The 144,179-nt window shown below is 36.7% G+C and overlaps 1 protein-coding gene across 1 annotated transcript; it reads right to left on the reverse strand.

Moving 5' to 3' along the window:
- Nucleotides 1-5,367: 5,367 nt before the first annotated feature.
- LOC118847366 (roundabout homolog 2-like) lies at nt 5,368-81,640 on the reverse strand. Its single transcript, XM_036755819.1, has 2 exons — nt 80,943-81,640; nt 5,368-5,702 (listed from the first exon to the last, which is right to left on the reverse strand). Exons 1-2 carry the CDS (start codon nt 81,001-81,003, stop codon nt 5,368-5,370), a joined length of 396 nt encoding a protein of 131 aa, XP_036611714.1. The 5' UTR covers nt 81,004-81,640.
- Nucleotides 81,641-144,179: the final 62,539 nt, after the last annotated feature.

Raw genomic sequence — 144,179 nt, forward strand, 5'->3', positions numbered from 1 at the left:
ACAGGACTTTATAATAGATGCCAAGATAACAGAAAAGCAATGTTCTGAATAGTGCAAACATATTCCTGCACAATTAAAATACAAGTTCTGATTGGAATTAATTTTACTTTGAACAAGATCCTTATATGGCAATTAGTATAATTAAAAATTATAGACAAGGAAATTGAGCTATTAGGTCATGTAGCAAATCAGTAGCAAAGGGAATCGATAAGAAGCATTTATTGAATGTAGTATTAGGCCTAAACCCTAATTTAGTCTCATGGATCATCATATCTTTTCCCAAATAACTTTTACAAAATAAAATATGATAAGCATGTAACAACAATAACAAAGCATATAAAAGAGGTATAGAAAAAAATAAATGCTTGAATTCTGAAAAGTGGGGAAAGCTATTACCCCCACTGAAGGATCAAGGAAATCTTTATGTGAGCTGGACTTTAAATGATACAGAAGGTTTAAACATGTAGAACATTCCAGCTGTGGAAATTAGTGTGAACAGAGGTAAGACAGCACTAGGATTTCTATAAAATAAGTGAAGAAGAGTGAGTGGGAGGTACAATTGGAAACAACAGGGTGAGAGTTTGAGGAGAATCTCTGTGGCAAATTTACCTGGTAAATAATGAGGATACACTGAAGGGTTTTAAGCAGATTTATAACTAGTTTCCATCTATAATTTTTAATTATACTAACTGACCTATGAGGATTTTCTTCAAAGAAAAATTAGTTCCAATCAGAACTTACATTTTAATTGCACAGGAAAAAAGCTATTTTTAATTTAAATAATTCTGAAATACTATTTAATCTCCAAAGGAATTAACACCAATGGTTAAATTTCACAAATATAAAACAATCTCATGTCAGGTGCTTGACTGACTATCAAAAACTTGTTTTTTAGTTCTATAACAAAGAAAGGGAAAGGAACAAGCCTATGATTTCACTGGTAGAGGGAACTCACCAAAGAGGAAACTTCTTCTACAAATGCAAGTACTACAAGTTCTGAGATACTTCCTTGAAATATTTAGTATAGTGTCATGTTAGCTAACATTTCCTTAAAGGAATAAAAACATTCCAGTATTATTATTTCAATAATATAATATATTTGATCGAAGATCTAGTACTGGCATCAGTGTAACATAAAGGTAAATCAGAAGCCAGTGAATAATGCTACAAAAGCTCTCTATGGAAAACAGAATAATATGTGCATTTCAGTGTAATAAAACTATGCTTTTATTTGTTAATAAAATGAGAAAAACTGCGAAAGTGGAGGTGGGCAGAACCAAGATGGCGGCTGGAAAGCAGAGACTTGCTTAAGCTGCCCCCCAAATCCCTCCAAACACCTGTAAAAATGGCTCTCAACAAATTCTAGAGCTGCAGAACCCACAAAATAGCAGAGGGAAACAGGTCTCCAGCCCAGGAGAGCCTGGATGGTCACCGGGAAGGGTCTATTGCATGGTGCTGAGAGCAGAGGGCCACCCCGTGTGGGTCGCGCCGGGACAGACCAGACCCTGAGTCAGTCAGTCGAAACAGGCCTTGGGACCATGAAACAGTGAGCTGTGGCAGTTACCAGACTTGTCAACCCACAGACACCAAAGAGCAGGTTAGGGGGAAATTGCAGGATCGAGTTCAGAGCAGTCTGGCCACCAACTCTGGGGGTGGAGGAAGTGGTGCAGCAGTGGCCACAGCAGCAGCAGGAAGCTCCTAAGGCTGCTTCCAGAGTCTCAGCTGCTTCCTGAGTCCCTGGCTCACACAGCGGGAGGAATCTACCAGTGGATCAGAGTGTGAGTACAAGGAGCTCTTGGTGAGCACAAAAGCAGATTCTCTTGGATCAGTATTGCGGTCCTGGTTGGCGGTTCTTGGGGGAGGAGGAGTGCTGCTGTGGCAGAAGGTGCAGTGAAGTAGCTCTGAAAACAGCAGTGCTTGGACCCTAAAGATTGGGACAAAGTACTCTCTACAAGCAGTCATATCCTGACAAAAAAGCTCAAGGGTCAAGTAGTTGGCTGGGAACATGGCCAGACAGTGAAAATGAACTCAGACTCAAACTCAAACTCTAGATTCCTTTTTCGGTGACAAAGAAGACCAAAACATACAGCCAGAAGAAGTCAACACAGTCAAAGAGCCTACATCAAAAACTTCCAAGAAAAATATGAATTGGTCTCAGACCATGGAAGAGCTCAAAAAGGATTTGGAAAAGCAAGTTAGAGAAGTAGAGGAAAAATTGGGATGAGAAATGAGAGTGATGCAAGAAAACCATGAAAAACAAGTCACTGACTTCCTAAAAGAGACCCAAAAAATATTGAAGAAAATAACACCTTAAAAAATAGACTAACCCAAATAGCAAAAGAGCTCCAAAAAGCCAATGAGGAGAAGAATGCTTGAAAGGCAGAATTAGCCAAATGGAAAAGGAGGTCCAAAAGACCACTGAAGAAAATACTACCTTAAAAATTAGACAAGTGGAAGCTAGTGATTTTATGAGAAATCAAGATATTATAAAATAGAACCAAAGAAATGAAAAAATGGAAGACAATGTGAAACATCTCATTAGAAAAACCACTGACCTGGAAAATAGATCCAGGAGAGATAATTTAAAAATTATGGACTACCTGAAAACCATGATCAAAAAAAGAGCCTAGACATCATCTTTCAAGAAATTATCAAGGAAAACTGTCCTGATATTCTAGAACCAGAGGGTAAAATAGAAATTGAAAGAATCCACCTATCGCCTCCTCAAAATGATCCCAAAAAGAAAACTCCTAGGAATACTGTTGCCAAATTCCAGAGTTTCCAGGTCAAGGAGAAAATACTGCAAGCATCCAGAAAGAAAAATTTGAATATTGTGGAAGCACAATCAGGACAACATAAGATCTAGCAGCTTCTTTCTACATTAAGGTATGAAAGGGCTGGGAATATGATATTCTGGAGGTCAATGGAGCTAGGATTAAAACCAAGAATCACCTACCCAGCAAAACTGAGTATCATGCTCCAAGGCAAAATACGGATTTTCAATAAAATAGAGGACTTTCAAACTTTCTCAATGAAAAGACCATAGCTGAATAGAAAATCTGACTTTCAAATACAAGAATCAAGAGAAGCATGAAAAGGTAAACAAGAAAGAGAATTCATAAGGGACTTATTAAAGTTAAACTGTTATGTTTACATTCCTACATGGAAAGATGGTGTGTGTAATTCATGAGACCTTTCTCAGTTTTAGAGAAGCTGAAGGGAATATAAACAGAGGGCACAGGATGAGTTAAATATGAAGGGTTGATATCTAAAAACATGGAATAAATTTAAGAGGCAAGAGAGGGATATACTGAGAGAGGGAGAAAGGGAGAGATAGAATGGGGTAAATTATCTCACATAAAAGTGGAAAGAAAAAGCAGTTCTGATGGAAGGGAAGAGGGGGCAGGTGAGGGGGAATGAGTGAATCTTACTCTCATTAGATTTGACTTGAGGAGGGAATAACATACACGCTCAATTGGGTATCTGACTCCACAGGAAAGTAAGGGGAAGGGGAAAAAAAGGGGATGATAGAAGGGAGGGCAGATAGGGGGAGGAGGTAATCAAAAGCAAACACCTTTGAAAAGGGACAGGGTCAAGGGAGAAAACTGAATAAGGGGGAACAGGATAGGATGGAAGGAAATATAGTTAGCCTTTCACAACATGAGCACTGTGGAAGTGTTTTACATAATGATACATGTGTGATCTAGTTGAATTGCTTGCCTTCCCAGGGAGGGTGGGTGGAAAGGGAAGAGGGGAGAGAATTTGGAACTCAAAGTTTTAAAAGCAGATACTTAAAAACAAATAAAAGAAAAAGTTGTTGGGTTTTTTTGCATGCAGCTGGGAAACAAGATATATAGGGAATGGGGCATAGAAATCTATCGTGCCCTACAAGAAAGTAAGGGGAAAGGGGATGGGGTTGGGAGTGCAGTGTAAGAGGGGAGGGCTGACTGGGGAATGAGGCAATCGGGATATATGCCATCTTGGAATGGGGAAGAGGGTGGAAATCTTGTGGAAATCAATGTTGAAAACTAAAATACCAAATATTAAATAAAAAAGAAAAATAAATAAAAAGAAAAAAAAGAAAAACTGCAAAAGTGGAATGTAGTTACTCTGTAAGATAAGTTAATCAAGTTTGCTTAACTCTTTTCCAAAAAAACTATATATTGTAAAGGTGTTTGTCTTGGTGTATGCTGGACAGTGTCTTTGTATCTAAAGAGCAGCAACATCTTTTTAAACTTTAAATAACTAAAAACAGAATATTAAGAGAAAAACTGGGATAATAATACAAATCCTCAAAATACTTTTATTGATTTCAAAAAGTTCACTGCTGCCAAAACTATCTTCTTAATATTAATATTCTCCCTAAAATACAGTATGACTACAAATCATAGAACATCATGAACTCAGAAGAATAAAAATTACAGGTGGCCCATGAGCAATGAAAAGGTACATTCACAGTGGGTATATATATATATATATATATATATATATATATATATATATATATATATATATATATATATATATATATATATATATATAGGCTATTACCAACATCATTTGAATATAAGAAATAAAGCATGAAAGACATCATTAAGGTGTTTTATTACCAGAAAATTATTTATGCAGGTCAAATAGTAAAGTAAGCAATAACAGCTAGACAGCCTGTTCACTATACAGATATCCCTCAAATAATAAAAGAACCAGAGGTAAGCCTCAGTGTCATTACATAAATTATTTATGGAGTACTTTTAAAAAGGAATAGAATAAAAACCCAAAGAATAAGAATGCAGGTAGAGGCTGCAATCTACCTGAGATGGAATATAGTCCAAATTAAAAGATTTATCTAAAGTATATATTCAAGCCTAATTTAGGAGACTCTCATGCAAGAGCAGTTTTAGTTTTTGGTAATACTCAAGGGTTCATTTTTATTTCCAACCTGGTTGAAAAGGAGACTCTAGCCCAGAGAGTAAAGTCTATATTAAGATCTTTATTCAGATGAGTACGAGAGAAAAAAAAAATGCCAGCTCACCACTTCGGTATGCACAGTTAAAAGAACAGTATTTTGAACAGTGTGAAAAGCTTTGCATTTTCACACACCCAACTTCATATCCTTAACCATATTTTCTCATAAGAATAACTTATATTTTGAATATTACTGTTATTACTACAACTTGTTCATTGTTTTAACATAGGTAACTGCTTTTATAGCACTAGTGATTTTTCATTATACTGAAAAGATTTCTGTGAAAAAGGCAAGGACAATTAAAAATTTAAGTCACACAACTACTGATTTTTTTAAATGGCTGAATAAAAGTTTACAGAAAAAAAATAAATGCATATGTGTTTCAAACACTGTAATTGTTCTTACTTACATGCCACTTCCAGAGATGCATTGCGGCTCATTGCCTCACCAAGATAGTTCCTGGCCACACAGACATAGTTTCCTTCATCAGGCTTGCTTCTACGTCCATGCACAATACGCAAGAAAAATAAAGATCCACTAGGCAGCAGCATGCGGTGGGATCGGGGATCATCTTTGTCAGTTTCCACCCTCTCACCATCTTTATACCACTCTATAGTAGGAGTTGGCCGGCCCTCTGCTTTGCAGTTCAGAGTTGTTGGCTCTCCTTTAGAGACAATGACATCTGAAGGATGTTCCACAATCCTGGGAGGAAAATCTTCCTGGCGAAGACGTGATCCTAAAAACACAAAATAGAAAAATTCTTACCTTTTTACATTTTTTATTTTGTCCTTATTCTGTTTCTCTTCTTCTATAAATATAATGTACTGAGTTAAATCATTCATTCATTTATTCATCCTTTCAACGAAACACAATGAATCTGGATATAAAATCTGTCTTATCATAGAAAATTAAATACATGAAAAGACAAACAACTGATCTAATCCAAACTTATTCGTTTTGCTTCTTCAATAAAAGACATTATTCTTGATACAAATAACTATTAAGCTACCCCTCGACATATAAATGTTCCAGACACATATCTTAGTTTCACGTCTTTGATATTCCCCACTGGTAACTACTGCAAAGGACTTCCAGCTAGGGTGACCTAACCTGTCTGCATAACAGGCATAAAGCCCGTTCTATCTATTTTCATAGTAAAGGCCCACGTGAATATTGTGAGATCCATAGGGACTAAGTTTTCTTATACATATTTTTTCCTACTGTACTAATTCACAATTCATACCAAGCCACATCAATCTTCTTCAGGTAGAGAAAGATTCATGTTTTCCAGATAACTGCTTAAAACTCTTCCGTGTATCCTCAGTATTTACCAAATAAACCTGCCACAGAAGATCCTCCACAAACTGTCTCACTCTGTTATTTCCAACTCTATCTCCCATTCACTCCTCTTCATTTACTTTATATAAATCCTAATACTACCTCTGTTCACCCCAGTTTCCACAGCTGGAATGTTCTGCATGTTTAAATCTCCTGTATCATTTAAAGTCCAGCTTAAATGCATAAGTCACATAAAGATTTCCTTGATCCTCCAGTGGGGGTAATAGCTTTCCCCACTTTTAAGAATTCAAACACCTATTTCTTCTGTACCTCTTTTATGTGTTTTCTGTTGTTGTTACATGCTCATCATGTTTTATTTTGTAAAAGTGTAATGGTAATCAGGGCAGGATTTTTTGCTGTCCTCTTTTGGGATGGCAAGGCTGTCAAGTGCCTTTGATAAGTCTGGTCTTCATTTGAATGGGGCAGGTGAAGTGGGATTTTTTTTTGTCTTGGAATGCTTCTCAGCACTGGGGAGAATCATTGATTTGTATATGATCTGGTGCTTTCCCACACCCTTAAATGCTAAGTTGGCCCCAGCCCTCAGGGCCCTGAACAGGCATATGTACCAGGAGGGTGGCATTTGACTTGTGGGGGTACACTCTTTGAAAGAGTGATGAAACTCTGGGCAAGCTGTTGAAACAGCCCCCCAGCTTTAATAGATAACCCAGATGTTGGTGCTTCTCTGGTAACTATGTATTGCTATGGATAGACTGGTTTGTGTTATTTGCTCTGTTTACAATGTATGCTTCTAATTTCTGTTTGTATTTGCCCTGGTGTTCAGGGTGCTGATCTTTTCCCCCTAAAGTAAGTGAATGATATATGTATGTTTAATTAAACTGAGATTGTTAACCCCTTAAATTTGCTTTCCTTAGAAAAGCAGATCAAACAACATGTGCTGGCATCCCTTCTGTGTGCTGTTGTTGGTCTTACACAGCCACAGTAGCTGCTAGCAACCTCGCTGTTACAAAAATTTATCTGAGCACAGGTATTATGATCCATGAGACTAAAGACTATGTCTTCTTTGATTTTTGCATCTCTCCCAGCTTCTAATATGCACATTATATTTACAGAATATTTGTTGAAATGAGATTTCTGAATATGGCCTGTATATTCAAAAGTGGAGACTACCTGTACTCAGGTGCAGCCCAGTTTAAATGAAGTAATCCTGTGGGACTCAATGGAACTCATATTGGTGATATCATGTGCATCATGGATAAATAATATAGTCTGGAGTAACTCCGTTTTATTCTCCCATTACCAATAGCAGATCTAACATGTCAGTACTCCTTGGTCCATGACTTTTTTCACCAAAGAAATGCTAAATTATCTATAACTTAGGAGATAAGTCTTAGGGAGATGCCCAAAATGACTTACCCATGATCACAAAGGCAATATGTATCCAAGGCAGAATTTTAACACACATCTTCCTGACTTTCAGCACTCTATCCAATGTACCACTAGGCCTGCTTCTCTCTCCTCTCCTCTTCCTCCTTCTTCTTCCTCTCTCTGTCTCTGTCTCTTTATGACCAACTCTCATTTGATTTCATATGCTCAGCATTTATGGCTCAGGTAGTAGACAGCTGGATATTTGAATAACATATATCAACTTGGATAGTTGAATATTTGGAAATAAAGCTGTTAGTCTAAGGGGGGGAATTATTTAATAAAAATCAAATATACGATTCGGCTGAATAAATATGGAAAGATGTTAAACTTTTTAGCTTCAAAAGTTAATATTATATTTAAAGTAACCTGAGTGATATAGCTCTTTTTTTTTCTAAATTTGAAAAGGTTCCAATAACTTCATTTGAAATATAAACAGACATCAATGTAAGCATTTTTACAGTCTATTTCTCATTGTAATGGTCTAGAAACATGTCCTCTAAGGATTTACTTCTAAAAATCATTACAGTTTTGAAGATGTTGCAGCAAAGGCAGAGACCTGCCTGAGCTCTCTGAAACTTCCCTCCAGACAACTTTAAAATAATGCCTAAAAAGAAATTCTGGAGAGGCAGAACAAACAAAAGAACAGGGTGAAACAATTTTCCAGCCCAAGATAACTTGGAAGGGGTGCAGGAAAGGCTGGTCTCACTGGGAGGAGAAGAGGGAAGTAGAGTTAAGTGGTTAAGCCCAGGTCACACCCAAGCAGGCCAGCAGCAGGCCTTGTGAGCACCTGGATCAGTGTCAGAGGCTTCTAAGCTCTCAGCCCACAGACAGTAAGGGGTCAGTCAGTGGTCACAAGGAGATTACATTGTTGGCACTGGGTGCAATACTCTCTTGCATTGCCCATACGTGATTCTGGCGACAGTCCCAGAGCAAGGAGCAGCGCTACAGCATTGGAGAGTATGGCCACAGGTGAGTAAAGATACTGGTCACAGTGACAAGAGTGGAAAAGAGTCCTTGTGGTCACTAACAGACGAGAGCCCAGGCCAGCAGAAGAGTGACCATAGCACTCCTTAGATCATACCACCGTGGAAGACCTGAAAACTTACAGACCCCCCTGAACTAGCTCTGAAAACAGCAGAATGAAAAACCTGAAGATTGGGATAGTACCCCCTCCACCCCAGGAGCAGAACACAACCTTAACAGAAAGTTTTTAAAACGTCAAGAAATATGCTAGAAAAATCACCAAACCACCAAAAAAGAGTCTGACCATAGGTAGTTACTATGGTGAAAGGGAAGATCAAGACACAAACTCACAAAAAAAAGTCCAAATGGCTCCAACCAAAGCCTCAAGAAAAAATATGAATTGCTCTCATCTCCCCCCAAAAAAGAGAATTCCTGGAAGAGGTCAAAAAGGATTTTAAAAATCAAATAAATGAGGTAGAGGAAAAATTGGGGAAAGAAATAAGAATGATGTAAGAAAATCATGAAAGAAGAGTCAACAGCTTGGTAAAAGAGGCACAAAAATCCACTGAAGAAAACTACATAAAAGTAGAATTGGCCAAATGGAAAAAGAGGTACAAAAAGTTCACTGAAGCAAATAAGTGCCTAAAATTAGAATTGGGCAAGTGGAAGCTAATGGTTCCATGCGACATTAAGAAACAATAAAACAAAACCAAAAGAATGAAAAAATAGAAGAAAATGTGAAATGTCTCAGTGGGAAAACAACTGGCCTAGAAAATAGATCGAAGGAGATAATTTAAGAATTACTGGACTACCTGAAAACCATAATCTAAAAAAAGGCACCTAGACATCACATTTCAAGAAATTATTCAGAAAAACTGCTCTGTTGTCTTAAATCCAGAGGGCAAAATAGAAACGGAAAGGCTCCACCAATCATCCCCTGAAAGAGATCCCAAAATGAAAATTCCCAGGAATATTCTAGCCAAATTCCAGAGCTCTCAGATCAAGGAGAAAATATTGTAGGCATGCAGAAAGAAATAATTCAAATACTATAAAACCACAGTCAGGATAACACGAAATTTAGCAGCTTCCACATTAAGGATTAGAGGCCTTGGAATGTGACATTCCAAAGGGTGATATCCAATAATATGGAAGACTTTCAAGCATTCTTGATGAAAAGACTGGAGCTGAAAAGAAAATTTGACTTGGAAATACAAGACAAGAGAAGGTAAACAGAAAAGAGAAATCATAGAGGATTCAATAAGTTTAAAGTGTTAACATTCCTATATAGGAAGATACTACTTGTAATTCCTAAGAACTTTATCATTATTAAGGCATTTAGAAGTATAGATAGACAGAAGGTATGGGTGTGAGTTGAATATCATGGGATGACGTCTAAAAAAATAAAATTAAGGGGTAAGAAAGAGGAATGCCCTGGGAGAAGGGGAAAGGGAGAGATAAAATGGGGTAAATTATCTCACATAAAAAAGGTCTGAAATAGCTTTTACAGTGGAAGGGAAGAGAATGTAGGTAGGGAGTAGCACTTGAACTTTACTCTCATCAAAATTGGCAAAGAGAGAATAAATAACATACACACATTTGGGTATAAAAATCTCTTACCCTATAGAAAAGCAAGAGGGGAAGAGGAGAGACTGATAGAAATGAGGGCAGATTGGAGGAGGTAGCAGTCAGAAGGAAAACATTTTTGAGGATGGACCCCATAAAAGGAGACAGAGAATAGGATAAAGAGGGGGGAACTAGGATGAAGGGAAATACATAGTAATCATAACTGTGAAAAAAATTTTCAGCAAGCTTCTCTGATAAAGGCCTCATTTCTCAAATATGGAGAGAACTGAGTCAAATCTATAAGAATACAAGTCATTCTCTAATTCATAAATGGTCAAAGGATATGAACAGGCAGTTTTCAGAAGAAGAAATCAAAGCTATCTAGAGTCATATGAAAAAATGCTCTAAATCACTATCGATCAGAGAAATGCAAATTAAAACAACTCTGAGGTACTACAGCACACCTATCAGATTTGCTAACTTGACAGAAAAGAAAAATGACAAATGTTGAAGGGGATGTGGGAAAATTGGGACACTAAAGCACTGTTGGTAGAGTTGTGAACTGATCTAGTCATTCTGGAGAGCAATTTGGGACTATGTCCACGGGCTATAAAACAATGGGCACTCTTTGACCCAGCAATTCCATGACTAGGTCTGTATCCCAAAGAGATTTTTTAAAAGGAAAAAGGACCTATATGTAGAATAATATTTATGTCAGCTCTTTTTGTGGGGGCAAAGAATTGGAAATCAGGGGAATGCCCATCAATTGGGGAATGGCTGAAGTAAGTGTGGTATGTAACTGTGATGGAATACCATTGTGCTGTAAGAAATGATGAGCAGCATACCTTGAGAACCTGGAAAGACTTAAATGAACTGATACAAAGTGAACTGAGAAGAACCAGGAGAACAGTGCACACAGTACAGCAATTAACGATCATCTGTGAATGACTTAGCTATTCTAAGTAATACAATGATCCAAGACAATTCCAAAGGACTATAATGAGGTTGTCTACTTCCAGAGAAAGAACTGATGGGGTCTGAATGCAGATTGAAGCATACCGTTTTTTTAACTTTCTCTCTTTTTCTTGGGTTTTTTGGAGGGGTCTGCATTTTCTTTTTATAACATGACTAACATGGATATATGTTTTGCATGATGGCACAAATAAAGCCTATGTAAAATTGCTTGCCTTATCAATGAGGGGGGAGGAAAGGAAAGGAGGGAGAGAATTTGGAAATCAATTTTTTTTAAAAACTGATGTTAAAAATTTTTTTACATATAATTGGGAAAAATATTACAAAATAAAAATTATATAGATTTGGAGTATTTTTCATCACAAGTATAAATTATTTCAGGGAACAAAGAAGTTGGTTATCAAGGCTGACTACAAAGGATGGCTGCCATTTAATTTGCTCAAATTTTCTCTTCTCTCCTTTTAAAAAAATAAAATTCTTCCTCGAGGAAAAGCTATTCTAACTTAAAACAACTTTATTCAGAACATTTAATATTATTTAATATATTTTTTTATTTCCCTCTTTGCTAGGTAATAGGAACAATAAAAACCAACATATACCAAGAAGTTAGAGGAAAAAATCCAACATTGGACATGAGAAAAAAAATAAAGAATGAAAAAGAATTTTTCAAAAACCTTCCAAAAAATGATTTTCTCCTAATACTTCAACATATATTTCCATGTACATGTCACAATAACTAGCATGACTTTTTTTTTAAATTCCTGATCAATCAATCAACCAACAAGCACTTATTAAGTCTTTACTTAATGTGCCAGACATTGTGCTAAATACTGGGGATGCATAGGCAAGAGTTAAACACTGTACTTAATGAACTTTCATCCTAAATGGGAAGATTCTAAGCCCTCAATATATTATATTTCGCAGTGGGTATACTGCGTATATGCAGGAATATGGAAAGATGAGGAAATACTTTTTTTAAAAAAATCTCCAAAAATTGAACATGGTTTAACAAGATTATGTATCAGAGGTATCAAACTTGCTGGTCCCTGGCAACCTGCAAAACTCAGTGGGGTCCTAAGCAGATTAAGATGTTTAACAAAATAAATAAAAGTACAATACAACATGGTTAATGTTAATTTGTGGTTTTCTAAGTCAATATACCCAAAGGGATCCATTTCTATTTGAGTTTGACGCTGCTAGATAAATAGAAAGAATAGGAATATTATATGATTCTATAACTGAGGTTATATAGCAACTCCTTCCAATCTTCTTCTATCCTGTATCTAAAAATAAAGAATAAAAAGTCCATACTGAGCGAATTTATTGACTGGTTTAGAAAAACTACCAATCATGGAACAATACTACTTTTTTCCCTTTCAAAAAAAAATGAGTAATGGTTGTATTTACAGAGATCTTTTAAACCAGAGCATAAATAATATACTCTAATAACCAATTATGGTTATTTACAAAAACATCAAGGTGTAGGACTAGCACAGAGTAAGTACTTAATAGTTACTAGTTAAAAAAGTAAATGGTGCAGATAGGTGGCACAGTGGATAGAGCACCAGCCCTGGAATCAGGAGGACCTGAGTTCAAATTTGACCTCAGAAATGTACTATCAGTGTGACCCTGGGCAAATCACTTAACCCTGATTGCCTCCCCAAAAAAGTGTGTGTGTATAAGTAATAGAGTAAATAAATCATATCAACTACCTTTATCAAGAAATATGTTCCTAATAGTTGCAAATATACTTATTTTAAAAATATTTTAACATTAATACTTAGATTTTGAAATATGGCATTAGGAAACAGAGTGTAAATATAATTTCAAATTCAATTCAATTCAGCAAGCATTTATTAAGTGTGTAAGACAATAACCAAGCAGTCCACGTCTGCTTATATTCTACTGGAACGGGAGGGGAAGCAATACGTTTGCTGCATCTCATCTGTAAGAGTGTCCACAACAATGTGTCAAAACAATTCTGTGACTTATTCTTATAGCATGGAACTGAATTATGTGTCAGAACTACTTGGGATCAGGAATTCAAACCATGGAGGAGGATATAGGTTAAAAGCGCCCTAGAAAAATTGCGCAACTAAAATTACCAGATTTTTTAGATAGCATTACAAACAAGCATATTTAATTCATACTTGCATTTTAAAGTGCCAAAGCTTTTAGTAGTTCAAACAAAAAAATCGCTTTTGCTGTAAGAACAATGTAATTATACTGATCATAATTAGGGATTTTTGTTGGAGAGTAGAAGGAATTCAAGATCATTCAGACAAATATGAAAGTTATCATCCCACCCTTGTCGGGACTTTATTGATCATCTAATCCAACCTCCTCAATTTTTCAGAGGCTGAGGATGAGAGAGGTTAAGTGATTTGCCCAGTTTGTAATGACTCAGGACATATGACTCCAAGTTCAGTGTTCTTTCCACTGTACCATATTTCTGTTGAGAATTAAAATTTTAATATACTAATGCCTAAAAGCAATTAAACCTTTTTCTTTAAAATTCTCTTCCACTATGTCAACTACAGATTTGGAATATTTTATCCCTAAAAAGGATCTTAGAAACAATGTGGCCTAACATAATGATTTCTATAGATAAGCCAACTGAATTAAGTTTCAGCAAATTTCCCAGTCACATAGCCATGACCAGAGCTAAGGTCTTCTGACAGCTATGCTGTTTTAACTATGGCTTACTAACTCTCCTATCATTAAATTATTTTAAAATATGAAGTGTCTACGTATAGATTTATACATTTCTTTCCTTTGTACTTGAATTCTTTAAAATGAAACCAATTAATCAACAAGCATGTACGAAGCACCTATAACAAAGGCTGAATTGACCTGTAGTGGTCATTCCAGGGAGCATGTGCCCAGAGCTCCCCTGAAAACTGCCAGAGACTCCCAAAACGTGGTGATTACTGAGTGCTTGGGCCTTTTGGAGGTAATAAATTTCTTTACTGTTTCTAGTTATATGGTGGCCCAGGACTGAAAGGATTTAGCACTTTGGTATGATGCCAAAAACCAGGAGCGCCGTCTTGGTTCTTTTTCACCCTTCAACAGTAGTGGGGCGGGGGAATGAAGGTCATTTTAAAGGACAGAAAGCTTCTGGCTAGCTGTATCTACCTTTGACATTCCAAGTGGCATCATCTAACTTCTATATTGCCCTGGGGTGAAAGGGATTAGGGATAGTCATTCCCCAACCCCACAATCATGCCAACCTTGCCCATGTGGCATTTGAAGCAGAGAGACTCAAATAGGCAATCTGGCATCTGGTTCCCTGGACACATTTTATGCTTTTGTGTTTGTTCCTTTCTGATATTAAGTAAACAAGAGTCTATCTTGAAATGGATGTTCCAGGCTTGGAGAAGATCCTGTATCTTTAAGAAGTCCAAAGGTCCTGAAGGTCCTGGTTCCTTTTGTTTCAGAGGGCAGAGGAGCAGTCCCCTGAAACTACCGTGCTTTAAAGTACTCTTAGGGAAAATAAACCCCCAAAGGATTGACCCATCTGGCCCTTTTTACCAGAAGAAATATACACAGATTTAATATACTCAGATATAAAAGGGCTCAGATACTATCTGCATAGCTAGGATAAAATGGAAGATAACCAGCAACATCCCAAAATGGGCTTTACGTTCAGCTAGTTTGAAGTAGTCATCTCCCAGCCCAATATAAGAGCGTCTAGCATTGCTGCTATCAAAGAATGTGTGACAATCTTTTTGTATTTTTTGTGGATAGGAAATTAGATCTCTCCTATAGTTAATTCATACTGAACAGTGAGCACTCCCTCCCTTTCTGGGGAACCATAGACAAGAGCCCAAAGTCAACCTGTAAGTAAAATGTCTTCAGACTAGCAGGGTAGAGTTTTAATGAGGTAAAGGTGTGAATCAAAGGAAGCCTAACCATGTTCTCATTTGAGACTGAACCTTGTTTAGATTGAGTAATTGAGTCCTGAGCAAAAGGGGGACTTGGTAGAGATGGGAGTAAGTGTAATACTCTAGCCACTGTGGTCCCTACTGTGATACCTACTGTTTCCTTGGCATTTTTCTACGTGCCAGGTATACAAAGACAAAACTTAAATGGTCCCTGCTTCCAAGAAGTTTGCAGTGTATCGAGGAAGGCAACAATACATATAAGAACATGCAAAATGAATACAATTTAATTTGGGGGCAGACAGGCAGTAGCAGCTGAGGGTTGGGGTTGGAGAGGAGATTAGGAAAGACTTCGTGTAGCAGGTAGTATCAAGCTGGGCTTTGAAGGAACCAGAAATTATAAAAGGCAGAGGAGGGAGTATGTCAGGCTTGGAAGACAGCCTGATTGACTAAATTAAAAGGCAATATCTGCTAAATACCAACCTGTCTTCACAAAGTTGTTTTTAATAAAATCTGCCTAATAATTTTCACTTTCACCACACTGGTTTTATATGGCTCTAGAAATAACCTTCAGGTTTGAGAATTCTAAATAGTCACTGACAAGATGGACTGCAGTGATTTCACATTAGCTGTCATAATCCAAGTGAACATTTGCAAAATAAAGGAGAACATTAATGTGCATTACAGATCACAGCAACACAACCAAAGATGTTTTTAGATAATGTGAAATATTACAAATAATTTACACAAAGCGGTTGCTATTTTACTTGGTCACGCTTTCAAAAATATTATAGGTCACTGACCGCAGGACAATGACTTAAATGACACCCTATGACCAAGGCAGGATAAAGTAACTTGGAGGCCAAATGATGTCTTCATTCATTTGCATGCCTTCAAAGGACAAAACTAGGCTGTGGGGGGGGGGGGGGAGCGAGTTGTGTTGGCCAGTGAATACTATGTCTCCTACACTTATGAAATAAACATGGTTTTCATTCCCAAAGTCCACAAAGTCAAGCCTTAAGTGATATGAAAGAAATATATTATGTAGTAGGATATAACGCTTTGTGAGAAATAGTAAGTTTTTAAAAAACTGCCGAAAGTTATTCTTTTATAATGTTGAAATAACACTATTTTTTTCTATTTCCCATGGTTCATTCTTACATTTGTCTTACTAAGATGCTAAGATTACTAAGATAAATTAAGTTTTGCCAGACTGACATGCATTTATATTACATTTCAAAGTCTCCAAAATATTTCTGCTTGCTATTTTGCCTCAAACTATTCTAAGCTGAAATGAATGTATTTCATTTAGTATGACCACAAGGACTGTGCCCACTTTGATCAACGGGCTATGCTTAATTTAGAATGAAGCAAAATGCAATCCTGTACATATATCTTTTCAACTCTTGAATTCTTGGTGATTACTGGGTTTCAAGGAAGAGGAAGAAGAGAGAGAAAAAGAAAATTGTCTCTAAAATGCCACTTGGAGTTTCTGGATGTGATGGGCCAACATTTGTAAGATAAAGTACTTGTTTCATCTCCTCAAGACAACTTTAGTTCAATGAGTACTACTAAAGCATTCCCAGGAAATATTCACTGCAATTTACAAACAGCCTAAAGGAACTTACAAGACGGTCATCCCACCTCAGTACACAACAGCATTGTCAGCTTCCTCCTTTCTAATGAAAATACATTTAAATCAGAAACAACACAGAAAAAAAAGTGCTAAAAGCACTACTTATGTGTTTGAGCAATTCCACATGGTAGTTTATTTTCCCTTCAAGTGAATTAAGATTAGTGCTCCATTGTCATAAAAACAAAAGATCTAGCACATGTTTCCAATTATTTGATAGAGAACCAAGGAGAAAGAAAATTATTTCTGTTTAAAGTAAACAGGAAGCCTTGCTTCAAAAAAAAATAAGTTTCTGGCTTTGTAACATGATCTTCAGCTTTTCAGGCCAATCCTGGAAATACACTATGGTTATGGCTGTAGCCAGGGTTGCTGCGATGCCCAAAGTAAATGCCCCATCCCATTATTTGGCCTAGTCCTGCCGAATTGAAACAGAACAAACTTGAAGTGGGGAATGGGCAGTGCAGAGGAAAGTGAACCTGGCTGGGCCTTCATGATTCTGGTGATACTTTAGGTTATTTCTTTGGAGATGGTAGTTGTTTTGTAAACAACATCACTCACTCAATGCCCTGCGAGATTAGACAGGGTAACTGCCTGTGCCATTCTGTAAGAAAAGACCATTGTAAACATGTTCTGTGTATAAGGCCTGCCACGGGGGGGGGGGGGGGGGGGGGGGGGGGGGGGGGGGAACAGTCAGAACCAAGCAATGACAGTGAAATAGCCCTCAGGCCCACCAAACATTCTGTCCCCAAAATAAAGCAGCAGAGTTCAGGTCCTGGCAGTGGAAGCTGTCTTACTCTATGTGGTGGGTAGCAGTTGACCTTGGAAGCTGTCTTACTCTATGTGGTGGGTAGCAGTTGACCTTGGCAGAGGGGGCAGCAAGCAGAAACACAGGGCTCAGCAGTGGGGTGTGTGTGTGTGTGTGTGTGTGTGTGTGTGTGTGTGTGTGTGAGAGAGAGAGAGAGAGAGAAAGAGAGAGAGGAAGAGATAAAGGGAGAGATGTGAGCACCAAGGGTAGTGGTGGATGTCAGCAGAAGTTCCCAGTGGCAACAAAATAGGCACTGGCATAGGAAGTGGCAAAAGTTAGGCCCAAAGTAGCCCAGTGCTTAATGTCATCCAGAACTAATTGGTCTCTCCTAATTGCTACTCACCTAATTGCTGCCAGTAAAGCATGCCGTGGTTATTGTACAACTCCTCCCCAGGGAGGGCTAGGAGGAATAAAGGGGTAGCATTGTTGGGAAACAGTTTGCTTTCTGGCAACAAGAGAAGATGAAAGTGTCTGCCTCGTCCCCACAGAAGAGGGGGCAGTCCCTCTAAGCCCTCTAATGGTGTGAATACTTTGTATTTCCAACTCTTATGGGGCTCCCCAGGAGGTAAGAGGAGGTTCTGGCTTGTGGACCTGAGAGCACTAATCAAGAGGTTGACACAGGGGAATTCTTCTTAACCCATGATAAGGACAGATGACTGTGCTGGAAGCATCATCATCTCTGCTATGACCCAGATGTTCCCTGGTACTGCTTCTCCTCGTGTACTCTTTCTATCAAAAGAATTGCAAAAATTTAGCATCATCTACCACATGGTGGGACTAGGTGATCATTTAGATTCAGGACTTGGTCCTTCAAAAGGTTTGAGCGAGAGGGTAGGATTGAACCTGGTCTCTATTCTCCCATATTCAGTCACTCTTGGTAGCATGAGGGGATTGGGGAGAGTTTCATTTTTCTATTTTGTTTCTATCATATTTCTGTTTTAGTTTCTCTTTTCTTCCCTTACTTCTCCCTATATCAGGTTCTTAAATCCTAGCCATCATATCTGACCAGGAAATAGCCCTAAGGTCCTTCTAAAGTCACTTAAATGAAATTTGTATGCCTTTATGTATGTATGTATGTACATATGTGGCAGGAGGGTATGTGGAAATCTAGGAACCAGAGGGGGAAACATAATGGAGAGTATTGGTGAAGGCATAAGAAGGGAAAAATAGAAGTAACTTCTGTCATTTGGAATATGGCATCTGACCAATAAAAGAAGAAATATATGAGGATTTGGGCAAACAAATCCCAAGCATTACACAGTGGCATCATATTGTAGTGATGGAGGATTTCAAGTATTCAGGCATCTGCTGAGGCATTCTCTCTCAGACAAAATCAGGACACACAGTAACTTTTTGACTTGCCTAAGTAGTTATTCAATCCTTCAAAAGGTAGATGAACCAACAAGGGGAAATTCTATTTTCAAGTCTGATTCTTATTAACAGGGAGGAAATAGTTGCTGGAGTAGAAAAGATGGGAACCTTGGGAGGAAATGACTACTCCATTCTAGAATTAATGATAAAAAAGAACAAAGCTAGGCATAATCTGATATGCACCCTAGACTTTGTAAAGCAGATTTTAATGGGTTCACAGGAAAGGCAGGTAGATTGCAATGGACAAAAATGTTTCAGGGGAAGTCAGGAGAGTTGAGGGATGCTCAGGAATGGAATTCTAAAGAAGCTAAGGGAAATAATCTCAATGGGGGGTGGGGTGGCGTGGAAATTGCATTGTCTAAAGAGATCAATTTGGATTTAAAGGAAACTCAACAACCTGTTTAGATTTAAAAAGAGAAATACAGAGAAAATGGAAGAAAAGTTGGAATAAAGAAGAAGATATGAAGATGGCATGGTCCAGTAAAAAATCTTCAGGATTTCTCAACTCAAAATGAGATGAGGGTGACAAAGGATGGCAGATAATAACGACCCTTTTGTTTATACTAGGATTTTTTTTTAAAGAGTATCAAAGAAAATATAGGAACTTTGCTGAGAGTGAAGAGGAATAATAACTGACAACAGAGAGAAGGTAGAGCTCAATTCTGAATTTGTTTCTCTACAAAGCAGAATGAGCTTTACACAGAAAATGATAGAATGAAAATGACTAACAAGTTGACACCCAATATAAGTAAAGAGGAAAGAGAACACTTCGCTGCCTTTGATGAATTGTCCCCTGGCCCAAATGAACCATATCCTCAGTGCCTGAAAGAAATGGAAGATGTTATTGATGACATACTGTCAATGATACCTGGAGACAAAAAAAGACCAACTCCACAAGCATAAGATGTAGGAGGCATGGATAAAAAAGCATTTGTTCTAAAAATGATCTGTGAGTATTAATGGACTGCAAGCTTAATAGAGGTCTACAATGAGATATGGAAGCCCAAAAACCAAAGCAATCTTGAGACGTAGCTTCCAAAAATAGATAGTAATCTGTCCTTGTCAGACCTCATTCAGAGCACTGTATCCAGTTTTAGGATTCATGGTTAAATGACATAGTGTCCAGAGAAGAGCAATCAACATGATAAAGAACTTAGAGTTTATGGCATGTTTACCCTAGAGACATGGATACTCCAAGGAGCTATGATAGCTTTGTTATGAATCTAAAAGGATTGTCATGCAGAGAAGTGATTAGAAAAAATCTGTTTGTTGCCAGAAGGCAGAACAAGGAGCAATGGGTAGAAGTTGCAAAAAGGACAATTTTTGCATGATGAAACAAAAAACTTTCTACCAATCATAGCTCTACAAAAGTTGCAGCTTTGCCTCCAAAAGGAGCTTGGATTCCTCTCCTTTGGAAGTCTTCAAGCAGAAGCCAGATAATCACTCATCACATATGCTATACTGAGGAGTTCTTCATGTAGACGAGATTCCCCCTGAAGACCCTTGCAACTTTCAAATCATGTGACTGTAAGACAGGAGACACAGGAGCTTTTGGGCCCTGGCCTCTAGCAGATTCACTTTTGATTCAGGCAGCCAGAAGGACAGCAGTGGAGACATGATAGGGGTTAACTGATTCATTCCTCTCAAGGGGGTTTCTGATAATGGGAGCACCAACTCCTACACCACCCCCTAAGTCTTGATGGGGGCCAGTTGAGTGTGTTGGTAAGCAAAATGGGCTCCTTAGCACTTAGTTCAACAAGTGCCCTTGAAGAGTTTGGCTTTTGTTTGCTTTGAGTAATTCAGTGTATTTCATTGAGTCTTACTCAGTGCTAAGCCCCAGGCCCAAACCCCTATTAGGGTGTAAAACCTATGTGGGTGTGGATTGGCAACTAAGGTGGGGCCCAAGGTGGGGCTAACTCCAGGAAGGGCCTAGTTTACATGTCTGGGACAGCAGAGGCTCTTAGACCACGTGGGTTTAAGTCACCTCTTTGTGATGATTCTAGGTCATGTGGGTGAGTCCCATGTGTGACTCACCCCTGACGCTGAAAAAGATATAAAACCAGGGGTTGGCCTCCTCTTCCTTGGAGCTCTTACCCACAGCCATGGTGGCACGCGTGACTCTGGGCCAGCCCTTGTTCTGAGCTCCCGGGCTGAACCTAGATGTTGGTAACTATGAATCTGTATTTGGTCTGTCTGTTGATATTTGTAATTTGTTTGCAATTTGCTCTGAAGTTCAATGTGCTGGTCTCTTCCCCTGAGCTAAGTGAATGATATTTGTATGCTGAATTAAAGTAAGCTTGTCAACCCCTTCCCCTTGCTTTCCTTAGTTAAGCAGATCAAAAGAACCTGTGCTGTTGGCAGCTTTCTGGGTGCTGGCTGTGGGTGGATCTTATACCCCCAGAGAAGCTGCTAGCCGGATTGTTGAAACATCTGAGACATGTACAGCATTCACACTCCCACTTGTGCATTCCCTACTTACTGACAAGTGCTCACTTGATTTATAGAGGAGCACACAGAAGGCAATTTGCCAGCAACAGCCTCAAAATTTACATTAACTTTAACAATATCATGGTGACTTAGCATAGAGCAAGCACAATATATGTTTACAACTTAAGCACAAATGTTTACATTATTTTTAAGATTATAATACCATGTGCAAGCGTGGTAAGATTGTTACAAGCTATGAGCCTGGGAACTAGTAGATTGTTTACAGCCATGGATCCTCTGAACTAGTATCTGAAAAAAATCCACCTTACATACACGGACTCTGTGATTTTGCCAAATTTTAACCATGTCCTTTACTTTTTACATTAATCATTTCACTATAAAAAGGCACTGTGGTTTATCAGCTGGCCTCTAGGACCAAGACTGTATTTCATCTGATATTAGCTGCCATTTAATGTTGTTTTCTTTACATTATTGTGTATAATGTTCTCCTAGCTTTTCTTTCATGAGTGTATATTACTTCATAGAAGCTTCTCATGTTCTTATTGGAATTTCTCATAGTTGGCGTTTCTTAATAAAACAACAATATTCAATTACATTCATAAGCCAAAATCTGTTTAGCCATTCCATAATCAAGGGGTCCATACTTAGAAACCAGTCTTTTGCTACCATAAAAATTGTTGCTTTGCACATTTTGGTTACATAGGATATTTTTATTCCTTTACCCTTGAGGGCATATGCCCAAGAACATGATCATGGGGTCAGAGTATGAACACTTTAATTATGTTTCTTCTATAATTCCAAATTATTTTAAAAATGACTAGGCCAATTAATAGCTCTATCAATGTCAACATGCCTGTCTTCCCACAGCCTCTCCAATATTGACTAAATATTTTTATCATTATTGCCAATTTTTCCTCAGAGTTGTTTCAATCTGGAATTCTCACATCAATAATCTTGAGAGTTTTTTATATGATTCTTCATTAGTTTCCATTCCCTGCCCACTTACGTATTGAGATTTAGCGTTGTCTCATTGTATAAATTCCTCATATATCATAGATATCATACTTTTGGATACTTAATTCAATGGTTTTAGACAAAACTGAAAATGAAAGACTAAATAACTACTTACAGAAATGGTGAACAAAAAATTTTTAAAGAGAATTAGCAAATTAATAAGCTATTAGCTACTTTTATGAGCCCCTAAAATGAATCCTATAAAGTCATAATAGATGAAACAAAGAAAATAAACAGAAATGTATATGTGTCTGTGTGTGTGCGTGTATACATAGACACATACACATAATTACATGCAAACAGAATTGAGAACTTAAAGGGAATGGATAATTACATGGAAAAATATAAATTCTTAAGTTAGTAAAACAAGAAGTATAGATACTAACCCAATCATAGAAAAACATTAAACAAACCACCAATCAACTATCAAAAGAGGTAAAAGGAAAGGATCTTGATCCAGGTAGGTTTGCAAGTAAATTCTACCAAATATTTACAGAGAATTAATTCATAAATATTTATGGTATGAAACTATTCCTATTAATTTAGAAAAGTGTAATTAATAATTATACTATGAAATTATGCCTCTTAATTTAGAAAAAGGGTATTCTATCAAAGCTACCTTTAAAAAGGATAAAAATAATTCTAGTTGTTATTGTTTGTCTTTCATTCTCTAAGGGAGGAATAAAACATAAAAACTATAATCCATTTTCATTACTGAATATTGATTTTAAATAAAAACTTAGCAAAGAAACTTGTGAAACTTTTTTTGTGAAACAACTTGACAGAACAAAAATAATCATACCTTTTGAACTCAATTTCATTCTTACAAATATAATTTTCATAACCATTGTAAATGTAATTACAAAAATCTGGAAGCAACCAAAAAGTCCACTAATGGGGAACAGCAGATAAATAAATGGCAGTACATTAATGTAGTGAAATACTATCATGCAATTAAGATGGGTAATAATAAGAATAGAAAGAGATCCAGAAAGGTTTTTATAAAACACTGTGGAACAAAAACCAGCAGAACTAGAAAAAAAGCCACACACATTAATGATAGATACACGAGCAAAAATAAATGAGAAGGAAAGATTTTGATATGGACAGAGGAATGAAATAACGTCATAGCAATTTATGTGTTAAGATAAATTAACATGTATAATAGCAAATATAGTTGTTTGGATTTAAGTTTAATGTTGTTTCACATAATATTTTAAGGTAGCCTAGAAATATACCAAAAAAATAGCATTACTACCAATAGAGATTCATATCAGAGACACAAAGAAGATTTAACATTAAGAAAGCAATTAGCCTAATGAATTATATGAATGACAAAACCATGTTACTGTATCAATAGACCGAGAAAAGGCCTTCAAGGACATAGCACACGTATAGACAATTTATATGCATATGTGTATACATGTACATAAACATATATTAAAAAGTGTGTCTATATCTGTGTGTATACATGTGTAATACACATCTCTAAAAAGCTTGCATAATTTGCAATGGAAAAACAGTGGAATCCTCATTAATTATGAAGGCAAAGCAAGGATGCCAACTTTCCCCACTATCACTGACGTACCACTAAAAAGACTAGCTATGGCAGTAAGATGAGAAAGAAGTACATTATAAACATCAGCAATTAAAAATATCACCATTTGAAGATGAGATAATGGTTTACTTAGAAAACCTCGGAGAATCAGGGCAAAACTTAGTCCAGTCGATTAATAGTTTCAGAAAGTAGCAGGATACAAAATAAATCTACAAAGGTAGTTAGCATATTATTGTTATGTTATTACTATTACTACTATCACTGTAGTAATAATATAGTACTAACAAAAGGCACAAGGAAAGACTAAAAGTGAACCAGTATTTATCAAGCACCTTCTACAGACCTGGCACATAGTGTGAAGTACTAATTGTACAAAGAAAAGAACTTTAAAAGAAATCTTGAGAGTGAGGAACAATTTTAGTCTTATAAAAAGTATTTTATAACAAAAAACCTAGGCCTTGATTTAAATTTCAAAATTTAAATGTTTTAATTTTTTATTAAAAATCCTGTAGTTTTTCTATAAAGTCTGATCTTACAATACTATCCTGTTTCTGGCCAATGCGTGTGGTTTTGAAGCTGTCTCAGGAGAACAGCATTACACTTTGCGGGGTATATAAGTTGTTAATACAGAAATAACATTTAAGATTTATGTTCCAATACCTAGATAACACATTTCAAAAAGCTTATAAGATTATATTCAATCTTGGTAACACTATATACTAGGACCAAAAAGGTCAGGGCTGAAAAGATGCCCATACTATATTGCACTGACATGTTTAAAAAAATACAGGGTAAGCTTTGCTAAATATTTAGTCTTTGATAAAACTCCCTCAAACCAAAAATGCATATTTATAAGGAGATATTTCACCCTAAACTGAATTAAAGAAGCAAAATATTTCCTTAAAATTCAAAGGTAAACTTCCTTAAGGAATGAATCCAATCACATACCCATATCTACAACTATCTAAGAGATTATAAAATATTGGTGTAATCTTAACTTTCTATAAAAAAATTTAACATATAAAAGAAATCTCTTGAAAAATATAAATCCAAGAAATTTTAAATATCTAATAAATGTTGAGTAAATTTATAGTCTTCAGTATCCTTTAAATGAATTGGATAAGGACTTAAAGTAGAGATTTAGCTAGGACATACTAGTCCTGGTCCAAGGTAATGGGACATTTTAGTTACGGCGTATGTCAACTCCAAAAGCATAAAGCCATGCCGTTTTATTAGATAGCATTTCTCTACAGATGATGAAGATTTAATTTATGTAATCACTGTTTGCCTTTTTAGAAAACCACATTACATAATTGAAGATTATGTTGATGTAAAATTTTCACTGAAATGAGGTAAACCTCACCCCATCTTCTGCTTAGAAATGTTTTTTCCTTTTCCTATTCAGAGTCAATAGCAAAGAAAGTTCTTCTCTTTAGTCAAACCTACCAGAGATGGATTGATTCATTTCTTTTGCACAAGTTGATTACAGGGGTTTAAAGAAATCTAATGTTTCCTTTTCTTTTGATGTCATAAACTAGATTGCATGACAACAACGTGAATGGGCAGATGAGTGTCAAAATTTACCACCATTAATTTTATTCAGTTTGTCGGAAAAAAAAAAAACATTGATTTGTATAGCAAATTATTTTCAAAGAATTATGTTTCAGAGTTTCATAAGGTCTCATCTCAATAGGTACACCCTGCATGTCTCCTTAAGGTGACCTCAAAACATGCAGTCAATGAATTCTTCTGATAAAATTCCCAAGCCAATGTTTAGAATAACTCTCTCAAAGACAGGCTTTTGAAAATTATGACTTAAATATTGAGAAAAAGATGTGGTCAGATGTCTCACTATAGAATGTTATTTTGGAATTCTACTTTAAGGCATGTATCTTGGGGAATCAAGATGTATGTAAAAAAAATAACTTTCATTTATCTCTTTTCCTTGGACTGTTAAGCCTAAGAGTAAATAAACTTTCCCAGCTGAACAAATAGAACAGAAAAGGCAACATCATGTTTCAGGATAGGCATTTGTAACCTACCTACATGAATTCACATTTTTCCACTTAAAAATAGTCATGCTGAAATGGATAATTTTGATTACATTAAATTAAAAGGTTTTTGCACAAACAAAGCCAATGCAACAAGATTAGAAGAAAAACAGAAAGCTGGGGAACAATTTTTACTACCAGTGTCTCTGATAGAGGCCTCATTTCTAAAATATTTAGAGAACTAAGTAAAATTTATAAGACTACAAGTCATCCCTGAATTGATAAATTGTCAAAGGATATGAACAGGCAGTTTTCAGAGGAAGAAATTCAAGCTATCAATAGTTAAATAAAAAAATGCTCTAAATCACCATCGATTAGAAAGATGCAAATCAAAACAACTCTGAAGTACCACATCACACCTATTAGATTGGCTCACATGACAAAACAGGAGACAAATGTTGGAGAAGATGTGGGAAAACTGGAACGCTAATTCATTGTTGGTAGTTGGTAGAGCTGTGAACTGATCCAACCATTCTGGACAGCAATTTGGAGCTATGCCCAAAGGGCTATAAAAATGCATATACTCTTTGACCCAGCAATTCCACTTCTAGGTTTGTATCCCAAAGAGATCATAAAAATGGGAGAAGGACCCATATGTACAAAAATATTTATAGCAGCTCTCTTTGTAGTGGCCAAGAACTGGAAATTGAGGGGATACCCATCAACTGGGGAATGGCTGAACAAGTTGTGGTATATGAATGCAATGGAATACTGCTGTGCTATAAGAAATGATGAACAAGTGGACTTCAGAAAAACCTGGAAAGACTAATATGAACTGATGCTGAGTGAAGTGAGCAGAAACAAGAGAACACTGTAGAGAGTAACAGCAACACTGTGCAATAACTAACTTTGATAGACTAGGATCTAAGACAATTCCAAAAGACTCATGAGGGAAAATGCTATCCACATCCAGTGAAATAACTATGGAGTCTGAATGCAATATTGAAGCATGCTATTTTCTCACCATATTTGTTTCTTCTTTCTCATGGTTTTTCCCTTTGGTTCTGATTCTTCTTTACAACATGACTAATGTGAAAAAATGTTTAATATGATTGCACATGTATAGTCTTTATCAGATTGCACGCCATCTTGGAGAGAGAGGAGCAGAGGGAGGGAGAGAAAATTTAGAACTCAAAATCTTATAGAAGTGAATGTTGAAAACTAAGAACAATTTTAAAAAAAAAAAGAGTAGTCATGCTGATTCAGAATTGGTAAAGGAGAAAGATATGATAATGATTGAAGACAGGGTAAAGTCTCCTCCCCAAACTTTTAGAGCTCTATAGGAAAATTTAATGGTACTATTACAGCTTAGGTTTTGTGAAGCACTTAGTGTAATCTTTCTAGGTAATATTAATTTTACTCGAACTAGAAATAAATATGCATAAGAGATACATTTTTAAATGGAAAAACAATGATAAACCATTGTCTGAGTTGTATGGTAAGGATATCCTCATGGAAAACTGTGTTAAAAGTAATTTACAAGGTAACTTTGTAATATATTAGAAAGGAATAGCAAGCTGTGCATAGTAAGTAGATTTACAGTTTCATGTATAGTCATATGTTTTGTTGTACTGTTACAGAAATTCTTGTTTTATTCCATAAATTTAAATGAAAATTTAAAAAGAAAAAAATAATAATAGTTTATTCTGGGTAGTGTGAGAGGATGGCAGAGTAGGTATGAAATTTCCAGGTTCTCCCGATTTTCTTCACAAACAGACAGTAAAGCCCTACAAAATGAACACAGAGTAGCAAAAATAAAGGGGTAAAACACTTGTCCTCTTAAGACAATTTGAAAGGACCTCAGAAAAGGCAAGACTTCTGGGGCTGAGGTTTGGCCTAAGTGAAGTATAGACACCTGTAGGCTGACTCCATTGAATCAACAAACAGCAAGCCCGAGGGCAGCTGGGAAGCTGACTAGGCCTCAAGAAATTGCACCTAAACTTTTACCTCACAGCTTCAGGAATGTTAACCTCACAAACTTTTATCTAAGGAACAGCAGATGGCAAAGTCTGGAAAGACTGAAGGACCCCTGATGCTTCCAGAAGCCAATCCTAGCAGTGCTAACCAGACGTAATCCCAGGCTGTGGCTGTGGGCAAAGAGGAGCTAGCATGCTCTCAACTAATGAGTGTGGTACCACAGGGAGCAAGAGCATTTTTGCGACAGCATGGCTGGGGGCCCTAACTATGCCAGAGGGGAGGAGAGGAATACTTGAAGTTGATCCCCCGGACAGAATTCAGAAAATAACAGTAAGAAAGATCTGAGGCTTAGGGCAACATTGCCTACTACTTGGCATTAAAATTGATTATAATAATAAGCTATTATGTAATATATGGTATAAATCTATAATAATAATTAAGCTACTAAAACTAAAACAAAACAAAAAACGAATAATCAAAGGAAAACTAACTCAACCATAGACAGCTAGATTGGTATAAAAGAAAGTCTAGGTTCAAATTCAGAGGAAGATGATGAGGTTAAAAAGAGAACAGCCACTCCTACCCCAAAGAATAACATCAAATGGTCACAAGCTTAAAAAGAGTTCTTGGAAGAACTTAAAAAGGAACTAAAAATCAAATAAGAGAGATTGAGGAAAAAAAAACAGGAAAATAAATGAAAGCAATACAAGAAAATTATGGGAAAAATTTAACCAATTAGAAAAAGATATCTCAAGAAAGAAAATAACTTCTTGAAAAATAGAACTGGACTAAAGGAATCAAATGACATTATAAGACACCAAGAAATAATAAAACTAAAGAAATAGAAGAGAATGTGAAACATCTCATTAGAAGGACAACTGAGAAAAAAATCCACATATCACCACCTGAAAGAGACCCTAAAAGGAAAACCTACAGGAATATCATAGTCAAATTCCAAAACCCCCAGCTAAAGGATAAAATATTACAAGCAACAAGAAAAAAAATTCAAATACAGCGGAGCCACAATTAGAATCACACAAGACCTAGCAGCGGCGACACTGAAAGACCACAGGTCCTGGAACACTATATAGCAAAGAGCAAAAGAACTGCGGTTGTGACCAAAAATATCATACCCAACAAAGTTAAGCATAATCCTGAATGAATAAAAAAGTACATTCAACCAATTGCCAGACTTTCAGGACTTTTTTGCAAAAAGAACCGAACTTAATAGAAAATTTGGCATACAAGATCCAAGAGAAATACAAAGTACATCAAAGACTAATTACAAGGGACTCAATAAGGACAGACTGTTTACTTTTTTTATGAAGAAATGTCAAACGTATGTCTCAGATTGTTGTTAGTAATTGGGAGTTTGAAAGAAAGACTGGGGTAGAGCTGAGTATGATGTGATTCTCAAAAGTAAAACCATTCAGGAAAAGGTATAAAGAGTAATTATCTTATACAAATGAGGTGTGAGAGGAAGAACTGACACAGAGGAATTAGATGGGGGAGGAGGGCCAGTAGTTCTGGAACCCTACTCTCATCAAAAATGGGTTAAAGAGGGAACAATACATATATATCTAGAAAGGTATAAGAGACTTCTAAATTTCAGGAAGAAATACAAGGCTAAGGGAATAAGGAGGGGGGAGAAGACAACGGAGGGATTTTTAGAGGGAACCCTATTCACATCAGATCAAGGTTAAAGAGAGAACAATATATACATTTAGAAGGGAATAAAAGTCTTCTAAATTTATAAAGAAATAAGATAGTAAGGGAATAGGATAGGGGGGGATATAGAAAGGTGTAAAGAGGGAATAACATATGTATGTGGAAGACTATAAAAGTCTTCTAAATTCAGACAGAACCAAGAGGGTAAGGGGAAAGGGGGGGCAGAGGATAAGAGAGGAATCTTTGGAGTGGGGGTAGATTAAGTTGTAGAAGGGCAAGGTAGGGGCTAGAAGTATAGCTGTCAGGAGGGATAGGAAATAAAGATACACATAACATAAAATAAAGATCAGGAGTAGAATTTATTAGGAAAAAATAAGCAGGGGTATTAACAAATTAAAAGTTAAAATACATTGAATCAAAAGAGAAAAACAGGGAAACTATACTACATGCCAGCTATATTAATCATTATTGCTTTAGACTATTTAAAATAACCAGACAGTATAAGGTTGGAATATTGCTGTGGCATAGGAAATGATGAGTTGGTAGACTTAGAAAGATATGGAAAGACTTAGACTTAGGAAGGAAGATGTTATCAATCCTCAGAGAAACCAAGGATAAACAAGTATAATGTGGTCTTACATACATGCATATAAATCCATATGTCTATATATGAATATGAGTACAGATATCTAAGCATGTGTACATGTATGCAAGTATATGTGTGTATATGTGTATATATGTGTGTGTGTGCATGTGCATATGTCTGTGCTTAAATGTAGCCTTCTTGGGGGAGGGGAGAGAAGAAGGGAAAAAAAAACAAAGTAAAATGTGCTCAGCAGAGAACAAAAGAAAACTTAGAAGGAAGCAAAGAAAAGATGGACAGCTCTGAACACAATGCATAGTATTTGTTATACAGGTTTTCTCAAAATGGAAAGTTGTTGCTGTATATTTTGAATCCTCTCTTACGTTCTGCTGTTCACATGACAATGTTTTTCTTTTCTTTCCTTATTTGTATTTAAGTTTATTTTTCTTTTCTTATTGTGTATTTAAGTTTAAAATAAGTTAATAAAAATGTTAAAAAAGAAAAGAAAAGAAAAACAACTGATCTGGAGAACATATCAAGAGACAATATAAAAATTGTTGGACAACCTAAAAATAAAGATTTAAAAAAAGAATGTGGATACAATATCACAAGAAATTATTAAGGAAAATTGCCCAAAAGTTCTAAAACAAGTGGGTAAAGTAGAAATAGAATTAAAAAATTTACCATTCACCACCTGAAAGAGGTTCCAGGAGGAAAACTTACAGAAATTTCATAGCCAAGTTTCAAAACTCCCAGGTTAAGGAGGAAGTATTGCAAGCAACAAGAAAAAAAGTAATTTAAATACTGCAGAAATATTGTCAGGATTTCACAAGACCTAGCAGCTTCTATTCTAAAAGATCTGAGCTCTTGAAACATCATATTTCAAAGAGCAAAAGAGCTGGGGTTGCACCGAAGAACAATTTCCCCAGAAAAATTGAGTATAATCCTGAATGAAAAAAATAAGACATCTGACAAACTGAAAGATTTCCATGTATTTGTAACAAAATGACAAGAACTGATGGAAATTTTGATATAAAAGATCCAGGACAAATATAAGAAAAATATTAAATTATAAGGCACTCATTAAGATCAAAATGCTAATTTATTATACACATGAAAACGTTATTGGTATTCATAAAACTGTCATCATTACTAAGGTAGTTTGAAAGAAAGATTGGGGTTGAATTGTATAAGATAGGGTGATTCTAAAAAACAAAACTGGGTAGGAAAGGGTAAAAGGGAGCAATCATATTATAAAAACAGGGCAAGAAAGGAAAAACCAGAGGAAGCAGGTAGGGGTAGAGGACTGGCAATGTTAGAACCTTACTCTCGTCTCTATTGAAGAGAAAACAAGTGTACATCTGGAAGTGTGTACAAGTCTTCTGAACATGTAGAGAGGTGAGAAAAATGGAGGACAGCGTAGGGGAGGGACTTTGAGAGACATGTGCAGATTGGGATTTGGGAGGGTGAGGAAGAGGATGGGGGAGGGACTTTTGGAGGGGTAGGTGGGATGGGGAGGAGAAGATAAGGTAACAAGGATAGGGTAAAAAGAAAGGCTGAGAAAGAAAACACTGAATAAAAATAAGATGGAGGGAAATTCACAAATAGAAAGTATAACTTTGAATGTGAATGGGATGTTTATAGCAACTCTCTTTGTGGTCGCAAAGAACTGGGAATTGCAGGGATCCCCATCAATTGGGGAATGGCTGAACAAGCTGTGCTGTATGGTTGCGATGGAATACTACTCTGCTATAAGAGATGATGAGCTCAGTGACCTTATAAGGGCATAGAAAGACTTGCATGAAATGGTGAAGACCCAAGTGAGCAGAATCAAGGGAATATTATATACAGCAACAGCAATACTGTTTTAAGAACGACTGAGCAACTAAGTCATTTTAACTATTATAAATATACAAATGAAAAATAAAGGCTATGTGAAAAAGAGGCTATTTGCATCCAGAGAAAGAACTGATAAATAGAATATTTACATATATACCTATTTGTATCTAATGGTAACCATCTCCAGGTTGGGGTAGGGGAAGAAAACAAGGAAAAAAAGAAATTTATATGATTATTATATATTTTAAAAGAATAGCAACTTGTACACAATAGATTTCAGTTTCATGTGCTATCATCTTTTTTGTTATACTATGTTATGCAAATACTTGTTTTATTCCTCAAAAATAATTTCTTAAAATATCCTATTTTGTTCTCATGGGTTATGAGTTTATCAGCTTATTAATACCACAGATATTGCTTCCATTTAGCTTTGGTCTAGTCAGCTATGTACACTGGCAATGAAACTACCCTCATGACATCATGGTATGCAGAAATTTTAAATTTGCTCTTAAAAGGTGACTTCTTTTTCTGAACCAAGTGATAACTGATACATTCACTGCAATAAAAATATTGAGTGTTTTGTCTAGTTAAAAGTTTCAAAGTAAATAGTTATTTCTCTGCTGAATTGGGAACTACAAAGTGGAGAAGTGCTAAGTATTTCAAATGATGAAAAGAGCCATAATTATCCATCCCTTTTGTCTTTCAAAAAGATGTGTGAAATTTAGCAAATTTAGTGATTTAAGAATTCACAATTTTTACTGTAAAGCCTTGAGAATCAAATGAAAACAATAATCATTAGATTTTCCTGGATTAATATCATGTTGACATAGAATTAATCTCCACATATCTATGTGAAATGAAATAACAAGCTTCCTGTCATACAGCAAAACGTATTTATTGTATTATGTTGGTTTAGATTAAGTTGGGAAAAAAAGAATTGACAGAAACCAGAATTAAAAAATTTAATGCTATACACATATATTCATAATATAAGCTTTTTATTATCTTTAGAATTTTGAGTTTATCCTTATTAAGTATCAAATAGATAATACACAAGAAAGTTTAGTAATTAATTCATGTGGTATTGGACTTGAATAAATTTTTAAAGAAAAGGAAACTATAAGAATTAAAATCATGTAAAATGAACTAAAATTCCATGTAGCCTTACAATTTACAAATGAACAAATAACAGCCATTTAGAAAATTATTTTAGACATTGTAAATTATTCGGTATGGTTTGTTAACATTTCTCCCAGGGAGAATGTAAAGACAAAAAGATTCAGAACACAGCAGTGTCATGTCATAGAAAAAGCAGTAATAGATGCAAATTCCCATTAATTTTCTGAAGAAAAGGCAAGGAAGATGGATTTGAAACTGTATTCTTTTAATTGCTTCATTAGTCTACACACTACTACACTCAGAACTGGTATACTATCTATTAGGTATTATAGAGGCATAACTGACCATGCTATCCACAAACATCTTGAGCTTTCCATTTCCTGCCGGGCACGGCATGCCCCCTGGGAAAAGGCTGCTAGGGGTCAAGCCTGGTGTTTTCCATCTATGCAGTCTACCACTTCCTGCTGCGACCTCAAAGCCAGCCTCCTCAGGTGAGAAGACATCAAACCTGGCATACCCTAGAGCCTTGAGGCTTCCATCTCCTGCTGGGTACAGTGTGTCCCCTGAGAAAAGGCTCCTAGGAGATAGGCCAGGCATCTTCCATCTGCCTTAAAGCAAACACTTCCATCTGTAGCAGCACAATGCAATGTCCACCTCCTGCCGCCAGCTCAATCTTCCATTTCTGATGTAGAGAACCTCCCATGCAAAGAAGAGGGGCCCTCCCTTTGACATCTGGCCTCCCATCTCCCGTTATGCTTGTCCTTCGAGAGAAGAGGAGTGGTACCATCTACTTATCAATGAACATTCTCACACTTGGTCATACTCTTCACATTACTGTGACTTTGCACTCCTACAGATCATCATTCAAACCCCATTCCAAATGCACTACTGTTCAATTCCTCATGTCCATCACTGAAACCCCCCCCCCACTCCAGAGTTTTAACCTAACTCATCCCAGCCCTTTCACTGTGCCTTCTGGAATACCCGTTCCATAGGCAAAAAAATTCCCTACATCTTAAATCTTTTCCTCTCCCATACCTTCCACCTACTAGCTCTTACTGAAGTAAGGCTTCTTTCTGATGACACAACCTCCCTGGACACCTTTTCCAATACTGTCTACACCTTCATTCAGCAAGTAAAGGGATTTTCCAATTACCAAAGTACAGGTCTGATTATATCAACTCCCACCCCACTCAATAAACTCACTGGGCTTCCTATTGCCTCAAGGAGCAAAATGGTCTGTTTGGCATTCAATGGCCTTCATAACCTAGTCCCTCCTACCTTTCCAGTACTCTTTTCCTTACTCCTAAATACATACTCTTCCATTCAACTATCTTCCCTTCCCCCCACTTCGCCCACCCCCACCCCCACTATTCCAAGAACAAGACACTTTATGTCTTGGCTTCAGGCATTTTGCCCCGTCTATTCTCCATACCTGGAATGCTCTCACTCATCTACTCTAACTGCTGACCTCCCTGGCTTCCTTTAAGTCACAACTAAAATCCCAACTTCCACAGGAAGTCTTCCCCAACCCCAGTGTGTCGCCTCTGTTAATTATTTCCTATTTATCCTTGTTAGACAGATAATACACAGGAGGCACTGGAAGCTTGGACTCCAGCCTCTAACAGGTTCACTCCTGATCTGGTCAGACAGGAAAGACAGCTTCAAAGGGGTTAATAATAAGCTTTATTCTAGTCTAGTTTTCTCTAACACAGTATTGCTGATAACAGAAGCACCACAAACTCCTACAGCATTTCCAAATCACCCTTCTCACAGAGGCCGGAAAGAAGGGGGTGCAACTACCCCTACTTCTCGATGGGGCCAGTCGAGACGGGCACAACTTGTGCATTCAACCCTAAAGGGTTCCCCTAAATCCCCTCAAGCCTCAATGGGGGCCAGCTGAGGCAAAAACAGATTCCCCCCTCCCAAGCCTTGATGAGGGCCGATCATGGTGCATAGCATCCCAGCTTATGCATTCAACCATAAAGGTTCCCCAAGTCACTGACCACTGCCCACCTGTTTTATAGGGCATCAGACAAATTTACATAACCTCATCCCTATATCTCACTGTGCAGTGGCAGTGGATATTTACAGGTTCAGCACACATGTTTATATTATTTATCCTTATATAATGCTGCACAAGCATGGTGGAGATGTTTTGAACCATGAGCCTGGGAACTCATATCTAATACCTGGGAAACAGAGATTGTTATGGCCATGGATCCTGGAAAACTGAGGTTGTTATGGCCCTAGATCCTGGGAAACTGAACTCTAAGAAATAATAACAAAAATCCACTTTGCACACACTAAAATCTACCTTACCTACACTAAAATTCATCTTACTTACAATCCGGTACATAGCTTGTTCTGTATATAATTGTTTATATATTATCTCCCCCCATTAGATCATAAGCTCCCTGAGGGCAGGGACTGTCTTTGCTTCTTTTTGTATCCCTAGCAATTAGCACAGTTCCTGGAACTTAATAAATGGATGCTTAATAAATGCTTATTTGTTGATAGGTTTGGATTCGAGGACCACAATAAAGCACCACATGAGAACAAAGAGAAAACTTTCTGGCCAACAAAAAAAAAACTGGTTTCTGAAATAGAATTATATGAACCTTGGAAGAAATTAACTATTTCCTTACGAGTCCATATCTTTATCACAGACATATGCCAAGCTTCAGCAATACAGATATTCCCCAACACCCCCTCCCCCAAAAAGAAAAGATTTATAGAAAACAAATATAATTCTATAAATAAGCTCTAAAGAGAAACAAAACTAATGAAGGCTCAAAAAATGATATTTTGAAAATACAATTACAAATAATACTGTTAAAGAAGCACAGGCTCCCCATCTTAAGAAACCAAAGTGTCAGCACAAGGAAAACTGCTGAACTCAGTGAATGATTTTAAAAAACTGGAAAACACAGGAAAAAATATGGCTGAGAAAAATTAAGAGCAAAGCAAATGAGAAGATAGTAAGTTACGTAGTGCAGTGGAAATGGCATGGGATCGGAAAGACATGATTTCAAATCTGGCCTGAAACACTTACTAGCCGTGTAACCCTGGACAAGTCACTTAATCTTTCTGCCTCAGTTTCTTCAACCATAAAATGAGGGCAATAATACCATCTATCTCACAGAGTTGTTGCAAGAATTAATGAGATAATCTTTATAATGTGCTTATCACAGTACTTAGCACACACCAGGTACTCAGTAAAATTGCATGTTCCCTTCCCCTCTCCTTCTTCCCTTTCTTTCACTGAGTAGAGGTCGTTAGAACTAGGTAAATCAATCTTGGGGTATAAAAAGAGCTTACAGATGGATAAAGAATGTTCCATTGATCATCTTTAAGGAATAACAAAGTACATAAAAGGATGCACAAGCCTAGATATGAACAAATATTATTCTGGTTGTTTAAAAGGGTTTAGGTTTAAATTTTGGAAACTGCAGGAAGTACATCTGACAACTGTCCTAATAAAATTCTTTAAAAAAAAAGCAAAAACTAAGTAATCACTATGAGCTAAAATGGGTTCACTAAAGTTAAGTCATGACAAACTAACCACACTTCTATTTTAATGGAGCTACTAGATTTATATCAGCAAAGCATCATAGACTCATTTCAGCAAGGTTAAGACAAGACCTTTTGCTATATCCTTGGGGAACCACAGCTAAATCTATTCTCTCATAAAATGTAGTGACAACAATATCAAAAACATTATAGCTATCAGTGGTAGCAACTTTTAAGTCAACCATTCCAAGTATTTTGTATACAAGTATGTATACCTATCAACTTCCTGGTGCATGAGACCGCTGGACCCAGATGGCTCTGGAGGAGAAAGTGAGGCTGGTGACACTGCACAGCCCTCCCTCATTCAAATCAAAGTCTACTGCCAGTCATGATGTGATTTCCCTGATGCCATGGTCCTCTTCAAGAAGGAAGGACAAACACAACGATCCTTCTAAAAGAATACTTTGTCAACAAGGAGAAGCCAAAGTTCCTTTCCAGTGAACCATGTGGACTGTGTTGAAGACCTCGGGCTCACAGAAGCTATTTTGTGGTGACTTGGAAGTCTCCTGTAGCAATAGAGTCACTCCAATTCCCAACCCCATGCCTTTTCACTGGCTGTGCCCCATCCTTGGAATGCTCTCCCTTCTACACATTCTAGCTTCTTTGTCTTCCTTTAAGACTCAGCAATAGTCCAACCTTCTGTAAGAGGACTTTTCTAATCTTCCCCCACAACATACACACACACACACACACACACACACACACACACACACACACAAACACACACACACACTCTGTGCTGCCCCACTGAAATTATTTCCCATTTACACTGTATATATTATGTATGTACATAGTTATTTGCATGTCGTCTGTTCCAAAAGAATATGGGCTCCTTAAGGGCAGGGGCCATGTTTTTGCATTTCTTTGTCTCCTCAGTTTTTGGCAAGTAGTAAGAACCTGTTAACTGATGATTGAATGGTTGAGTTTCAGCAGTCCGCAGAGGTTGAATAACCAATTTCAGAGAGTTTTTCTTGTTAACTTTTAAGGAGGTCTCTATTGGTATTCCAAAGGGCTCATACTTACCTCTATCTTTTGAGTATTTTTATAATGATTAAGTGGAGACACAAAACATATGCTAATCAAATTTATAAGTTATTCAGAACTTGGTGAGAGGGTTACCATGTTTGAAAAGTAAATTAGTATTTAAAAAGATATCAATAGGTTAGAAAAAATACCAAAACTAATTTTTAAAATTTAATATGAATAAATGTAACATCTTAAATCTGGGAGCCAACTTAATAGTGTCAAGAAAACCTAGGCATTTAACTGACAGTTTTACCTTTTCAAAGTTTGACTTTGAATGAAAAGTACGACATGACTACCTAGAAAAGCTAGTGCAATGTTTAGCGGCATCATGGAAGTACAGTGCCATAACAACGTAGACAACTATTAGATTTCTTTACACTACGAGGTAGACAGAACACACCTGGAAAATCTTATTTAGCTGATATTTTTAAGAGAATTTTGACAAACTTAATCATGTCCAGACGAAACAATGAGGATAGTGAAGGAACTGGAAAACATGTTTTTTAAGGGTGGTTGAAGGAACCAGGCAAATTTAGGCTGAAGAAGAGAAAGCTCAAGTGATCACCTCTTGCACAGCTGTCTTTATATATCTGATAGGCTGTCATCTGGAAAAGAAATTGGACCTATTCTTTATAGGTCTAAAGGGCTTAATTAGAAGCAATGGGTGGAAATTAATGGGAAAAAGATATTATATAAAAGTTAAGAATTTCTTGTAAACTGTTCAAAATGGAAATGGCTGTCTTATACTCAGTTCTCCACCACTGGAAATATTTAAACAGAGGCAAGAGGACCATCTGTTAAGAAACTAGGTGGCCCAGGAGGAAGAGTGTGGGACTTACGAGTCAGAAAGGCCTGCCTTGGAATCCTGCCTCAAGGAACAACCTGGGAAAGGAACAACTGCTCTTAGCCTCGGTTTCCTCGCCTGCAGCGTGAGGATTACAGTAATACTCATGTCGCAGGATAGGTGTGAGGAACTAATGAGATAATACATGTCAAATACTCCGCAAACTTTAAGCACCATAAAAACGTTCATTCTTGTTATGGTATTTTGCAGGGAGTTTCTACATTGTGTGGGAAGGATGCACTAGATAGATAATCTACAATGGCTCTATGGTTATATTATGGTTAAGACAACTTAGATCAATGAAGAAGAGGTGTGTGAGCCATTCCAAGTTTCCCTTTCTAATCATCTGGGCCAGCCCTCTCTCCCCCATGGCTAGTCATGCAGACAAGGCCGGTTCTTTTCCTGAAAGGCAAAGGAGTTGTCCCCAACACTTGATTGTCCCCGGGTGCTAAGGTACAGACGACATCTGCAATGGCAGCTTCTTGAGGGCCTCAGGCCTTGGGACGCAGCTTCGTGGTTATGTAGTAGTATTAAGGCCTTCCAATGGGGAGTCAAGGCTGTTGAGATTTGTCATCTACCCCATCTAACTGCTTTATCCTCATTGAGTACCTTCTCTATGTCATGATTAAGCAAAGCTCCTTTTGTTAACTATCGAGAGTCTCATTTCATTCCAATATCAGATCTAAACTACCAAAGGACTGTCCAAAGTAAATACCCTCCAATAAGCTGTGAAAAGAAAAATCAAATACACCATTGCTTTCACTCTATTCATATATACATACAGAGATCACTCACCATGGAAATACATGCGGTTAGTAGGACAGTGATCAGATATATGGTTTTTTTTTAATTGCCTTACAGCAGAGAAATCTTCAACATTTCATTAGGAATCCTCAATCTTACTACTTACTCTGTAGAAATCCACTTAATTGGTCAGTTTAATTACAAATTGGAATTTTCTAAATTAAGCTTATGTAGCCAGAATTAAGCAGCTTTTTCCCCTGAGCCCAGAGATGAATCACCACCCTCTATGAACTGCCATGAAAAGTCTTGGCACGTTTAGCCAGTATTTACTGTTGCTGCCAGGGCATTTTTGAAGAAAAGCTTCTAGTGTGCAGAGTGGGATGTTACTTTACAATACTGCAGCCTGAATGCAATGTTTCTGTATTTCCTAAACCTAAAGTTTCTATAAAAATGCCAACTATAAATGAGGTATAATACAAAATGAGGTACAACAGGGGTTCCTATCTTTGGAGAAAATTTTGGTTTTACAATTTTAAGAAATCAGGGAAAAACCTGTCCCTGATAACATCTCCAGGCATTATATACATGTCTATGCACAATATATGCCAAAATTAAAGTCCATCAACTGGCCGATACTCTTCAATAATACGTAAATTAACAGTCTAGGCATATTCACAAATCAAGTATTAATTTCTTTGACTATTCTCACATTAAAGGTATTTAAAACACAATGATTATTCTTTTATTAGTTTCACATATTCATATTTTGGTCTAATACTAGGTCCAATTCCTCAAATGGAAGACAGTGAAGTTAAAGGAATGCATGTATTTTGGCAGCTCAGGGTGAATTAAAACGGGTGACAGAAGAGGTGGAAGAGGCAAGGCTAGGGATTCCTTTAGTGATTATGGAATTTTTGATTCTGTGATTTTCTAATTATTCCCATCAGATCTGGTACAGGGAGAGAGGTCAAGCAGAGCAAGATGGAGGTTGGAAGGAGAGAGTGCCTCTGAGGCTACGGCTCCCAATGAGGAAGGAGCAGGTCAAACCTTAAGAGTTTTGGGAACTCTTGAAGCAGAAGTCGTAGTCGTGGTCACCAAGGGCTGATCCAGAATTCATTTGGAAGGGAGAAGCAGAAACATTATGGTGGGGGAGTGATAATGATTACCACATGTACTACTGATTCTTAAGACAGGTGGTGGTTTTTTTCTTTAATTTGGAAAGAATATATGAAGTTTCCCTTAGAATAGTGGTCCTAGAGTAGATAGTTTATTATAGTCTTTATAATTCAAAATTCCTCAGGACAATTCCCCTTCACACACTCAGATCTAAAGTACCAATATGCCATAAGTCAATGGGAACAAACATACTTTAAAAAAAAAAGGAACCTCAGCCTGGGAGATTAAAACAATAGACCAAGTTGGCTTTTTTTTTTTTTAGCTCTGACAAAATGGAAGGAAGAAGGATAAAGAAGATGGCCCTCGGCCTCTAAGCTTCTTCATAGCTAAGGGAGAGGAAGTAGAAAATGGATACATCCACCAGGTCCCAGCTGCACCCCCAAAGTAGCCTCATTCAGTCAAAGAGCAACTCCTACCCAAGCAAGTCACTCCTTAAGTGGATCGGCACCACTGCTCATGATTATGTGAAGAACCAGGTCCCAGGACCCTTCATTTGCAAACTCACTATGCTTCTTCCCCCCCAGTACAGCTCCAGAATTCCTAACTTTGCTGATCGATCCTTCAGCCTCTCCTTCCAGTTAGGAAAACTATCCTTTTCAGAAATTCCCACTGCTGATAAGGGACAACATCTAAATCGAGTGATTTTAATTCGGAGAGAACTTATATAACTTTCCTCAGCATAAAAAACAAAACACTTCCTTCACATATCATGAAAAGTAATATGCTTGTATGTTGTCATGAAGTCCTTGTTTGCCAAGTGCTCAACAATCTTTAATAGTTGGATTTAGCATGTGTGACTTGCATTTGCTCACCTAATCTTAAGCAGTTACATTTGTCTGAATTACTATTAATGTGTCATGGTTTCTCTATAGCACTGTCCTTTTAGACCTGGATGTAGGGCTACCTTATGTGTGAGATGATTTTTTAATGGGTCCTTTTGGTCCTAAAACAGCTTTATTCCTTTGAACTGTACCTAAGATAGACCAAACTTAATTGTACAGAATTGTGTTTTTGTCATGAATACTGTGCATTTTTGCTTCTTTTTTTGTTTTTGTAGTAAGCAATTCTCAAAATGTGTCAACAGACATAGGTTGAGGTATTTTAATTTCTATACAACTCTCCTAATAATACAAATGGTCAAATGCAATAGCCAAAAATTGCCAGCTGCTTGTAGTTTTTCCTGTTATCTAAGGTATACAAAACAGCAGCATTCACGTAATTAATCCTTATTTTCTCTTCAAGGAAGACTCTGCTACTCATCATTAACACCATAGTTTCATCTTGATCATAAAGTAAATTGCTCAACTATATCCATTCCTATTCTTCACAAACCAAAAATCCATTTCCTGGCATCCACTCTTCTATATATGTTGACTCTTCTATTAGAATGTACACTCCTGGAGGGGAGGGACCGTCTACTGCCAGCATTCACCACAGTGCTTGGCCTATAGTAACTATTTAATAAATACCTTTCATTCATCAATCATATAGATAATACAACAAAATTACACACACAAATGGAATGGTTCTTCCTAAAGATCAAGAAAAAGACTTTAAATAGCCTTGCAACTAGATTTAGAGTTTATTTCAAAGGATGGGGGAAAAATACTTTACTAGTGTCAAAAGTAATAGCCTGCTTGAGGAAAATGAGAGAGATCTACCCTAAGAGTCAACTGTAGCTAGTTCTGCTAAAGAGGGATTTTCATTTCTTGGCAGAATAACAATTTCTCAAGCAGAGAGGGTTTAGGGGTGAGATTTTTTCTTCTGTAAGTAACTTAATGAATGAAGTACTAATTAACATTATGGCATTGATAAATGGAGAGAGAGATTAGGGATGTACTCGATATTCAGACCTTCCCAGATGGACCGTCAAAGCCACATTAATTCCTATCTCATTGGAGCATCTGCTTCTCCCATAATCCACTGCCCCTTGGTACAAACAACACAAACTGTTGTGACTCAATTCGATTTATATCAATCTAATTTCTTTTAATCCAATTTGTATTCCAATCTACTACCTTCTAATCACTTAAATCTTCAGCCTCCATCTGGTAAATTTTCTCTCAAAATTAACGGAGCAGATGCCTCTGCAATTGTCTTCCACAGTCAAGCTAATCATGCCCTAGCTGTGGCCTATAGAATACACTGAATAGGGATGTGACTTACAGTGTTGCCCTTCTAGTTACAAACATGGTGAAGCAGGAAGGCCATTTTATCTGTCATTAATTGGTTAATTTGCATAACACTGCTAGGGAAGTAGCATAAGAAACCAAAACTAAGAGAGGAAATCTACAAGAAGACAACAAAATATGCTCTAAATATACTCTAAATGAGTGGTTGTTTAGGGCAACAAATGAGACTAGAATATAAATAATATAGGAAGATCTAAAAAACTAATCTTGCATTCCATTGAATTGGAGGGATTTTCATCCATACTGAGAAACACTGAGATACAGCTTTGATTTCCAGTTGCAATTTTTTAGAACAAATTTATAAACATACCTGAATAGTGATTTATACCATAAGTAATACAAATAAAATAGCTCCTAGCTAGCATTTACTTTTACTACTGTGCAGGTTCTGTTACGGGCCATAATTAATGTCACAAATTAAAATATTTACTGATGAGCAAAATGGACACCACCACCTGTGGAATAAGTATCATTCCAGAATCTCAGCAATTATCAGGGGGAAAAAACAAACTAAGAGTGTAAGTCATAGGAGGAACAGCACTAACTGTCCAATACTGTGTGACTATTTAGTAGAAAAATTAGTTTTCATATGACTCGAATAAGCAGTCTCATTATTTCATATTCATATACACAATACATATTTATGCATAAATTAGTACCATATTTACAAGGTGTGACTGAACTTTTAAAAACTATAAATAGACATATTTTGCTCAAGTAGCATCGTGTGGTAAACATAAGGTATAAAAATAACAAATAACATACATTTTTGAGCACTTTAAGATTTACTAAATACTTTCCTCACATTAGGCCTGAAAATCCAGTCATTTATTATTAACTCATTTTATAGATGAGAGAAAATGAGGTTCAGAGAAACTTAGTTCACTCCCTACCTAGTGGGCATAAAAGCCAGGATTCAACCTCAGGACTCCTTATTTTAAATCCACATATCACAGTAACAATTACACGAGTTACTTTAAGTAAAATGGACTTAAACAATCTCATTAACACCTCAAAAGTGGAAAATATCCATCATAAAATGATCGTTGAGTTGTTTTCAGTCACGTCCAGCTCTTCATGACCCATTTGGGGTTTTCTTGGCAAAAATAATCGAATGTTGGCCATTTCCTTCTCCATCTGACTTCACAGATGAAGAAACTGAGGCAAACAGAGTTAAGTGACTTGCCCAGGGTCACACAGCTAATAAGTGTCAGAGATCAGATTTGAACTCAGGAAGATGCATCCTCCGCACTCCAGGCCTGGCACTCTATTCACTGGGCCAATATGTTTGCAAATGCAAAATGGGAAAAAGGGAAAGGAATGAACCTTTATTAAGTGCCTACTATGTGCCAGGCATTGTGCTAAGCACTGTACAAATTTTAATCTCATTTGATCTCATTCAATCTCCACAACAACCCTCATGAAGTAACATTTTATCCCCATTTTACATCTGAGGAAACTGAGGCAGGCAGAGGTTAAGGTGATATATATTTACATATATAACTATAAACATATGTACATACAGGTATCTATATACTCATATGTATTACATATGCACAGATGTAACATTATCTCTAAAAATGTCTAAGCAAATAATGATTTTAACACAATATTAAATATTAACATAGAAAATTAAACACCTTTTCCTGAGGAAATGGCATTAATTTCTATATAATGCTGATCATGAATGCCAAAAAACATCTGTGTGTGTGTGTATGTATTCTAATTAGGAAGCTAAACAGAGAAGAAGACCCAGCTCTGATAATCTAAAATGTTGTGAACACCAAAGTTTTACTGAAAAGAAATGATTAAGAGACCTTCCTTATCAGCTAATGCTTAGCTTGTATAGAAATTTAAATACTACTTTGTGTTTGAACCTTTTAATAATGATGCTAGTTCTTCCCACTTAAAAAGTCCTATGTCATAGATGAGTTTTTGTTCCTATATTCAATTCCTTTTTCCAGTCACCTCTAAAAAAGTCTGCCTATATGGGGGGGGGGAACACAAATAAGGTTGGCAAGAAAGGTTATTACTCCTACTAAAGGGACCAGATCAAACTAATTATAATCAGGTAAGCTGGTGGCATGCTGACTAGCAACAACGTGGTCTTATTTTTAGATTTATGGCTTATATTCTATAAAATAGGTATAGTGTGTTAAACTTTTATGTGTACAAATACCAACATTATTATTAAAATCTTAAAATAGTTTTAAAGCATTAAGGGAAAAGGCAATAAAGCAGGAAAAAAAGTGACTAGCAGTCCTAGATCTCATACAATACAACAAAGCAATATTCGATACCTTTTAAAAAATTGAGAAGTTGGTTGATAGAACAGATTACATACACAAAGCCCAGAAGCAATTTATCATAACAACAGTGTTTGCTAAAACTAAGGACACCAGCTATTGGACTGTTGAAAAATGTGTAAAGCATTCTGGCAGAAATTAGGTTTTGAATAATATCATACCATATACTATAATTAGCTGCAAATGACATAAAATATAAATATGAAAGGCTTTTTTAATACAAGGAAAGGAAAGGAGATACATTCCACAACTATGGAGAGCAAAAGAATTTTCTTGAAATAATAAGGGATAATCACAGGAATTAGAATGGACAATTCTAATTGCATAAAATTCAGAAGTCTTTGCACAAACAAAATCAGTTCAGTTAGAATTAGAAAGGAAACAGTGGATTTGAATAGCTTTGCAACAAAATTTAATACCTTTAGGTATCAGTGATATATAAAGAATTGATACATGTATCTAAGAACAAAAGTTATTCACCAATAGGCAAATGGTTAAAGGATTTCATTAGACAGTATTCAAATGTAAGCTATCAACAATCATATAACAAAATGCTCCATATTTCTAGAAATGCAAATTAAACCTACTTTCATTAATATATTTCACATTCTACCTCATGCCTATCAGAATGCCAAAGATGATGAAAAAAGAAAATGGAAATTGTCGTAGAAACTGTGGGATGACAGGCATACTAATGAATTGTTCATGAAGGTGTCAGTTGGTCCAACTATTCTAGAAGATAATTTGAAACTATGCCCTCAAATCATTAAACTGTAATTACCCTGGACCCAAAGATATCATTATTAGGCAAATATCGTTAAACAGGTCAACAGCAAATGGAAAGGGCACATTAATGCTAACACTTTTTTGCAGTATAAAAACATACTGGGTTCCCATCAGCTCAGGAAAGGCTGAACAAATTAAGGTAGAGGACGCTAATAGAATATTATTGTAGTAAGAAACGAGGAAAGGGAAGGATCCAGAGAAATCTGAGAAGCTTTGTGATGAAAAGTGAAATGAGCAGAACCAGGAAAAACAACATATATATATATATATATATATATATATATATATAAACTGCCACATTCTAAAGAAAAAGAACTGGAAAGATTTAAGAATTTGTTAAGTGAAATGAACAAGATTGACTTCAAACAACTAATGAAGAGAAGCACGCTTCCCACATTTTGTCAGCACGGTAATGGACAATAGATGCAGAATACATGTTCAAAAGCGGCCAAAGTGTACATGTGTCTTCCTGACTACCCTTATTTATTACAAGGGAGAGCTTCTATCTGCAGAGTGATTGGGAGTGAATCGGTAAGTAGTGATAATAATGCAGAAAAATGGAAGAAAAGAGTCAATGAAATGCTTAACACAGAAGAGAGCAGGAGAAGGGTACACAGACCAGCAGGGAAGTTTGCTACTATTGTCCTAAGCTTACTACATACCTTTAAAATTGTACTCCTAGAGATTCAGTTTCTAAACAATTCTCTTGTTCTGCTCTTCTTTGTATACTGAAATGCTGGTTTTTGTTAATGTTTAAATTTATAACAGGAAAGAAAATTTAAATTTGCTAAAGCAAACAAACCAAAAAACAGGAGGATGGGACAGGCAATCCAATAGAGTAAAACTTGTAATAACTGTCTCAAGAAGGGAGGAAACAGAAAATAGTGAATAACAATACTGTGTTTCATTTAAAAAATGAAAAATATAAGATTTCCAAAGTAAAAGTTACTATATTTCTACCATGTCATTCTAGCCTTTAATGGTTATTGTATATTGACAAAATACAGAATTTCTTCTCTACATTTTGAATAAGTATTCATTATTTGCATACATCATTCAAGTTGGTAATGTGCATTATACTTCAGAAGGAAAAATTAAGCACTGAGACACTATTCCTGGTAAGTAGGTATTGGCTCCCAAGACAAAATATTTTATTTTAGTCTGCTGCCATCTGTCTTGTTTACAGAATCAAGGAAACATAGATGTCAGCTGACCAGCAGAATAAAGATCCTAATATACATAAATTGGTATAAAAACATAAAAAAGCACATTTTACAAATGAGGAAACTGAGGCAAACAGGGCTAAGTGACCCTTGGGTCACACAGCTAATAAGTGTCTGAGGCCAGATTTGAACACATGAAGATGAGTCTTCCTGACTCTAGGGGTGGGGAATGTGTAGTTTGTTCTGTAAAATTTGGATTCAGTCAAAGGGAGGACCCAGAGGGCCACATGTGGCCTCAAGGAAGCAGGTTCCCAACCCCTGCATCTAGCTAGACCCAGCACTCTATCCACTGCACCACCTAGCTGCCCAATTACATAGTACAGATAATGAATAAAGGTTATACTGTTTCCTAAGCCAAATCTTACGGAAAAGGCAGAGCACTGGATATACATTTGAGATATACCGCAACCTTTGTGAGGTTTCCAAAGTTCTGGAGAGCACAAAGTTCATTACACAGCTCAAAAGGTAGTTATGCCATATATTTCAATATCTCTACAATAGCTAAATTTAAAGAGAGAAAATCTTTCTATATTTCATAGTTTCAAATATGGCATTCATTTCAAATGTATAACTACTTAATTTTAATACATGTTGCACTTTGTGCTAGGTACAGAGCTATGTTTCTGCTGTAGAAAAAATATTCTGTGCTCTGCAATTAGGCACAAGGCTTCCAGAGACAAATATTCATTAATTTATATTAAACTAATTCTTAGCATTTTGTTTAGAAAGAAAATTGAGGACCAAAGGGGACCAAAGATGGTAAGAATCATCCCATCTCTAATGCCATCCATTTGGGGTTACAATTTAAAGTACTCCTGAATAAAGAAAAGTTCACAATATGACAGAATCTAGCTACAGAACATGTGTGAAAGTTCAGTTAACCAAAATCATTCACCCAGCATCCACTGCCACCACTCTGGTACAAGCCCTCATGACCTCACATCTGGACTATGGCAAAGGCTCTCTGGTGGGTCTGCCTGCCTCAAGTGTCTTCCCACTTCAATCCATTCTCCCCATTCAGCCACCAAATTGATTTTCCTAAAGCACAGGTACAACCATGTCACCACACTACTCAATAAACTCCAGCGGCTCCTCACCACCAGCAGGATCAAATACAAATCCTTTATTTGGCATTCAAAGCCCTTCATAACCTACTAGTTTTCTCACCCCTTAATCACATACTCTTCCATCCAGTGACAGTGGCCTCCTGACAATTCCACAAATAAGACAGTGCATCTCTAGGCTCTGGGCATTTTTTCTGACTGTCCCCCATACCTACAAAGCTCTCCTTCCTTATCTCTATCTACTGCCTTCCTGATTTAAGTCCCAACTAAAATTCCATTTCCTACAAGAAGTTTTTCCCAACCCCTCTAATGCTAGTTTGTATTCATTTTAGTGTCTCCCCTTCCTTAATTTTTTCTTACTTATCTTGCAAATATAGCTTTTTTTGTTTACTTGTTATCTCCCCAATTAGGTTATGAGTTCTTTGGGACAGAGACTGTCTTTTGTTTCTTTCTGCATCCCCAGGGTTTAGCAAAGTGTCTGACAAACAGCAGGTGTTTAGTTTATTTTTTTTAAAGGTTTATTGACTGACAACGACTGACTTTTGGCAATCTGGTGAAAACTATAGGAAGCTCAGAATAATATTTTTAAATGCATAAAATAAAATAGGATTACAAAGGAAACCAAATATAATGAAATGTAGTTATTAAAAAAACACAAATTTTTAAGGTCAGAAACTCCAGGATTAGAACCTATATTCAGTCTGATTGTTAACCTAATTGTTACCCTAATCTGATAGGGAAGGAGAGTACAGCAACTAAGCACATAAATCATGGGCCCTTTGCCTTTTATCCAGAAACCACCTCAATTCTACCAAAATGAATAAAATTTCTATTAGAATTTTTTCCCCCAAGTTTCCTCAATGAAAGTGGTTAGACCTTTGGTGAGAGTGAAAAAAAGATTTCATTCAGGGCACAATTACACGACTGATAATTAAAGAAAAACTGAAAAGGTTTCTCTTTTAGATTAGTCCAAATGCTTTAATATAAGCATTAGGATACTGAGAAAAATGACTTCGTGGTATTTCTAAAAGGAGAGGCGGGAGAAGTGGTGGTGTAAACATACTGTGTGCTCCCATACCATGTATAATGTTCACTAATGTTAAGGAAGGAAAACTCCTATCATAGTATATAAGCTCATCCAATCACTGCCTAGCACCACCACCAAAAATGAAGGCTGTGCTATATATTCCAAAGAAAGTAGAATTAAATAAGAGAAGTTGATAGTATCCTAAAGAAAATGTCACTTAAAATTCATGATTGAAAATGTTAAATATATTAGTCATATATGGTTGTGATTTCTTTGAGTTTCTGCATTCCAGTTTAGGGTGACTGTGATTGCTTTAAAATATAGCAGTAGTTTGTCAAAAATATTAAAGCTTATTTTGGCATTAAATGATGAATAAAATACCTTCCTTACTTTTACTTAATATGTCACATGGCTCCTTTGATCTTCATTTATTCTGTAACATGCTTGATTTTCATAACTTCTTATATTTTCCCTAACGTAAATTTTGTTCAAATACATTTCAATTGGGGGGAGCAGAGATGAAAGGGGAAGAGGGTAGATGTATATGTATATATATATACATATATATAATTACCATAAAAGTATATTATCTAACCTAAATCACTGACTTAAGCTCATGTCAGCATGCCTTCTACTCATTTTAAGAAGTTTCAATCATACGTGCTCATTCTTTGTGACAAAAAAGGTATGACAAGAAAATAACGAATCATATTTATCTGATATTCGGAAGACAGTTAAAAGCATGTGGCCCATTTAGACTATCTTTAATGATAGTGATTAAATATAATTACAATCCATTTCCCATAGGCAATTTATTAACCCTCTTTGGATTATAAACCTCTTTGTGGTAATTTTTAGCAACACTTGTTTTCCCATCTATTAAACATTTTCAACTTATATTTTCTGCAGTACTTACCCAGCAGAAGTTGTAAAAACGACAAAACATGTTGTCTTAAATTATTAATTTTCTACTTGTGTTTCATAATTTACTTCTATTTCGATGTACTGAATACCATGAAAAATCATGAGTGCCTAACAGTTTGTGAAGAGGGGCTTCATTATATAAAAATGAACAAGTCAAGAAATATACTTAAAACAGTCCTTAACTAGAATAAAATATTAAATAAGAATTCACATAATGTGGTGCTACTTCCAACAGCTTAACTCCAGAATCACGTGAGGCATCTGCCAAAAAAAAAATAAAATCCATTGTACAATAGAGCATTTCTTTTCAGCGCTCTCTTGTGTTTTCTCTTCTAGACAAGCTTACAAGTCTGACATCTTCCTGCACTAGTACATTAAAAATTACATAGACACCATACTGAAGACACCAATTGTCACATTCCAACTACCGCCCTTGTCACAAACCTTAAATGGGTTACCTACAAGGAACTAGCTGTATGACTTTGGATAAGTCCTTAATGTAACTTGGCCTCAATTTTCAATTTAATTCAATAAACATTTGTTAAGTGCCTACTATGTGCAGTAGCTGGTTTGCCTATGAAACTAGTAACCCAGCGGCCCCCAACGTTATACAAGTAAATGCCAGTATGCCGTCAACAACTACAAAGGTCTAAGATAAACAAAGTTTTACCATTTTGGGCTACATCCTACAGAAAATTCTGCTTACAAATACTTTAGTGAAACAAGCTTTCTCTTTTTAATAGTGTTAAGAAAAAAAAATTAAAGCACTTTTCCATACTCATTTTGGGGAAAAACTGTGATTTTCCTCTGATTCTGTCTATCCTTATATATCAGGGATAACTTCATAAAGGCAAAAGATTTAAGGGATCATTCAGGCTAAAGGAACCCTTTGTACAAATTCTAACTTTGATTTTTCTGCCAAGTTCACAGAATCACAAAAACTGAAGTAATTGTAGTAGCCATCGAGTTCAAGCATTTTATCTCTAAGATGTGGACAGTGAGTCCTATAGAGGTTGACTTCCTTCTCAAGATCACATAGATAGCAAGAGAGGTAGGTAGGATTTGAAGCCAGGTCACCAGAAATCCAATGCCGTTTCTACCATGTCATACGTTCTTTTCTATAATTTTGGTCTTTGATTTCTTGTAGTGGTAAATAATGATTACCAAAGTTTTTATTACTAACCTGAGAGCACTGTATGTTAAGCATATGTTAATGTCAATTTCTATTTACCTAAAGGATACGCTATTTTTATTCTATTTAACACTTACTAAATCAAGTGAGTATTTCCTCACACATAGTTTACAAAAGGGGGGTTGTACATAGAACAAGATGTCTATGACATACAGCTTTCTTTTTAAATGTAAAATAAATTCAACATGTAACTTTCAAAGCTATCCTGCATGTCTGTGATTCTTTCTAGATTTCCTTCTCTTCTATTTTGTGCATTTTTTAAAGATGCTTCAATGACTTTTCTCCTTACTTGCTTTTTTTTAACATTATCTTAATCTCCCCTGTCCCTCCAACCCATGGACCACTGGGGAGAAAAAAAAAGAAAAAAAAACTAATAGATTTTTTATTAAATAGCATTTGTAAGGGTGAGAAAAATAATTTTCTTCTTACTTGTATGCCCTTGAAAATGTCACTGCTACTGAATCAACTGAGGGAGAACCTACCAGCACCTGAGTTAGCCCATTCCTATGGGATACTTTTGACTGTTGGGAATTTTTTCTTTCTCTGGGGCCTGGAATCTTCCTCTCTGAATCTTCTAAAATCATTCTTAGTTCTTCCCTCTGTAGCTAAGCAGAACAAGTCTAATCTTGTTTTGCTTCTTAATAGCCCACATTACAGATCACTATCATGGTCCCTAAATCTTTTTTTCTCCAAGTAAAATACCACCAGTTCCTTCAATCTGTCTTCATACGGTGTGCTCTTGAAGCCATTACTCTCACAAAGTTGTCCATGTCCCCAGAGCCTAAAGAAAGTTAATAAATCTTTGAAGGATACAGGAGCTTATGCGAATGTTGTCTATTCATTAGGGATCCTTCCCTTCATCTAGACATAACTGGAGCACTCTAGAACCCCAAGCAGAAGATTGCTGGAGAAGAAAAGCGAGTAAACATTTCTCTAAATTCCTGCTATGTGCTTTTACAAATATAATCTCATCTGATGCTGTTATGGTCCTGACTTTGCAGTTGAGAAAAATGAAGCAAACAGAGGTTAAAGGACTTGGCTAGGGTCATACAGCTACTATATATCTAAGGCCTGAACCGAACTCAGCTATTCCTTACTCCAAGCCCTATCCACTACACCACCATCTGCCTAATAAGAATCATATAACATGTGGTATTTTCCTTAAGTCTGATCTATGACTGGTCTAGATCCTTGAGATGGTTCTAGAACTTTTAGCCAATTAAAGAGGATAACTTATTTTCTGTTTTTAAACTGTGAATCAGTTATGCCCTCCAGCAGAAAAAAATGAAAAAAATCCAAGGGGTGGGTTTTCCTTGAAGAATTAGAGGGAAAATGCTCCCTTTTGTAAATCTTTTGTAGTCCTGAGTTCATACGCTCTCTATTCAGGCCAGAATCCAAAATGCTTCCACAATCTAACACACACAGAACCACTCTGTGGTGGCGGTAAGGATCACACTAAAGGATAAACTTAAGAAAATCACTCGGGACATTCTATTAGAAATAAATGTAGGATTGATATTTTCCTCAGAAGGTTTCATTTTATCTAATATTTATCTATTTACATATTTCATTTTGAGTCAGTATTTTCTTGAACCATTCCCCTCTCCAGACCTACTCCAGTGCTCCACTGTTATCGGGGTAACCCCCTGCTTTGCCAGCAGGGCCCAAATTCTGGCAGATCCAACCAACACTAGAATGGTAGTGTGGACCCAGCGATGGAAAGTGTATCTTTACTCAAAGACTGGCCTGCCTAAGTTCAGAGAGGCCCAGCACAAAATGTCATGCAAGATAACAAATTTTTCATCTACTGCCATTTTCAGAAATTATTAAGTTATGTAAGAACTATGAGCCAAGTGAGTAGAGCATGTACTCACACAGATAAAATTACAAATACTTAAATCATTAAAGTTGCAAGGAAGCATCTTTTAATGAAACAAGCTGAATTGCATACTTATTGACTCGGAATGTGATTTTAAACTTCTCAAAAAACATCACTGATTTTGAGGAAAAATATCCCGTTAGAAAAAAGGTTTCCTTGGCCACAGCAATTCCACATTCCTTTGTCATATAACACACTAAACAACCTCCTTATGCATTCTTTACATTTCTTTTCCAAGCCTGATAACCTTCTCCACTGTCTCTAACTTTTTTAATAAGCAAAATAATTACATAATAAAATTTGGAGCACCCTTCACATGAAGGAAGCTGAATAAAGAAAAGGTAAATAGAATCTACTGTCAACAAAGATAAATAATTTACAGCAAATGTTATTCACTAAAAAGATACCGTTCTTATTCATTACTTTCCACTACTATATAATAAATGTCTCTTTAAATGGGAAGTCCTTCTCTCTGAGTCACTGCATTTCAGGAGATTACAAATAACCCATACATTTTTACGCACGCACATTTTTTATCCTCAGTCTATCCATTTCTTCTGTCTACACACTGCCTTATAATTTGACAAGAAAGCTTAAAAATAAAGTCTTTCTTATATGAGAGTCAATTGTTGACAGTTTAAACACAGAGGACAACATACATTAATTTCATGGGAAACAAACAAGGTTTTTATTACTGATTTTACTGATATTTAAGTCATTCATATACACGATAATTTTGGGGTGTTAATAATTTCATGATGTTGATATTTCTGCAAAGTAAATCTAAGTGGAAATAAATGGGTTTTTAAATTTTATTAATACCAATGATACCAAATTTTTAGGAGTAAAGTGGCTCACTTATTACAAATGATCAAAATATTACTACACATCTACTAAGCACCCAAAAAGTTTAATTTAGAATTCACCAGTGTATGTAAACATAAAAATCAAAACAAAGCCACTGTACATCTTCACAATTTTACTCTGATATGACCTACACAAAAAGTCTCAGTAGATTGCGTGTGATTTCCAATGACCAGCTTAGGTAAGTACAGAAAGGCCCATCACCATTCGGCTAGCCATTTGATGATGAATCCTTTGGCCATGGAAAGTCATGAAATACACTTACCTCAGTCCTATGTTGTACCCCAACCACATCCGTAGTAACAATGGCAGAGTGGGAAAAAAAGACTTCAAAGGATGCTAAGAATCACAAGTTTATTTGAAGATCATCTATAAACTTTAATTCACTTGTACACTAATGTGACATCTTTTCCCAATGTTGGATAAATAATGTACTATTGCAATAACTGAATCGTATCAAGCCTGGTATTCTTGCTATAAATGAAATTCCAAATCCAGCATCCTTTATACTCAGTGGAGAAGAACATGGGGTGGGAAAGTGAGAGATGTATAGTATGTGTGAGCAGGCCTTTAATACGTAACAGAAAAAGGACTATGAACACAAAAACAAACAAATAAATTAAAGGCTGTCATCAGAGAAGTTTACAATAAAAAATATGGACTGGCCAAATGATGAGAAAATGACAGACAGTCAACATGCTCAACTGGTGTCCATCTAATTGCAAGAGAAATCAGGGAAGGCCCCAAGCACATAAGCAACCCTCCTCCTCCCACATCAACCTCATAAGAGAATATGGAAAAAAATAAATAAAATAAAATAATCCAGAGAACATGGACAAGTGTTGCACAATTGGTTATGAACATGCATGCATCTCTAGAGGGAATTTCCACATTAATAAGATCACAGAGCCAACTGAGTAATCTTTTATGAATAGGCAATAAAAATGTAAGTTGAAATCTGAAAAACTCAACAGACTCTCAGAGTTGTTAAGTTGTGTACTGTTTACCAATATATTAATAATATATATTTCACATAAATATAGGTAATTAAGGTGGCACAGTCTAATGTGCCTAAAGGGCCAAGCTTGGGGTTGGCAAGGCCAAGGTTTAAGTTCCACCACTGCCATGTATTTGTAGTTCCCCTGATAAACGTTTAGGATAATAAATATCCAAAGGGGTGCCAAATCCCATTGGTGAGGGGAGTTTCCACACTAGGAGTTTTTCACATTGATGAAATGATAAATCTCAACCATAAATGAAATGCATTGGAGACAATTTTTTAAAGACTAAAATTTCTCTTTAGAAAAGCAAATCCACATACATATTTTTCTTTTATATAACAGCCACAGAAAAGAAAAAGAAAAAAAACTCTAATGGAATTTAATGTAGGTATTCTTGGTAATTATAAAATGTATTTAATTTTCTCAGAGTTATTAATAACTTTGAGAGCTCGGGACATAGGAGTTTTTTTGTTACTATTAAAGGCCTAAAAACTGACAGTGTTTTAGCTACTGGGATTACATGTATTAAGAATCAAACTTTATAAAAGCACTTTACCTATGAATAATTATAGGATAATTATAAATGCATCTGTGCTTTAGAAATGTCAATACCAGGAATTAAAAAATTAGACTACTCATTTGTATACAAACAGGAATTTAGATGACAACACTTGATTATCCTATTGCCCGTAATTTCTTCAGAATTAATGTTGGCAAGTATAATTTGACATTTGACCATATTTAAATAAACTAAGGTCTGAGATACATATGAATAAACCACATATAGTACATTATTATTTCATCTCATTTAGGGGAGGATTGATTTTTCCATTTCCTGAATTCAATTGCAAGCTTCCACACACAAAAAAAAATAGCAAAAACATCTGTGGAGCTTTTTCCAGGCAATTTATAAATTTCTCATGCAAAAAAAAAAAACAAAAAACAAATTCAAGTCGAAATTAGAGCTTTTTTTTTTATAAAAAAGATTGATTAGGATTTATGAGTATAGGATGTATAATGAAAACTACCGCACCCTCAATAGGGCTCTGGGAGGGTGATTGGTGAAATGAATGAGTTTCAACCCTAATCACTAAATCTTCTTTTGACCTTTAGTTTCTCCAAATGACCTCTTCCTCTAGCCTTTCTCCCAACTTTCTCCCAAGCCTCATTCCCAATTTATGCACCTCCATCAGGCCAAAACTTCTGGATGTTAATATTTTTTCTATTTTCTTGTTGTGTACATATACATACTGATATATCATTTTCATAGAAAAAAATTAAGTTTAACCTGACATTAAAGAAAGATGTTTGCAATAAGAAATAAATCCAATAATGCAAACTCAATACTAGGAGAATGCCAATTACGTAAATTTTCAAAAATGGACATATGGGTACTTTGTAATATAGTCTATTTTCCCCAAGGGGCCAAGGCCCTACCATTCATCTCAATTTACTTAGGACTTAAAGCTTAATTTGTACCGTGAACTCAAAGTTGAAAGGTCATCAGTATATTCAATAATACTATCTAATTGCTATTTTCCAATGAAACTTGCTTTTTTATCTTCAAAGTATATTATTTTCTATATTAGAAATTGAACTTTTAGTAAAGGTTTGTTGGATTTTTAAAAATCTATTACTTCAGTAGCTTTTTAAATAATCAGAGTTCAAGTAAAATGTCAAAATAAACTTTGGGACCTTATGAAGATAAAAAATGAAATCAATAGTATATGTGTAATTGATTGAAACTTCTAATCTCAAATACTCTCAATCCTAATTTACCAGTTGTCTAATGACTCCTGACTAAAAAAATGTAAAAACCATCTTTTACTGTGTGTAACGGAATCTTTAACCTAAGAAGTAGGAGAAGTTGGAAAGGGTAGGGACAAGAAATGATAAGCTGTACCCATTAATAATCATTTGAAGAATGTTCAGCAATTTATTTCTCATAGAATGACACTGTTTATTTCCTTATGTTGTTAGCCTTTTTAACCTTTTTTTGTTATCAAACTTTTTAAGAACCTATATACCAATGGTTAAGAATACAAATGAATACTTTAAAATATATTCTTCGCAGTATTTGATTTATACTTCCATTCCCTTCCAGGAAGAGTCTAAGTATTAATGAGATGACAAATTGTCACATGCTTTGACCCTAGGGAAAAGGTAATATAAAATCTATAAGATATACATACATGCATACACATGTATTTCAGAAAATTAAAATATTCCCCTGAAAACTGTGCAAATAATCCAATTGCCGTTACTTTCAAGATGTCTATTTTTTGCTCTTGAACAAATAACAACATTAAAGTCTGATGTTAATTGCCTGCAAACTGTTATAATGTTCATCAGGTTTATATGCAGTAAGTATAAATATGAAATAACATAAAAAATTTCCTATAATATTTAACCCACCTTTCCTATTCCTACTTTTACTCAGAAAGTCACTAAATAAGTAAGAGAGGTTATACTGTCACTACTGCATGGTTTTACTTTGGATTTGTGCTAAACTGCACTAATTTTTCCAGAGATTTCATGAATCTCTTTACTTTTTTTCCTCACTCTATTATTGTTATTTTTGTTTTGACTGGATTTGTGATTTCATCAACATAGGCAGTTTCTGGGAAGGAAATTCTGTGCAGAAGTGCTATGAGTAGCATGGTGTTGTCAGCTTTTCCTAAATTAGGAAGATCTGTTGTTCAAGTCCTACATCTAACATACAATGGGTGGCCCTGGACAAGTTATTTGATTTCTCACTAGCCTCAGACAACTTTCTAAGACTAGTTTCTAAAAAGGTTCACTTGCCTAACGAGACACTTACAAAGCACCAAGTTTTGAAACATGCTTTACATATGTTCTCATTTTACATTCACAACTACCTTATAGGGAATTGCTATAATTATCTCCACTTTACAGATATGGAAACTAAGTCACAGAGAGGTGAAGGCACAGAATTACCCTGGCAGGATCTAAACTCAGTCTTCCTAATTCTTAAGTCCATTATCCTATTCGCTATGCCACCATTCATTAGACTGAGGTTATTTTTATTACTGATTTTAAAACATCTTTTTCAGAATATGCATTCAAAATATATTAAGTTAAATAAATTCTATAAATGAATAAGTAATATGATGCAGTTTGATTTTCATACTATTCATAGAATCTCTCATACTATTGCTTGAATATTCATTTCCTATAATTTAACTACCCTAACACCTTTAGACATGGATACCTTTTCCTAGAAGAGAAAAATACTGGGAACACTTGTATGCCTCCTCCTATTATCAGAATTATCTTTTTAAAAAAAGAGCAATAAAATAAAACAACGTATACAAAAATAATCTTTTTTCCAAAACTAAACTGAGTTTAAATTGAAAGTAAATGAATTTTTTTCAAATTAATATTGTTAAAATTCAATACACAACTTTAACACTATGCATATGTTTCTGTAAGTATATGTGTATATTATATATGTGTATGTACACATACCTGTGTTAGTATGTATATATATCAAAGAATATATGAGTTTTTCTTTCCTTACCAATAAAATGAAGGTGTTAGGGTTGAACTGGGTTGCATACTGGATAGAGTAGTCAGAAGATTGAGAATTCAAATCCTGCTTAAGATACTTAATAGCGCTACAATATTGAGCAATTCATTTATTTTTTCCTCAGCCTCAATTTCCTCATCTGTAAAATGGAGCTGAAACTGGCACCTAGTTTGATGGATTTTAGTGAGAATCAAATTAGATACACGAAAAGTATTCTGAAAACCTTAAAAGTGCTACGCAAATGTAAATTGTTAAGATTCTTTCTCTCAGTTTTGCCAGTCTAAGAAATATTCAGGAACCAGCATAGAGTCCAAAATGGAGAGGGATGAAGCCAGTTAAATAGAGTACAAAGAGTGGTCCTTGGTAAGCTTGGTAAGAGAAAATGGGAACGAACACATATGAGATCATTGGACAACATTTGAACGTAGATAACGAAAAGGGAAAAATACGAGGGGAAAAGTGGCAACAGCAAAGATATGAGATCAATGGTAGGTAACCTATGTATGTCAAGCCATGTGAGAAATACACTTAAAGGTAAGAGTTTAAACAATAAAGAATTGATATGGGTAAGGTGGTAAAGAAAGGATAGAGCCATAAACAAATAGAAGATGAGAGCAGAAAAGAAAACAGATGTGAGAGAAGATGAGGAGCATTTTAACAAGCACTAAGGCAGTAGATGAAGCAAAAAAAAAAAAAGATCAAAAAACAAGTCTAGAACGCCAATAACAAAACAGATAAATTAATGGAAGTATAAATAGAGCAAGAGACAAAGGTGACAGAAAGGTAGAAATAAAGGGTCATCTGGAATATAGAGAAACCAAGGGGGATAAGTAAGGCTAATAAGACTAAAAGAGAAGAGAAAAGAGGAGGAAGGAATTTGAAGAGACAAAATACAAACAGACCAGAAAGGAGGAGAGAGACAGACAGAGATAAAGAGACAGACACAGAGAGAGACAGATACACAGAGAGATAGAGAGAGAATGTAATTAAAGGCCAGAGGTGGATGAAAGTGAAACTCAAAGAAGTTTAAATAGAGGCAAAAGAAAATATTACCTCTGTATCAACTCTGAGTGATCACTTCTGCCTCTACAAACTAAGAGAGGTGATTCTCGGACACCTAGTGTCTAGAAAACATTGTCCAAAACTCACGTAATGTCAGAATTCACAAGAAAAGGGTAAGATCACATATTACCTGGCAAGACAGGCAGGTAAAGGTGAAAGCAGAAAGAAAAGATAAAAGGCCAAAAGATAAAGGCAGAGAAAAAGAGAAATAAGGTTGAATATCCATTCCAGGCCAAATAATTTTTTTTTTACTGCAACTGTTTTATTGGGTTTACGAGCATATTATAATAACGCGGCCTAACTTCTAAATCTATTTACATTTAGGAACTTTTTTTTTTCTTTTACCATTTAGCCAAGAGGATTTTCATTAATCATCAAATCTACAGAAGGAATCAGGATCATCTGGTCATAGGATCCCAGATCTAGAGCTACAAGGGACATCAGAGGCATTCTAGGCCAACTGCCCTCGTTGCACATACGAGAAATGTGAGATCCAGGGAAGTTAAGTGACTTGCAGAATACAAAGCCAATGCTCTTTCCATGGTTCCACATGAGCAACTGCTTCATCTTGCAAATGCAAAAACAAAGATCAAATGATCTGTACAAAAGCGCCCAGCTAGACTGTCACAGAGAAAGAACCAGAACAGGTCTCCTTGGTTCCCAGTCTTAGTGTTCAATGCTATGCTAATTTAAATCAACCGAGTAAACAAAAATCCTCGTTAACTGTTCCCTAAATTTACTATTTGGGGGGAGCTATTTTCATCACAGTTGTAAAACAAAATGCTTTAGAGGAAAATGATATCATGAGATTTTTAACCATTTAATCATATATTGATCATTCATAAAACTTACAAGTATTAACTAGCCAATGACTCTAGTATTATAATTTGTTCCAAAAGAACTACTTTCTCTGCTCTTTCAGTAGGGGTGACTCAATAATTTTACACGACTAAGGAAGCTGTTATCACTAGAGTTGAAATGAGTTGTTCCATGCTTACCAATTTTGGGAAAGAGTTAACAAGATAATACATGTGGCACACTAATCTATTTTAGGAATAATTAAAAACCTTAGCCCTTAAGAAAAAGGTATTGAAATCCACTGAGATTCAACTTTCTAAGTCAACATTAAAGAAATTTGGCTTTTAGTTTCTATGTGGATCTTGCCTCAAGGTAATGAATAAAACCTGGTTGCTATCAAGTTAAAAGCATCTAAGCCCAAAGATTATTTACTCACTTCCTATTCAGTGTCCAGGTGTGTGATTTGAGAGATTGGTAAAAAGTCTTTTGAAAATCTCACAATAAAGAACTCAGTATCCTGGAAGAATAGTTCTTTTCTAGGTAAATGAACTATAAGGAAATGGGAGTAGTGTCCCTTTTAATGTAAGAGGGAAGGGCTGGGGGAGGGGGGAAGTGAGCAGGAATGTAGAAACATCTTGTAAAGCAAATACCAAATTAAACCCCAACAATTTAAATTTTAAAAGAGATGGGTGGAGTAGTTTTTAATGACTAAAATCATGAAATGCACAGCTTACAGCTGTAAGCTAAAGTCTTTCAACCAAAGACAATTACCTACAGAATTCTCTTTTAAGAAATGTGTCTATTCCTGATTCTACAAATCTTTGAGCCAAGTTCTACTTGCCAACAATTTGGATACCTTGTATTTTAGATATCATGACACTTTATTTGTTGACCTGAATAAGGCAATCCTAAAAAGTTCTGTCATTAGTACGGAATTCAGAGTTTGGGAACTGTCTCCACCAAAATTGCTAGAATCCTGTTTATGATTTAGCTATGAAGTCCTTGTGATTTAGATTCTCCCTTCTCCAAGCATACTACTCTAACCATTACTCCAAACTGCTTCATAAAATTTAAAGCATTATATAAATGTGAGTTATTTATCCTAAGACGTAGATAAATTAGATCAAATATAAAACAAACATTACATAGATTACAGACTAGGGCTATAATTAACTTTACAGGTCATTTATTCCAACACACTCATTTTAAATATTAGGAAAGAGATGTTGAATGATTTAATTTTGAATTTTTTTTGGGGGGGGGGTTAGAGACAATCAGGGTTAAGTGAATTGCCCAGGGTCACTTGGCTAGTGTCTGAGGCTATATCTGAACTCAGTTCCTCCTGACTCTACTGCGCCACCTAGCTGCCCTTTATTTTACTGTATTTTATGCTACTTTTATTTTATTTTATTTTTGGTGGGGAGGCAACTGGAGTTAAATGACTTGCCCTGGGTCACACCACTATTATGTGTCAGAGGCCAGATTTGAACTCGTCTTCCTGACTCCAGGACCAGTGCTCTATCCACAGTGCTACCTAGCTGCTCTGCCTCACCCCACCCCCTTTTTTACAGTTAAGTTCTATTCAATAGAAGCAAACTAAGAAGAGAAATTTGAAGAAGCCCCTATTAGTTCCAATGATATTAATAAATCCCAGATACGAGGAAAATTCTGGCAAGGACACCTCATCCACCAGCCCATTCTCGCCAGGTTGGAAGCATGAGTAAGAACAGGGGTGTGCTTTTCTCTCCAGCTGTATGCCAAGCCTTGGAGCTCTAAGGGGAGGGTATCTACTGGTGAAATGGCCATAGGGAAGTGAGCAAGCAGTCAAGCGCTAGGGATTGCTGGTAAGGTACAGGTTAGGTTCTAATTTAGGACTCTAAACTTGGGTACAGAAGCAGGAGACTCTAGAAGGTCCTGGGGAGAGTATTTGGGGTGAGGTCATGTATTAGATGGCAAAGTCAGGATTCTTAAAGCACCGCCCCCCGCAACAAAATATAGGTATGTCGTGTGTGTGTGCGCGCGCGCGCGTGTGTGCGTGTGTGTGTGTGCGTGCGTGCGTGCGTGTGTGTGTGTGTGTGTGTATCTCAATCCTACCTGAAATACACAGCATGCAGGTCTTCCCATGAGGAAAAGCACAACCAGGATTAAAATATTAACTCTATGTAAAGGATACTCCGGTATAGATACATAATTTTTTTTTTGTCTAATCCAAGTGATTCACAAACCAAAAGTAAAGACCTTACAAAACTTAAAGCTATTAAAAAAAACCTTTCTTCATGGAAATGTAGAATTGGAAACAAATAAACATATGGATTAAGGAAGGGTTGTACTATAAATATGATTTTTGTAACTAACTACATTAGAGAAGGAAGCAAAAGGGAAAAGTGATTGATCTTTTTGGTGGCAATTTTTTGATATTTTAATGTAAGGTTTGTGCCTTGTTGAAGCTTGTTTGGGCTAAAGCTGGCTTACCAAAGTTGCTGCTCAAATATTTATTTCTTTAGATCACTTTTTCTCATAAAGGAAAAACTGTCTGTCTATTATTTCCTATGAGTAAAATACCTACAAAGCATTCCTTATAATCCCTCCCCAAAGGCATAACAGTCATACGTCAAGGTTGTCCGTATTGCCAATTCTGCTTTCATACCTCACCTTTCAGTCTAGACCTACTAAGATTGTTCATTCTATAACCATCAGCTTTTCCTGCCATGTTCTGATTTCAACATCTTCTGAAGATCCTAAGAACTCTTATACTTTATAAAAGAAAAAAAAAATAAATAGGCTACTGTTTTACAATCTTACTGTGACAAATCCCTTAGAAATTAGTAGAAACAAAGTTACAATGTGGATTCTGATTTGTATTTCAACATGCAAAATGACACAAATGATAGTCCAAGCCAATTTATGTCAGTTTATGTAAGGTTGTACCACATTTAAATTAATTCTTCAAATGTGTGTGTGTGTGTGTGTGTGTGTGTGTGTGTGTGTGTGTATTTCTCTTCAATCTTCTTTCTAGTAAATTGAATTCAATTCATTATTGAATTTCCACCAAGTTACAAAAAGACACTCTAGGGCTACAAAATTATTTGAAAAAGGATCTTTTATACTAAATGAAAATTTAAGTTATATGGACTTTATGGGGTGGTATAATAAGGTCAAAGAATAGAATAGGGTAGAAATTGTCTTTTGAAAGAGATTTTATAGAACTGTTTTTTTTCTTCTTAGCCAAAGTTGTGTGCTTGGTGAATTTATGCCTTTCATTTCACATCATTGTGTATCATCTACAAATCATCCACAGAGTTATGTTCAGGACTGATGAGATGATAAGAATAGGGGCAACTAAGAGAATAGCGGAAAGAGAACTGGGATTGGAGTTATGAAGAGAGTACCTACCTCAAAGGACTATTGTGAAGATCAAATGAGATATTTCTAAAAATGAAAATACTTAGCACAGTGCCTGGCATGTAGAAGATGCTCTATAAATACTTAATTCCTTCCCTTCTCTTTCCTTATTAGCATATATGGTGCTTTAAGGTTTCAAAATATATTATTTCATTTGTAGCATTTTCACATATATTTAATGTTTTATTTACTTGCACAATAATTTAATTGCCTAACTGTCCATTGAACGTAATTTTCAACCACAAATTAGAAGTATGAGTCCCTGGAAGGTACCCTTCACATCAAGTTAGTCTCATCTGGGACCAGATCCTTTAATGGGAAAAGGCAGAAGACGGTGAAAGGAGGGAATTGGTCAGGTAACATGGTGAGTGGGCAGAGCAGTGTGTTTATACTAGATTGGGGACCAAAGAACTCTCCCACTTACTTCCTCACCTGACATTCAAGTCATTTAACCTCTAGGTCTCAGTTTGGAGGCCATCTAGCTGAATTCCATCATTTTGCAGTTGATGAAATCACAGATGAAGGAGCTTAAATAACTTGCCAAAAGTCACACAGTTGAAAAGTGAAACAACTACACAACCTGGAGAGAGAAAAATGTGACATTTCCCTTTTCCCTCCCTTTTCTCTCCATTAAATTAAACTCTTGAGAGTGAGGAGCTCAGCCTGGCAAAGGTAAAAATATTCTTTTACAGTCTTGCTAAGCATAACTGCTATCAGCTAGCTGTGCACAACCCTAGTATATTCCTTTAGATACAAATACATACACCCTTGAATAAGAAAATACTAGAAGACACTAATGTATTTTAGTTATTTTTTTTTACCTACCTGGCTAATTAGTACTATTGTAATTTTATGTATATGTGTGACATCTAGAATATTTTGAGAATTTTTTTAATTGAGAAAAATGATTTTACTTGAACTTAGATAGTAACAGGAAAGGGTAGAGCCAAGAAGGCAGAGTACAATACAGCCTAGAACTCCTCCAAACAGGTCTATGAAGTGTACCAAACTGAATCCTGATGGGGAAATCCAGAGGAAAGGCCACAGTGAATCATGTGTCCTGCCAAAGTCAGCACAGACATACAGAGCAGCATGCAGATATTGGGGACAAGGTTGAGCCAGGAGCAGGGCACATGAAGCACTCCAGAGCCCAGGGCAAAGCTGTGCACCAGGGAAAGAGGAGGTTCCAGATTTATAGCAGAGTATCCCCAGAACTAGCAGGTCACTGTGACTGGGACAAATGCCAACTGGAAGTTTTGTCACCCACCAGCCAGTTCCAGGTTACAGATCAGGCCAGACTAAGGAAATATTGGGGGAAGAGTCCTTACCCATTAGGGAGACCTGGAGCAGTATGCCAAGAAAAGAGGAAGTTCAAAAGCCATGTGGCTCAAATGCCAGGAGCAGAGCAGGTTCTCAGCTCCAGAACCTAGCCCAAAGAATATTACGAAGGAATAACAAGGGCAGGAATCCCAGACCAAAGGGGGAGCCTACAATTCTCTAAATGAACCAAAAGAACTTTCAAGCAGGAAATTTGGGGCCGAATCCAGCAGCATTCCATTGCTACTAAGACTGAAACCAAAGTCAGGAACTTCCAGAGATGGGGAGATAGAGTGGAGAAGTTAGTGACCAGACTTTGCAGACTTTACCTTCTATCAGGCCACTTCGGGACTGAAAGTTCAGAGGTCCCAAACCTGTGCCTGAGATCTTGGACCAACACAACACCCAAAGCCACAAGAAAGCAGCAAAAGAACCAGTCTGGACCAAACATTAAGTCTGAAGCCAGGAAGCAGACCGGAAGAATAAGCAAAAAATGATAAAGTTAATGTGTGTCCTCTGAACTCTATCATCAGTGGTCAGGCCTGGGAGTGATTCTGTTATGTCATGATGATCTTACAACAAAAATGGGAAGACAGGATAAGAGGAATTCACTCGTAGGAAAAGAATGGAAAGAAAATGAAAAAGGAAATTATCTCACATAATGAGGGTGCACAAGGAGACATCTATACAAACAAGGAAAAGGGGCATTAGTCTTAAGCACAACAAACTAAGAAGTGACAAAAATGGCAATTTGAGTAGTACTCCCAAACTGGGGACTAGATGAACAAGCTGTGGTATATGATGGATGCTCTCTAAGAAATAATGGAGATGCCTCAGAGAAACCTGAGAAGACTTCGATAAAATAACTCAGAGTGAAATGAACAGAACCAGGAAAACAATTTATATAATGACACGATGACAACAATTTGGTGAAAACAAACAACTCTGGAAGAATTAGGAACTGTTAGCAATGTAATGACCAGCCACAAGTTCAGAGGACTAATAATAAAACATTCTACCCACTTCCTGATAGAGAGACAAAGGACTTAGTATAGAAGACATGATTTTTTTTTACACATGGCTATGTAGAGATTTGTTTGGCTTGACTATATGTGTGTGTATGCATGTATGTGTACGTATATATGTAAATCTGTGTGTATAGGTATATGTATATATGTGTATATGTCTGTGTACATATATTTGCAATAGGTTATGTTTTTCTTTAGTTATCAGTGAGGGGGTAAGACAAGAGTTTGGGGTAGAAGGGCAAGAAGGCAGATTTTTGCTGCTTAAAAAAAATTTTTTTAAAGAAAGAATCACAGGATTTTGATTTACCACTTATCCACTAATTCATTCAGAATCTGAGACTGGATGTTTCCAATACAGTATTGTTTCCAACCCTATAATTTTGCTGCTATCCCATCAGTTTTGTTCACATTTTACAAAATCTTATAGCCCCAGAGAGGACATACCTATTTAATAAGGTTTTTATTAATACTAAAGGCAAGAAAAAGATTGTATTGTAGGTTCTTCTCAAATATACATACTACATCAGGCTTCTCTTTTAACAAGTAAATATATTTACTATTACTCTAAGCACACATGAAGTGTGCACATTTGAAATAATGTTTAGTCATATTCATCTCAAATAATTTATTCTTCCAACCTCTCTGTTAAGATTATTTTGTAATCAAATGCATCTCACTGTAGCCAAGATTTTCAGACATGTGGGCATTTATAAGGCACTCTAAATGAGAAGCATTTTTCCAAATAACCTTCTATCAAGAAAAAGGTGTAATTAGGGAAACCAAGTCTTTGGTTTAAGAAATTCTCATACTCTAAACCACAAATGACTTCAGTTATTTTATCTACTTTAGAGAAACAAACAGGAAAGAGAAGTGATTGATATTCTTGGTGGTTATTTCTTGTTTCATTCTAAGATTTTTGCTTTATTGGAGCTCGTTTGGACTAAGCCTAGCACTTGGGTAACAAATTTTCTCCACATGAAGCTTAGCTTTCTTAAATGTTTTAAAGTTCTTAACTTCTCTCTTCTTAGTAATTGTTTGCACATTTAAGTAGGCAACATTTCACATATGGCTCTCCTTTACATCATTCCCCAACTAGAGATAAGCATACACTTTCCCAATAAATTATTCTATCTTGGTTCTATTCCTTCAACTATCTCTAGATTCTATTTCTTTTCCAGCAATGAAGTTCAAACTGAACATGCTATTTCGGCTATACCTACATAATATTCATTGAAAAACTTTCCTTTTTCAATCATTAACTACTCGCTAAATATACATTATAACACTGACCATTTCTACGGTGACACAACACTGGAAGTATGAATCCAATTTTGCTGCCCACTCACCATTACTTGTGTTTCTCCTCCGCCCACCCTCTATCCTTCCTACTTGTTCCCAAGGTCCTTTTTGTATTACTGCTGTACAGGTTTCTCCTACTTAAAATTCTGGATTTCTGATTAATTTGCATATATGTTTCAAATAAACTAGTAGTTTTTTTTCCTAAGTAAATTTTTATTTCGATTCTTATGTTATTATTTTTAAACTTTTTGGTATTCATGACATTTTCTACATTTACATTATATCATTTCTTTATTCCTCTGTTCCCCATTAACAAAGATGTTAAATCTTAGTGTACTTAAAAGTGATCTCTAGACATCTCTCACCAAATCGTTACATTCCCATCTATGATTGCCCATGGGTATTATAACTTCTTAACAAGATATTTCACTTCAACAGTGTGAAAACAGAAAACAGCAGACCTCAGACTGCCTTTTAAATGTTCCATGTTCTCTTCTATCCAAGATAAATCTTAAGAGTTTGAAATGCATGTAAAAACATAAATGAAGGAAGCAAACTTAGGATATCACAGATTTGTCAAAAGGTATTAATATAGAATATATACAACATACACAAATAGAAATATATCCAGAAAAGGAAAACAAGAATGAAAGCTCATGATTTATTAAGGCTTTGTAAATGTCAATGCTTTACAGTAACTGGGTATTCTATTTAAAATATTATTATATTATAAATATATATATATATCACATTTTAGTTATTTTATCTATAAGGAAACAAAACATCATTAAATATTATGCATACATTTTAAAACACGTAATGTGTATATGTTATTAGCATTTTAGATAACTGACAAAAATTAAAACAAAATAATTTGCTACTAATTTATACTCACAGAAAGCTAATCAAAAGATACTATGATTTGGACTGTATCTATATCTGTCATGTATAATCACTGTTAAATCAAGCTCTCTCTACTGAAGTACATATGTAGACGCATGCATGTGTATACAAAACGGCAACTTCTTTGTAAGTCACAAATATTTCTTATTTTGAAGCGCTCATGGGAAACTCACACCTGCCACCTTTAAAACTTTCTCATTAGAGGCTTCACTGAAATCTCAAGAGTGCTGTAATTAGTTTCTTTATCAAACAAACAAAAATACTGAATGAATGTTGTGGAATATATTTGCCTAGATAGCACCCTGAATATGATCTATAAATCTATTAATCTGATTGATGGATGTCTCAAAATCTAGTCAAATTATGCCAAGTACTTACTGAGGTTATAGTAAATTTTATTCCTTTTTTCCATTCCATTTTTACCTGGCAGATGCAACAATTAAAATGTAACACTGCCCTACAAAAAGGTAGGTATCAATGTAGCAGTTCTGTCTTCAGAAGGGCTGACATGTGTAGATCTAATTTGCAAACTACTCAAACTAACCTGAAGACCTTTTTTGTCTACCTTTTCCCCTTCCCCAATAAAAACAAAAGGTATTAATCACCAGATTTCAAAGACTGATGCTATTCGCTCCGTTTTGCACTCTCACTAAGGCACAGCTCCATGAATAACTTTCAAGTCTTACTATTTCTCGGAGTGGACAGAATCTTGCAACCTCCCTTCAACATCCCTCCTCCCCTTAATCTTTGCAAAGACTTATAGAGAATGGCTGAAAGAAAACATCATTGATTAAAACAAAAGTTGGGTCTTTTTCTAAGAAAAATGGGAACAAAGTGGACATATTAAAGACAAGTCATGATTCACAGCCTGCACTGTGCTTTGTCCCTTATCCCTTAACTCAATGAACTCTTTAGTTTGACTGTTGGATAAGAAAAGACTAAACCACTGAATTTCTCCTAGCAACCAATGTCAGTCAAGGAAAAAGGCGTGTCTGCTCCAAGAGAGAATGGAAAAATTGGGGGTCATACAAAGGAAACATGTGTTCTTTTGCATCTGACTCCAAATTGATTATTTGTCAAGGAAAAAAGGGCCCAATGTTAAACAAGTATGCTTCATGTATATGTTAACAGTCTATAATCCCTAATATTGGTTTGTCAACTTTGATATTTTGGTTTTCACAGCTATTCCAATCTTAAACACAGACCATTTTTCCCCAATATTTTTCAGTTTCTTACTTTCCTGAGTCTCTCTCAATTTCGTTATGCCTCAGTTTCCTCAATTGTAAAATAAAAGGTTTGGATTAGATAACTTCCAACTTTAGATCAAAGATTCTATGATCCTTGCACTCATCCCACTCCATTTTCAATTTCAAAGTTTGGAGCTAGTCAGATTCTGCATTTTGTATGTTATCCTTTCATGAGTCATATTCCAAAGTCTGGGAATTTTATCCTTTTGAAAGCTAAACTGAAAAAGAAGTTACTTATATCATCTTAAGTGTACTCCAGGTTTAGCTGGTTATGAAGATCAAAATAAGCTCATAGAAGGAAAAGCTAAACAAATTTGTTGTTCAGACTTTCACAAAGACATATCTATTTGCTGGCTCAAAAATTTTTGTTGATCGTTTCCTAAAAGCTATCCTATGAACATTACAGTTTTAAAAGCAAATAAATATAATGACAAAGAGTAAATACTTACATGTGTCTCTGTTTCATAAAAATTACATTTCATAAAAATAGAAGTTATTTAATTGTGACAAGTGGGAGGGCAACTCAAGAAATTCATTCCTTTTCTACAGTCATGTGTATGCAAAAAATAGCCACGTGCTCAAATACTGTCCCTACATGTTGTACATATGATTTTTTTCTCTTTCAGAATTATTTTATATAGACGCTCAACTAATAAAGACTGAACTGAAACACTCAAAAAATATTTAACCACAAAATCATACACATATATTTTTCAGAGTCAACACACATCAAAGTTTTTCATAAGTCTTTCATGAAGATATTACACAGTTCTAACTATAAAATGAAGTTCTTCAAAAACCACATTGAATGATACCCTGAAGATGTTTGATATGCTATCAAAATACTTTTTTATTCCTTAATTCTTGTCATTTTCATAACAATTTTTTACAATAGTTCTGGGACTCATGTCCAATTTACATGAGAAAAATGCCAGTGGATATAGTAGCTATCTGACATCACCTTTTTAAAATGTTACAGTCTTTCTACTCAGTTTCTTCAAGAATCAATGCCCATGATTAACAGAAACAAACTTTAGAGATTTCTATATTTAACAACTTGCTGCTAATCATTTCCATTTTTGTGGGAGGTTTTTTATTTCCAGAAAGTTCTGATTCACGACAGAAATATTATTAAAAAACTGTACTTGTGTTATTAATGCAGATATATTTGAGTGCACATGAACAAACTGTGTATAAATCAAGAGTAAAAGAAGACTCTCTGAAACTGGGAGTTCCTTTCTGTCTCCTAGAGAAAATGTTGCATTTCAATAAGCCCAGTCAGAATCGGACAGCCATTCTTCAGGGTAGACAATCTATTGCATTTTATTGCTATTTATGGACCACACTGTAGACTGCTAGATTTATCCTGGGTTGGTCAGCATTTAGCGCTACTCTGAAAATTATGTTGTGTGACTGTTATAATTGAGAGTAAGAAATTGAGAGCAGGCTTCCGGGTCAGCATGATATGGATTCGAGTCCCACCTCTGACACATATTAGTCATGTGATCCTGGACAAGTCACTGAACGCCAGATGGTACCAATGTGCACTGGTTCACAAAGTGCCTCACAGGGAATTCCCTATAATGACTGAATCACTGATTGGATCAGCAAGGGGAGGGGGGAAAAGGAGGTCTTGTTTATGGGGGATGATTACTTAATTCTATTTCGGGGAATGGTTACTCTTTGGTAATAAACATTTATGATTATAACTGTGTGAAAACCTTATGCTAAAGAAATATCCTTGGCATAACTTTTTTTCTAAAATAAGTAAAAGTCCTTTCTACTTTCATCACTTTTATACATTTTTAAATTATTACAAACAAGGCAAAAGTTTTAGACAAACCACTAAAAAAATGAACCTAGTTTAAAACAGGTATTCTGATTTCAACTTGAAAATTGGGTCATTAAACACCTTGAATTCCATTGTCAAGCTTACTTCCCAAAATCCTAGAAGCACAAGTTGGCAATGAGGTCCCGCATGAACCAGAACCAAAGAGAAGAAAAAAAGAATTGTTCTCTAAACCTTCACGAACCAGAACTTTTGTGTTGCATAAGGTTGTAGTTACAATGGCAATAAAACAGTCACTCCAGGCTGTAACCCAGCGGAGCAATTCTGCCCAGGCCTGTTGTTTTTTCAGCATTAAATTTTAAAATATTCCATTTATCCTATAAAGAAAACAAAAGCACAGTTGATTATTAATTAATGAAAATGGGCTCAGGTCACATATTAATGTTATGCAGCCCACACCATGGGTTTAGTATATGCAGATTCCCAAAAGACTCTAACTGCTCCCAAACTACGTTTATAGTTTTATGGACTTTCTCGAATACCAACATTTTTCTCCCCTATATTTTACCAGGAAAAACAAAAGATACGGCAAGGTGGGAAATTTAAAATGATGGATGTATTTTAGGAAACTCACCTCCTGCTGTTCTCAAATCTCAAAATACCACACTGACTTAAGATTTTTTACATTCTAGGAAAGTCAAAAAAACCCAAAGATTATTTGTTCCTTCCCTTAAAAATTCATCACAAACAAATAACAAATCAGACAAGATCGTGAAAATATAAATAGCTCAGACGTATAATATAGAGAGAAGCTGAACCAAAGTAAAGAAATATTTATTAGCTCAAGAGTGGCTACAGGTTAATGAAAATACTTTCTTCTTTATAATCCATAAAGTCTACTAAAGAGCCACAGTACTGCAGACATAGACAACATAGTACTGTAGCATACCTACGACAGCACTATGTATACCACATAGAGCATGTAATATAGTTATCTATGCTATGCTATGTGGAGTATATACATATATACGATGTGTGCCACATGGTGTGTGTATGAACTATATATACCACATGATAGATGTATATACACACATAGCACATGCCATACTTTATAGTACATATGGTATACACGGTGCTATATATGTATATGCTATAGTACATACTATTATACTATATACCGCGCTCTAGTACATCTACTATGCTGAGTACGATATACAGTCCTAACGCGCATCTACGCTATAGGACCACAATGTATACGTATACAATTCTATACTATTATAGCAGACTTCATACATTCTAAAGGAGAAGGCATTTATTTTCACGTAGTATTATATAGAGTAGTATAGTATATACTATAGTATATACTGCTCTGCCAGTAGGAACTATTTTTTAATTTTAAGTTTAAAACAATCAGGTTTGTCTGAGCGCGCTTCAATGGCTAATACAACACGTTATTTGTAACACGTCTCACATTCAATCCTTCTTATCATGACACCACTAATTTGGGAACCACAGTCATCCCGCAGTCAGCATCTGAAGCATGGGTCATACAGATGATAACACGATTACCACAGTTGCAAATGCGCAGTAACAGATGTGTCGCTTCAAGAATCAACAGAAATTCCGCATCAGTAACATTAAGAATTCCTCGCGCTGAAACACCAATTGGCAAGCCGTGTTCTGCACAGAACGAAGGCCATGGCAGAAGCAAGAACAAGCTCCCTCGCCCGGCATTCAGCGCCTCAACAGCTTCAGCCTTCCTTTCCAGTCTCCTCTTCTACACTTCTCGCGGGTCGCCCCCTCACTCGCTTGCTCACTTCTGCTTTACAGAATCCCTTGTTTCTCTCAGAATTGCTCAAGCACAGCAGGAAGCTTTTCCTCATACTCTGGCACTTGTGCCCTAACTCCCCAAATTATCCCCCCCGACATTAAATAATAGTAGAGACAGCGCTAAAAATCGGCTCTTCCCATTACAGTGTTCTTCGACGGTACCAAGCTATTTGTTGCTCGTTCTTCGATACCTAGAACAATGGGTTTATACAGAATCACATCATCTTTCAGAGCTGGAAGGAATCTTAGAGATGATCCGGTCCAACCCGTACCCAAGACTATGTCTGACAAGCGGTTATCCAGCCTCTGACTGAACACTGCCGTGAGAGGGAACCTGCCACCTCCCAAGGCGGCTCATTCCACCTTTGGACTTTTATATTTAGGAGATTTTTCCTCATATCAAGCCAAAAATGGTCTCTTTGCAACTTCTACGCACTGTTCCTGGCTCTGTCCTTTAAAGTCAAACAGCTGAGTTCTTTTTCCAGATGCCATTCCTCATTATACACTCGGAGACAGGTATCAGATTCCTGGAACCAGACTAAATATTTGCATTTCCTTCAGCTGATTCATATGACACTAACTCAAGGCTTTCCTTCATCCAGAGTATCTACTCTTCGGCTTATCGACATTTTTCCTAAACTGCAATTCTGAAACTTGAACACAAAACTCCAGATATAGTCTGACTGAGAAAGAATCAGTTGGACTATTAGTACTTAATTCCTTGAAGGTATGCTTCTCAAAACAGCCCCACAACACCCTAGGATGTTGGGCTACCACATTATATTTAGCCAAGGAACCACTAAGAACACTAGTTGTTTTCTGGCAAACCACTTATCAGACCATACCTTCCCCATCTGGTACCAAGTTTTCAGGCAAATCACTATCTACTCCCCATCTTGTACAAAGTTACTTTTTTTAAAAAATAAAATTAAGTAAATTAAATTAAAATTCCTATTAGATTTCATCTTAGTAGATTCAACACAGTATTCTAGTTTGTTGAGATTCTTTTGACCCTGACTCTGTTTATTCATTGTGTTGTCATCCTTCCCAGTTTTATGTGATGTGAAAACCTAATGATTATGCTTCTTATTCCTTTATCCAAATCATTGATCAAAATGTTAAGCAGCACAGAGCCAAAAACAGACCACTGGAGACACTCCACTGGAGACCTCCTGCCAAGTTGAGATTAAACCATTAAGGACTACTCTTTAAATATTTCAACCAGTCTCAAATTCATGAAATTATATTATCATCTAGTCATCTATTTCCATATTTTCCAACAAAAATATGGGCCATTTTATCAAATACTTCACTAATGTCTAGGCAAACTACAACTACAACATTCTCCTGATCCTCCAGTTTAGTGACACTGTCAAAAAAAGAAATAAGGTTAATCTCATGGGACATGCTGCTAATGAAGCCATTCTGGCTTTCTAATCATTGCTTCTTTTTTCCATATGTTTTTACTATCCATCTCTGGGCTAATTTGTTCTAGAATTTCCCAAGGAAACAAAATAAAGCCAAGCTCATTGACCTGTTTTTTGCACTTTCTTTTTCCCCTTTTTTGAAAAATAGGACTATTTTTTCCCTTTTGTAGCAACATTCTATGCTATGTTAGCAGACGGAAAAAAGGCATTTCAAGTCAATATGGTACCAACTGGCAGGTGGAAAACTGAATCTTGAAAGCATCAGGAAAGTCACTTATTTCAAGAGAGTCATATCTGACTGACTACTTGCACCAAGTGGTAGCTGTCTGGAGGAGTGTGATTGGTAGGGAAGAATGAAACAATACCCATAACTATGATCCAAAGGATACGATATAAGTTATCATCACCTTTTTAGAGGAGGGGAAAATTTATTGTCTGCAATGAAGACATTTGTCTCATATATAGATTCTTTATCTTATGAGCATAATTCATTAGGTAGAAAGGGTCTATTCCTTTGACCACAGTGAGGCAGGCCATGAAGGAAGCTCAGTACCTCTTCTCGGACGCATCTTCCTATTGGTACCACAAACTGAAGACTCATCTTTTTTGATTCCATCGCTTTGGCACTTTGATGTATTTGTGAGCTCACAGATGAGCTCTTCTTCAAATGACATAGATCACAATCCACTGACTCATGTTCATTCATTATGGCGCTAGTCCTTGCGTTCCTATCAGACTGTCTGCCATTCTGGCAGCCTCCTTGTAGTTTTCTTGACATTATGTGGATAATGCTAAAGCTTTTGAAATCATGGAATCACGTGAAAAAGGCTCCCTTCAATCTAATTTTTAAAGTTTATAGCCATGACACCAACTGGAATTACAAGTTGCTTCTGCCCTCTACCTTTAACCTGGGAGTAAGGTGCAGAATATTAAACAAGGAATAGGCCAGCAAAGGTTAGGGAACGTTCTCCAGGTTATACCAATTCTAGGTACTACTCAGCTAATCTGTTCTCCCAAGGGTCTTCTGACCTGGAAGCCAAACTATGGAATCTCCTGGAAATAGCGTGAATTCTCCATATGAAGATAAAATGGCTACCATAGCGGTTTGTGAGTCAACCAAAGAGCGCTTAAGGTTATAATAGGTATAAGGCACTGTGTTAAGTGCTGGGAAGAGAAAAGCCAAAATCATGATCCCTGCCCTCAACGAGCTCACTCCCATTGTAATGGAGGAGGACAGGTCAAACTTGAGCTTTAAATAAAGAAGAGTCTAAGACCTCCAAGAAACACCTGGAAAAGTAAAGAACACTCAGAGTATATCTCAGCCATGACAAAGTACCTCAAAAAAAGCTGCTTCTCTCTAAGCAGAGATGAAGGTGCCTTGAAGGAGTCCTGACTTTGATGACGATAGCGTCCCAGAAGGGGGATTCTAGAATAAGGAAGACTAAGAAGAAGTAAGGAAAATGTACATTTACTAAGAAATGCAAATAAGTGATTTTAGAATAACCAGAAAACCCAGAGGACTATGCCATGTTTTATTAGAAGCTAACAGCTTTCATTAGAAGCTAATAACTTAGAAGCTAAGTTTTCCAAATATTAATATTCTGCACTAGAATACTGAGACAGAATTTTGGAAAAGTGTACTGTACAACAAGATACAACAAGTGTATCTACAACCTTTCAGTATATAAGGGAACCCAGTAAGACAAACAGTTCATAAAGACAGATCTGCTGTTAATCAGTGGTTGCAATCTCTGCCATGTGGTCTGTGGACTGCACTTGAACAGTAGTCATGTTTGCAATATGAAAATACTTATCTTTTGAAAATCTAGAACAGATTCATTTATTCATAGTTATATATGATATCTTTCACTGTCTCATGAAAAATGTGTTATTATTTCCAGGAGCACATCTACTAACTGGGACCAGTAATGTAGGAGGTCTATGGGACTTTTTGACCCATTAAAAGGGCCAAAGACTGAAAATAATTAAGACCCACTGGACTAGTCCATCTGAATGTCTCCAGACAGGCATATGTTCAAGTCACCTTATAATAATAGTTCATTGCTTTACTAATTTATCAATTTTGGAGAACTAGCCTATTATTAGCCATCTCTCTCTCTCTCTCTCTCTCTCTTTGCAAAACGAAGAGGCTAATGTAGATATAAAAATGTGTAAACTCCAGTCTTTAAGCTCTCTAAAAAATGTCATTCCATAAATTCCCTTAATTTTCACAAAGTCACACCAGAATTCTCTGTGCCCATACTGGTAAGTATAGCAAAAGGTAACAAAGGGCTTCTAGGGAGATGAAATGTTGCTGAAACATTTGAGTGGCAAAGTCTAATTTGGATTTTTCCAAAGCTAAAGAATACACTCCTAAAGAAAGGATGCTTTAAAAAAAAACTCAAGAATGTACTAGATTTTACATTTCCAGTTATTTCTCCCAAATTTCTTCCCCTTTTCAAGTGTTACTCATGCTTCTGAAGACAAAACAACAAGGGTGTGGTAGAGGGGATAGAGAATGGAACATTAAATACATATGTATGTGTCCTACCTTGAAGGCTGACAAAATAACTAAGATGTACATATTTATATACTGTCCCACTTAAATAACAAGATATTTTAGGGTGAGGTCTATAATATTGCATAAATAGTATCCAGTTCACTATGGATATTCATATTTGAGATTATAAAATATTACACAATTAATTGCCTCAGGATTATAGTGAGCAGAGTTCCCATATTTGTAAGATAATTTTTTTAATTAAAAAAAATTTTGCCTAGTGCCTAAGAAATTCTTCTAGATTACAGGATCCTTCTCCATTTTGCAAATTTGGCCAACTTTTGCATATTCCATGTTAACTAAAGCTTAATCAAATACAACATATCTGAATGAGATCATTTCATTCTCTAAGAATAAATTTCAATTTTAGCTATTTGTAATTTGGATTTTATAATGAATAATATATGTTTTATAGTCAATAGCTAAAAGAAGCACCTTGGTTGGCAGGTCAGCAGGACAAGATGGAGAGCTTGCATTAGAGTCACGAAGTCCAGAATTCAAGTTCACCGCTGTCAAATTCTGGCTATGTGACCCTGGGCAAACTACTTAATCTTTCAGCGCCCCAGGCAACATTCTAAGATTATAAACTGCAAAACTTTCCAATGGCTGATCTGCACTGATAGAGGGAGTATTTCTTTACACCAATGAAATCAGAAGTCAGGAGCTAACTTAAAAAAATAAAATAAAATAAAAAAGACTGCCAAGGGGGGGAAGGGTGAGTGGGGGAAATAGGCATGATACCTTTCTACAGTAATCTAAGGAGAACTAAGTATATAGGTGAAATGTGTTTATGTTCTCAGTGAATTTATTGTAAAAGATAAGAAAAATATAGCCCCATTTAATAAATGTTCTGATCTTTTATAATAGTCATATTTATATGTTACAGATGACAGCATCCAGAAAACTGCAATGTTAACACAAATAATAAACTGTGGATATCTATATCAATTCTCGGTTTAAAAAAGGCTACAAAGTTCTATGCCTAGGTTAAAAAAAGAAAATGTGAGAAATATAAATTTAAAAAGATATTTTTATAAAATGGTAGTGCAAATCCTGCCCAGGTATTATTTTGTGAAGGGTTCATGTTCTACTTTCCCTCCAGAACAGCACCAAAAGTTGAAGGTGGAGTTTGGTTTTTTGCTTACTTCAGTTTTTCAAAGGAAAACCATGCTTGTTCACCTATTCTGAATAGATGAAAAGGGGATTCTGACAAATAATGTTTTCAGAAAAGCACATATCTTCTATAGTTTGGTGAAGCTCTACCATTGTCATACAATAAAAATGCACATATGAATAAGTGCCATAAAACTGCCATATAAATCTATGTATAGAATTTGTCACTGAATAAGATTAATCTTAGTATGTAACACCAACATGGCCGGTATATCTTTCAGAATGGTGGACATATCTCTAAATTTGAAATTCATAGAGAAAATGTATAAAAGATTATTCTTCAAATCAAGATAATAAAGGGAAAGGAATCACAGAATCTTTGGGCTAGCAGGAAAATTAGATCAACCTAATAAGGAAACTGAGATCCAAGGAGATGAAGAGCCAAAGCACCAATTTCCCCAGTCGAATCCTCTTCAGTGCCAAGACAATTTTATAATTCTTTGTTGAGCAACAAACCACCAAAAGCCATGGTTTTCAAGTCACTTACCCTTAGTTTGCCTATTTCCCTCTCTGGAGTTTTAGTTATAACTTCATCTTCTTAACTCAACCAATAGCATCATATTACCCCACAGTGACATGTATGCCAAGAGCCAGCATCAAACTTATGATGTGCCTAACCCGGCTATAAAAACTTTAATACACTTATTTGCTTTCTACACATTTGAACACTAAGGTTTTGAAAAGCATTTTGGCAAAGCACTTTAAAACCTCTTTCAGCTCCACAAATCAGGCAGATTTTCACTTTATTTCATTTTGAATCTGCTATATGGTAGTAGGCAGGAAAGGCATTTGTTATCTGATTCATCTGACCTCCTCCCTTGTCCTATAAATGCTAAATCAGAATTAAAGTTCTAGTTATGTTTCTCATGGAGAAAAAAAGAATAAATTATGTCTTGCTACTGTCGTTCCAACAAGCTAGCTAATTGCATTTGTTTCATATATCTCCAAACAGCCTGGTACATTAATTATATTCTGTAACACCAAGCTCTTCTGATTCACTCTGTCACTTCCACTGAACACTTTAATTGTATTCCTTCTAGTAACACACCGTTTGTCTTTTGTTTGTTTGTTTTAAACATACTGATAATTGTGCAGACAGTACAGTTTTCACATGCACATGTCTTGTATTTCTAACCATAAGCTCATAATTCATATGCAGCCTAAGTCCATTTTCCTAAAGTCTACATTAAATCCTTCTTGCTATGCTTACATAGCAATAAAAAAACCCACAGGATGAATCTCTACATTTCTTCATTTCAAACAAGGCAAACTTATTAAAGCATAACCTATGTGGAGTGGAGGAAACTTACATCACTCTAATTTTAAATGATCAGTTTCAAAACATTTCTGCCAAGAAGAGGAAAAAAACAGAAGCAAGGAGAGGCAACATGCATTGCCTCCCATCATAGCAGCAAAAGATGAGTTGCTCATGACTGCATACGTTCTACCATAAGTAAACTAATCTGTATCATCACTTCATGTTCATAGAGAGGCCTCTTTTGCTTCAAATACATAGGGTTCCCTCAAGTAGCAGCTTCCTGGAGCAAAGTTTGCTCCCACAGACATGCAAAAATGGCCAGTGTCCCAGATAGTGAATTAAGCCAGAATACAAAAGCTATTCCAAAGTTAAAATAGAAACTTAAAGGAGAATGACTATCAGGAGTTTGGAACTACTATGGGCACCAGAGACAGCTATTTTTCATGAATGTTAAAAATGATATAAAACATTACAATTCACATTATACAACATTGGTAATTCAAGATTTTAGCACAGCATGTCCTAATCCTCCCGTAGCTTCATCCTTTTTCACTAATAATAAATGCATAGCCTACCGGTTCTACTGTGTCAACATCAACTTATCATTAGTCCCTTCATTTCAAAGAGGCTCATATCCTATGAAAGCTGCTCAGAAAACCAAATCTGAACAAAAGACATAAAAACCGAAGCGACAATATTAGCTGCTTGACAGATTGACTCAATCTAAAGAGAGACACCTACAGCACCTGTTCAAAATCCCCATTGTCTTTGAACACTCCCAGCTAAGCTTTCGCTATTAGATAGTCTATTTTCCTGTTAGCCCACTGCCCTCCTGTTTCACAGACACTGAAGAAGACTCTCTCTCCTTACTTTGACAGTTTTCTCCATAAACTCTAAATTCTGAAAACTAATTTCATAGTGTATGTGCAAGACACAGGTGATACTGATCATCTAGATGTCTGCTCTTAAATTCCTAACTCATTTTTACCACCCTCCAGAACAGCAATTACCACATCTGATAAGCTGATTCTCTAAACAAAAGTTCAGCCACTAAATCACAGAATATAATGTTAAACAAAATGGTATCGAATCATATCTGAAAGATTTACTCTAACATTTCTTTTTTCTAACCACACTGACAAATTAGTATTTGCAGTCACTTTATCAATTTTTTGCAAACAGGAAAAAACCTTGTTGCAAACATACTTTCAACAGTTTCAGAAACAAAAGAAAAAACAAGCTCCCCTCATGCCCCCTCCCCAAAAACTCTTGTACCCATGCTTTAATTGAAACAAATCTATTTAAGATGCTCTTATGTTATTTTACATATGTCTCCCATTAGGCTCAAAGAAGAACTACTCCCCCAAAAAGGAATAAATTTTGATGGAGGATTTTAAACTTACCATAAACCTGAAAATATACAAATCCACAGAGGAGGAGTTGTGTAAACATTAGCAGACACATTCTGACATATTAAAAATGATCCAGATTGCTTAAAATACCAATCCCAGAAAGCAAAAGTAGAAAAATGAGTATCCTTTTCAAAAAGAGGTAGGTCTTAAGTTTAGACTTCCCTGGAAGCTAATTAAAGTAAAGGGCAAATCTCAAGATCAAAAGATGTTGGAAAGGTCTTGAATAGGGCACATGTAGATACATCCACATCAACAGCGAATTCCAAAGGCTGCTAGATTTCCACACTCTGCTTCCTAAATTCCCACAAATCCACCTCAGGTAGAGGAATTATCCAAGTGTGTCTAAAACGCAGTCCTTAGAATCCATTCAATCCAAAGCCAAGTTCTTTCTTCAGAAGCCAAGAAGAAAATGGAAGAAAGGGACCTAATTCCTAGAAATTGCTCCAAAAACTTCCCATCGCATTGCCGAAAAACCATGGGCTTGACTGCTTCTTTTCTTCCCACCCTCTTTTTCTCATCCACATTAGCTCCAGGTCCAATTTGGCTGTTGTGGTTTGATTTTGGATTTTGGTTTTGGTTTTGGTTTTTACTTAACTTCCATAATAAGAATGTGACAATGCAACATTTTTGCAGGCGGGCTTGACTTAGGGTTTGGTTTTTTTCCTATGCAACCTTTCTCCCACCGTTTGTTTTGCCCTTTTCCAAAAGAAAGTGAACAAGATTCAGAAGAAAAACCAAAAAAGAAACTGAGGTCTGTAACTCTCAATACAGCGCTGCTAGAGGGAGGCAGGAGAAAAGTAAGCGGCAAAGCTAGGGCTCCTGCAGGCTCTGCCCTGCCGCCGCTGCCTCTGCCTCTGCTGCTGCCGCCGCCGCCGCCTCCGCCGCCTCCGCTGCTGTGCAATTGTGAATGGGAAGTGCTCGCTGGAAGGAGCTAAACTGGCTGTGCGTGTGTGTGTCTGTGTGTGTGCGTGTCTGTGTGACCGCGCGCGCTAGCGCGCGCCTTGCAAGGAGATGGAGAGAGCCCAGGGCAGCACAGTCTGGTATCCGCCGCCGCCTTCGCTGCAGATCAGCCTGCAGGCCCCAGAGCTAGACGTCCTTCTCCCTTCGCAGCAGCCCTTGCTGCTGCTGTTGTTGCTGCTGCTGCTAGACCGGCTGGAGGAGGGAAAGGCGGGAGAGGAGACGAAGAAAGATAGCAGCTCGGAGTCGGGTGGGCCGGGGGAGAGGAGAAGATGAGGGCGTGGACTAAGCTCCTTCCACTTCCAGACTCCACCACACGCCCACTGCCTGCGATCTTGACTGGGGAGGGGGAGGGAAGAGAAGGGATGTGAGTGGATAAAGGGAAAGGGGAAAAAAATCTATTAGGCAGCTACGCGAGGGTGAAAACTGGCGGCGCAGACACTCCGTTCCTTCCTTCCCCGAGTCTCCTCCCCTCGCCAAACCTCGCCCCTCTCCTGTTGGGGAAAGGTGGGATGGACGTGACTGCTGCTCTCGGCTTCCCTTTAATGAGCAGGTAATTTTCTCGGTGAGTGGTTTCATGGAAGCCCTTCCTAATTATTCCTTCCCTCTCTACCTGCACGTTACACACACGCACACACACGCGTGCGACCTTCATCCCTAAATGAAATGGAGATCCAAAAGGGAAAACCAAAAACCTACCCTTCGTTTTTTAGTAAAACACCACCTCTCCCTTCCCCCATTAAAAAAGAAAAAAGTCTGTAAACATCCAAGCTTTGGCTTCAGGTAAGGGCCGTGACTCCGAGCCCGCATCCCTAGGTGGGCGGGAGGTGAAAGGGTTATAGGTCCTCCTGTGTCTGGCATCTGCCTTGTGACCCTTGAAAAGTGAGTTTCAAGGGAGATCCCTTCTGTGATTCAAAGGCTTTTTAAGAAAAAAAAAAAGATCCCAGGAAAGAGAAAATGGAAGACGTTGGAAGATACCTAAACGCTCCTTCATCTTGAGATATAAGCCTCAACATTAAATTTGTAAAAGGTCTGAAATCTAGGGAAGTTAAGCTAAAAATCAAGTTGAGCCATTAAGGGCTACAACTAATGAAAACCAAAAATGGAAAGGGTGGGGGATGGGGAAGCTGTAATTAAAATAAGGCTTAAGAGAAACCACCAAGTGAATCTACTGGAAGATCAAGGAAGGACAGATTGAGATCAAAGAGATCCGCGCATACCCAGGGTCTTTAGTGTAAATATCGTGGATGAGAACACGTGTGATCACAGGCTAGCTGGTAGCCGTTTGATGCTGGTGCTGACGATTAGACAGTAGGTTACAAGAACACACACAGGTCCATGAGCCGAGTATGTTAGACGGTGAAGCTTTAGTTCCCCCTACTGGAATACAGCAGGAAAAATATTCTATACGTGAGGAATAGTCTCGTTTGTGTATTTGTGTCGCTGTTTGAACTTAATTTTGAAGTTCCATATCACCTTCTTCACATAATTCATCTGCATTACCTACTATCAGTAAGGACAAGGGCATTTAAGGCTAACAAAATCTCTTTATCATAAGATACTGACCAAACGATGAATTCTGTAACCCGCAGCTCTCTAAAAAGAAGTACTAGCTTCTTGGGCAATGCATAGGTAATGGTTTTGGAATAGGAATGCTTTGATTCCGTCTTATATAATGTGAAGGTGAGCGAGGCAGGAAAGACTGCAATGGTTTTTGCAATTCTGGTCACAGGTGATAGTATGCTCTTCACAGAAAAACACCTGGAATGTAAACAAAACAGGAAGTGGCTGATTGTCTCGGTAGACGTTTGGTACATATCCCAGAACTGAGTACAAGCTGTACTTTCTGGGTGGTCTGGGTTAGCTTGACACACAGCGGAGTGTAATAGTATAGACCAAGTTAAAAGACAATTGCAGTATTAAGATCTGTATCAGACAATGATGAGTTAGAATACCATTGACGACACATACGATAAAAACATCAGCTTCTGACCTCAGCTTCTATTGAAGGCTAAGGAAAACCCTTAAAACCTGGAAAGTTAGAAATCTATCCTTACTCATTTATCCACCCTCAACTTCATTTTAACTAAACTGGGTGCCATCTTTGGTCACTATTAAGAGAGAAATTAAAAAAAAAAAGTAACTGTCTTAGTAGAGTGGAAAAATCTCTGAACTACAACTTAAAAATTAAATGTAGATTTGGTTCCAGCATACCAAATGTAATTTTTTCCCCCTTCAACAAGCTTCTGGATAAAGAAATATGCATGGAACCGTAGGCTGTTTTATGTAAAACTTGGAATGGTATTATTATGTACTCAAAATGTGCCTAGTGGATAAATATATATTTTAATACACTTAAAGAATACTGTGCATAAGAAGCTATAATTAAAAGTAATTTGGAGAAGGTGAACAAATGGTCTTCTTCGTCGCTGAGTTGGCATTAATAGAGGACCATAAATCATTAATCTCATAGAAATATGCACAATAGACTATAAAATTATAAACTTTTTTTTATCATTCAGGATATCTTAATTACTTAGAAGAGATGGAAAACTTAAATCTATTTTTTGCACATTTCTGGTGTCAATCCTGAATTTAGTTGCTCTCCAGTGCCTTAGAAACATGACAGCATTTTAAACACAATAAATCGTACTGATCAAATGTGATAATTGTGATTTTTGACACGTATTTGATGTTGTAGTTATAAATGATAGGACTCCAATATGAAGTCACTTAGGCTAAGTGATCTTAATGATCATAAATATATAAGTAATGAAGATAACCTATACTTTTCCACTGTCTTGACTCATCCTGACCCTGTATCAGACATGTAAATGAGCTCAGCTCCTTGGGCAAGCCTCCCTGCCCACTCAGTGGCTATGAGCCAACACCCATTTCTGAAATCCACACTGATTTCTGGAATCCCTGATTATGGATTCAGATCTTCACCAAATTTCTGGTCCAGATTAGGGAATTTCCCCACCCAAGTCTGGTATCAATAAAGAGCCAGAGAATTTCCCCACCACATCTGGGTCTGATTAGGAACGTCCCTTCCCATATCTGGCATTGATTACCTATTCTCAACCAAACTCATCTATAAGGTATAAAACTTCTCTAATCAGAACCCACTTTGAGTGTGTACTCCCACCATGATGTTTGCCATACATGTCTTCCTCACATGAGTGACCCTGACATAGTGTGTGTGGCTGAATGTTTGTGTCACCGTATAGCGTGTGTATCTGGATGTGTGTATGTGTGTGTGTATGCTTCTGATTTTTGACTGCTTACTGCACCACATAGTAATAAAGCGCATACTTGTATTAACTTTCTGAGTAACAGCTTTCTTAAATCCTCAGAACTGGCTCTTTACTCTAACTCAAGCCAAGGCCAAATGAAACATTGACTGAAGAAGTATTGGTTGTCACTTCATGAAATGTGTTCCTGAAATGTGTTTCAAAAAAATAAAGATTTAAAAAAATATTGTAGTGTTTTATATTACATTGTGGATATCTTATACTGTATGTCAAAATAATGTCAAAATAGGTTCATGACTTAGGAATAAAGGTTGATATGATACTATAAGCAATTTGGGAGGGCAAGGAGTAGTTTACCTGTCAGATTTATGGAAAAGCAAAGAATTCATGACCCAACAAGAGAGAGAGCATTACAAAATGCAAAATGGATAATTTTGATTATGTTAAATTGAATTGTTATTGTATAAACAAAGCCAATGCAACAAAGATTAGGAAGGAAGCAGAAAACTGGGAGAAAATCTTTACAACTAGTGTCTCTGATAAAGGCCTCATCTCTAAAATATACAGGGAACTGAGCCAAGTTTATAGGAATACAAGTCATTCCCCAATTGAGAAATGGTCAAAGGATACAAACAGGCAGTTTTCAGAGGAAGAAATTAAAGATATCTATGGTCATATGAAAAAATACTCTAAATCATTATTGATTAGAGAAATGCAAATCAAAACAACTCTTAGGTACCACACCTCTCCTGTTAGATTGGCTAACATGACAAAACAGGGAAATGATAAATGCTGGAGAGGATATGGGAAAACTGAAACATTGTTACATTGTTGGTGGAGTTGTGAACTGATGCAGCCATTCTAGAGGGCAATTTGGAACTATACCAAAAGGGCTATAAAAATGTGCATACCCTTTGATCCAGCGATACCACTTCTAGGGCTGTATCCCAAAGAGATCACACAATTGGGAAAGGGACCCGTATGTACAAAAATATTTATAGCTGCTCTTTTTGTGGTGGCAAAGAATTGGAAATCAAGGGGATGCCCATCAATTGGGGAATGGCTAAACAAATTGTGGTATATGAACGTAATGGAATACTATTGTGCTATAAGAAATGAGGAGCAGACAGACTTCATTATAACCTGGAAAGACTTACGTGAACTGATGCTAAGTGAGGGGAGCAGAACCAGGAGATCTTTATAAACGATTACAGATGGTATCTGTAAAGACTAACTTTGATAGACTTGGCTCTTCTCATCAAATCAAGGTTCAAAGACAGCTCCAAAAGACTCATGATGGAAAAAGCTATGCATATCCACAGAAGGAATCATGGAGTCTGAATGCAGATTGAGGCAAACTATTTGCTATTTTTTTCCTTCTTTTTTGGTTTCATTTCTTCTTTCTCATGATTCATTCCATTGGTTATAATTCTTCTTTACAACTGGACTGTTATGTAAGTTCAATGGGAATGTATGTGTAAAACCTGTATCATGCTACATGCCATCTTGGGGCAGGGTGGGAGGAAGAGAGGAAGGGAGAGAAAATTTGGAACTCAAAAACTTGTGGAACTGAGTGTTGTAAACTAAAAATAAAAAATAAATTTTAAAATAAATTTTTAAAAAAGAATGCAAAGAGGTATAGCAAGACTTCTACGAATTGATGCAGAATGCAAAAAAAGAAAGCAAAAAGAACATGCACATGACCTTAAAAAAAACAAACTATGATTTCATCAAGGTTAGGAGCTTATGGTAAGGAAATTTGTAGGTGAATGTCTTCTCTGCAACTTATTATAGAATTTTCTGGGGGTTACTGAGAGTTTAAGTGACTTAAATAGGATTGCATAGCCAGTATGTATCAGCAGGACTTGAACCTCAGTCTCCTTGACTTTCAGATTGATCTCATCTATCCACTGCCTCATACTTTTCAGAATGACAAAAATGACAAAAGAAGAAAATAGAAATTTTAAGGATTAAGAGAAAACAGGCATATGAATGCTCTGTTAGCGGAGCTGTGAATTGGTTCAATCATGTTCGAAAACCTTTTGGAACTACCTGAAAATTACAAAACTATGTACTCAGTTTTTTTTATTCATAGCTCTTTGACTCGATAAAACTATCTGATTAAAGTTAATGCATGTAGTTTTTGTTTCTTTTCTTCAATCAGTGAATAGAGTACAGTTGTATGTACAATCATTAAAAAAACTTTTATGTTGTTAACTTGTTTATGAAGTTTGAGGTTTTTAGGTTTTATTTTATTTATCCTGTAATTTGTTTAGTTGGGGATGGGGGACTATTTTACTGTTGTTATTTTAGCTTATAATTTTACCTGTACTCTTTCAGTACTTCCTTTTTGTACAATTTAATGCATTTATCTGTCAATAAGTTAGACATTTAAGAAATCTAATTTTTTTTAAATTGGATCATGTTTTGAAGAACCAAAGAATTTATTTAGTTAGAACAAGACTGTAGTGAATATTTTGTAAAGGATTAATGTGGATACATTAATGACCTAACTCGAGATAGCATGGATAAGATTTAGTCTATTCCCTGACCAAAACCCTATAAAAGAGACCCCAAATTCCTGAACCTCAAAAACTCTGAAAACCCACATAAATGTAAATGATCAAGCTGTTAAATTTATATGTGCTTAAAGTGATATGACTATAAGGGAAATAATATCTCAAATTGTAAAGAGGCACTGGGGATGGGAAAGCATCCAAAAGAGTTATTTGTTACACATAGGTAAGCGTTTATCTATGGTTTCTATATCATAGGACCAAAGGCTCTAACAGCAAGGCCTAGATGTATTTCCCTTGTTTAGCACACAGTCTCAGGATGTGATTTTTGATTAATATATAATACATTTTGCTAACTCTGTTCCTTTGATCTTTGGAACAGTCTATACATGACTTTTAGGTTCCCCTTTGCAACCTTACTTTCTGCTATTATTTTATGCTGCATGCTTATAAACTTACTATACTGGCTAGAAGGCAAGGGGAGCTGTGTGGGGAACCAGAATGAGATACATTATTGACTTCAGCAAAAGATTGGTCATGGGTTATGAGAATGAGCTAAGGATGGCACCTAGGTCACCAGCCTGAGTAATTAGGCAGATGGGAATACTCTGAACAGTAACAGGGAAAAGGATGGGAGGGGGAGGGAGAAAACGAGGTTAGATATGGATATGCTGAGTTTGAGATGTCTATAGGACATCTGGTTTGAGATGTACAATAGGTAGCTGGAGATTCAGCACTAGGGGTCAGCAGAGAGGCTAGGGCTGAAGAAATAGATCTGAGAACTGTCAGTATTGAGATGATGACTAAATCCATAGGAGTTAATGTAATCATTGAGTGAAATAAAATGGAAGAAGAGAAGTAAACCCAAGACAGTCCCCTGTGGGACACCCATGATTAGAACGTGTGACCGGGATGAAGTTCCAACAAAGAAGATGGAGAAGGAACAGTCAAATAGGTAGGAGAAGGAATAGGAGAGAGTTCAAATCTCACATGACCAAATGTCTGCTGAGCTCCATTTAGATTTCAAACTTCAATCTGCATCAGCATCTCAAACTTAACATGTCTAAGATAGAACTCATAATCTGTCCTCCATCCCCCAATCTGCTCCTGCTCCAGACTTTTCTATATTTGTTTAGGACATCACCATACTTTCACTCACCAGCTGGTGAGATAACAAAACAATTCTACTGTTTTGTCTTCTCTTTTATATGTCAAAGAAAATAATCTTGGACAGAGAGAGAAACAATGAAAATAGCTAATAAGGAGTGGAAATCTGAACTAGTAGGAAAGCACTAGCTGCCTAGATTAGTCCAAGTCACTGTGCGTAGGTATACCATTCCATGCTGTGGTACTATAAGAAATGTTTGATAGGGTTGCTGAGTAGCTGTCGGTAACCTTTGATACATGGTAGAGAATGCTGCTGGAGAAGACAAAGTCAAACATCCCAGTTTTCAAAAATGAGAAGAGAGGGGTCTGGAAATTACAATCCAGTGAATTTGACTTTGCTTTATGGTAAGAGTCTAGGACATAAACACAGTGATCACCGAAAGCTAGAATGGCTTTGTAGAGAATAGCTGGTAAATCTAACCTTGAGTTTGACTTTCAGAGACGATGGAGAAGAAATCATCTTTTAAAATATCAGGATCCAAAATATAAGGTGCTAAAAGTGTATGTCTACCTTTGAATAATATTAACTACTGAAGCAAAGGGCCCAATGTAAAAACAGGTCCAAGAAGGATTCATAGAAAATGATACCTATCCAATAGCCCACAAGTTGGTAAAAGTCAATGAAATCAGATCAAGATATATATATGTGATTAATGTTAATAACATTTCATGAAAATGATTAATGTTAATGGCAGGCCTTCCATGCTTCAAGGTTGACTCTCTACCTCTCTAGGGATGGATAAAACTTTCAAACCTAATAGACAACATGGGGCCAAGACATCATAAATTTGGCAACAACTACAAGAAGGATACTTTTCTACATTTGTACTATGCAACTCTATACTTACACACCAAATATCAATAATAATTACAAGACATGACATTTCATTAAATTGAGTTTATTATTTTGTCAAATTCTTCATTTACACTCATATTTATATTTGATAAGTCAATTACAATTAAACATTAAGGCTTTGGGGAACATGGGAATTGGGGGATTTGCAGTTAAAATAATTTTACTATGCTTATATATTCCATTCAAAATCTATTATCTGAAGAATTCAGGAAAGATTTTTACTAGATAAAGGAGTCCTTTCTTCCTGTGTAGCTGAGATTTGAGTTGCAAGTTAATACCTAGACTTAATATTCTAATGGACTTCAGGCCAATGTCCTTTTCAGTGGCATACTTACCAAACATTTCACATTGTGTTTCAGAACTTGAAAGGATAATATCTTGCTTCTTTACATTAAGTACATTTTGCTTTTTAAAGGTTTCCACATGTGTTAAATTCAGCTTTTAAGTCAACATTTATCAAGCCCTAATTTTTATATTCAGGGGAAAAAATGTTATGCTAAGTTTACATTTCCAAAAACTATCACCATTTTGAAGTTAAGAAGAATTTTGTACTTTTTTTAAAAATCAAAACTTTTAAGCTTAATTTTTATCTTAGAAATAGTAAGAAAATCAATTTCTAGAATTTGTAGTATAAAAATAATTACTGAATAGTTTGATTACTTATAATACATCCAAGTTTTGAATGAATTGATAAATACTAACATTAATATAATTAATCTTTTATCTCTTTCTGTGTAGCCCCTTTTTATGAGTTTCCTCTGCTAAAACACTTTTCACCTGTCCCTTACTGTGACTGTATGTCAAGGTTCTCCTGAAATCTGTTCTCTTTTTTATAATTCCCTTTCTCTCCATTTATGAACTCTTCAGCTTCCATGGGTTCCGTTATCATTTGTATGTAGCTCATTCTCAGATCTAGCTGTACAGCCCTAGTCTCTCTCTCAAGTTCTAGTCGCACATCACCAGCTGCTTGGTGAACATCTCCAACTCAATGTCCATTGGTACCTCAAACTTAAGATGTCCAAAATAGAACCCATTATCTTTCTCAAAAGCCATTTCTCTTCCAAATTCCCCTTTTCTTGTTGAGGGTACCACCCTCAACTTACCTTCCACTTACCCTAGTTTTTAATCTCAAAATTAACCTTACCTCTTTATTTCATATTACTCCTATGTATGTGCCTTGAAGTCAGGCTCAATTTTTACTTTGTATTCCCAATACTTAGCATTGTCTTTGACAGTAGGGACTTAACACATGCTTGTTAATTAATTGATTGAGATTGAATCAATGACTCTGAGTTTACCATAAGATTCTATTAATTTAAAATGTTTTAATAACTCTAGTAGTGGTGGTAGTGATTGAAAAATCAATATTCTAAGGGAGTCTATATCCTTACATATTGATAAAAATCTGTAAATGTTAAATTTTTAGAACTTCTCTACTATGTGAATACTTTAACACTTGATACAGTTTTCGTTAGCCAAAAATATCCACAAAACAATATGTTAAAACATATTTTTCCTGAGTCTCTTTGGGTTGGGGGTGGGGGGACAGGGTGGGGTAAGTTCTTTTCATAAAGAACTTCTGGTGTAGAAACACTATTCACTGTTGTAGATCAGTAGTTCTCGTGTAACTTAGAATATTAGATTTATCCCTGAAAAGAAACTGAGATATCATTTGTAGTCTATCCTCTTCATTTTACAGATGAAGAAGCCAAAGCCTGAAAGATGAAGCGACTTGTCCAAGGTTTTTAAGTAAACTAGAGTCTTTCACTGTAGTAAAATTTGAATGGGGCCTACTTGAGTTTAAGGAGTTTTAAAATGAAGAAGGAACTCAATCAGTTCTTCTTATCCTTTTCACCTCCTTCATTTGGCAGCAAGAACATTTCCAAATGAGGAATTATGAGGCAATCCAGTGTCCACATAGGGAAGAGAAGAGGAAACCCATGCATAAGACTTACGAAACCCCAAAAGATTTACTAATGTTCTGCATAGTAAATTAGGCCTCAAGGGTGAAGGAGATGAGAATGGGAAACTGCAGTCCTTATTTGCAGATGAATTGGAATGATTTTTATGCAACTTCAAAGATGTCTTCTCAGCTTTGCCTTTTCTATTGGAATGTCTCATCTTTACATGTATGAGAGATGTTTCCCTTCTTTTCAGGGTTTCCAGAATAATGACCAGTGGGGCAAGCTGTTATTTATTATCTCTTCATGCATATATTCACTTTGGGATCTTTCGAGGCACTAATTGAGGGGAATGAGAGTATGGGATAGAATGCGAGCTGATTTATTCAAGCTTAGCTAAAAAGGGGAGTATGGAGAATTTTATCAATGATGCTGGATGCTATGGAACCCTCTGGGCCCTTTACCTGTGAAATGTTTAGGCAAAGGGAGAAAGACTTTCTTGGCTGCTTTTAAGATTGGAAGCAAAAAGAAAGAGACATAGCTGTACCAAATCTCAAACTATGCTATAAAGTGGCAATCATCAAAACTATCTAGTAGTGGCTAAGAAATAGAGTGATAGATTAAGTACACAAAACAGTTGTAAATGACCATACCAATCTAGTGTTTGATAAGCCCAAAGACCCCAGCTTCTGGAATAAGAACTCATTATTTGACAAAAACTGCTGGGAAAACTAGAAAATAATATGACAGAAACTAGGTATAGACCACATCTTACACTGTATGCCAAGATAAGGTCGAAATGGGTACATGATTTAAACATAAAGAGTGATACTATAAGCAAATTAGGAGAACAAGGAATAGTTTATCAGGTCTATGGAGAAGGGAAGAATTTTTTGCCAAATGAGATAGAAATCATTATTAGATATAAAATGCATAATTTTGATTAAATTATATTAAAAAGGTTTTGCAGTAACAAAACCATTTCAACCAAGATTAGAAGGAAAGCAGAAAGCTGGGAAACAATCTTTACAGCAAGCATCTCTGAGGAAGGCCACATTTCTCAAATATATAGAGAACTGAGTCAAAATTATAAGAATATAAGTCATTTCCAATTGATAAATGGTCATAGGATATGAAAAGGCTGTTTTCTGATGAAGAAATCAAACTCTTTTGTAGTCATATGAAAAAATGCTCTAAATCACTATTGATTAGAGAAAGGCAAATTAAAACAACCGTGAAGTATCACCTCACATGGATCGTATTGGCTAATATGACAAGAAAGGAAAATGATAAATGTTGGAGAAGATGTGAGAAAATTGGAACTAAAGCACTGTCAGTGGAGTTGTGAACTGATCCAGTCATTCTGGAGAATAACTTGACCAAAAGGCAGCCAAACTATGCATACCTTTTGATCCACCAATACTAGGTCTATATCACAAAAAGATCATTAAAAGGGCAAAGGACCTACATGTACAAAAAAAAATTGAAATAGCAGCTCTTTATGTGGTGGCAAATAATGGGAAATTGAAGGGATGCCCATCAATTGGGGAATGGTTGATCACGTTGTGGTATATAAATGTAATGGATTACTATTGTGCTATAAGAAATGATAAGCAGGCAGATTTTAGAAAAAACCTAGAAAGACTTACATGAACTGTTGCAAAGTGAAGTGAGCAGAACCTAGAGAATATTGTATACAGTAACAGCAGCATTGTGTAATGATGAACAAGGAGTGACTTAACTCTTCTCAGCAATACAATGATCCAAGACAATTCTAAAGCATTCATGATGAAAAATGTTATCTACATCCAGAGAAAAAAATGATGGCATCTGAATGCAGATTGAAACATACTACTTTCACTTTTTAAAAGTTATTTTGTTCTTTTCCCTTTTGTTCTGTTTCTTCTTTTACAACATGATTAATATGGGAATATGTTTTGCATGATTTCACATATATAACCTATATCAAATCACTGTTTTAGGGAGGGGGAAGGGAGAGGGGAACAAAAATTTGAAACTCAATTTTTTTAATGTTAAAAATTGTCTTTACATATAATTGGAAAAAATAAAATACTATTACATGGCGGGGGGAGCAAGGGACAATTAACACTTTCAGGATACTTGCCAATTTTAAGTGCCAGGAGAATATTGTTGGGTTTTTCTCTCAAGTAAGGAATCAAAGACCTAATAGAGATGCCATTGGCTTTTTTCCCTCTGGAATTATGTATCTGCAATGTTAACTCAAGTTCCACAGAAGAGAGCAAATAAATTTCTAATACACAAAGATCCTAACAAGGGAATAAAGACCTTATTTATTAATATAGCTATATATAATGTGTATTTTTCTATAGCAAGAAATATCAATCCATTTATATTCCTCAAAGTAAGAGATAGCCATTCTTATTACAAAATTCCAAAGGATAAAACTATGCTCACACCTATAATAAGAAAGGGAATTAAAAAATGAGTGTTTAACTATAGAGACCGGCCATTATGGAAATTGTTGCAATTTGATTTGCCCTGCCATATACTCTGTGACAGAGCTAATATTTAAACCCACTTCCTCTTCCTTTAAATACATTAATCTTTCTCCTTAAGTCTTTGAAAATTACATTAGGCACTAATAGGTTGACTTGCACATAGTCGCACAGCTAATCTGTGCAAAAGGCAGGTTTTTAATAAAGGTCTTCCAAAATCAATGCTGTAGTTGTTGGAAATGAGAAAAAAACCTGGGGAGTCACAAGTTACCTCTCTACATTTCCACAATACCAAGTAGGACTGTTATAAGTAAGGAAGCTGTGAAGTAAACCCAGGGCAGCTTGGGCTGACTATAACTTTAGGTGGATTGATGTAAAACCAAGCTGTGGATCCTTTGGGTAAGAAGAATACAAAAATGACTTTTACCACTTTGGTGAACATTCCCTGGGAATATCCTTGCTGCTGACTCATTTTTAATCTCCTTGGCAACAGTTTTTATCTTCCTTTTCTCTCTAATGTTTTTGACTTATTTTATAAAGGATATTAGAATATGTGTTTATTAAGTGCATTGTTTATTTGAACTCAGGTTCTGGGTGCTTAATTTCACAAGATACAGAATTAAGACCAGGACAAACACTAAAGCCACTACATTATGCTTCCTCTCAAAATGTAGCTTAGTGACTTCATTTTTTAGCCTTTTTTGCTAAGAGATTATTTCTTTGCTCTACCCCACCTCCTCACACAAACTCCATGCCTTGGCAAAAGTCCAGATGTAATTTCAATGTTATAAAGATGATAACATGAAATTTGGTCTGTTAGTTATTGTCTTAAAGTGAATGAGAGAGAAAGGGAGGGAGGGAGAGAGAGAGACGGAGAGAGAAAGAGAGACGGAGAGAGAGACAGACAGAGAGAGAGAGACAGACAGAGAGAGAGAGAGAGAGAGAGAGAGAGAGAGAGAGAGAGATTCTTCACCAAAAATGCTCAAAACCTTTAAATACCATATTATCTAATACTTCAACATGTCACATAACCACTAGGGACAATTCCCAGTCACTGTATGGTCTTCTCCTGGCTATTACTTTCATTTTCTCATTTTGATGATGTTGATTTCTTCTTTTGGTATACAGATGGCATTCAATGAGGTAGAATAATATTTCACTTAATGTACATATACCAGAGAGGTATACTCTTTGAGCCCAAGAAATTCCCTTGATTCTCTGCCAAATCATCACCAAAGCCATCTGCTCAAATCTGGGCTTTCTGTAATTGAATTTTAGCAATATACAACCGTAATGCTAACAGGAATTCTAAAAATCAAAATATTCTTTTTATTTTTGAAAAAAGTAAAAGACAATGGACTTATGATATTGATTAGGTAAAGACTTCATTATACCAACAGGACACTGATTCTGTATCCTTAAATGTATTCTCGTCTATTCATCCAAAAGAAACAAGTTGCTTATTAGCACTTACAATGACTTCATGGAATTAATCCAATGGTACATGTAATCCAATTGAACTGCATACTGTTTTATCACACTGAAATGCTAATTTGTTTAGGAACATATTTCTGATTTTCTTCCAATATCCAAATTACCTTTTTTCTGCCCAGTATGATGAATTCTAATTGCCTGTTGAGTACCTAAAGACCTTTGAGAGATATCTTGCAAATAATAATGCGTTTTCAGTGCTTATTTCTTAACTGTAGTAGGAGTAAGGAAAATTAGAACTGTACCTACACAAAAACTTTCTTAGATCATGCTGATGAGGCATTTACAAAGAGTCAAATTTTATGCCTGACCATGTATATTATAATATTATTAAACTCAAGATGTTTTACATATTGTTTTTAATTCAGAAAAATCAGTAATTTTTTACTATATAGGTATTTTGTAGAGAAATTTTAAACTTTACATGAAATAATAAGTAACAGACAATATAAGGCATGTAAGACTTTTTAGAAATCTGGGCAGATTACAACTATCTATGCTTACCTATCCTGTGTGATAACAAGTTTGCCAGAGGTGGGGTCCAGCCAATATGCTGAAGGTATTCCTCACTTTATTCTAAGGAATCTTGAACAATCGTAATGTATGGACTGGAGATATCTTAACCTAAAAGAGTCTATCCGTATATTGTTCTGCCAAATAAACTTTTTTTTGGCAATGAAAAGAAAAAGAGGACAATGGGATCTTACATTCCATAAATCTTTTGATTAATTGTGAATTGATAAAGATATCATCTATTTTGGAATATATTTTTCAAAAACTTGCCTGTTCATTACAAATACCCTCATTGGAGATGGCTTTGATTTGTGTATAGCTTAGTCTCATAAAAAAATTTTTGTATAGGTGGAGAATAGAACTATAAGTTAGTAGTTATTGATGCACTAGGGGGCAGCTCATATTGTTATTGGTAAGGTCTGTGATTTTTTTTACAAATTTTGTATCACTACCTCCTGCAGAGATCTTGTATATTGATTTTGTAATGCTCTTGTATCTCCTCCAATGTGGCTCTCCTCTCTATATACGTGGTTTAATTTAGTTCCTTTTCTCATCTTTTTTTTCTGTTTAATGCCATTTCAACCTTCCTTGTAAGCTGGGACTGTGGTGTTAAGATCCGTTTTTGCAAATCTTTTCTATTTTTCTTCTGTTTGTAGTCCTCCCATTTTAATCTTTGAATTACCTTGGAATGACTTTGTTTAACTGACTGTCTTGCCAAGCTTACTTTAAACCGATTTTACCCGCAGTTTCTTCTCTCTCCTTTGAGTAAGAAGAGTATAAAAGTTATTTTAGGTCCTTTTCCACAAGATTTTACAAACAAATTTATATTAAAATCCAATGTTTCCTTTGGCAGCCATCTCTGTTTAGAAAGATATGTTCTTTTGCATCCATGTTGTGGCATTTAAATTACACTGTTTAAACTTCCATTTGAAATTATTATTGTCAGTATCAGTCATTTCTGTTGTCTTTTTCTAATTTTTGATTTTCAATTAGTTGTTCGAATAATTTAGTTTGCTTTCAATTGTATATTTTTCTCATTATTCTGATTTTTTTCATACTCTAATATAAAAATGAATATAATTTTAAATTTTAACTAAAGATTAAATTAATCTTCCAATCCCTGTTCCATAAGAAAAAGAAAAAAAAGAAAAACAAAGTACTTATAAGAAATATGCAAAGTAAAACAAAATAGTCTCCTGCATTGACCATATCCATAAATATATGGATCTTCTGCATTGTGAGTCCATTATCTTTCTTTCAAGAAGTAATTAGCCTGCTTCATCATCGGTCCTTTGGATTTGTGATTGGTCATTATGTGTATCAGAGATCTTAAGTCTTTCAAAATTGTTTATCTTTATAATTGCTGTTATTCTTGTACTAATTGTTCTGCTGGCTCTGTTAACTTCACTTTGCATTAGTTCATACAAGCCTTACTGTGTTTCTCTGAAACCAACTCTTTCATCATTTTACAGCACAATAGTAATCCATTACATTCATATGCCAGTTCTTTTTCAAAGAAAGTTTCACTAATATAGAAGCATTTAGACCTCTTATTTCCCTCCTTTCTGAACCATGCTTTCCTATCCAGTATATTTCTCTTCATATTCACTTTTTCCCACTTTTGTAATGAAATACCAAATATCAATATATGTTGATATGATTTAGAAAGTCTTATCAAGTACTTGGTAGAACTTCTCATTGTTAACAAATAAAGTTGGTGCATAAGTTTCAATTGTTTTCATAGAGGTATGTGCATGTGTGAGTGTATAGTTTGTACTGTAATATGTGATGACCCAATTCAGTTCATATGTGTGTATGTATTTAGTTTGTACTGTAATGGGTGATGACCTAATATCACATAAAAATAATACTTTTTTCTCTAAGTATACAATAAAACCTACTATATCAACTTCTTTCTTTTCTTCTCCAAATAGTACCTGTGAGACATCCTCCCATTTAATTGTAATTTCCTTCCTCAGATTTGGTTAATATCAAGAATGTCATAATTGATATGATTCAGCTTCCTCTATAAATATGTCTACTCATTGGTTAATGAACAAAGGATCTTGCATTTAGACTACCTCTAGTCAAATTAAATTATATTTTGAGTCTAAAAACAGTTAGATTTTTAGAACCCTCTCCCCTTTTCCACCATTCTGATATCATCACTGAGAAGCAAAAAGTGGCTATATAGGGCTATAAGCCCATTTAAAAATTTTTTCTTCACTTCATGGGTTGCTATGGTCAAAACACTCAACAACAGGGGCCAGATTACTGATCATATGCCTCTCTACCACTAGGTTCTAGAATAGACTCAGGATATTATTAAGGTCACAGTCAAAGCCTTTCCAATCTGATTGATCCTGCCGGAGCTTATCCTTGTTGGAAAAGTCTTTGAGGACCTATTGATATTTCCAAGCCATAATGTGGCATGGACATAAGACTTTAAGGAACAAGAAATAAAGTGTTTAAATATCTCAGTCTCAGAAAAAAACAACCAAATAAGCCATCAATGAAATCCCAAAGGAAAACATTGTAAAAGGATGTAGAAGTGAATTTAGATGTTAATAATTACATCTAAAAACAACAAAAATTATATGATTATATCAGTGATGCAGGAAAAGTTTTTGACAAAATACAGCACCCTTATCTATTTAAACAAACACACTAGACAACATAGGAATCGATGGAGCCTGTCTTAAAATGGTAAGCAATATCTATCTAAAATTAAGAAAAGCATTATCTGTAATGACAATAAACTAGAAGCCTTCCCAGTATGATCAGAGGTGACACAAGAATGTCCATTCTCACCACTATTATTTAATATTGTATTAGAAATGCTAGCTATACAATAAGATAAGAAAAAGAAATTGAAGGAATACAAATAGACACTGAAGAAATGAAACTATTACTCTTGACAGATGATATAATAGTATAGAGAACCCTAGAGAATCAACCAAAACCTAATTGAAACAATTAACAACTTTAGCAAAGTTGCAGAATGAATAAACCTACATAAATCATCAGCATTTCTACATATTAACAAAATCTAACAGAAAGAAATAGAAAAAGAAAATTCATTTAAAATAATTGCAGACTTACAAAATGCAAAATGGATAATTTTGATTATGTCAAATGGAAATGTTTTTGTACAAAAAAAAGCCAATGCAACAAAAATTAGGAGGGAAGCAGAAAATTGGGAGAAAATCTTTGCAACTAGTATCTCTGATAAAGGCCTCATTTCTAAAATATACAGGGAACTGAGCCAAATATATAGGAATACAAGCCATTCCCCAATTGAGAAATGGTCAAAGGATATGAACAGGCAGTTTTCAGAGGAAAAAATTAAAGCTATCTATAGGCATATGAAAAAATGCTCTGGATCACTACTAATTAGAGAAATGCAAATCAAAACAACTCTTAGATACCACATCTCTCCTGTTAGATTGGCTAAAATAACAAAACAGGAAAATGATAAATTCTGGAAAGGATGTGGGGAAATTGGAACATTGTTGCATTGCTGGTGGAGTTGTGAGCTGATCCAGCCATTTTGGAGAGCAGTTTGGAACTATGCCCAAAGGGCTATAGAAATGTTCATACCCTTTGACCCAGCAATACCACTTCTAGGGTTGTATCCCAAAGAAATCACACAAGTGGGAAAAGGACCCATATGTACAAGGATATTTATAGTGGCTCTTTTTGTGGTAGCCAAGAATTGGAAATCAAAGGGATGCCCATCAATTGGGGAATGGCTGAACAAGCTGTGGTATATGAAGGTGATGGAATACTATTGTGCCATAAGAAATGGGGATGATGCAGACTTCGTAACAACCTGGAAAAACCTACACGACATAATGGTGAGTGAGTGGAGCAGAGCCAGGAGAACGTTGTGCACAGCCACAGATATATGGATTCCATGAGGACCAACCCTGACATATTGCACTCTTCTCAGCAACCTAAGGTGCAAGGACAACTCCAAGGGACTCACGATGGAGAATGCTATCTTTATCCAGAGAAAGAACTGTGAAGTTTGAATACAGATTGAGGCACACTACATGCTCACCTTTTTTGCTTCTCTTTTGTTTTTGTTTTTTTTTTTTTGGTTCTGTTTCTTCTTTCTCATGATTCATTCCATTGGTCATAATTCTTCTCCACAACTTGACTAGTGTATAAATTAATTCAATGCGAAGTTATACATGATAGCTATATGAGATTCCATGCCGTCTTGGGGAGGGAGGGGAGAAAATCTGGAACTCAAAATTATGTAGAACCGTGTGTGGTAAACTAAAAATAAATAAATAAATTTATTTTAAAAAAAATAAAATAATTGCAGACAATTTAAAATACTTGAGAGTCTTCCTTCCAAGACAAACTCAGGGACTATATGAATACAATTACAAAACACTTTTCACATAAATAAGGACAGATCTAAATAATTGGAGAAATATTAATGTTCATGGGTAGCCCAAGCAAATATAATAAAAATGATCAAACCTAAGTTAATTCTCTTATTCAGTGCCATGCTAATCAAACAATCAAAGAATTATTTTATAGAGCTAGAAAAAGTAATGACAAAATTGTTCTCAAAAAACAAAGATCAAGAAAATCAAGGGAATTAATGAAAAATGTGAAGGAAGTCAGTCTAGCAGTGCCACATTTAAAATTATATTACAAAGTGGTAATCATGAAAACAATCTGGCACTAAGTGGTAGATCAGTGGAATAGATTAGGTACATAAACATACAGTAGTAGATGAGCATGGTAATTTAGTGATAAACCCAAAGATCCAAGCCGTGAGGGCAAGAACTCATTATTTGGCAAAGTTTTATGGGAAACTGGAAAGCAGTTTGGTAGACACTAGGCATAGACCAACATATCACACCATATACTAAAAAAGGAAAAAAATGGGCAAATGATTTAGACATAAGGGTTATATCATAAGTAAATTAGGGAAATATGGAAAAATTTATTTCAGATTTATAGATAAGGAAAACTTTATGACCAAGCAAGAGATAGGAAGGATCATGGGAAATAAAATGGATAATTTTGATTCCATGAAATGAAAAAGTTTTTACACAAACAAAACCAGTGCAGCCAAAATTAGAAGGAAAACAGGAAAATGGGGAAATATTTTTTACAAGTTTCTCTGATAAAGGCCTCATTTCTCAAATACAGTCAACCCTCAATAGTCATGCATTAGGCTTTGACTTCAAGCACTCCCATGATTTTATTAGTAAACTCATTTTCACTTTCAAATTGACAACCACACACATTCACAGCTATGAACAGTAGAAAAAAGTGTGAACAAGTTTGTGGAGTGCCTGACATTCTACTGGGGAGTGCCCTGATCTTCTTCACCCTACCACTAGGGTGCATTCATTGTATGTTTTCATTGTTTGCCTTTAAAGCTCAAGTTTTGTGTTGCAATGATGCCCCCAAAGTGTAGTGCTTGGGCTCTAAGCCTTAGTGTGCAAAGTCAGTGGCTTAGTGAGAAAATAAAGGTGTTAGATAAACTTTGGGCCAGAATGTCTGCAACCACTGTTGGCCTAATCAACCTACCAATCCCATCATCCATCCTAGCCTCAAGGTTATATGTCAACTCATCTCTGCTCTGTTCCTTTACTCCAAGACTCTTAAGAATCTCAAATGGTGAATAAAGTAAAGGTCGCTGATAGATTATTTCAAGCTGATATGTCATCCATAATCTCCAACACTATCCACCAATCATGAAGGAAAAGTGTTGGAGGTAAAGTTGAGATGTGTCTTCTAACAGTAGTGACTAAAGTCCCAGCTATCTTTCCCTTGATTTTCAGAGGGTGGCCAGGATAGAAAGCAGCAGTGTCATATGCAGTATAAGCCACCTCACTAGCATCTGACACAGTGGAATATGAGATTCAGGTTAAAAAATGTTTTTTGTTGTTGTTTTTGTTCAGTCATGTCCAACTTTTGTGACCCCATTTGGGGTTTTCTTGGCAAGAATACTGGAGCAGCTTACCATTTCCTTCTTCAGATCATTTTACAGAATGAGGAAACTGAGGCAAAGGTTAAGTGACTTTCCCAGGGTCATATGGCTATTAAGTATCTGAGACCAGATTTGAGCTCATGAAGATGAGTCTTTCTGACTCCAGGAGAAGCAATCTATCTGCCTCACTGAGCTGCCCCCAAAATGTTTTAGTTTTAAGAATTTTATTTGCTGTACAGTATTCATGGTATTATTGTGAATTATGAAAAGTGAATACTGTATGAAATCAGTTTTTAATTTAGATGTTAGCCAAAAAAATCACAAAACTTTAGTGAGAAAAATGTTTTGCATGTCATCAAGTTAATTTTGTGTGCTCCATTTTATGGGTTATTTCATGGTTACTGTTAGGAAAAGTGTATATTATCAGAATTATTTTTTAAAAAGAATTGTATGCACCCTTTTATATAGCAATAGCAGCACTGGGCCTATATCCCAAAGAGATTAAAAAGAGGGAGGAAGGGGCCTACTTGTACAAAAATATTAATAGCAGCTCTTTTTTGTTATCAAAGAACTGAAAATTGAAAATGAAAATGAAAAATGCCCATCAATTGAGGAATGGTGGAACAAGTTGTAGTACATAAAGGTAATGGAATAGTATTGTGTTACAAGAAATAATGAGCAGGCAGATTTCATAAAAACCTGAAAAGACTTACATGAACTGATGCAAAGTGAAGTGAGCAGAACCAGGAGAACATAGTATACAGTAACAGCAACAATGTGTGACAATCAACTATTAGTCTGTTAGACTCAGTTCTTAAGTCTAAAGAACTCATGATGAAAATGCTATCTACATCCAGAAGAAAAGTGATGGAGTCTGAATGCAGATTGAAATATTCTATTTTCACTTTTTAAAATTTTTTGTGTTTTTTCCCTTTTGGTCTGTTTCCACTTTCACAGCATGACTAACGTGGGAATATTCTACATGATTGCACATACATAACGTATATCAAATTGCTTACCATCTAGGGAGGAGATGGTAAGGGAGGGAGAAAATTTAGAACTCAATTTTTACTTGTATAATTGGAAATAATAAACTACTACTAAAATTGTATGCAGAAAAGTATATTTTAAAAAAGAAAAGTATATTTTCTGCAATTGTTTGTGAAAGATTACAGTTTTACAGTTTTAGGTGGTCAGCGAAACATAAAGCCCCATTTCCTATAGGTTCCATTTATCAACATTTGTGTTTTTTACTTTTGTGCCATTTTCTAAAAATGTCACCCCTATAAAAGTTGAGGATTGACTGTATATGGGGAACTAAGCCAAATTGATAAAAATAAGAGCCATTCCCCAGTTAATAAATAGTCAAAGGATATGAATAGGCAATTTTCAGAAGAAGAAATAAAAACTACCAATAGTCACATGTAAAATTCTCTAAATCACTATTGATTGGAGAAATGCAAATTAAAACACCTCTGAGGTACTACCTCATACCTGTCAGATTGACTAACATGAAAGAAAATGAAAAGAACAAATTCTGGAGATGATGCGGAAAACTAAGGACACTAAAGCCTTGTTGATGGAGTTATGAATGGATCCAACCATTCTGGAGAACAATTTGGAACTATGTCTAAAGGGGATGCTTGGTGACAGTGGAAAGAACACTAGCCCTGGAGTTAGGAGGACCTGAGTTCAAATCTGACCTTAGACACTTCCTGGCTATGTAACCCTGGACAAGTCACTTAACCTTGTTTGCCTCAGTTCCTAGTCTGTAAAATGAACTGCAGAAGGAAATGGCAGATCATTCCAGTATTATTGTCATTTTACATATATCTATTTATCTATCTACACATACAAACACTTGTATACATACATATATACATACATATGAACATATACATACATACATACATACAAACACACACATATTTGTGCCTAATGGTAGCCATCTCTAGGGCAGGGATGGGAGGAAGGGAAGAAAAAAAGGGGAAAAAAAGAAAGTTACATGATAATTTTTTTATATATTTAAAAGGAATAGGAAGTTGTATGTAATAGATTTTGCAGTTTCACATCTTCTCCCCCTCCCCATTCTACTATATTATGGAAATGATTGTTTTATTTCTTAAGTCCAGAATAAAGTAAACAAAATTAAGGAAACTGAGGCAAACAGAGGTTAAGTGATTTGCCAGTGGTCAAACCACTAGTAAGTGTCTCAGGCCAGATTTGAATTCAGGTGTTCCTGATTCCAAGCCAGCATTCTATCCACAGCACCACCTAACTGCCCATAAACATGGGGCTCTATCATGACTATATCAACCTGTCAGAGTTATACAACAACCAAACAATCAGAAAGGCTTATGAAGCCCCAAACTGCTTGATATACCAGTGATCCTTTGTGAGCTGAACTCAAGACAGACTTGGAGATGCCTGTAGAGGCTTGACCAGCCCGGAATAGCTTAAGGGTGGCCTTGACCAGCAGCTATAGACATAGAACCTTCCAAACGCCTTACTTCACGGCTTATCAGATGTCTTACAGATGTCTTTTCCTTTAACCCCCACCCCCACCCCACTCCCTGCCAGAAAGTGTCTAGAAATTGTTATCTTAACCTTTTCCCATTCCACTTTGAGCAACTCTGTCCCACTCTGCTCCCTTACAGGATCTTCTCTCCCCTGCAAATTTCTTTTTCTCAAACGATAAATGCTTTTAATACATGTATCTGACTTTGTCTCATTTCAGGTCTCTTTGTGGTCCTGGGGGGGGTGGAGTCGGTATCTATTGTTAACAATTAATTGGTGTCATGAACAGCATCAGGATGAGGACATTGCCTACTATCCACATTATGGATAGGGGCATCAGGTACTGACTGGGTGATTAGTCCACCTTCCTTCCATCTGCTGGTTGGTGAGTAGCTGCCCCTGCCACTTCCTAGACTGTCATTCTGGATTAAATCCTTCCCTTGTCTTTGTTGTCTGAGGCTCTGTTGGGCCCCCCTTCAGAGACCTTCCTCACAAGGTGTCTGTCAGGTAAGAGATCTCTCCAGTCTTAGGTTTAGTTTCTGGTACCCTCTGGTTTCAATTTTCGAGACTCTGTTTCTGGTACCTTCATTCCTCTGTTTTATTTGAAATGCTGCTTTATTTCTTTGTTGGAATTAAGACCATGGGTAACACTCCTGCCCACTACACAGTTAAAATTATGTTCTAGACCAGTGCTTCTCAAACTGTGGTTGATGACCCCATATGGGGTTGTGAAAAATTAGGCAACAGTAAAAAGTTTCTGATTATGCAACAAGCAAAAATTGATTAAAAATCAAACTCATAATGAATCCAAGGTGTTTCTGGCAGTGCTTGTCAGTGTTGCATTGCACAACTTCACCGCAGCCTTGGTTCTGAACACAAAGCGTGTGCACTTTGCACTGTGTATGCCCTCATGCTACCAAAATGTGAAAAGGGAAGTCCTGGTCTAGACTGCTGTCAGTACTGTGAAAAATGGTTACATTTTTATTCATGTTTTATTGTTGGCCAACCTGGGGAACTTATTAAATAAATGATCTTAAGAAGTGTCTTGATCATGCTGGCAAGAGGGTTAAATATTTGAAATTTCAGACAGATGTACATTTTAAACTTAATTAGTAGATTTATATAGCCTAGGTAAAGATGAGAACTTTTAGCACTGTTTAGAGAAACCTTGAAATAGCAATTGTCCTCTATCTTATAAGATAAGGAGCAAAGAAAGATTCTCTTTCTCTCTCTCTCCCCATCTCTCCCTTTCTAACTGCAAATATCAGGGGGATAGGAGAGAGGCAGTGGAGGAAAATTTCGGGGGAGTGAAGATTTGGGATATGATTGATAAAGGAAGTATCAGATTGGAATATGCAAGAGCTAAGGCAGGTGCAATTTAAAAAGGTAATAATTTCTTAGTCTGTATGTATTTGTGTGTATTTGTATGTGATAGACAAAATGGCCTTTCTGGATTCAGCTAGTAAGGCAGGCAGGGAGAAATAACTGTCTCACAATTGTCAGTCTGTGTTTCCTGTGTCTGTAATTGTACTCATGGAGCTTAGAAGGAAAAACTGCTGACAAAGCTGTCTTTCTGTGTCTTGCTAACTAATGTGGACTTCTATAAGTTTTCAGAAAGATTCTCTCCATTCACATTTATGAATTATGGCTGACTTTTTTCCATACCCCAACTCCCCTCTACCTCCCCCATGACAATGATTATAGAGAGACAGATAGGTAAGCGAGAGTGTCAAGGCTTGCACTCTGGCATAGGACAGACACTTAACCCTTTGATGGCTAATAAAAAAGAGTAAAGTTTTGTGTGTACCAGGAACTAATCAAAAGGTAATTGAGATTGACTGGAACATCTAATTAGATACTAAAGGAGTCCTACAAATTAAAGTTAAATACTGGTCAATTTAAAAAAAATAACCTTTTAAATTGGTGTGTGCACCTTGAAATTGGAAACTTTGCTATAAATTATATGCCTCCTATTCATTTTTATTATATTTTATGTATTTGTATCTTAAAAATTGTCTTGCTCCTTACCCATACAAGATGAATTCATTTATGAAAGCTACTTCAAAATGCTTTGCGTCACTTTTGTGAAAAATAAGCCAGAACTTAATTGTTATTAGTATAGACCTATCTGTTAAAGTTTTTATAATTACTAAGAACATTTTAATGGGTTTTTTTGTTGCCTCCATCTTTTAAGGAATACCTGAATTGTAACAAATTGAGAGAAAAGAATGTAAGAAAGTAAAGAGTGTAATAGGTAAATGAGTTTTAAAAAAAGGTCACTTGAGTTTAAATTAACAATACAGCTAGAAAAGTAAGGTTTTAATAAGTCATTAGTTTTTGTTTAACAACCATATATACTAAAATTTTCAAGGAGAATTTAAGGAGTAGACAAAATAGAGGAAGGTTATAGGGAAGAATCTGAAGATAGTAGGAAGGTGGAGTCTTTTTATGAAAGATGGTTTAACCATGTTGAGAGGGTATGAGCAAGTTTGATTTTGTTTAAGTAGAAGAATTGAGCATGAGAATTTTGTAGCTTGATTTGAAAGTCAATATGTAAAAGAAATTATAGATAACTATGAGTAAATTGATAAGCTGTGGGTTCCTTCTGAGATTGTGGAACCCAGATTTGAACTAAATTAAAATGTGCTCCTAAGTGTGATAATTGGGGTAGATTAAAGCCTTATATCAGACAGCCACTTTTACAATCTTTGGCAGTAGATTTACTGGAAGTAGTAGACCCCATAATAACTAATGCTTAGAATAAATAGCCCTTTTATAAAATATAGTACTAAATCATTGAAATTATAAATTGGGGTCACCTGATTGGTAATGAATTTGTTTCAAGTTTCAAATACATACTACTGTTTATGATATTGTTATGATTCTAAAATTTTTTATATTGTGAAAATTGCTAAACTTTTTTATTAGTTATGTCAAGCAACTTTTTATAACTTGGATGTTATCACAGTATGAATTAAACACCTAAAAGAAGATGAAAATTATTTAAAGCCTGTTATGCTATATTATCAGACCTGCTAACCCTGTTTTATAATGTTTTCTAACTGCAAATTTGGGAAATTGGATATTTCCTCCTTTGCCTGTAGTTAAGAGGAAGTCACAGCTAAAAACTACTTGGCTATTGTTTATAAAAGGTTTAGGACAGTTAACTAAGTTATTTGGGGCTATTGTTATAATATTAAAACCTAAAGTAGGTAATTGATTATTATATCTAAAAAGGAAGGAATGAGGTGAAAGCCTTATCCAGTCTGGTTCTGTTCATTCAGAGCCGTCTCCTTTGGTGGTAAGAGAGGGTGCAGCAGGGTCAGTCTATTCCACTTTCCATAAGGAGAGTGTCAAAGAACACAACCCACAGAACCTCTGAGGGTGGATAGGTACACCAGACTCAGCCCCTTCTCTGGGATCCCTGTTGACTCCCCTTATTTTGTAAACTTGCCAGTTTCCTGGAAACCATCTATGTGGACAAGGTCATCAGCTCTGGGAAAAGAGCTTGTTTGGGTTGTGGAGTTCCTAATAATGACATTGGCTTACAGAGAATTTACAAGCTTGTGTATAATATAGAAGTGATTTCTAATGATTGCTCTTTACATCAGGATGAGTCCAAGCTCAAGGAGAAGGAGGAAAGAAAAACAAGAGAAGAATGTATGTGTGAGTCCTGGTAAACTTTTATAGCTTATTGCATGAGAGTAAAAATAACTGCATCCAGCCCTAAGCTGTGATTAGCGAAACTTGCTATTTGAGATAAAAGCTCTTGAGATTGTAACTGATAATGTTCTGAGTTTCGAATTCAAGTATGGTTGTCTGATGGGTCATTAAGTCAGTAACTGATCATTTTAGAGAAGTGCCATAAGTTACTCAGAAGGAATGTGATCCTAGACTGTTAGAGGTAGAGGTTTGTATCTGGGAAAAAGGCAAAAAGGTGACCTTGGCATAGCCAAAGGTTGGATCTTTTTGGCTCAGTTTCCCTATTGTATTACTTCTTTTTGAACAGGAATGTTTCCCACCTGGCTATTCCTGAATATGGCTATGAGGTGGAATTATTACTTCATGATTGGTTGTCAATTGTGACTCTTACCTGAAGTCAAACAGACCTGAGTATGCTTTATCTTGTTGTATATGTATTGAGTCTGAAGAACTAATTTTGATGCTGTTATAATCATGTCTCTGCTCTTTTCTTTTATAGCAGACTTCTATAATCAGAGCAAGTGGTCAGTAGAAGATACGAACACAATGCAAATATGTAAGATCTTATTGTTTTCCATCTAAATGTGTAGTCCTTCCATACCTCAAACAACTAAGCAAATTATTACTTAGGCTTGTCTTTTGCTATAATTGAAGTTAACTTGGTAACTTTTATGTAAATTCATTTATGTAAATTCATCTCCCTCCTTGGGGAGGATGGGGATTGAAAAATTGAATTGAATTGGATTTGTATGGGTCTGAGGGTCTTTTGTTTACATGCCCCTTAAGTCTTTAAGTTTAAAAACTTAATTGAAACAAAGTAAAGTACTGGTCAATTTAAAAAAAAACTTTTTAAATTGGTGTGTGCAGCATGAAGTCAGAAATTTTGCTATAGATTATATGAGACCCCTATTAATTTTTCACATAGATTATATATTTGAATCTTAGGAATTGACTTGCTCTTTATCTTTATAAGATGAGCTTCTTTATGAAAGCAACCTAAAAATGCTTTGTCACTTCAGTAAATTTGCAAGATATAAAATAAATGTCAGTAGGAAAAATAAGTGAATTTCCATCTAAAATAACTACAGAATATGTATGTATTCTCTATGTAGGAGCAAATAACCAAGACACAAGTAGGAATGATATAAATAAAACTATGAGATATTCTTTATAGAAATATAGATATAAAATGGAGATTTTTAACATTAATTGCTGAGCCAATATGATAAAAATGACAATACTATGTACAAATAATTTACTTATTCAGTGTCCTACCAATCAAACTACCAAAATATTACTTTAGAAAGCTAGAATAAATAATAAACCAAATTAATCTGAAAGAAAAAAGGTCAATAAAATCAAGGGTAGTAATTTTAAAAGTAGGAAGGAAGAGGGTCTAATGGTACCTTATATCAAACTATTACAAATCAGTAACCATCAAGACTATTTGATACTGGTTTGAAAAGTTGATATATACCTTCAATTCATCAACAAGTATTAATTAAGCAACTACTTTGTGCCAGGAACTGTGCTAGGTTCTGGGGACACAAGTGCAAAAAACAAAACAAATTGTACTTGGTAAAATATCAAAATAAAACAGGCTTCACAGATACCACCAGCAAATAACAACTTCTCCAGCCTTAGCCTGAGCTTCCATAGAATATGGCCAACAGCAAGTGAGCTTTCATTGTCATCCAAGTTGAAGATATTAAAGGTGAGCCAGGCAGACACATTGAACATTTTGAGCAGAAGGAATTCTGCCTCATGTACGTGAAATTTCCTAGGGCCTTAGAGGGATGTCTGATTATACTGACCTGAAATATAAACAGTTATTTCTCTCTAGACTATTGAAATACATGAGCCTAGGGCTAATAGTATCCATAATCTTAGAGGACTTGAATGTGGACAAGATAGGCTGAGTGATTCTAGGGGAAGTCAACCTAGCTGATTCCAAGCCAGACACCATTTATGTAGACTCCTGCATCTTCATGATTTATCATTCATGACAGTGATTCTGAAAAAAAAATGCCTAAAAGGAAATAAGCTTATGGCTTAAAGCTAAAGAGCTATACAAGTCTCGTGTTCATAATTGGATCCATAATTAAGAATTTTAAAATAGCAATCCTGTCCTTCCTAGTAGCTGTATGTGTACGTATATGAGATGTGTATGAGACATAGAGAAAGAGAAAAGGAGAGAGAGACACAGATGGAGAGAGCTGGAGACAGACAGAGAGACAGAGACAGAGATAGAAAGAGAAGCATATTTGTCCATCCTGGAATACAAGTTTTCATTCCAGGAGGTGAAAGGAATCAGACACTATTTTTTCCTAAAACAACACTTTTAATAAAATCCTGGAAATTTGAGGACTGGGGGTAGGTGGGCAAAAGGTAGTATTATAAGTGCTTTTGTTTTCATAGGAAGCTAAAAGAGCTTTGTAACGTCCCCAAAACAATCTGGCTTGCACTCTTCCTCAGGTCATTGGGCACAGATAACTGCTTCCCTGCATTGTGTGTCCCAGATATACATACCCTTAGGCAAGCTCCATAGGATATCCTTCCAAATGTATATTGAAATCCTGGCAAAAGACATTCACTCTATTTTTATTGACTGTATGGCAGGTCAAACTCGAACTTTCATGAATGAATATAGATCTCTTCTAGAAGACTTTACAATTTTAATGCAATAAGTGCAATGCCATTTGTAAAGAGCATCTGGGGCACCTCACCATCCCAAGGGAATCCTTTGACCTTGACTCTGTGGAGGACCTCTTCCATCACAGTTGGGAATAACTTTGGTGAGGATCCATTTCCCAGATTTATTCCTCATTTGATATTTATTACATAAAGGTTATTGACTAGTGTTATTTCTTTTTTTACAAGCCCAAGGAATCCTGAATGATTTTTATGTATTAGTGGAGGACCTTTTGCTGCAAAACAGTTTGTCAGGCAGCATTTTGTCCTATCGAAGAGGATGCTTAGGTTTCTTTGTTTTTTTTTTTTTTGTATCTTATATCTTTATATTTTACATCTCATATTTGGTGAAAATGTAGTCCGTTGTTCAATTGTCACTTGTAAAGCCTGCTTGCTCCTTACATGTTTATTAAAGCTGCCCTTGATTCATGTGTAGATATATAGATGACTCTCTTAAGAATCTTGTATATGGGAGGGGGAGCCAAGATGGCAGCTGAAAAGCAGGGACTAGCGTGAGCTCCTCACCGAGTCCCTCCAAAAACCTATAAAAAAATGGCTCTGAACTAATTCTAGAACTGCAGAACCCGCAAAACAGCAGAGGGAAGCAGGGCTCCAGCCCAGGACAGCCTGGATGGCCTCTGGGTGAGGTCTATCCTGCACAGAGCTGGGAGCAGAGCAGAGCGGAGGGGAGCAGAGCCCAGTGTGAGCGGGGCGGACCAACCAGACCAGGAGCCGGGCGGTGTGTGCCCTAGAACCCTGAATCAGTGAGCTGCAGCAGTTACCAGACTTCTCCACCCACAAACACGAAAGACAACAGAGAAGGTTAGTGGAAAAAGCTGCGGGAGTGGAAGGAGTTCATGGTGCAGCTACCACGCTGGGGGTAGCGGAGGTGGGGCAGCTACAGAAGTACAGCTGCAGTTGCTTCTGGCCCCAGGCCCACCTGGTGGGAGGAATTAAGCAGCAGATCAGAGCAGGAGTGAAAAGCCTGCTGAAGATCTAAGTCCACTCTGGGATGGGGGTTCTTGGGGAAGGAGGAGTGCTAGTGTGGCAGAGCTGTCACATCCCCCCAAGTGTGAAACATAGAACTCTTTAGTCTACAAGCAGTCATACCCCACTGAAAAACTCAAGGGTCAAGTTAGTTGGTTGGGAATATGGCTAGGCAGCGAAAATGGACCCAGATTCAGTCTCAGACTCTAGAATCCTTCTTTGCTGACAAAGAAGACCAAAACACACAGCCAGAAGAAGTCAACAAAGTCATAGAACCTACAACAAAAGCCTCCAAGAAAAACAGGAACTGGTCTCAGGCCATGGAAGAGCTCAAAAAGGATTTGGAAAAGCAAGTTAAAGAAGTAGAGGAAAAATTGGAAAGAGAAATGAGAAGGATGCGAGAAAACCATGAAAAACAAGTCAATGACTTGCTAAAGGAGACCCAAAAATATGCTGAAAAATACACTGAAGAAAACAACACCTTAAAAAATAGACTAACTCAAATGGCAAAAGAGCTCCGAAAAGCCAATGAGGAGAAGAATGCCTTGGAAGGCAGAATTACCCAAATGGAAAAGAAGGTCCAAAAGACCACTGAAGAACATACTACCTTAAAAATTAGATTGGAGCAAGTGGAAGCTAGTGACTTTATGAGAAATCAAGATATTATCAAACAGAACCAAAGGAATGAAAAAATGGAAGACAATGTAAAATATCTCATTGGAAAAACCACTGAGCTGGAAAATAGATCCAGGAGAGATAATTTAAAAATTATTAGACTACCTGAAAGCCATGATCAAAAAAAGAGCCTAGATATCATCTTTCAAGAAATTATCAAGGAGAACTGCCCTGATATTCTAGAGCCACAGGGCAAAATAGAAATTGAAAGAATCCACAGATTGCTTCCTCAAATAGATCCCCAAAAGAAATCTCCTAGGAATATTGTCACCAAATTCCAGAGCTCCCAGATCAAGGAGAAAATACTGCAAGCAGCCAGAAAGACTTGAGTATCGTGGAAACACAATCAGAATAATCCAAGATCTAGCGGCTTCTTCATTAAGAGATCAAAGGGCTTGGAATACGATATTCCGGAGGTCAATGGAGCTAGGATTAAAACCAAGAATCACCTACCCAGCAAAACTGAGTATCATGCTCCAAGGCAAAATATAGACTTTCAATAAAATAGAGGACTTTCAAGCTTTCTCAGTGAAAAGACCAGAGCTGAATAGAAAATTTGACTTTGAAACACAAAAATCAAGAGAAGCATGAAAAGGTAATCGAGAAAAAGAAATTGCAAGTGACTTACTAAAGTTGTACTGTTTTGTTTACATTCCTGCATGGAAAGATGATGTGTATGATTCATGAGACCTCACTATTAGGATAGCCGAAGGGAATATTCATATATATACATATATATATATATATGTATGTATGTGTGTATGTATGTATGTATATGTATATGTAGATATGTATATGTAGATATGTATATATATGTTTATGTATATATATACGTATATGTGAGTGTGTATGTATGTATATATGTATGTGTGTATATATATATATATATATATAGAGAGAGAGAGAGAGAGAGAGAGAGAGAGAGAGAGAGAGCACAGGGTGAGGTGAAGATGAAGGGAAGAGATCTAAAAGAAATAAAATAAAATTAAGGGATGAGAGAGGAATACATTGAGAGAGGAAGATAGGGAGAGATAGAATGGGGTAAATTATCTCACCTCAAAGTGGCAAGAAAAATCAGTTCTGTAGGAAGGGAATAGAAGTCAGGTGAGGGGGAATGAGTGAATCTTGCTCTTATCATATTTGACCTGAGGAGGGAATACCATACATACTCAATTGGATATCTTACCCCACAGGAAAAAAGGAGGAAGAAGAAAAAAAAAAGGTGGGGATGATAGAAGGGAGGGAAGATGGCGGTGGAGGTAATCAAAAACAAACCCTTTCTAAAGGGGACAGGGTCAAGGGAGAAAATTCAATAAAGGGGGGTAGGTTAGGAAGGAGCAAAATATATTGAGTCTTTCACAACATGAGTATTGTGGAAGGGTTATACATAATGATACGCATGTGGCCTATGTTGAATTGCTTGACTTCTTAGGGAGGGTGGGTGGGAAGGGAAGAGGGGAGAGAATTTGGAACTCAAAGTTTTAAAAACAGATGTTTGAAAACAAAAATAAAAAAAAGTTTTTGCATGTAACTAGAAAATAAGATACACAGGCAACGGGGCGTAGAAATTTATCTTGCCCTACAAGAAAGAAAGGGAAAAGGGGATGGGAGGGGAGTGGGGTGACAGAATGGAGGGCTGACTGGGGAACAGGGCAACCAGAATATATACCATCTTGGAGTGGGGGGGGAGAGTAGAAATCGGGAGAAAATTTGTAATTCAAACTCTTGTGAAAATCAATGCTGAAAACTAAATATATTAAAAAACAAAAAAAAATTAAAAAAAGAATCTTGCATATGAGGAAATACACATATAAGATAGTAGTTAGTTACTGGTGTTCTCTTGGCCACCTCTGCTTGGAATTAGCAAGGCCCAACACTTTTTCCATTGGCCTTAGTATATTCTTTTGTATATTGTGATATATGATGTACCTTGTATAATATGATCTTCCATTTGTATTGTCCCTAGAGCAGATGGCCTGTATTTTTGTGCCATACGATTAAGTTGCTTTTCTCAATCTTTTCTTCTTTAGGACCATTTGTAATGCCTCTATAAGCACATATATGACTGTGATGTTTAGACTCTTATGAGGTAGTTTCAATCTCCTTGGTGAAAAAAGTTTGTTAAAATGGATTTTGATTTTTTTTAATTTGAGACCTTTTGAAATCTAAGATACATAGACAATTGATGAAAATCTATAACAAAACTTTTCTCCCTATAGACAATGGTCAGAGGATTTGATTAGTCTCCAAAAGAAGAAATGAGAGCTATCAACAACCATATGAAAAATTGTATCAAATCATTAATAATAAGAAAAATAAATTTTAAAATATCTCTGAAGTTCTATCTTACTTTCCTGTAAGGCAACGCCAGAAAAATTTTAACTGTTGCAGTATTTTCCATAATGTCTAATCTCTGTTTCTATATCCCTTTTTAATATATACAGGGGCATAGTTTTGCTTCTTTAAATTTTGCTATTTCAAATGCTGTCCTTCAGTTATTGATTGCTATAGAATATGGAAGTATATATATGCTTTTATACATAGCTGTATTAATAAGGCCTTTTCCTCCTCCCTCACCATTATGGAATCTGAGCATGTATTCCACATGTAGAATGCCAAAGGGGGGAAAAAGCCATATACAACTCAGAGAAGCCTTTGATTCTCCATCTGAGAGAATAACTCAGTCATTCGCTTGGCACTTGCCAGGTGACTGGAATGTAGTTAATTGTCTTTTGCTTTTTTCATTCACCCCTAAAACTAGCTGAGAAGATCTTCTCTTATTTTCTCAATAATAACCTCAGAAAAAGTTTATCTGGGTCCAGATGGCCCCATGACTTCTGAAATAGATAAGACTCTTTATATCTCCCTTGTCAACTGACCTTGAGTAAACGGGGGACATTTCAGTCACCTGTATTATCCCCCTCAACCATTTACTTTGCTCAAACATCCTGGTGTAAGTCTGTAATTGGCAGATAACACCTTGCTCCTCATCAGTCACCATTCGAAAACATTGTCCTCATCTAAAATGAGAGGGTATTTCTAACAGATATTAGAGATAGGACTTTTCCAATCCAAAAAGGAGAATTGGACTATCACCTCAATCTGCAGAACTGCCACACCATAGCTCGAATCTGTACTCAGATTTGAAGACTTGAAGGGTCACACTGAATTCCAGTCTCCATCCATTTGGAGATCTACCTACCTCCTGCCCTGCTTTCTGCGCAGCTCTTCCTCTGCCAGTACTTTTCTGTTAGATGGTAACTATCCCCTCTGTGAGAACAATCCAGTCAGGGTTGTTTGGACTAAAGTTGTAGGATCATAGATTTCTAGCTATGCCATTTAGTCCAACCCCTTTATGATCTGGAAGTGACACTGAGAGTTGTTTAATTTTGTTTCGGTTTTTTTGGTAATTTTTTGGGGGCCAGGCAATTGGGGTTAAGTGACTTGCCCAAGGTCACACAGCTAGTGCATGTGTCAAGGGTCTGAGGCAGGATTTGAACTCAGGTCGTCCTGACTCCAGGGCCGGTGCTCTACTCACTTTGCCACCTAGCTGCCCCCAAGTTGTTTAATTTTGACACCATAGATTACTAATTGAACACAAAGATATGGCCTGAGATTCTGAATCATCTCTCCTTCCCTCCTTTCCCCTACCTTACTCTGAAGGTCCTTGGGGAAAAGCCTTCATCAGCAAAGAGATAAGGGCCCTTGTTGGCCTGAATGTAGCACAAAACTACAGAGGGGAGGATATTTTGGACCACCAATGGATGCATGAAGTTATTTGTCCTACTGAAAGTATGGATACGAGTTCAGTTAATTTTACTTGCTAATAAGAATAATAAGGAGTTTGGTTTTTAATTTGTATTCCCAACCCAGAAAGTACAGTGGGTTACTAAAAGTCAGCCGGTGTGTCAGTTTGCTACATTTCGCTGAGTAATTTACCTTTATCAGTTGAGAAATCCAAGGCTAAGTCAGTTCTAGGTAAATACTTTCGAGACTGCTTTTAAAAGGTCGTGTTTGAACTCAAGATTTATACTCAGCGATATGCTGAGCAAAAAGAAAGGGGTAGGAAAGAGGCGTACTGGAGTTGGTTCTGTAAGGGATGCCCAGCTCCTGATTCCCAATTTGGCTCACTTTCTCTTCCTACTTTCTAGACCTAGGAGGGAGAAAGGTAGAAATAACAATTGCACGGGTGGGAGTTCAGGGGCAGGGGGCCGGGCGGGGGGTGAGGGTGCAGGAGCCTTCTCTACTCCATTTAAAACAGAGCTATCTCTCTCTGTAACAGGAACAGCTCAAACAACCTTTAATTTACTGCCTTGAGTCTACCAAGGTCAAAACTGGAATGCTAATGTCAACAAACTCCCAATGATGATAACCCTTCCGTCCTCTTCTCCACCCCTCTCCTCCAGCATGGATCCTAGCAAACTTAGTGTGATGTTTTGTGTATTTAGTAACAGCACAGGCTGTCTTTTCATTTCAATATCAACCTTGAACAAGTTTCTAATATTAGGCTTGCCCCTAACAAGGGCTCAAATGAGATGATGTAAGAAGAATCTGTAGTGAGCTCGGTCAGTGGTGATGCAGACTATGGTGACGTGCATACCCTGGAGGAGAGAACAGAGCTCTGTGTTTCTACCTTATCCATGATTGTTGTTGTTGGGCAGATTTACATGGACCAAGTGGGAGAGGCACATTAGGGGCAGCCGCTCAGCAGGTGTCTCACATTGATCATTAGGCCGTTCATCTTCCCTGGTGCCATCCTCTGGATGATGGCTCTGGAGGAGACAGTGAGGCTGGTGACCTTCCACAGCCCTACCTTGCTCAAATCAAAGTCAACTGCAGGTCACGTCATCATTTCCCTGATGCCGCAGTCCTCTTCAAAAACGAAGGACAAACATAACCAACAAGGGTACTGTGATTAGGTAACTTTGTCAGTCTAATATAAATGAATTCAGTGAAGTTTCTCACACTGATTATGAACAGAAAAGCCTTGTGTTCTTTCCATAAATGAACTAAGTTAGTTATTGGGTACATAGAAACTTCATAGCACATAGGCAGGTCAATCAATGATGAAACATGGAGTCTATTCTGTCAGCTAGGGCTTAACAATAAATGAATCCTCACCATGTACTTGTGGGACAGCGTCACAAACTTTTAGAGGGATGTTTTATACCAACTTCATTCCTTCCTTTTGTGCCATTCCTTCATTCATTTGAGTCTCTATTCCTCTCCGGGCTGCACTTTTGACTCTTCACCAAGACTTTGTATTGTGATGCTCTTGTGATGGGTAGCTTCCTTTTTCTCTTTCTTCTCTGGCTGATTCCCTTACCCCTTGTCCCAGATTTCCAGGTTCATTGTATGTGTTGTCTTTCCCCATTGGAATTTAAGCCCTTTGAGGGCAGGGATTATTTTTCTTTCTGCTTATATTTGTGTTCTCAACACTTAGCACAGTATAAGTGCTTAATAAATGCTTGTTGACTGACTGTCAGTTAGCCAATTGTCACTAGCTGTTTAACAGTGAATAGGAAACTGGAGTTGGAATCTGGAAGAATGTGAATTCAAATATAGCTTCAGGGACCCTTGGTAAGTCATTTAACCTCTGATTCCCTCAGTTTGCTCACCTGTGTAATGGGGATCACAATATTCCCTACTTCCCAGAGTTATCATGAGGACAAAATGAGATATTTGTAAAGTGCTTCATGAACCTTAAACTCTATGTAAATACTACTACTACCACCACTACTGCTAATTATTATTTCTACCACCATAATAAATACCCCTTTCTAAAAGCTACTTAACGCTGAATGACTAAAATGATTCTCATCCATTAATCTTGGGGGCAATCATAACAGTGGGAACTTACGCTAATGGTACTGGAGAATCACCTTCTTCAGGGATCCATTCTGGGGGTGGGGAGGGTGGGGTGTGGAATCAGGATAAGGGTCTTTACTGCTCCTATGGGCTGCATTAGGCACTGTACTACGCACTAAGGATGGAGGTAAAAAAGAATAAGGGGAGATTTCCCATAATTAAATTAGATTTGTTTTAAAGATAAATGGGAATTTTTCAGTAATTAAATTTCTCTCAATTATCTGATTAGACACAAAACATAGTTTTTGTTTTACTCTTTTTTTGATCTGGCCTCTCAAAAAGAAGGAATGAATTATGACTATATAATATAAAAAAATTAAAGGAAAAATGATCTCTTCCTCTTTTCTTCTATATGTTGACAATGATGAGGGTTAGGAGAGATACAGGAACCCCAAGACTGGAGCTCCTAGAGAGGTTGTCTGGAATGAATTAGTGGTCTCAAGCATTCTTTAAGTCAAGGTGGCAAAGATTTATTATTATGCCTTTCAGCAGGCAAGAGTACTTAGGGAAGCTGAAACCTTAGAGGGGTACAGTTAAAGTTTATATAGGATAAACTATAGTAAAACATGTGCCAAATATGCTAACTAGGTGAGTCAGAGTGGGATTAGGGAGTGGTTGAGGAGTGGTCAGTTCTTAAATGTACTTTTTGTATCTACTGTACAGGTATTTTACTCAGAGTTCACTGCAAAATAGCCCAAAAGGGGCTACAGGGAAGTGTGGTTTTAGACCTGAAATGTCACTAAGTCAACTAATGGTCAGAGCTGACTGAGAAATTCCCAGGCTGCCCCCACCAATGTCTTGTTAAACAAGATAAACATAAGGGAGTATGCATATATCTAAGTGTAGGATACGCATAATGAGGAGTTCAGATATGTATGGTAGTTCAGTGAGTAGCAAATATCTCTACGAGCCAGTACACAGCCAGGTCATATTAATAAATTCTATAGGCGCAGCTGGCTACTCTATCAAGAAGAGAGATACATGTTTTGCTAGGGCATGCTGTCCTTGGGCTTGAGAGAAACTGCCAGGGACAGTGTTTTGAGGCTAAGGAGAGATATGATTTTGGAATTGGGGTCCAAGTACAGACAACAACATAAGAGTCTGCTTACTATGCCTGGGTTGAAGTTTGTGAGGCATGGAAAGCTTTCATGTCTACAGTATCTTCCCCTTTTTTGACTGAGATCAAAGAATCAGAAAAAATACTATGTCTTAAAACAAACCTGTTAGGATATAATATATGTTTAGAGCCTATTTAAATTAAGTATTTCATGCTAGTAGCTATCTAGTTGATCTAGTTTTAATTTCTATAACCAGGATTTGTTGGGCTGTGCCTATAAAATGCTTAGCTCAGGCTGAGGCAGTTTTTTGCTTGCTATTACTCAATTTTATTTTCTACAATTATTATTGTACTAGCAGTTTTGTTTTTAAGACAGGAGCAAGTCTCCTACCAAATTAATTTCTACGTACTCCCAGATTATCACAAGTAATTTGGAAAGACTTTTAATGATTTTTAAACTAAATTTCACACATGCTCTAATCATAAATTTTTCATTAGAGCCATCTCATAGTAGAAACCTATCAGAGGTCATGATCCCTCATCCCTCTGGCAAATGATTGTCTAATATTTAAATCTACATGGACGAAAATGTAAATTATTCAGCTCTAACTTCTTTCCTGACTTCCAGTCTCGTATCACCAATTGTCTCTTGGTTTCTCAAACTGCATGTCCTATTGACATCTCAGACTCAACATGCCTACAACAGAATTCACTATATTTCCTCCTAAATCCTCCTCTCTTCCAAACTTCTTTATCATTTTTTAGATCATGACCATCTTCCCAGTCATTAGGCTCACAACCTAAGTGTCATCTTCGACTCTTAACTTGCTTTCACAAGATGTGTGCAATCTTTTGCTAAATCCTGTCATCTCAAACCATTTCTTCCGTATGTCCCCTTCTCCACAACTACAAGATGCCACTCAGGTCTAGGCCCTTATCACTGCACAAGAGGATTATGGGTTTAACCTTGGCTAAATCTTAACAAATTAGACTACCCCCATGACTAACTTAGTCATCTTTTGAAAATGCTAATTAGAAATTTGGTTTGAGGATTTTAAATTTTAGTAGTTTGACTTTTTGAAAACTATCCCTCCATGTGGCAGAACCATGAATGTCTCATGCATACACTCAGCCTCTTATCTCATCACCCAAACCCTCCCATAGCTTCCATTGTCAAGCGAGAGGATCACTATTCTATAGCAATTTACTGAAAGCTAATTTGAGCACCAGTCCTGGAGTCAGGAGGACCTGTGTTCAAATCTAGCCTCAGTTACTTATTAGCTGTGTGACCCTGGGCAAGTCACTTAACCCTAACTGCCTCCAAAAAAGAAAGAAAGAAGGGAAGAAAAAAAAAGAAAGGAAGGAAGGAAACTAACTTGAAAATAAATTCATTTGAACCTTCTAATGAGTTTTTAAAATTAGTAATTAGTAGGCATTGCCTTCTTTCAGAACATCTGAACAACTTCATAAGAATACACAAAGCATGACCTGGAAGCCAAGTATTATCTCAGATCTACTTGTCAGTCCTAACCTTTCTTTTTAATCTAATCCAATAAACATGCCAGTCACATAGTGCTGGGGATACAATTAATAAAATGAAAGTCCCTGTCCTCAAGAAGCTCACAATCTAAATGGAGAGACAATACTCAAAATGAGGCAGGAGAGGAGTAGAGGGAAGGGAATACCAGGAAGTATCTTTTCTGTGGAGTTGAAACCAACTAGGGTAGCAGATGGAGTACAGCTTCTGCCCTCTACAAATAAAAATTGGGAAGAGTTTGGTACTCTGCCCCCTAAAGAAAGGTACTGGGAGGAGTTTGGTACTCTGCCCTCCAGCCCTCCCATCAGAAGGCTGGATGGGTGGCATGGTAGTAAGTTAAGAAGTAATGAGACTGGGAGGGGCATTTTGTTTTAAGGAGTTGAAACCAGGGAGAGCAGCAGATGCAAAGCAGAGTGAACACTCAACCTTCGCTTCCATATCTCCAGCTGCCTATCAGACTTCTCAAACTAGATATCACACAGACATCTCAAAATGAACATGTTTACAACTGTCAACTAGATGGAATTGGCCTCTAACCAATGGGTGGCCAGAGCTGAATAAAGTAGGCTAGACACAGGAGAGCCAGGAAACAAACAGAAGTTTAATTTCAAAGTGAGGAAAACGGCTTATAAGCAAGGACATGTGTAGAAGTCCAAGGCAGGCCCGAGGCGGTGTGGGGAGATCTCAATACTTATACCATTGGCTGCCCAATGAGCAGTGAGCCCTGACAATGAGGGGTAACGCAACGGTGTGACAAGTGTGATTCGTAGTAGGATTTCATGACTGGAACATGGGTGCTACACGTACTTCTCCAGTGCTGATTTGAAACAATTCTGGGGTTTTGCTGGAGCTGAAATCATCCAGAGGGTGAGTGCAAAGGATTGTTGCTATGCCAAGCTCAGGGCACAGCCTGCTTGCTGGGCCTTCGCTCTGAAGAACAGGGTGTCTCCTAATGTCTTGCCACACCAGAACTCATTTTTCTGCCTATACCCTCACCTCTTCCAAACTTCCCTATTGTTCTTTAGATTTCCCAGTGACTTAGGATCAATATCTGGGTATCATCTTTATGATGGAGACTATGCAAACTCTACATAAACAAGATATATATAGATATATATGCATATACATACATATAGTTTGCATAGTCTCCTTCATTAGACTGTAAGCCCCTTGAGAGCCAAGATTGTATCTCTAACACTTAGCACAGTATTTGACACACAGTCAGTGCTTAATAAATTCTAGAGGACTTACTCCCACACCCTATAGGCAACTCCAGAAACCTTTTCTCTTCAATTATCAATGCCTATGTCCTGTCATCAGCTCTCCTTCCTGAGGAGAGGGAAAACCTAAGAGTACTAGCTACTTAGGAGTAATTGAAGCCTATGGGCCTGGAATTACCTGGAGTATTTATTACTATGTTGGCACCAGCACCAGCACTATTCATCTAATATATAGCAGATATGTGATACTAAACCATTTCTCAAAGCCTTGGGCCCCTTTCCTCTCTTAGCAATGCCCCCCTAACAATCCCTCCTAAAACTCAGCATATGGTAAGTACCTTAGAAGAGAAGGGAATTTTTAGCTTGGTACAACATATGGGAATGTTGGTGCTTGTGTTTACTTCAATATTGCTTTGCTTGAAATATTTTCTCTTCTGGATTGCACAATATTGGAAGTGTTAAGCAGAGGACTAAATGACCTATGTCCCTATTTCTTAAGCATAATAGGGGTAGATATAGTGGATGAAGAGCCTTGAGGGATGGCGGATCTGACACAGTTAACTTTTCTCACAGTGATTTGCAGAGGCGTAGTCTCTCTGTTTCTGATGTCCTTTTCTGCTTACAATTCCTATGTGACAGGGCTTTGGTGCACAGCATGCTCAGATCTCCTAAGAAGGAGATACCCACCATTGACCTGCTTCTGGAAGGAGCTCACTCACTCACTTGAGTGAGATCCTTTCTTCTTTCCATAGGCCGTATAGCCAGAATTAACTGTGTCTTAAAATCTACCTGATGGAAGTCTCTCTTTCCAGTGTCATCCAGGGATAAATTTTTCTTGATCACTCGTACTATGAGCCTTTTGCACTAAACTTGAAGGTGGAAAGTCCACATTCCTTTCCTTTTAGTCCTTGTGACCTGGAAAATGGGCTTGGGTTTTTTAATCTTGTTTTGATTTGTCCTCTTCATTTCTAAGTCTAGAGGGTAGAGTTCCCAAATCCATGAGCTTCAATCATTGTTACTTTGAGCCAATGATGCTGCAATCAACGCAGCAAGGAAGCCCTGAGAAGCTGGGACTCAAGCCCAGGGTGCGTGTGGGGGGGATTGGACTTGGAATTTGGGAGGACTATTGCGGTATAGAAATTCAGCTAAACAGTGAACCTAATCTTCCTCTCCGCCCCAGAGAACAAGGGAATGTATATTGTATTTGGCTGGGGGAGAGAGGAGGGAAGAGGATTATATCCCTGAGGTGTTGAGAGGGCTGTTTATATGTTTGCTCTTGTGAGAAACAAGCGCCTTACCAAGAGCTCCACGCGGCCATTAGTAAACTCAGGAAAAGATTTTTATTTAACTTAGGGCGACCCGTAAGTAGACACATCCTGGTGCTGCAAAAACGTAATCTTTCATCTTTCTGTGCCCCACGCAGATCGCTCCCCTGGCTCCCCATTGGTTGGGTGCTGCAGAGTTCGCAGCCTATCAGGAGCCCTAAACCAGCTGCGTGAGTCTCCGCCCCTGCTTGCATCTCCCACCCCACATTTCGGGTACCCCCCTCATTTTCTTTTTACTTTATGTGGTCGAAGTTCCCCTCAGCTTGTAGGCTTACGCAGACAAAACCAGTTTCGATCAGTTTTAACAGGCTAGTCCTGGTCTCAAGTGAGGCTCCCTATTGTGGTACAGGGAGGGCAGGAATTTTTAACTGTTTAACCACCACACATGCCCTTCACCCTACTGAGCAATATTAATTTGGGTTTTTTTTTTGGAGGGGGAAAGGTAGGGCAATTGGGGTTAAGTGACTTGCCCAAGGTCACACAGTTAGTGTGTCAAGTGTCCGAGGTCACATTTGAACTCAGATCCTCGTGACTCCAGGGCCGTGCTCTACTCACTTCCCCACCGAGCTGCCCCTAATGAGCGATATTAATGCAGGAGCAACATGCCACTGGTGATTTCCCACGGTTACGTCCCCCACTACATTTACGACCAGTTTATTTCCTGAAGTGACTAGTAAGTGAGAGACTTTCTGACACGTATGACTCCTTAGGTTTTGTAAATCATGTGTTACATGATTTCTGTGGAAACAAAAATTCAGTCACTCCTTACAGTTCTTGTTATGCCTTTGAAGTAAATATTCCTTTGTAAAAGCAAATCTAAGTGATTAAATAGGACGGGCATGCTGGAGACCCCTAAAATCGAAAGAATCAGTGGGGGCCTAAGAGAATAGCAAAGACTAGATATTTCACCCCCACCCCCACCCCAATTCACTGAGGGTACTGGCAAATCTGTGGAAGGGGTGAAATAGAAAACCTCTGGCTTCAGGCTGTGGCGGGGGAGGGCAGAGTAGTCGCTATTATCTCTACAATAAATTTCTACATCTTCCTCAGCTAGGTATGTTTTGCTAAAAATTATCTAAATTTCATAGTGAAATGAAAATTACTCTGTGCTACCCCTACAAAAATATGAAATGACATTTTATTCATTAAATGAGTATATAAGATTAGGATTTTCAGCTTTGGCATAATACACTGGCATGTGTTATATGAAAGCTGTGATCTCTTCTAAATGTCTGCTGACATTAATGTTTATTTGAAAATAATTGACTTTGCTTTAAGTTGTAAGTAGTGGAACTTCCTGTATGAGGTGAATTGTTGACTCAAAAGCATAGACACTTTTACCTGGATTCAAACTTGGATCACAAAATCAAGCTTATAGCTGTTATCCTCAGCTACTGTGTTCTTTCAGAAAGAGTGGAGACCTTGTGATTGCAATTGGCCAAAGCCTTTCCAATTCTACCATTCTGCTCCCTTAAGGATTTAAATCCCAGGTTTGTTACCTTCCAAGAAAGGAGTCTGAACAAAAAAAGGAACAGTCTTTTCTTTTGACAACTCTACCTACTTCAGGGATGGAGATACTTTCAATAAAAGACCTCCCTAAGTTATGTTGACTGCATAGTATATCCACCAAATCTTCATTTGTATAAACTAGGCAATAACCAGGAAAAAGTTCTGTTCAGTAAATGCTAAACAGTTCTGGAGTTCAAGGTTCCCAAGGGTCTTTGTTGGTTTGTTTGTTTTGTTTTTTAAGAGCTCTTCTTCAGTAAAGTTCTTCACTATTCAAATGAGTGCTGGCTTTTTCACATGCTAGTGGCATAATCTCCCACTCCCCACCTGTTGCAACAATCTACTAGCAGCTGCTGTAGGGGTGTAAGACCCACCAACAACCAGCACACAGTTCTTTTGATCTGTTTTACTAAGGAAAGCAACGTTAAGGGGTCAACAATCTCAGTTTAATCAAACATACAAATATCATTCACTTAGTTCAGGGGAAAAAGCCAGCACCCTGAACTTCAGAGCAAATACAAACAAATTACAAATGTCAACAGACAGACCTTGTCTGATTCAAATCTCAATGCATAGTTACCAGAGTTTAACAGAGTCCCAACATCTGGGTTTAAAAGCTGGAGGACTCTTAACTACAGCTGCCAGAGTCTCCACATCAACACACCTCCGAGAGTGAGAGCCCCAGCAAATAGCTTGTTCTCTCTTTTTATACACTCTTTAGTCATCATCTGAGGGAACAGAACTTAGGTACCTGCTATTGGCTCTGGTCTTAGCAACTCCCTTTAGGACCCTGGGGGCTTCATGCCCACATGGGCTTAGCACCTAGTAGGTAGGGGTTTGGGCCTGGGACTTTGCACCTAGTAAGGCTCAATCAAAGACACTTAATTAATCATTTTAAAATAGTAAGAGATTCCCAGCTTAATTGATATTACACCACCCCTTACAAAATCAGGACTTTTAATCAGACATCCCTGAAAGGGCATCACTCATATCTCATTTTCTCTGACCATGCTCCTTTTTCCTTAGACACTTACTAGTTGTATGACCCTGGGCAAGTCATCTAATTCAGTGATGCTTGTTCTCACTTCAACTGTGAAATCAGATATCCCTTAGCTTCCCTTTCAGGTCTAAATCATGCTATAATAACCTACAATTTTGCGAAAAACTAAAACACACCTTGACATTTGATTGATTGACACAAGGGAATATGCCAAGTTGTCCAGATGAAATACTTATACCTATTATTATACCTATTCCTTTCAGGTTTCATTCAGATCCAGTTGGAATGAATTTCTTGGAAAGCTGAGAATATTAGGACCCTCTCAATACAATTTCCCTATTATGCTGTTTTCCATTTAAATAGGAACATTTTTCATATGTTATACCATGGGCCTGCCTACAATATCCCCATGAAAATGTGAAATTCTATGCATAGCTTGACTATTCTGAGAAGTGTTTATGACCTTTACTTAGGATTAAACAAAGATATGCGAGTCTTCTACTATCATATTTAGGATGTGATTTTCAGACCCAGGCCTGACAGAATCATTTTGGTGTTGTTTACCAACACGACTTTCTTCTTGCATAGAAAATTCCTCTGATTATAGAAGTAGATATTCAAGTATTTTTGATAAACATTAAAGCATTAATATTGCTATGCATCCCTGAATTCACATTCCTCAACTATAAAAGCTGCCTCCCATAAAAAAAATCGAGTCAATGCATGTAAAAATGTTTAAATGATTTTTTGTACTACTGCATGGTGTTGTGACATGTAAGAAAAGAAGACAGATTCAAAGTTTTATCCATGAAGCACCTCAGTGAACCTTAAAAGCCAAAGAGATTCTATTATTCAAACCTTCCAGGGGATGTCTCAGTTCATTCATTTCCCCACAGTGGTAGTCTAATATGATACTGTGCAAAGACTGCAGGGCCTGCAAAACTTTAACTACTGAAATACATTCTATTATGTCTGGTTTCTGTAGTTCTCTATCTTCTTTTATTATGTACATCAGGATATGATTTTTCTTTTTAGAATTTTCTAACTTCAAGTTCTCTTAGACTTTAAGGGATGTACACATAAATTTGTGTTTCTGACTAAGGAAATATAGAACATTTATAAAAAGCCACATTAATAAATTAGACCTTTTTTCCTTATTAAGAACTTTTTAAAATTGGAAGTTTATTCTCCTTCCCCTAGTGAAGCGGAGAGTTGGCATTTCAAGTATAGAAACTCAAGGGAAAAAGAAGCAATAAGCAAGTCTGTGATGTCTTTGATGCTTCACTTTCGAGAATAATTCAAAGCCATTCCCCTGCTACTTGCCAAATAGTTGGCATGTAATTAATTGTCTCTTACTTTTTTTTCCTTCACATCTAAAACTAACTCTCTTTTCTTCACACACTGTCCAATTGGTCCTAGGTAGAACCGTGGCACTTGGAATTATAGAAAAGACCCTCCATGTCCCCCTTGTCAGATAACTTACAGTAAACTAGGAAGCATTCCAGTCACTTATCTCATCCCTCCTTGACCAATTGCTGCATTCAAAGATCTCAAAGTGTAGATGTGGAATTGGAGAGAACAGAAAATATCTTCTTCTTCACCAATTACCACGTTGGGACTCCTGAAAAGATGGAGCATCTTTCAAACAAATTGGGGAGAGAAAACTTCTATTCAAAAGAAGAAAGCTGGGAAGTCATCTCTGGAGCCGACACACCACTGCAGTCAGGGTTATTGCCATACTTTTGCACTAATCTAGGTGTAATTTTGGAAGCCCAAAGGATCCTGCTCTCTTCTCTAGCTGGCTCTAAAATGTATAATTTATCTCCTTTAGACATGTAAATCTTATGCATGAGTTTCCTTTCCCTCTACCTAAGATGATTGCTTGGGTTGCCACAAATCATATTCTTGAAGACATATTTTCTAACAAATAAAGAAATTGAAGTGTACAGAAGAAAGTGATCATCTCTGCCTCATTTTTAAACTTCTTATGCTTCATTCCTGTTGCTACAGTAAGCGGCCCTACTTTATTGACAACTTTGTAGAAATAGCAAAAAAAAGGCAAAATAAAGAAAAGACTGCTGGCAAAGCTGTGAATTGGTTCAACCATTTGTATTGGCAATCAAAATGGGCTCTTAGCACTTAATTCAATCAAGTGCCCTTGGAGAGTTTGGCCTTTATTTCCTTGATTAAATTAGGAGTCCTTGATGACCTCCTTGCCTCAAGGGAAAGCCTAGTTTACATGGGTTTGAGTGACATGTTTGTGACATCAGAGGCTTTTAGACCACATGGGTTTAAGTCACATTTTTTGTGACGATTTTAGGTCACATGGGTGAGTCGCATGTGTGACTCACCCTTGACCCTGAAAAAGATATAAAACCAGGGATTGGCTTTCCTTTTCGGAGCTCTGACCCACAGCCATGGTGGCCGTGTGACTCTGGACCAGCCATTGTTATGAGTTCCCTGGCTGAACTCAGATGTTGGTAACTATGAATTGTATTTGGCCTGTCTGTCGATGTTTGTAATTTGTTTGTATTTGCTCTGAAGTTCAGGGTGCTGGCTTTTTATGCTGAATTAAAGTAAGATTGTCAACCCCTTAACGTTGCTTTCCTTGGTAAAGCAGATGAAAAGAACCTGGGCTTGCAACATTCTGTGAGCTGGTTGTTGTTGGTTTTTCACTCCCACAGCAGCTGCTAGCTGGATTGTTGAAACACCATTCTGGGAAACAATCTCGAATAATTCCCAAAAAGTCAATAAATTATGCATTTTCTTTGACCAAAGTGATAACATTACTAGGTACATACCCCCAAAGAAGTCAAAGATGGAGAGAAAGGACCCATATATAAAATAGTATTTATAGTAGCACTTTTTGTTGTATTAAAAAAACTGGAAAAAAGTTATCCCACATCAGTTGAGGAATGGGTGAACAAATAATGACATGCGTATGAAATGAAATATTAATGTACTATTAGAAATGATGGATTTAGAAAAAAGTTAGGAAGACATATGAATTAAAATGATCAAACAAGTAAAATAACTCACAAAATGATTAAAATCATGCAAAGAAAAATAATCTTAAAAGACTCAAGAACACTGATGAAGGTAATGACCCATTATGACTCGAAAACACTAATGATAAAGCATTTTTTTCAGCTCTTGTCAGGGAGGTAATGGACTCAGGTAAAGGTGCCAATATCGCTGCAACTGCCTGCAAACAGCCTGTAAAACTTCTGTGTGTGAGGAAGCAGATTAAAATATAACTGGGAAATTTTTAAAAATAAATAAAAATACATAACCTAGGTAACACTAATCTGTGACTAAGTCAATATGCCACTGTAGAGATCTGTTCCTATGACGCTGGACTGGAGTTTTGGAAATGGGACATACATTTTCAGATATGGCCAGTGTATGAATTTGTTTCGCTTGACTATACTAATTAGCTGCAAGGGCAAGAGTTGTCTGAGGGAGGGAACAGTGTGTGGGTAATTATAATGTTGTGAAAAAAGGTAAGAAAATAAAGAAAAGAGCAATAATAAAACATTAAAAATTCAATGCACAGAAAAGAGTTTGATGAGGTTGAAGACAGACTAGCAAGGCTGTGTTGCTAAAATTATTTTGTAAACTCAAAACAATTTTACCAAGATAGCCTTGCTTCTTGATATATATATTAGAAAAAAGTGCAAGCTACTTAAAAAAGTTTACAGTTTCATATGCATTACTGTTTTCTAGTCTTTTGTTAAACTCAAAATCATTTTACCAAGATAGCCTTGCTTGTTGTTAGGTATTTTTTTGAAAAAACTACAAACTACTTTAAAAAGTTCTCAGTTTCATATGCATTAGTTTTCTAATCTTTTGTATATTAAAATATTCATGTTTATTGATATTTGGCAAATTTATAGAAAAGGGTAATTTTTAAAGAATTAAAAAATAGAGAGCCAAAAAATTTTTGTGGCATCGTAAAAATTTGGAGTTTTTAGAAAGCACATTTTACATATAGCTTAAGTCCCTTTTTCTAGCTTTTGAACCATTCTAATTCTTCTCTGTTGAAATTAATTCCTTTTTATCCTATTCTTTCAGATTATGTCACAAGATGCAAAGGGACCTTGATTTCATACTGAACTATTTATTTTATAGATCTAACAAAATAATAACAAAATTGGTCTGGAGGAAAAAAGGGGCCAGAATCTCAAGAGAAATAATGTTTAATAGTGGGAATGAAGAAAGTCTAGAGTTCCAGATAGTAAGCTACATTATAAAGAAGGAATCATCAAAACATTTTGGTATTGATTTAAAAAAAAAGAAAGAAAATTTGATCCATGCAGCAGATTAGAAAAACAAGGCCCAGAAATAATCGAACATACTAGTATGATGTTTCTCAAACTCTAATTACTGGAGTAAAGATTCTCTATTTGATAAAAAAAAAACTGCTGGGAAAATCAGAAAGCTGTCTGGGAGAAATTAGGTTTAGAATCACACTTTACATACCACAACAAATTCCTAATGGATACCGGACCTGAATATAAAAGGTCATTTCATAAAGAAAGAGTCCAAAGAGGAGATAACCTTTCATGACTATTTCTACTGGGAGAATTCTTACTTTAACAAGGGAAAGAGATGATTATAATAGTAGAGTAGGTAGTAATAGATGTAGGAAAAAAAAGGTCTTTGAAATGAATTCATTTAACTGTAAATAGGGATTACTATGCGAGTCTGTGTGGTTATATTAATCTTCAATAATTTTTTTTAAAAATTTAAATTACATTTTTTAAAACCATCTCAATAATTGGTGCAAGCCAGAGGTTTTTCCCTACTATATTTTGTGCTGTTTCATTTTTTGTTTGAATGAACATCTGCCCATCTTACTTTTTCTCATTATGTCATAGGATTTACAGAAAACTTCAAGAGGTAATCATACATGCTTAGCCTTCATAATGAAGCATATTTAAATGGAGAGATGAAAAAACACTCAATTTTTAAAGATTTCCAAGATTTAAAAGAAATCCCTAAGTAAACATTTCATTGGTTGACAGCTTTTACCACAAGAAAATTTTTCCTGATCTCACCAAAATCACTAATGTTACTGTTTATTTGCTCTTCTTCAATCAATAGTGAAAATGAAGAGCAAATGCCTACCATCATTTAGATTTTAAGAGATGAAAAAGACAGGGCTTTATGACAAGGCCAATAAAACTTTTACTGCTACAATGCTTCCTATAATGTCTCATCTATGCAGTGCTAGCCTCACATCATCTTCTCCTGCCCCTAATTTCTTATTATGTGTATTAGGATGTGGCTTTGCATCTTAGAATGTTTTAACTTCAAGTGTTATTTTTCCTCACTTTAAGGAATATAAATGAATCAATATTTCTTGCTATAGAATATATGCATGCACACACATTTATTTATAGCTATATTAATAAGTAAGGTTTGTTAGGATCTGTATGTACTAGAAATTTATTTTCTCTCCTCTATAGAATGTGAGTTAGCATTTCACATGTAGCATTCATTCCAAGGAGGTGAAATCCACAAGCTCTTTAATGCCTTTGATCCCACACTTGAGGAAAAATCCAAGGCCTTCCTCTAGTAGCCTCCCTTTATGAATTGGCATATATCCCTTAAATGTTAATTATTTTTTTGTTTCTTGCTTGTACTGCTAAAAAAAACTTAGAAAACCTTCTCCTGTTTCCCTAATAATAACCTCATAAAATAAAAATGTCCACCTGGACCCATATGGTCCAGTAACACCTGGCATTTTAAATAGGAACCACTAGCTCCTCCTTGTCAGCTAACCTTGAATAAGTCAGGTAATCTATGCCTTCCTTTGCCTCGTGCTCTTCAACTAATTACTGAACTTAAAGATCATAAAAAATGGATCTGAAAGTAAGTGGAGCAGATTATAACTTGCTCCTCACCCAAAACACCATCCTGGAACTATCCAAAGGAGGGAGGGTCTTTAACATGTGAAAGGGGTGAGACTTTTCTTATCTAAGAACGGAAAGCTGGAAAGCAATTTTTGGAGTCCTCACATCACCCCAGTCTGGAGAACTAGCATACTCTTGCCCCAAACTGTACTTAGATTTATAGGCACACAGCATCCCACTGCCATTTCCAGAAAGATGGTAAAGAATATTCTCTAATATCTTTTGTGTATGTAAATTGTGTGTGGGCTTTCTTTTTCTCCCTTACCCCTTATTTGGGTATAAGTAAACGCTCATTTTCAAGAGGCATTTGATGCAAATGAAGACCTTACATGGACAAGAGAAAGTAATAAGGTGTCCTCAGCTCTTTGATCTCAGGAAGCCACATTCCAGTTCCTAAAGTTAAGTGGTCCTTTATGTTAAAAAAACAAGATGACTAAATAAACAAATAAATAAATAAATGAAGCAAACGAATGTTTAATTGGCCCCTAAGCTACAAAGGACCAAACTATTAATTTTCTTTATTCAATGTAGGTTTTATTAATTAATAAGGTGAAGGCTGAACTTAGTCCCCCATTATTTAATTCCATTTTATTTTTGGACCTCTCTACTTTGCTATTAAAGTCATCTTTCCTTTCTGCCTTTTTTGCACTTAGCTCTGATTTTATGTATGTCCACTTGGTAAACTGAATATATGCTTGTTCAAAATACCACTCCACAAGAGATGCTCAAATTTGTAGGCTCTGTTTAACAAAAAGATAAGAGATTCAGCCTGAACAACTACCACCCACAGAAACTGGTCTTCTCCCCACAGATCATCTATGCCACTATCCAGAACCCTAGGGTGGAGCCATGGTTCCTAATTTTAAGTCTAGAGGCTAAAGAATGCCATGTTTTCCAAAAAGTAATTGTTATTAGTCTGGGTTGGCTCCAAGACAGATGACCTCCAGTTAGACAATTCAGTTTAGCCATGAGGTTTGATTTCCACATCTCTGATCGGTCTACCTGGAGGTTTTAAGGGGATTCTGGAATTAACCACTGAATTTCTTGGGTCGGTATGCTCCCCAGGATTTGTTGTTGTTAAGTCATCTTTTAGTCATGCCAGACTTTTTGCTACCTCATTTGGGGTTTTCTTGGCAAAAGTACTGGAGAGGTTTGCCATCTCCTTCTCCACCACATTTTACAGAAGAGGAAACTGAGGCAAACAGGGTTAAGTGGTTTGACCACAGCACACAGCTCCTAAGTGTCTAAGGCCAGGTTGGAACTGAGGAAGATGAGTCTTTCAGCACTCCACCCATTGTGCTGCCTAGCTGCCTAGGATTTTAACACGTCATATACCTAGAGCAAGCCTGGTATCTCAAGACTAATAAGCACACGTTGGACCTGTTTAACTGTCAGAAAGAGTCGGGTTAACAGTTTCTCTCCTCTATAGAATGTGAGTTAGCATTTCACATGTAGCATTCATTCCAAGGAGGTGAAATCCACAAGCTCTTTAATGCCTTTGATCCCACACTTGAGGAAAATCCAAGGCCTTCCTCTTAAGTAGCCTCCCTTTATGAATTGGCGTGTATCCCTTAAATGTTAATTATTTTTTTGTTTCTTGCTTGTACTGCTAAAAAAAACTTAGAAAACCTTCTCCTGTTTCCCTAATAATAACCTCATAAAATAAAAATGTCCACCTGGACCCATATGGTCCAGTAACACCTGGCATTTTAAATAGGAACCACTAGCTCCTCCTTGTCAGCTAACCTTGAATAAGTCAGGTAACCTATGCCTTCTTTTGCCTCGTGCTCTTCAACTAATTACTGAACTTAAAGATTATATACAGATAAACCTCTAGTTCTTCCTCTCTGGAATATTAGGATATTTTGGTACTCTCTTAGGGTTATAGTGTTACTGTGAAAGTTTGAAAAGGAAGTGATGTAATATTCTTATAAATAGTACAATCTGCCTTTATGACTGAAACTAAATGCATGCTAATATATTCATAATGAATGTAGTCAAGGAAGGACAATTAGAAAATTCATAAGTCAAGGAATAGTTCTGCTTGAACATTTGTGAAATATAGCAATTTACCTTGATTGGCGCACTATGTTTCAATTACAGGAAAGCCCTGACCAAATTGGCTAATTCAAGATTTGTGAAATTCAAATATTTTGGGAAAATCCAATATATTATTACTTAGTTATTGGCACTAATTCAGCTATTTTCAGTTCAACAAACATAAAATACTTTCTATTAAAAAAGATCATATTAATGCTGAAAAGGCAACTAAGAGAACACAACTATTGCCAATTTTTTTTACCTATTATGCCTACTTTCACACGCAGATACATACATACATGTGTATGTATGCATGTGTGTATGCCTATAGATATATCCCGCAGTTGAAGCTGACTCTTGGCAAAGAGGTAGGGGTAGGTTCTGGATCAGATAGCATGACCACTGATGGGAAGCAATGAAGTCCCTGACTTGCCAGAAAATATGGACTGGAGGAAGCTGTTATATATACACAAATATGCGAACACACACATATACAGGTATATATGTGTACGTATTTTGTCTGTACACACATATCTAAAATATATACATATGTGTGCATACATATGTATGTAAATCTATACATCACATAGCAATAAAGTATAAATGTGTGTATATGTGTATAAACTTACAAAACTAGAAGTTTATTCTTCCCTCCTCCCTTGCCACCAGTCAGTGTCAACTGAGGAGCCCAGGAACTCTGATGTCTTGAAGTGCCTTTCAGCATTGGCCAGCATATTTGGTTGACAAGAAGCCAACAAGGTAGCTGTAGACATACTGCACTGGGAACAATACCATTAAAGTGTGTGCCTGTGTGTGTGTGTGTGTGTATGTGTGTGTGTGTGTGTGTGAGAGAGAGAGAGAGAGAGAGAGAGAGAGAGAGAGAGAGAGGGAGAGAGAGAGGGAGAAAGAGAGAGGGAGAGAGAGAGAGAGGCAGAGAGGCAGAGACAGAGACAGAAAGACAGAGGAGGGGAGAGAGACAGAGACAGGGAGAGAGACAGACAGAGAGAGATAGAGACAGAGACAGAGAGAGAGAAACAGAGGGGGTGGAGAGAGGGAGGGAGAGAGAAGGAGCTCAATTCTTCTCATTAGAGGCTGGGCTACTAAAGTACTGTTAGTTTATCATATGCTTTGGTTTGGCTTTGAGAGCCTTAGTGTGGACAAAAACAGTGAACCCCAGCCCCATCGTCCCAAAAGCAGTTATAGTTCTTAGATACAAATTTTAAAAGGAATCTTCTATAGATACGTCAGGGGTACCTTTAATGAAGTTATTATTTGGGAAGATGTAGGTTTTGATAAGCAATATTCCTCAGCATTATGTATATCCAAAGACTGGCAATTGGCAATCTTTTCCACCCTAAGATGGTCTTAAATATTTTTAAAAATATATAAAATTTACTTTGCTTATTTTTGGTCACGACAAAAAAGTGCTGCTTTCTAAAGTTGCCTTCCACCTATAATAGTCCATATCATATGTGTATGTATTATATACATATACATATGTGTGTATACATATGTGTAATGTGATAATATAAAGAGAGCCATATTTTTGCCATTAGAATGTAAGCTTTTGAGGCCAAGAACTTTGTTTTGTCCACCTTTCGTATTTAGCAAAGTGCCTGCACATAGTAAATGCTTAAAAATATTTATTGATTCATTGATTGATCTGGTAGTAAAAAAACAATTCTCTTGAAGGCTCTCTTCCAGCAAGGTGTATCCTGTGAAAATACCCAAATTATCCAAGAGCCAACCTTGTTCAATGAATTTCTAGTCATAAATGAGGCAAAAAGCAAAGATATGTGTGATTTTTATCAAGCTATATGCATGATAAATAGAGCAAATACTTAACAGAGGGGCTGCACTAGAATTAAGAGGGTTTGGGGAAAGCTTCCTGTAGAATATAGACTTTTAACTGGCACTTAAAGGAAGCCAAGGTCAGTAGTCAGAGAGGAGGAGGGAGAGCCAGAGAAAATTCCCATAGCTGAAAGATGAAGCTTCTTGCTCATGAAAAACAGTAGGCCAGTATTATTGGACTGAATGCTTAGTGTTGGGGAGTAAGATGTAAAGAAACTGGAAAGGTAGGAGGAAGCTAGGTTATGAAGGGCTTTGAATGCCAAACAGAATTTTGAATTTAATCCTAGAGGCAATAGGGAGAAACTGGGATTTATTGAGTGTATGAGTATAAGGTGTGTGTGTGTATGTGTGTGTGACACGATTGGACCTGAGAAATTTCAAAATCACTTTACTGCCTGAATGGAGAATGGACAATTTTGGGAGAAATTGGAGGCAGGTTGAGCCATTGAAACAATCCAGAATGAGGTGATGAAAGCCTACGTTAGAGTGGTAGATGTGTCAGGAGAGAAGGAGGCATATACTAGTAATATAAATGTGAAATCAACTGGCCTTGGCCACAGATTGTATATGGGTCTGGGGGGTGAGTGATAGTATGGAATCCAGGGTGATTCCTAGGTTGAAACCTTGAGGGATTAGAAGGATGGTGTTACCCTCTACGGTAATAGGGAAAGTAGGAGGTGAGAGGGTTTAGAGGAAAAGATAATGAGTTCTGTTTTAGACATAGTGAGTTTAAGGTGCCTCCTGGATTTTTAAAGGCAGTTGAAGATGTGAGATTAAAGGTCAGCAGAGAGTTTGGGGCAGGATAGGTAGATTTGAGAATCATCAGCCTTAGATCCATCTAAGCTGGAGCTGATGAGATCACCAAATGAATTAGTTTAGAGGAGAAGAGGGCCCATGACAGAACCCTGAGGGACCCCTATGTTTAGAGGGTGTGATCTGAAAGAAGATCCAGCAATGGAGGAAGAGGAGTAGTCAGATATATAAGAGGAGAACTAGGAGAGAATAATGTCTTGAAGACCTAGAGAGAAGAGAGTGTCAGGAGCCATGGAGAGATCAAAGGGAATGAAGATTGAGGAAAAGCAACTGGGTTTGGCAGCTGCTTTGGAGGGAGTAGTTTCAGTGCAATGGTAAGCTGATTGTAAGGGGTTAAGAGAGTAAGAGGAAAAAAATTGAGGGCATCTATCAGAGGTGACCTTTTGAAGGAGTTTAGCTACAAAAGTAAGATGAAATACAGTAGCATAGCTAATGAAGGCAGAAGGACCAAGTGAGGGTTGTTTTCAATATGGGGGAGACATAGGCATATTTGTATGAAGTAGGAAATGAGCCAAAAGACAGGGAGAGATTGAAATTAAATGAAAGAGTAGGGATCACAGAGGGGTGAATCTTGGAGGCCATAGGATAGAATGGCTTTGCTTGAACAAGTAGAGGAATTAGCCTTGGTAAGGAGTAAGGTCATTTCATCTTGTGGATCAGGAGAAACTGGCAGAAGATGAGGAAGAGGGGAGAAGAGGAAGTTCATGGCCAATGATCTCACTATTTTCTGTAAAATATGAGGCAAAGTTCTCATCTGAGAGACTCGGGAGAGGGGAAGCATGTAAAGTTTGAGAAGAGATGAAAATGTTTATAAGAACCTCTGTGTGTAAAAAAGAAAATTGGGGAAGGCGGCAGAGGAAGCCAGACATTTCCAGGCTTTCCAGATTTCCTCCCCATCAGACAGAAAATCACCACAAAATGGACATAGAGCAGCAAAAATAAAGGGGTAAAGCAGTCGTCCTCCTAAGACATCTTGAGAGGACCTCAGAGAAGACTCCAGGGGCTGAGATTTGGTCTCAGTGAAGTGTAAACAACTCCAGGCCAACTCCACTGAATCAACAAACAGTAGGCCCTAAGGAGAGCAGCCTAGGCCTCAAGAAATTTTGCCTCAGGAACTTTTGCCTCACAGCCTTAGGAGCTTTTACCTCAGAAATTTTTACCTCACAAAGTTTCGCCTAAGCAAAAGCACACTCCTGAGTGGGGGAAAACTGAAGGACCAGGGCTGTTTCCAGAAACCAGGCCTAGTGGCACTGATCCCTGGCTGTGATGAGGAGGAGTGAACACAAACCCAGTGAGTGGGGCACTCCAAGGAGCAAGAGCATTTTGGGGAGACCATGGCTGGGGCTTAGAGGAGGAAGAGAGGAGTGCCTGAAGTTGAGCCCCAAGAAGAATTCAGAAAACAGCAGTAAGGAGGATCTGAAGCCTAGGGCAACATCACCCACAACTGTGTTGGTAACCAAAAATGGGCTCCTTAGCGCTTAGTCAACAAGTGCCCTTGAATAGTTGGGCTTTTTCCCCTGAACTAACTGAATGCTGTTTGTGTGGTGGATTGGAGTAAGCTGGTCGGCCCCTTCACCTTGTTTCCCTTGCTTAAGCTGATCGAAAGAACCTGTGCCTTCCCAGTCAACCCCTTCACCTTGCTTAAGCAGATCTAAAGACCCTGTGCTTTCCCCGGTGTACCTTACACCCCCGCAGAAGCCGGATGGTTAAAAACAGCTTCCGTTGGAGCCAGAGGCTGCTACAGCTACAGCTACAGCCACAGCCGAAGCTGAAGCAGGAGCTGCCAGTAGCAGAGCTGACCTATGGGAGGAAGCTGAACAAGGACTTGAGGCCAGTGGGTAATCTTTTGACCATAGAGGGGAAGCATGTATATGATTTTGCTTTACACCATCATGCTTCTCTGTGGCCTCCTGGTTACTCTTGTGAGGCGTACTTATTGGGCCTGGAAGCTTTTGATCAATATATCAAAATAGGGATGCTGGTTCATGGGTTGCTTACTGTGGAGCCTAAATATATGCTTTGATTCTTCTGCCTCTTATCTTGAGAATTTCTTATATCCGGCGGTTCCGAACCTTTCAGACCTATATATGATCCTCTTTGAAATTATAAACTCTGCCCTCCTCATACAACAACTCAGGATTAAAACTTGATTATTAACTTGATTAATAAGCAGGATTATAAACTTGATTAAGTTGCTAAAAATAAAGTAAGAAAAGTTTAAAATAAAAAAGAACCAGACCACTGATAGCTATAAAGGATGTAAAAGATCTGGGTTCATATTCAGAGGAAGATAGTAAGGTAAAAAAAAGCCACTCCTACCTGAAAGAGTAACATCAAATGGTCAAAAGCTCAAAAAGAATTCTGGGAAGAACTTCAAAAGGAATTCAAAAATCTAATAAGAAAGAATGAGGAAAAATTAGGAAAAAAAGCAATCCAAGACAATTATGAAAAGAAAGCTAACCAATTAGAAAAAGAGAAACAAATCTTAATGAAGAAAATAACTCCTTGAAAAACAGAAACTGGGAAAATGGAATTGAATGACACCAAGATAAAACAAAACTAGAAAAACTGAAGAGAATCTGAAATATCTCATTAGAAAAACAACTAATCTAGAGAACAGATAGAGGAGAGACTATGTAAGATTTGTCAGACTACTTGAAAGTTATGATAAAAAAAACTGGATACAATATAACAAGAAATTATTAAGGAAAATTGCCCTTGTTTTTGAAAAAGAAAGTGAAGTAGAAATAGAAAGAATCCACCAATCAACACCTGAAAGAGATCCTAGGAAGAAAACTTGCAGGACTGTTATAGCCAAGTTTCAAAATTCTCAGGTTAAAGAAAAAAATGTTGCAAACAACAAGAAAAAAAATAAATACTGTGGAAAAACAATCAGGATTTTACATTAAAAGACCATAAGTCTTGGGTTATTATATTTTGAAGAGCAAAGAAGCTGGGGTTGCATCTAAGAATCATATCCACCAAAGTTGAGTGTAATCCTGAATGAAAAGAAATAAACGTTTGACAAACTAAAAGACTTTCATATATTTATAACAAAAAGACCAGAACTGAATGGAGAATTCAGTATAAAAGCTCCAGAAGAGATATAAAGAAATCATTACAGACTAATTATAAGATACCTTTTTACTTATGATATATGAAAATGTTATTAATATTAGTAATTATTGTTGGTAATAGTATTCTTTTTTTAATTTTTTTTATTGAATGTATTTAGTTTTCAGCATTGATTTTCACAAGAGTTTGAATTACAAATTTTCTCCCCATTTCTGCCCTCCCCCCCACTCCAAGATGGCGTATATTCAGGTTGCCCTGTTCCCCAGTCAGCCCTCCCTTCTGTCACCCCACTCCCCTCCCATTCCCTTTTCCCTTCCTTTCTTGTAGGGCAAGATAAATTTCTATGCCCCGTTGCCTGTGTATCTTATTTTCTAGTTGCATGCAAAAACTTTTTTTATTTTTGTTTTCAAACATCTGTTTTTAAAACTTTGAGTTCCAAATTCTCTCCCCTCTTCCCTTCCCACCCACCCTCCCTAAGAAGTCAAGCAATTCAACGTAGGCCACATGCGTATCATTATGTATAACCCTTCCACAATACTCATGTTGTGAAAGACTCAATATATTTTGCTCCTTCCTAACCTATCCCCCTTTATTGAATTTTCTCCCTTGACCCTGTCCCCTTTAGAAAGTGTTTGTTTTTGATTACCTCCACCGCCATCTTCCCTCCCTTCTATCATCCCCACCTTTTTTTTTCTTCTTCCTCCTTTTTTCCTGTGGGGTAAGATACCCAATTGAGTATGTGTGGTATTCCCTCCTCAGGTCAAATCTGATGAGAGCAAAAATCACTCATTCCTGCTCACCTGCCTTCTCTTCTCTTCCTACAGAAATGCTTTTTCCTCGCCACTTTTATGTGAGATGATTTACCCCATTCTATCTCTCCCTGTCTCCCTCTCTCAATATATTCCTCTCTCATCCCTTAATTTGATTTTATTTTTTTAGATATCTTCTCTTCATCTTCAACCCACCTTGTGCCCCCCCACGTGCCCCCCCCTCTATATATATATATTTATATGCACACATATATATACATACATACACACTCACATATACATATATATATACACAAACATATATATATATATGTATATATATATATGCATATTCCCTTCAGCTACCCTAATACTGAGGTCCCATGAATCATACACATCATCTTTCCATGTATGAATGTAAACAAAACAGTTCAACTTTAGTAACTCCCTTGCAATTTCTTTTTCTTGTTCTTTTTCTTGATTACCTTTTTCATGCTTCTCTTGATTCTTGGGTTTGAAAGTCGAATTTTCCATTCAGCTCTGGTCTTTTCACTGAGAAAGCTTGAAAGTCCTCTATTTTATCGAAAATCCATATTTTGCCTTGGAGCATGATATTCAGTTTTGCTGGGTAGATGATTCTTGGTTTTAATCCTAGCTCCATTGACCTCCGGAATATCATATTCCAAGCCCTTCAATCTCTTAATGTAGAAGCTGCTAGATCTTGGATTATTCTGATTATGTTTCCACAATACTCCAGTTGTTTCTTTCTGGCTGCTTGCAGTATTTTCTCCTTGATCTGGGAGCTCTGGAATTTGGCAACAATATTCCTAGGAGATTTCTTTTGGGGATCTATTTGAGGAGGCAATCAGTGGATTCTTTCAATTTCTATTTTGCCCTGTGGTTCTAGAATATCAGGGCAGTTCTCCTTGATAATTTCTTGAAAGATGATATCTAGGCCCTTTTTTTGATCATGGCTTTCAGGTAGTCCAATAATTTTTAAATTATCTCTCCTGGATCTATTTTCCAGCTCAGTGGTTTTTCCAATGAGATATTTCACATTGTCTTCCACTTTTTCATTACTTTGGTTCTGTTTTATAATATCTTGATTTCTCATAAAGTCACTAGCTTCCACTTGCTCCAATCTCATTTTTAAGGTAGTATTTTCTTCAGTGGTCTTTTGGATCTCCTTCTCCATTTGGGTTATTCTGCCTTTCAAGCCATTTCAAGGCTTTTTGGAGCTCTTTTGCCATTTGAGTTAGTCTATTTTTTAAGGTGTTGTTTTCTTCAGTATATTTTTCAGTATTTTTTTGGGTCTCCTTTAACAAGTCATTGACTTGTTTTTCATGGTTTTCTCGTATCCTTCTCATTTCTCTTCCCAATTTTTCTTCTACTTCTCTAACTTGCTTTTCCAACTCCTTTTTGAGCTCTTCCATGGCCTGAGACCAGTTCATGTTTTTCTTGGAGGCTTTTGTTGTAGGGTCTTTGACTTTGTTGATTTCTTTTGGCTGTATGTTTTGGTCTTCTTTGTCACCAAAGAAAGATTCCAAAGTCTGAGACTGAATCTGAGTGTGTTTTTGCTGCCTGGTCATGTTCCCAGCCAACTTACTTGACCCTTGAGCTTTGCTTGTAGAGTAAAGAGTACTATGTTCCAAGCTTGCGGGGATATGCCAGCTCTGCCACACCAGCACTCCTCCTTCCCCAAGAACCCCCAACCTGGACTGGACTTAGATCTTCAGCAGGTTCTTCACTCCTGCTCTGATCCACCACTTAATTCCTCCCACCAGGTGGGCCTGGGGTTGGAAGCAACTGCAGCTGTAGTTCTGTAGCTGCCCCACCTCCACTGCCCCTGGGGCAGTGGCTGAACTGCAAACTCTATCACCCTGTCCCCAGCAGCTTTTCCCACTAACTTTCTCTGTTGTCTTTGGTGTTTGTGGGTTGAGAAGTCTGGTAACTGCTGCAGCTCACTGATTCAGGGCGCTAGGGTACGCTCCGCCTGGCTCCTGGTCTGGTTGGTCCTTGCCGCCCACACTGGGCTCTGCTCCGCTCCTAGCTCCATGCGCGATAGACCTTACCCAGAGACCATCCAGGCTGTCCTGGTCTAGAGCCCTGCTTCCCTCTGCTATTTTGGGGGTTCTGCAGTTCTTCTCTGTTGTCTTTGATGTTTGTGGGTTGAGAAGTCTGGCAACTGCCACAGCTCACTGATTCAGGGCGCTAGGGCATGCTCTGCCAGGCTCCTGGTCTGGTTTGTCCGCGCAGCCCACGCTGGGCTCTGCTTCGCTCCCAGCTCCATGAGCGAAAGACCTCACCCAGCAACCATCCAGGCTGTCCTGGGCTGGAGCCCTGCTTCCCTCTTCTAATTTGTGGGTTCTGCAGTTCTAGAATTGGTTCAGAGCCATTTTTTATAGGTTTTTGGAGGGACTTGGCAGGGAGCTCACACTAGTCCCTGCTTTCCAGCCGCCATTTTCGGTAATAGTATTCTTAAAACTGTTATCATTTCTGTGGTAGTTTGAAAGAAAGGTTCCAGCTGAGTTGTGTATGAAGAGGTGATTCTATAAAACAAAACTGTGTAGGAAAAAGTTAAAAGGAGAAATTATTTCATTAAAAACAAGGTGTGAAAGGAAGAAGTAACACAGAGGAAGCAGGAGGGAGTGGAGGGCTGGTAACATTGGAACCTTACTCTCATCTGGTTGAAGAAGAAACAACATATATATCTGAAGAGGTTTAGAAGTCTTCTGAATTTCTAGAGAGTTGAAAAATGAGGGGATTAGGTGGGGGAGGGACTTTTAGAAGGGTGTATTTATTAAGATTAGGAGGGTGAAGTGAATCGAAAAGGAAGGGCCTTTTAGAGAGGAAAGTAAAATAAGGAATAAGAAGGTAAGGGCAGAAGATAAGGTAATAGAGATAGGGCGGCAAGAATGGTGAGAAGGAAAATAGTGAGTAAAAATAAGATGGGGGGAAATTCATGAATAGTAATTATAACTTTAAATGTGAATTGGGATGAACTCAGCTATAAAATGGAAACAGAGAGCAGAATGGATTAAAAATCAGAATCCAACAATATATTGTTTACAAGAAATACATTTAAGAATGAGAGGTACAGAGTTAAAGTGGAGTGTTGGAGTAGAATTTATGATGCTTCAGCTGATGCAAAAAGTCAGGGGTAGCAATTATGATCTCAGACAAAGTTATAGCTAAAATAGATTTAATTAAAAGAGATTAACCAGTTAACTACATATTGAAAAATGGTACTATAGATAATGAAGCAATATCAGTACTGGACCTATGTGTACCAAATCCTGTGGCATCTAAATTTTTCCCCGGTTACTTCTTTTTAAAAAAAAAAATTATGTCTGTTTTTGTCTTTGCTTTGTCTGAGATCATGATTGCTACCCCTGCCTTTCTTTCTTTTTTTAAGGAGGGAAGGCAGAGCAATTGGAGTTAAGTGACTTGCCCAAGGCTACACAACTAGTAAGTGTGTCAAGTGTCTGAGGTCACACTTGAACTCAGGTCCATCCTGACTCCAGGGCCAGTGTTCTACTCACTGTACCACCTAGCTGCCCCAGCATCTAAATTTTTAAAAAGAAAAGTTAAATGAATTATAAG

This window comes from Trichosurus vulpecula, chromosome 4, assembly GCF_011100635.1.
Source record: "Trichosurus vulpecula isolate mTriVul1 chromosome 4, mTriVul1.pri, whole genome shotgun sequence".
In the NCBI taxonomy this organism is placed as follows: Eukaryota; Metazoa; Chordata; class Mammalia; order Diprotodontia; family Phalangeridae; genus Trichosurus; species Trichosurus vulpecula.

Excerpts from the sequence above, each read along its gene's own strand:
- LOC118847366 (XM_036755819.1), bottom strand. The coding sequence starts at position 81,003 with ATGTGTCTGCTAATGTTTACACAACTCCTCCTCTGTGGATTTGTATAT. Across the intron at positions 5,703-80,942 it reads TGTATATTTTCAGGTTTATG|GATCACGTCTTCGCCAGGAA; the intron begins GTAAGTTTAAAA and ends TTGTGTTTTTAG.